At 36.2% G+C, this 144179-nt stretch overlaps 3 protein-coding genes, 1 long non-coding RNA gene and 1 pseudogene across 31 annotated transcripts; 2 read left to right on the top strand and 3 right to left on the bottom strand.

Annotated features, from left to right (window-relative positions):
- Positions 1–40762: 40762 nt before the first annotated feature.
- On the bottom strand, positions 40763–45540 carry LOC114313739 (proteasome subunit beta type-1). 12 transcript variants are annotated; one of them, XR_014344383.1, is made up of 8 exons: positions 45202–45536; positions 44909–44948; positions 44686–44828; positions 44100–44174; positions 43855–43933; positions 43486–43653; positions 42220–42290; positions 40763–40987 (listed from the first exon to the last, which is right to left on the bottom strand). XR_014344383.1 is itself a non-coding variant. In XM_082894569.1 (5 exons), the coding sequence occupies exons 2-5, from the start codon at positions 45268–45270 to the stop codon at positions 44213–44215; spliced, it is 378 nt and encodes a 125-aa protein (XP_082750695.1). In that variant the 5' UTR covers positions 45271–45283; positions 45379–45508; the 3' UTR covers positions 44114–44212. The 12 variants fall into 12 exon arrangements, 2 of the variants coding, with proteins under 2 accessions (XP_082750695.1, XP_082750694.1); XR_014344384.1 differs by having other exon boundaries at positions 40763–40984; XR_014344385.1 differs by lacking the exon at positions 40763–40987 and adding an exon at positions 41737–42021.
- Positions 45541–53286: 7746 nt separating this feature from the next.
- LOC114271006 (RNA pseudouridine synthase 6, chloroplastic) lies at positions 53287–61672 on the bottom strand. Of its 14 annotated transcripts, none has more exons than XM_082894581.1 (10): positions 61115–61541; positions 60736–60802; positions 59986–60089; positions 59462–59631; positions 58925–59103; positions 56864–57789; positions 56095–56280; positions 55462–55581; positions 54745–54825; positions 53287–54144 (listed from the first exon to the last, which is right to left on the bottom strand). In XM_082894581.1, exons 6-10 carry the CDS (start codon positions 56942–56944, stop codon positions 54073–54075), a joined length of 540 nt encoding a protein of 179 aa, XP_082750707.1. In that variant the 5' UTR covers positions 56945–57789; positions 58925–59103; positions 59462–59631; positions 59986–60089; positions 60736–60802; positions 61115–61541; the 3' UTR covers positions 53287–54072. The 14 variants fall into 14 exon arrangements, 9 of the variants coding, with proteins under 9 accessions (XP_082750707.1, XP_082750708.1, XP_082750706.1 ...); XR_014344393.1 differs by lacking the exons at positions 59986–60089; positions 60736–60802 and adding an exon at positions 54934–55125 and having other exon boundaries at positions 53366–54144; positions 55462–56280; positions 56864–56931; ... (1 more) ...; positions 57658–57789; positions 61115–61533; XM_082894582.1 differs by lacking the exon at positions 59986–60089.
- A 446-nt stretch (positions 61673–62118) lies between these two features.
- On the top strand, positions 62119–94117 carry LOC114313770 (ubiquitin-like domain-containing protein CIP73). 4 transcript variants are annotated; one of them, XM_082894573.1, is made up of 16 exons: positions 62119–62353; positions 64422–64583; positions 65076–65193; positions 65939–66016; positions 70340–70455; positions 70563–70634; positions 71487–71648; positions 71831–71900; positions 71994–72172; positions 81810–81974; positions 82141–82212; positions 82357–82489; positions 82637–83056; positions 84667–85022; positions 85154–85237; positions 93728–94117. In XM_082894573.1, exons 2-16 carry the CDS (start codon positions 64455–64457, stop codon positions 93734–93736), a joined length of 2163 nt encoding a protein of 720 aa, XP_082750699.1. In that variant the 5' UTR covers positions 62119–62353; positions 64422–64454; the 3' UTR covers positions 93737–94117. The 4 variants fall into 4 exon arrangements, with proteins under 4 accessions (XP_082750699.1, XP_082750700.1, XP_082750697.1 ...); XM_082894574.1 differs by having other exon boundaries at positions 62128–62353; positions 64431–64583; XM_082894571.1 differs by having other exon boundaries at positions 62138–62353; positions 71979–72172.
- Positions 94118–107109: 12992 nt separating this feature from the next.
- LOC114313769 (small ribosomal subunit protein uS17-like) lies at positions 107110–132491 on the top strand (annotated as a pseudogene).
- On the bottom strand, positions 118498–120588 carry LOC145802098 (uncharacterized). Its single transcript, XR_014344390.1, has 2 exons — positions 120317–120588; positions 118498–118934 (listed from the first exon to the last, which is right to left on the bottom strand). It is a non-coding gene; the product is annotated as an uncharacterized LOC145802098 (long non-coding RNA).
- Positions 132492–144179: the final 11688 nt, after the last annotated feature.

Genomic DNA, 144179 nt, shown 5'->3' with positions numbered 1-144179 from the left:
GAAATACCCTGCTCCACATAAAATCCAAATGCTTCACTAATAACAACAATAATCCCAGAGAAATGTATGATACAAGAAGCAATGTCAATAATCCGAGAGAAATGTATACTATGTGAGGCAATGTTTTCGAAGGGACAAACTACTAGCTAGCAAACAATGACGACTTCACCACATTGCACACTCGAGTTATATGACTGATAGAAATTGAGAAAATTGAAAATTGGCCACATACAAAATCTCAAACCTTAAGAGAGTACACATCAAAAGAAACACTCTAACTGAAGTTGCACAATCTAATGTCGTAGTCCATAGTCGACCTTACATCATATTACTACTATAAAAAATTGATCCACTAAACTCACATTGTTGTAAATGCCTTCTTCCTACCACCAGAAGAACCAGCTGGAATCACTTTCAACACATTAAACCTCACAGTCTTCAACAATGGCCTGCAAAGAGGGACATAATCGTACACAGTTACCAAGAAGTAAGTATATCCTCCAAAAATTCAATGAAAGAGTAAAACTTCAAGACAAACGTGTATTGACCAATAATAACATGGTCTCCCTCTTTCACAAGGAAGCAAGGTGATATGTGAGCTGGAATAATCACGCACATGGTTGTTAGACCCTCACGATTTATGATTCAATAAGCTTCAACCAAAATAATTTAATTCGTGCCATTGACTTTTAAATTGAGCGAATCGTACGATTTGTGTGTATATGCTGCATGAAATGATGTCATTTTCACAACAAAGAGATCAATTAGAGATCAATTAATTATAATGATTTATGCAAATTATGTATATAAATATACATAATTTAATTATATTAATATGTATTTCATTTTTAACATAATGTGGGTATTTTTATATGCATATACATATATATAATTATATATTATGCTATATAAAGTAAATAAGAGACATTCATATGGTTTTTTTTTTTTCAATCGATTTTGAGAAAACATATGATAGTGTACCTCGGGATATAATCTGATGAGTGTTAGAGATGAAAGTGGTGACAAAAGGTTACATCGATGTGATTAGGGATATGTATGAAGAAATGGTGACCACTATTAGATCACCTGCTAGAGAGACAAATGAATTTCTAATTATTATAGGGTTACACCAAGAATCAACCTTAAGTCCTTATCATTTTGCTTTAGTGATCATGAATTGATGGGAAATATTCAGGATGATGTGCCATGGTGTATGCTTTTTACAGATAATATCGTGTTAGTGGATGAGACTAGAGAATGAGTTAATACTAAGTTGGAGACTTGGAGAGAAGCACTTAAATCTAAAGGATTTAGGATAAGCAGAACTAAGACAGAGTACATAGAATGTAATTTTAGTAACAATAACAATGGAAGCAGATGGGAAGTAAAGATTGAGAATCAAGAACTACTTAAGAGTGAATATTCTCGTTATTTATGATCGATTATCACAATAGCTAGGGAAGTTGGAGCGGATGTGGTTTATAGAATTAAGGCGAGTTGACTTAAGTGGCGGAGTGCGTCTGGAGTACTGTGCGATAAACGAGTACTTATTAGACTAAAATGGAAGTTCTATAGAACGGCTATTAGACCAACGATGTTGTATAGGTCAGAATATTGGGCAACTAAGAAACAATATACAGATAAGATTAATGTTGTTGAGATGAGGATGCTAAGGTGAATGTGTGGCAAGACTAGAAAAGATAGAGTTAGGATGTATATTCGAGAATGAGTAGGAGTAGTACCGATAGAAGATAAGTTGAGAGAGAATAGATTAACATGGTTTGGTCATGTACAATGGAGACTAACAAAGGCAGTCTGTATATCTTTCACCGCAACCTTCATCTCGGAATTGATTAGATTGAAGTTGAATCCACAACTTCTATTGTCGAATCAACGACCACGCACAGTATCAAACTCGTTCGACACTCCACGCTTGAATCTCCAGATTCCACCAAAGACGAACAGTCTTGAATATGAACAATCAACCACCTTGATGTGTGCTTATCAAAACATGAGTTTAATACTCAGTCAAAACATCAAGGAAAACTAGCAAACAACCCCAAAAGAAAACCCTAAACACCTTAAAGAAGATCTTAAAAACGTAATCCTAGATTTGGACTTAAACAAGTACTTATAGAAAACAGGACAGCAAAGCTCGCTCGAGCAAAGACTCTATCGCTTGAGCGAGGAACCAAATATGCGTGTTTTCTTTAAGTGGCTTCGCTCGAGCCACGCTACCTGTGCTCGAGCGCACAATCTTCCTTCATAGGTTTTTGGCAGACAGAAGCAACTTTCGCTCGAGTGAGAACTCCTTCACTCGAGCGAGCAAGACAACAAACTTAGGAAAATTACAACTCGATAAAACATGTTTGTTCACGGGATTGACAAGACTAAAGGACCTAACATTCTTCAGTGGGAGCCCGTTGTTGCTGCCGCGAGAGTATCCTAACTCGTATGGGAATTCATGTAAATTTTGTTTTTACTCTTGATTGGGTTGAATGGCCTCATATATTTGCCACAGAAAATAAAAATAAAAAATAGAGGGCACACCATTGATAACTATCATAAGCTCCAATAGTCATTGATTTGCTCATTCCTTTCATACATACACACAGAATATCAAATGTGATTGTGAATGGCAAATAATAAATCCTAGAACCTAAACAAAATTTGGTTCTAATACATAGCCTTTTTTTATGACTTTGACTTCAAAATTTCTCTAAATAGAATAATAGAACCAAATACACCACAGGACTTCATGTTTTTGGATGACTCCCTCAACTTATTATTATTACTACTCCAACCCCAAACTCAATAGCTGTATAACATGCCCAAATCTCAAGTTCGTTTTGGATGGCTCGCTCAAAGCACATTCTCGCCGGTTGTTCGTTGCCGTATTCGACGGTCACTTCGTTTTTAACTAGGTTATGGGTAGGGCAAGAAAGAAGCGTATAAGGGAAAAAGACAGTAAGAAAAAAAATACAAAATGACGTCGTTTTGACAGCACTACAGGGACCACTGCAGGAAATCACTACAAATGATCCGGTCTCGCTAATCCCCCTCTCCAAAAATCAAACGTCCAAGTCTTTACTTTTATTTATTTTTTCTTTTTAAATTTTGTTTTTCAATTAATTAATACCATATACTCTTCTACATTAATTTCAAACAATTAAACCTATTAAATATTTAATCTTATTTTTCATTTAAATTTTGTCTCATCCTTAATTAAAATGAATTGATTGTTGTGAAAATCCAAAAATAAATAAATGTAAAAATACAGTCTATTTGTCTATTTAAATGTAGTTTGACAATTGTGTTTTTAGGTTTTTTCATATTTATTTATCCTTTTAGAATCTAACAAAGTTAAGGAAAAATTTGTGAAAAATTCCAACCCATAAACAAATTTTTTTCTACAACATATACTTATATGTCCAAATTATTTTACCTATATCTGTCCAAATTGTATCCCAACATTTTTATCTATCTCTGTTCACATGATTTTAACCCATCTATCTCAATATTTTTAATGTAATAACCCTCACACTATCCTAACCATACTCATATGCATTCACATGATTCTGTCTTGTTAAGCTTGCATCTCAAGTCTTGTCCTTGTTCGCTTAAGTGTTACGGCATGCTTTGTACCTTGCTCGGTGTGGGTTTAGCCGAGGTCACCCTGAGCCTAGGTCAGTTTTGAACCTCTTGCATCTAAGACCGTCTTGGAATTTACTTTGGTTGACTCCACCTTCGCTCTGACATGTTGGCCGAGATGTCACTATCTAGGCCAAGGTGTTCATCGCCTAGGCCGAGATGTGTATTATCCAGGCCGAGATGTTACCCTTGAACCCAAGTGACCTTACTCCTGGATTGGTACGACCTAGACCGAGGTGTGGCACATCTAGGCCAAGGTGTGGCACAGCTAGGCCAAGTGTTGTCCTTTCTAGCCGATGTTCTTAACCCTTGCTTGCCGAAGTCTTGTTGTTAGCCGATGTCATTACTTGTCGGAGTGCTCTTGCCGCCTAGCTTGTTGAGTACACTTCGTCATAGTCTTGTCTTTTCACTCAGTCACCTTTTTGGGTAGAACCAACCAGCCGCTGCCACGTGCCCCTACAGAGGGTTAAGTCAGCCGGCAGAGCTAGAAACATGTCACTTTTGTATCACATCTTTGTCTTTTAGAGAGAGAGACTCTAGGAAGAAGAAGGAGTTCTTGAGGGAGGAAGTAGACTACCAAGCTTGATCTTTGGAGTTTGAACCGGTAGATTCGAGTTTTAAGGTTAGAATCTTAAACTACTCATGTTGTTCTTATTAATCATCTAGCTGCATTGCACGATCGAACCTGTTCTGCACGTCATGCATTGATTTAAAGTTGGTTTTAGAAAGAGAAGATAGTGTTCATGTGTTCTTGAAGAAAAAGTCTTGTTTGATCCGAAAGTTTGCATTAAGATTCATGTTTTTGTGTTTGTTCTCACAAGATCCTTGAATATGGGTACCCAGGTCCATGTTTTTGAATTCATAGCATGAAATCTCAGATTTTGTAATAGCAAATTATGATCCTTGCATTCATCTTCCTCATGTTCATGTTCTTCATGTTCGTCATGCTCTTCGAGAGAGGGAAACCCAGATTTTCCCGACTTCATCTCCTTGAATGTGGCCATCAGGACAACACCTCGGCAAGGAGGTGTGGGACCTCGGCCTAGACCTGGTAGTTGCCCAGCATGTTTTCCCAAGATAAAAAACTTTGTTTTGTTTTGAGTTGACTTAGTTTTTGAGGAATGCCGAGATCATCTGCATGCATGTGAAGCTTGTTTGAAAGTGCATTCAACAGACTTTGCCATGTGTTTGAAGGACTTGGACTTGCCTTGACCCCGACGTTTGAAGAGCTAAGTGAGTGGTATTTTTAATAAAGCTATGTTATAATGCTTTGATAAAAGTCTTGTTTTGCTTTGTTTTGAAAAGTATTTGTAAGCATGAATGGTTATTCCTAGTTGGAAAAATATGTACTATCTTGTTTTGATGACATTCTTGGAAAGTCCTTACGTGCTGGAGGACTCTAAGCATTTGCAGCACAAAGTTTGGAAGTCCTTACGTGCTGGAGGACTCTAAACATTTGCAGCACAAAGTTTGGAAGTTCGTACGTGCTAGGGGACTCTAAGCATTTGTAGCACAAGTCCTTAGTGCCAGGGGACTATAATGCAACTGCACCGTTGAATTGAGATATCTCCCTTGTCTTGCCTTGTCTTGCCTTGTTTGCCACTGACGGTTTACCGCGTGGGTTTGTTTGCCCGAGATGTCATCACTTGTATTATAATGATGCTAATAAGCATCCCTTGAAGCTTGACAGATTTGCTAGATGGACTTGGTTCATCCTTTGACTTGCACTAATTATGTTATGTATCGTTTGATAAAGATCTTGAATACCAGTCATGCAAACCCCTTTATTATTTATACCATTCACTGAGTATCCAAGCTCACCCTCTATATATATATATATATATATGTAGGTGATGAGCAAGAAGGCGGTGACGCCTAGATGTGATTCGCGAGCTTGTTTTGGATTTTTGTTATGTCGGCTTGACTTGCATTCACGTCGGCAGTCTTGAAAATTATGCTTCTCGACTTGTAATACTTGTAATTTGCACATGTCGGCTTGAGAAGCCTTTTGGTCAAGATGTATTTTTTTTTTTTTTTGTACTTCCTTTTGTTTGTATTCAAGATTGTAAAGCTATGTAATGATGCATGCCATTCCATTTGACTTATGCACAGCTCTTATGGACTACTTAGTTTTAAATTTATTGCTTCTGCACTTGTAAGCCCCATATATATACTCTGTTGTGTGTGAAACCTTGCAAGTTGGCCTTGGGTAATTGTGAATTACTGGCCATCATGGCACCATTCTACTAGGGACGGAATGGGGTCGTGACAGATTGGTATCAGAGCACAAGTTTCTTATAGTACGTTATTCACACACTTGAGTCCTAAAGAGCATAGGATTTCCCTTAGGAAATGTTAGGATCGCATCATATTGCTTGCTATTTGACAAGGTGTGCATCATCTCGGCATGACCATTTGTTATTTGCATACATGATTCTTGGTCCAGTTGTTTTAAAGTTGCATTTTGCATACTCATAGCATCATGAGGAGAGGTAGGCCACCAGTTGGCCGAGATCAATCAGAGGATAGATTGGACAGACTAGAAAGACTGGTTGAAGGTTTAACCCGTGAGTTGAGACAAATGAGGCAACAGAATGCTAGTGCTACATCTACCCAGGCCGAACAGACGGATGGCCGACATGCCGCTCCACCTCCTCCAGTGCCTCAAGTGCCTCCACAACCAGCCTTGTATGGGGATGGGACGATGACTTTGATTAAAGAGTTCAAGAAGATGAACCCACCGAGATTCTCAGGGGGTATAGAGTTGATGAAGGCCAAGGCGTGGGTTTTGGAAATGGAGAAGCTGTTCGAGATCTTTCCCAGCACCGACGCTCAGAAGGTGACATTGGCAGCATTCACATTAGACGACGACGCTCGAAGGTGGTGGATGATGATCCGGGAAGCTAACCCTGGTTTAACTTGGGCCAGATTTTTGGAACTGTTTTATAACAAGCATTTTCCCCGTAGCGTTCGAGATCGCAAGACCACAGAGTTCCAGGCTCTAACGCAAGGCAACAGGACAGTGGCAGAATACGACTGTGCTTTCACCGAATTGGCGAGATACGCGCCTCATATGGTCAGTGATGAATATAGGAAAGCCAGGAAGTTTGAAAGTGGACTGCGTGGACCGATACAGGATCGAGTCAACATGCTCAATATGCCGACTGACGCCGAGGTGTTAGACAAGGCCATTCTGGCGGAAGCTAACTTAAGCCAATATCAAAATTCAGGAGAGAGTCAGAGGAAGAGACAGAACTACGAAAGTCATCGGATGTCGTTTAATGCCAAGAAAAAGGCGAACGTGGACAGTTCCGCAACTCAAATCGGGATGGTAATACCAAGCCGGCGTGTGCGAGTTATGGGAAGCCGCATCTCGGGGTTTGTCGTTGGGCGACAGGGGCCTGCTTTGAATGTGGCGAGATAGGCCACCACGTGAAAGACTGTCCGAAGGCAAGGGCTGATGATGATAAGAAAAATGGAAGCACCTCGGGCTCTGCACACGGAAGCAACGTCGGAAGGACACAGATGAGACAGGGCAGAGTTTTTGCTCTAGTGCCAGGAGACACCCAGAATGCTGAAACGGTAGTGTCAGGTACACTCTCAATTTGCTCTCAAGTTGCATACATCTTGATTGATTTGGGCTCTACGCATTCATTTGTATCTGTTAAATTTGCCGAGAAGTTGAACAGACCGCTAGAACCCCTTGATTATGTGCTATCTGTATCTACTCCATCTGGGGGAACTATAATTGTTGCATCCATATATAGGGCGTGTGTTGTGGTGATCGAGGGTGTAGAATTATTAGTTGATTTGATGCCATTAAGCATGACTCACTTCGATGTCATATTGGGAATGGATTGGTTAGTAGCGAATCATGCATCCATTAATTGTGTTACTAAGAGCATCACATTGAAGACCCCAAACCAAGCCGAGGTCTTTTTCCAGGGTAAGGGAGTAGTACCCCCACATTACTTAATCTCATCCATGAAAGCCTATAAGTTGATTCAAAAGGGGTGTCAGGGTTATTTGTGCAGTATACTAAGTGATTTGAATGGAAGTGTTGAGTTAGCCGACATACCAGTTGTTAAGGAATTCCCCGACGTCTTTCCAAATGAGTTGCCTGGCCACTTAGTTGATAGAGAAATAGAGTTTACCGTGGACATCATGTCGGGAACGCAACCTATCTCCAAAACACCCTATAGGATGGCCCCAGCTGAACTTAGGGAACTGAAACTGCAATTACAAGAATTGTTGGATAAGGGATTCATTAGGCCGAGCACTTCACCATGGGGAGCACCCGTTCTGTTTGTTAAGAAAAAGGATGGCACACTTCGCCTTTGCATTGATTACAGAGAACTTAATAAGGTAACCATTAAGAACAAGTACCCATTGCCTAGGATTGATGATTTGCTTGATCAACTGCAAGGAGCACGAGTCTTTTCCAAGATTGACCTTAGGTCGGGCTACCATCAGCTGAAAGTTAAAGCTGAGGACATTGAGAAGACTGCTTTTCGGACAAGGTATGGCCACTACGAATTTTTGGTAATGCCTTTCGGAGTGACCAATGCTCCTGCAGCATTCATGGACTTGATGAACAGAGTCTTTAAGCCGTATCTAGATGAGTTCGTAGTTGTTTTTATTGACGACATATTGATCTATTCCAAGAGTACAATTGAGCACGAGAATCATCTGAGACTTGCCCTGCAAATCTTGAGAGACAAGAAGTTGTACGCCAAGTTGAGCAAATGCGAGTTTTGGCTTTTCAGCATTTCATTTTTAGGGCATGTGATTAATGAAGAGGGTATATCAGTTAATCCCAGTAAGATTGAAGCCATTGTGAATTGGCCGACGTCGACCAACGTGTCCGAGGTTCGTAGTTTTCTGGGCTTGGCAGGTTATTACAGAAAGTTTGTGAAAGACTTCTCAAGGATTGCAGTACCATTGACACAACTAACTAAGAAGAGAACAGCATATGAATGGACCGCTGATAGAGAATCAGCCTTCCAAGAGTTGAAGACGAGGTTAGTTACGGCACCAGTTCTTGTACTCCCATCAGGTAATGAGGAATTTTAGATTTTCAGTGATGCTTCACATAAGGGTTTGGGTTGTATATTAATGCAAGGGGGCAAAGTCATAGCATATGCATCTCGTTAGTTGAAACTTCATGAAAAGAACTATCCAACCCATGGTCTAGAGCTAGCAGCCGTGGTGTTTGCTTTGAAGATTTGGCATCACTATTTGTATGGAGCCTCTTGCCAAGTTTTTACAGACCACAAGAGTTTGAAGTACTTGTTCACTCAAAAGGAACTAAATTTGAGGCAGAGAAGATGGCTTGAATTATTGAAGGATTACGACATGCAGATTCAGTATCACCCAGGTAAAGCAAACTCGGTAGCCGACGCATTGAGTAGAAAGTCAGTGGGAAGTTTGGCATGCCTAGCCATGATTTCAGTGGAGCCGACTACTATTGGGGAAGTAAAGGCAAGGCAAATGGAGGATGGATTCCTGAAGAAGGTAGCCGACGAGATTATCACCAGGCCGAGGTCAGGTTACACCCTTGAGAATGGAGTGCTTAAGTTTGAAGGATGATTGTGCGTGGCCGACGTCCCAGAGTTGAAAAGAAAGATTTTGCAAGACTCTCATGGATCCAGATTTGCAGTTCATCCAGGGAATACCAAGATGTATCAAGATGTAAAATAGACTTTTTGGTGGCCGAATATGAAAAGAGAGATAGTCGAGTTCGCGTCCCAGTGTTTTTATTGTCAACAAGTGAAAGCAGAACATCAGAGGCCAGCAGGACTTCTCCAACCTTTGCCGATTCTTGAGTGGAAATGGGAACATATCTCCATGGACTTTGTGATTGGGTTGCCGAAGACACAGAAAGGAATGGATTCGATCTGGGTTATAATCGACAAATTAACTAAGTCAGCACACTTCTTGCCAATTAAGACTTCGTTTAATGCTGATTAACTTGTTATGTTGTATATGAATGAGATTGTTAGACTTCATGGTGTGCCAATGTCCATTATGTCAGACCGAGATCCAAAGTTTGTTTCTAGATTTTGGCAGAGTTTATAAAAGGCTTTGGGGACCGAACTGAGGTTTAGTACTGCTTTTCATCCCCAGACCGATGGCCAAACAGAGAGAACAATTCAAACACTTGAAGATATGCTTAGACTATGTGTATTGGACTTCAAAGGAAGTTGGGAAGTGCATTTGCCATTAGTGGAATTCGCTTACAACAACAGTTATCAAGCTAGCATTGGCATGGCGCCGTATGAAGCCTTGTATGGGAAAAAGTGCAGATCACCGATATGTTGGACCGAGGTAGGAGATAAATCTTTGATCGGCCCCGATCTAGTTCAAAGGACAACCGAAAAGACCAAGCTTATCCAACAGAGAATCAGAACCGCTTAGAGTCGACAAAAGAGTTACGCCAACCAAAGAAGGAAGGAGTTAGAGTTTGAAGTTAGGGATCATGTATTCCGGAAGATCTCGCCGATGAAAGGAGTTTCAAGATTTGGGAAGAAGGGTAAATTGGCACCCCGTTACATTGGACCGTTTGAAATTCTTGAGAAAGTTAACCCGGTTGCCTACAAACTTGCTTTACCACCGAGATTAAGTCAAGTTCATAATGTGTTTCATATCTCGATGTTGAGGAAGTATATTCGAGATCCACTGCACGTGATTGATCATTTTGGGATTGTGGTTGATGAAGATTTAAGCTATGAAGAAAAGCCGATGCGTATTATTGATAGACAAGTGAGGCAGTTAAGAAACAAGGCAATACCGATGGTGAAAATCGAATGGAAGGAGCATTACGGCAGGAATGCTACATGGGAAATGGAAGAAGAAATGAAAGTCCGATATTCGGAGTTATTCTTGAATCGAGGTAACTCAAGTTTGGGGACCAAACTTCTTTAAGGGGGGTAGGATGTAATAACCCTCACACTGTCCTAACCATACTCATATGCATTCACATGATTCTGTCTTGTTAAGCTTACATCTCAAGTCTTGTCCTTGTTCGCTTAAGTGTTACAGCATGCTTTGTACCTTGCTCGGTGTGGGTTTAGCCGAGGTCACCCTGAGCCTAGGTCAGTTTTGAACCTCTTGCATCTAAGACCGTCTTGGAATTTACTTTGGTTGACTCCACCTTCGCTCTGACATGTTGGCCGAGATGTCACTATCTAGGCCGAGGTGTTCATCGCTTAAGCCGAGATGTGTATTATCTAGGCCGAGATGTTACCCTTCTGGATTGGTACGACCTAGACCGAGGTGTGGCACATCTAGGCCAAGGTGTGGCACAGCTAGGCCAAGTGTTGTCCTTTCTAGCCGATGTTCTTACCCCTTGCTTGTCGAAGTCTTGTTGTTAGCCGATGTCGTTACTTGTCGGAGTGCTCTTGCCGCCTAGCTTATTGAGTACACTTCGTCATAGTCTTGTCTTTTCACTCAGTCACCTTTTTGGGTAGAACCAACCAGCCACTGCCACGTGCCCCTACAGAGGGTTAAGTCAGCCGGCAGAGCTAGAAACATGTCATTTGTGTATCACATCTTTGTCTTTTAGAGAGAAAGACTCTAGGAAGAAGAAGGAGTTTTTGAGGGAGGAAGTAGACTACCAAGCTTGATCTTTGGAGTTTGAACCGGTAGATTCGAGTTTTAAGGTTAGAATCTTAAACTACTCTTGTTGTTCTTATTGATCATCTAGATGCATTGCACGATCGAACCTGTTCTGCACGTCATGCATTGATTTAAAGTTGGTTTTAGAAAGAGAAGATAGTGTTCATGTGTTCTTGAAGAAAAAGTCTTGTTTGATCCGAAAGTTTGCATTAAGATTCATGTTTTTGTGTTTGTTCTCACAAGATCCTTGAATATGGGTACCCAGGTCCATGTTTTTGAATTCATAGCATGAAATTTCAGATTTTGTAATAGCAAATTATGATCCTTGCATTCATCTTCCTCATGTTCATGTTCTTCATGTTCGTCATGCTCTTCGAGAGAGGGAAACCCAAATTTTCCCGACTTCATCTCCTTGAATGTGGCCATCAGGACCACACCTCGGCAAGGAGGTGTGGGACCTCAGCCTAGACCTGGTAGTTGCCCAGCATGTTCTCTCGAGATAAGAAATTGTGTTTTGTTTTGATTTGACTTAGTTTTTGAGGAATGCCGAGATCATCTGCATGCATGTGAAACTTGTTTGAAAGTGCATTCAAAAGACTTTGCCATGTGTTTGTAGGACTTGGACTTGACTTGACCCCGACGTTTGAAGAGCTAAGTGAGTGGTATTTTTAATAAAGCTATGTTATAATGCTTTGATAAAAGTCTTGTTTTGCTTTGTTTTGAAAAGTATTTGTAAGCATGAATGGTTATTCCTAGTTGGAAAAATATGTACTATCTTGTTTTGATGACATTCTTGGAAAGTCCTTACGTGTTGGAGGACTCTAAGCATTTGCAGCACAAAGTTTGAAAGTTCTTACGTGCTGGAGGACTCTAAGCATTTGCAGCACAAAGTTTGGAAGTCCGTACGTACTAGGGGACTCTAAGCATTTGTAGCACAAGTCCTTAGTGCCAGGGGACTATAATGCAACTGCACCATTGAATTGAGATATCTCCCTTGTCTTGCCTTGTCTTGCCTTGTTTTCCACTGACGGTTTACCGCGTGGGTTTGTTTGCCCGAGATGTCATCACTTGTATTATAATGATGCTAATAAGCATCCCTTGAAGCTTGACAGATTTGCTAGATGGACTTGGTTCATCCTTTGACTTGCACTAATTATGTTATGTATCGTTTGATAAAGATCTTGAATACCAGTCATGCAAACCCCTTTATTATTTATACCATTCACTGAGTATCCAAGCTCACCCTCTATATATATATATATGTAGGTGATGAGCAAGAAGGCGGTGACGCCTAGATGTGATTCGCGAGCTTGTTTTGGATTTTTGTTATGTCGGCTTGACTTGCATTCACGTCGGCAGTCTTGAAAATTATGCTTCTTGACTTGTAATACTTGTAATTTGCACATGTCGGCTTGAGAAGCCTTTTGGTCAAAATGTATTTTTTTTTTGTACTTCCTTTTGTTTGTATTCAAGATTGTAAAGCTATATAATGATGCATGCCATTCCATTTGACTTATGCACAGCTCTTATGGACTATTTAGTTTTAAATTTATTGCTTATGCACTTGTAAGCCCCATATATATACTCTTGTGTGTGAAACCTTGCAAGTTGGCCTTGGGTAATTGTGAATTACTGGCCATCATGGCACCATTCTACTAGGGGCGGAATGGGGTCGTGACATTTAACTTATTTGTATCTTGTGTCCAAATTATTTTAACATATCTATCTAAATTATTTTAACATATTTGTCCCCATTGTGCGTACCGAATCCTGCACTAGATGAAAGTGAATTGGAGCTCCACGACTGAATGGACTATCCAAGAACTGAGGATCTAAAAATACAGAACACCTTCAGAGCCGCCCAGCCGGGGTCGGCCGGAAAACCCCTCCAGCGTGGAAATGAGTGGTCAGAGAAGATGAGAGTCACTCTCTAGGTGTAGAGAGAGGAAAGGAAATAGTGTATGCAGTTGTGTTTAAGTGAGTAGAGTTGTCATGAGATAAGATTGGATTAGATACCTTTAATGCGAAGAGAGTGGGGTTTTATATAGAAGACTTTGCTTGTTGCCCAAGATAGTTTTATGCAGCAGCATTGGTGCTTCAAGGCTTTTCTTAACATTGCTCAAGGTGGAGAACCTCAAGGTAGTTGACAATGGATGTATGTGCTCATTGTAACCATACATATAACAGATCACATTTCCTATGCTATTCTAAGGGGAATGGACCAGCTGAGGTGACAGCCTATATATGCATGTGTTTATAGCTTCCACGTTTCTCTAAGAGGTTTCCTCAGCTCGGTACCATTGTGCCTGGGCTTGGCTTTTCGTAAGACTGTTTGTAGGGATGGGTCAGCCTATTTAGATGTCTTTGTATGGGATCTGCCCATTTTGATTCTGATGATGGATTTGGCCTATTAGTTCGATCAACGGATTAAGTCCAGCAGGTCGGCCCTGCCCAACATCGCGGCTGGACTGGCCTTTCCACTGCGAGTTGGGCCCAAGTGCTTGAGGACTTGGGAAGACTGTTCTTCATGAAGATGGGCTCAATTGACTAGCTCACACATTCGCCTGATCCACTTGGGTTTGGCCTTAGCGGATTGGATTGGCCTGATTCGACCCGTTTCATTTTCTGCCCTTTCACCCATATTCCAAATTATTTTAGCATATCTATCTAAATTATTTTAACGTATTTGTCCCCATATTTGAATCTATTTGTCTCCATATTTTTAACCTATTTGTCCAAATTATTTAAATCTATCTGTCCCATATCTTTAACATATTTGTCCCATATTTTTAACATAGTTGTCCAAATTATTTGAATATAACTATCGCCATATCTTTAACATATTTGTCCCATATTTGTAACACATTTGTCCAAATTATTTTAATCTATTTGTTCTAGTATTTTTACTTATTTGTTCAAATTATTTTAACTTATTTGTCCCTATAATTTGGACAAATAAGTGCCTGAAGTTGAAATTTTTTATGGTGTTAAAACTTTAACATGTCATAACTTTGCATTCGATAGTCCATTTTGGATTTATTATTATTATTATTTTATTCCATGTATTCTTCTAAGATTTGTCCAACTGAAATTGCCTTTCGTTAATTTTTTATTTTATTTTTAATTTTTTTTTGCTGTTTTGATTGATCAAAAAATCATTCTATTCATTTTTTTAAAAAATTCAAATTCAATATTGTCTTGTTTGAAAGATTTTGAAAAAATAAATCTATATATCAGTTTTGTTAAAAATATATTTGTAAAACTCTAAGTTATGAAATTTCAACAAAAAAAAAATAGCATAAAATAAACACAAAGGTATTGTCTAATAGAAAATGCATATCCTTTTAGCCTTAAGGCCATGTTTGATTCACAAGACTAATAGTGAAAGTGTTAATAATCCCATCAAATTAATGTGGTATTAACTATCCAATTTGATTAGTAGGATAAATTATCCCCTTGTCCATTGTTTGATTTGCATTAGATAAGAAAACATATGAATGTATAATTACAATTATATTTATCTTTTTTTCCAATCTTACCCTCCATCAATGTTCCTTCACAATCTTTACTTTATCAAAATTTCTTCATAAACGTGGTTTTGAAAAAAATTATAAATAAATAAATAAAAGCAAAATGAAAAATACAAAATACAAAATACAAAATACAAAGGCCATGTTTGGTTTGTTTTTTAATTTTTTTAAAAAATATAAACTAATTTGATAAAATAAATATCAAAAAATATTTTTAAATTGTTAAAAATTATTTTTAGCCTTCTAAAATATGAAATTATATAAAAATAATAAGTGTTTTAATTTTTAGTCAAGGGTAAAAGAGTCTTTTTATTTTATTACCCAACTCAAGATATGTAATCCCATCCCTACCTTATTACTAATAATCCTACAAATTTGTTAGATTAATTATCCATTGGATTAATAATTCTGAAACAAAATTTCAAAACAAACACAGGATTATTGGGCTCACGGATTAATAATCTCAATCTCATGCTCTAATCATGTCAATCAAACATGCCCTAAGAGTTTAGCACATGCAATGATTGCCAAATATATTTGTAATTTGAATTTATGGCATAAGCGTCCAAAAATTACTGTGTTTGATAATTACTAAAAAAATTATTGAGTGATTCTACTTACACCACCAATCTAACTCCTTACATCCTCAAATTTTATATTTTTATAATTTTTACAATTTCTTTATTACCCTCATCTTTATCTGTCATCTTTCAACTTCTCTTTACACCCAAAATCTAAAAAACCCTAACCCTAGTTCTCCCCCATCACCACACCTCCACTGGCCTACAACCGGCGTTGCCACTCTGCCGCCACTTTACCACCATTCGCCTCTACCTAGCCCCTCGCTATTGCTCGTCGACTTAAGAATTGAAGCCTATGGTTCAGAATTGAAGCCCCAAATCTATAAAAGCCTTAGATAGATATATCTCTTCCTCTCTCTCCTCTCTACTTTCATCATTGCCGACACCACCATTGTTGCCGCTGTCGTCAGTGCATCTTATATATATATATATATGTATGTATATGTATGTCTGTAAATCTAGAGATCTCAGATCCGTATGTTGTCATTTCCCACATTGTCGTTGCCTCTGCCATCATCACCTCCGTTGTATCATCTCACTCCTCCTCTGTCTCTCTTTTTCTCTCTTCTGTGTCTTTATTGTATTCGATTTTGTTCCCAACTCTAAATACGTACAATGGCTCTTCTTCTAGCTCTTCCAGATTCTTAGTTTCTAGTAGAAAGGTCTCCAGTGATGCTTCTTCAGGTAGAGAATAGCTGGGTAGAGGCGAAGGGTGATGGAGGAGAATTAGGGTTAGGGTTTTTGTAGGTTTTGGGTGTAAAGAGAAGGAGAAAGAGGAAGGTTAGAGATGATGGTAATAAAGGAATTGTAAAAATTATAAAAATATAAAATAAATAAATAAATAAATTTTGAGGGTGTAAGGAGTTAGATTGCTGGTGTAAGTAGAATCACTCAAAATTATTTTTTTGTTAGTGAAAATTGACTCTTTTAACCTTTTTTATATCAAAACAAATAGGCTTTCGTATTTATTTTAGTTACAATTTTATATCACAACAGAGTTAAGATTTTATCTTCTAATTTTTAATATGTTGTAATATGTTTTTATCTTGCTTTTTAAAACATTTTTTATAACTTCCACTTAACATATATTTAATTGAAATTTTAAATATTCACACAGTTAGTCTTTGATTTTAAATTACTACTACTCCCCGTACCAAAATAGAGTGCAGTCTATATTATATATTAATTTAATTGTATATAAGTTAAACTTTGTACGATGATAAGACTATTTCATTTTCATTAATTGCAGATATGTCTTTGCATACTTTTTAGAGTAATGCTAAAGACTCATATTTGAGATTTTCAAATACACCCACAATAATATGGTAATAATTGAATATGTGATGAGAGGGTAATTTATAAGTAAATTGGGCCGAGCTGAGTAATAGGCCGTTCGATGGGCCACGGTAGAAAAGGGCTTGGCAAGTGGACTGTAGTAGCAGCGCGGTCCAAGTGGAATAACAGTTACCACGGTCGGAGTGGAGTTAGTTCGGTCATAGTGTTTGAAGCCAAGGTATGATGGCTTCACACAGTGGACCTCGTTGTGGTTAGCACAGTCGTAGTAGGCCGTAGATTAGCCCGGTTTCGACAGGCTATCGAGGTACAACTAAATGAGAGCCAAGCTAGCTTGGCATTTTGCATTGGAGCATCAAGCTTGGTTAGCTCGATCTTAAGTTAACAGCCCGGTTAGAGTATGCATAACTAGGGTACAGGCACTGAAGGGAAGATCTGAGCTGGGTTAGCTCGGTCGTACTGCGATCCAACCGAGGTAAAACCATCTCACTTGGTTTAAGCAGTGAGGGGAGTGTTGAAGGATAAGCATTATCTTTCAGGAATGTGATTCTTGTGAGGACTCTGCATGGAGGAAAAAGAGTCCTACTAGGATTATGCCACGTGGAACCTATAAAAGCTCATAACATCACCTATGGAGAGGTAACACAACTTTGATTCTCGAATACAAAGAGCTTTTGTCTATTTGTCTATTTTGCTGACTTAGGTATCGGAGAGGTATCCGGCACACACCCGCTAGCTAGCTCACGATTGTGTTTTCAGGGAGTAAAGCGACGACGTTTGGAGGAGCGCAGACTTGATCAACAGGATTATACGAGAAGATTATTTTGTGCTCGTACAATTGGCGCCGTCTGTGGGAATCACAGAAAGAACAAAACCTCTTGATCAAAGCTTTCCTCGCTAGAATAGACGCAATGGCGCATAATGAAGATTTGCCGTAGTCCGCCATTGACGGACAAACCCCAGAGGGAGGTGGGAGGCGCGAAGGTTTGCCTTCCATCCCTCCCATGGCAGATTTAGAGCCCCAGCGACAGAACCCCCGGAGGGATACAAGGGGAAGGCGGGGTAACAGCCCCCGTCACTCTCAAAGCCCCGAAAGGCAGAGGCGGAGGATTAACCATCAGGTTCTGGAGGATCGCGTGAAGGAACAGGATGAGTTGATACGAAAGATGGCGGCAAACATGGAGTTGATAAAGCGCTAGATAAAAGGAAAATGGGTGGCAACAGGAGAGGGGAGCAAAGGCAGTATGCCCCTCGCCACTTGAAAAGTCGTGGTAGACACACCACGCCATCACAAGCAGAGAGTAGGAGCCTTAAAACAGGCGACACTCAAACAAGGACGTCCAAAACTCGTTGCTCCAAGTCTGAAAGAACGAGAGCTGAGAGGTCATATATTTAAGGAAGCACCTATCGGCCTTCGCACACGCACCAGACGTCATCCAGGCAGACGGAGTTGCCTAGATCATCTGATTTGCGAACTGTGCTTGACGAAAGGGCACGGTGGAAGGAGGATACCAGGACACGCGACCCGAGTAGAGTTTCAGCCCTTCAGCGGTTGGCTCCTCGTATGCATGGATGCGTCGAGGTAGGAATGCCTATACCGCACCTTGCCTACGAACCAACAGATAAAGCATTGGCAAGACTACATAGCTCGCCATTCGTTCCGACAATTGAGAACGCACCATTACCTTCAGGCTTCATCCAGCCTAAATTTACAACTTACGAGGGAAAGATAGACCCCTACATGCACCTAAGCCACTTTCGCCAGGTCATGGCAGTATACCGGCGGAACGAGTCTTTGATGTGCATCCTATTCCCATCCAGCCTTGGCGACCTAGGTTTAACCTGGTTCGAAAGGCTACCAGAAGGCAACATAGCCTCCTGGCGCAATTAGCGGAGGCATTTGTGACAAGGTTCAGAACGAACACCAAGACGCCAGTAGAGATCAATCAACTACTCTCCATTGACATGAGCGACAAGGAGACGTTGAGATCCTACAATAGTCGTTATTGGGAGACCTTCAACCAGATAGGAGATTGCCCTACAAATCTCGCCATTGTGCAGTACAAAAGAGGTCTTCCAGTCGGAAACAAGTTGAGGGACTCAATCACCATGATGCCACCCCTCACGATGGAGGCCTTGATGGACAGAGTACACTAACATATTCGGGTGGAAGAGGATGGTGCCCGCGCTAAAACCAAATCTGGCACACCAGTAGTACCAGATAAAAAGACTACGGCAAAAGTCAACGCGGTAGAACGTCCAAACAGGAACGGGCGAGGTAGGCGGGACAACGGAGAGGACCAAGATAAAAGGTGGTTGAGAGTCCGCACTGCCATTACCATGGTGTTCAAAAAACTGATCTATCAGATTCTCAGTGAGATACGCGATAAACCTTTCGTCAGATGGCCAGCTAAATTAGGAGAGGCACAAAAGGACTATGACGAAAGATCTCGGTGCACCTTCCATAAGGAAAAAGGGCACCACACTGAAAATTGCACGCCATTGAGACAGCACCTGGAGGAGTTAGTGGCAGCTGGGCACCTTAACCAGTACATTGAAGGAGGAACACAGCCAGCCCCCCAAAACCACGATCACCCAGACAGAACGCCGATCGACGCCCTACCTCAAGGCGTGATAAACGTAATACATGGGGTATTCGAACCTGAGCGAGTATGTGAGCTCAGGGGAATAATCAAGAAAGCTAAGCACTTAAGGGAGGTATTAAGTGCGCAGCCTACCATTAAAAAGGGGAGAACAAAGGCCACGAACGTCATGTCTTTTTCAGATAGAGACTTGGCAAGAATATATTGCCCTCACAATGATGCACTGGTCGTCGCTCTCCGCGTCAAGGATTACGACGTCAAACGAATTTTGATTGACCAAGGGAGCTCATGTGAGATAATGTATTACGAAACCTTCAAACAACTGAAACTGGAGGACAAAGACTTGGCACCTGTCATATCTCCCCTGATCGGATTCAACTCAATGCCAGAGTGGCCAGTTGGCAAGATTATCCTCTCCGTTAGAGCATGAAGCATGACGAAACAAGTGGAATTCTGCATATTGAAAGTCCTTTCCACTTACAACATAATCTTGGGAAGGACATGGCTGCATGCCATGCGATCGGTAGCATCAACCTACCGTCAAGTAATGCCCAGATCATGTCTAAACAATGCTTCGTCACAGTAAATGGCAGCCGTGCTGCCAAAGGGTATGTACAGATGGTGGAAAAACTTGAGAACAATGAACTGTTTGCGGATGTCAGCAAGGCCGCTGAATAGAAGGCAGTGGAAGACTTGGTACAGGTAAGGATAGATGAAAAAGACCCAGAAACGTTCTTTCTGCTCAGCTCGTCTTTGTCCAGCACTGAGAGAATAGAGGTGGTGGAAGTCCTAACCTCTAACATCGAAGTGTTCGCCTGGACGCCGTATGACATGCTTGGCATCGACCCAAACTCCATCTGTCACCAATTAAACGTTCACCCAAATGCCAGACCAATTATACAGCGCACTCACAAATTAGCACTCTACCATGCCGAGATAGTGGCGGAAGAAGTGGGAAACCTTCTTGAGGCGGGAGCTATCAGAGAAGTGCACTACCCCAAGTGGATATCCAACACATTAGTGGTGCCAAAGAAGAATGGGAAATGGCGTGTCTGCGTAGACTACAAAATAGTCAACAAGGCATGCCCAAAAGATAGCTTTCCCTTACTCAGGATAGACCAACTGGTAGACCTAACGGCAGGGCACAACCGACTTAACTTTCTTGATGCATACAGAGGTTATCATCAAATCGCTATGTATGAGGCAGACCAGGAGGTCACATCTTTTACAACGCCAAGAGGACTGTATTGCTACAAGGTCATGCCTTTTGGCCTAAAGAACGCAGGGGCAACATTCCAACGGATGGTCACCAAGATGTTTAAGCCATTGTTAGGTAAAACAATGAAGGCTTACATAGATGACATGGTGATCAAGAGCAAGGATGAAAAGGACCATCTCAGGGACCTAGGTGAAATGTTCCAGATCCTGAAGAAGAACAAGTTGCGCCTTAATGCTTCCAAGTGTGCGTACAAAGAACCTTAGTCAGGTTAAGTAAATGTGAAGTGCGCAACCCAGTGGGAACTTTTGGGTAGCATCCTAGTTCGGTTTTGACTAAGGAAGCTGGTTTAGCCGCAAATTTTAGCTCAGTCGGTGATTGTGGCTTTCTAGCGCAGTATTACGCAAACCTAAGGCAAATCGCTAGCTCGGCTAAAGTGTGGCAAAAGGAACTTAGACCTATTGTAACCACAGGCTTTAGTTCGGTTGATTAAGTTTGGCTAAGCTTACGCCTACATACAAACAGTATCCTAGTTCGGTTGGAGTGAAATTTTGGATCAAAGGGAAAATTGTTCAGATTGTTCATATATACGGTGGTCATGTTACAAGGCTTTTTCCAGGAAACACAAGGCTAAAGCAAAAATAGGAACATGTGTTTTTGCCAAAACATACAAATACGCATACTATGTTGTACAAAATAAATACGAAATCAACAAAAATGAAAGAGGATTAAGTTACTTACAAGTATGAAGATGAAGGAGCTGGAGATAGAAGCAGTGGCAACAACGAACACAAGCTTTGCAAAAAATAGTGGTTGCAGAAATGGAGGCTCAAGTAAGAGAGAGAGAAGGTGAATAGTGAAATGATGGATTCAAAGCTTTAGGGTTTGTTTTGTGAAAAGGGAAGGAAAAAAATGGGGGACAGTTCAAAATATGCGAAGTACGAAGACGGCTATGACAGTTGTATTCAGCCAGTGGGGGCTCGACACGTGTCTTTGGAAGAATAAGTGATTCAGATGACAGAGTGACTGAAGAGACGTTTTTCGATCGAACCAATCGGTAGCCCAGCAGCATTTTATCTCGATTGAAAGACTAAAGTTTTTAGCTCGGCTGATAACAGTTAATCCCAATCATGCTGTGCAGATGGAATTAATGGGCAATTGAGAGGGTAATTTATAAGTAAATTGGGCCGAGCTGAGTAATGGGCCGTTTAATGGGCCACGGTAGAAAAAGGCTTGGCAAGTGGACTATAGTAGTAGTGCGGTCCAAGTGGAATAACAGTTACCACAGTCGGATTGGAGTTAGTTCGGTCATAGTGTTTGAAGCCAAGGTATGATGGCTTCACACGGTGGACCTCGCTTTGGTTAGCACGGTCGTAGCAGGCCGTAGATTAGCCCGGTTTCGACAGGCTACCGAGGTACAACTAAACGAGAGCCAAGCTAGCTTGGCGTTTTGCATTGGAGCATCAAGCTTGGTTAGCTCGATCTTAAGTTAACAGCTCGGTTAGAGTATGCATAACCAGGGTACAGGCACTGAAGGGAAGATCTGAGCTAGGTTAGCTCGGTTGTACTGCGATCCAACCGAGGTAAAACCATCTCATTTGGTTTAAGCAGTGAGGGGGGTGTTAAAAGATAAGCATTATCTTTCAGGAGTGTGATTCCTAGGAGGACTCTGCATGGAGGAATAAGAGTCCTACTAGGATTATGCCACGCGGAACCTATAAAAGCTCATAGCATCACCTATGGAGAGGTAGCACAACTTTGATTCTCGAATACACAGAGCTTTTATCTATTTGTCTATTTTGCTGACTTAGGCATCGGAGAGGTATCCGACACACACCCGCCGGCTAGCTCACGTTTGTGTTTTCAAGGAGTAAAGCGACGACGTTTGGAGGAGCGCATACTTGATCAACAGGATTATACAAGAAGATTATTTCGTGCTCAAACAAAACCTCTTGGTCAACTTTGATTTACTCATAACATCACCTAAGGATTTCGTGCTTGTAGGATGATAAGACTATTTCATTTTCATTAATTGCAGATATGTCTTTGCATACTTTTTAGAGTAATGCTAAAGACTCATATTTGAGATTTTCAAATACACCCACAATAATATGGTAATAATTGAATATGTGATAAATCAAAAGTTGACCTTTATCATTCTAAATCATTGTGGGTGAAATTGTGAGGGTTTTATTAGAGGTCTCAAACATTTTCCTACTTTTTATTCTATTTTTTGAAATAATTTTATATAATTTAAATCTCAACTATCTTTGGAAAGTTTTAGAAAATGTAGAGAAGTATGGAAAAATTCACTATGTGCAAGAGTAAGGTAGAGAATTTCATAATATAGTGCAAAAAGTATATATCTTAAGAGTATTTTAGAAACTTTTTTTTTTTTTGATCAGCAAAGAAAAAATTCATTTAACAACATGAAATTAAAGGTACAGGAAGATGACATGCATTGAGAGAGATTCGGAAGTATAAAAACACCCCTACTACTGTTACTCGCAACCAAACAACCAACCCCTAAACCTCTCGATTTTTTTAAATAAAAGAGATAAGAAGAACTTAACTAGAAAATTAAAAAAACATGAATCCCCACATAATAACCCACCAAAACACCCAAAACAAACTAAAAACTAAACAACAACTTAACTAAAAACAAACTAAACAAACACCCAAGCAGCAACCCAATCAGCAACGTCCAATCAGCAACCCACGCCTCTGTTAAGGCCCACGCCTCTGCTGCTACAACTCCCATAGCCCTCACGCCTCTGCTGCATCAACTCCCCATGCCTCTGCTGCATCCACACCCCACGCCTCCCAACTCCCCAAGCCCACTCCGACCGAGAAGACTACACCAAAGCCACCACCGGGAAGACTACACCTCCTCTGCTGCATCAGGTCTTCTTCTTACTTACACCCAATACCCACGCCTATGCCTCTGTTGCAGCCCACGCCTATGCTGCTGCCAAACTCCATAGCCAACACTGGAAAAAGTCCATGCTGCTACTACTCCACTCCCTGAAACAAAGTCCTATCGGCTGAGGCTTACAGGATAACTTTGGAACCAATAGGTCTTCTAACTCACACCGCGAATCCACACACCCACCGAACACCACCCATCCGCTGGGACACCTCCATACATATGGTAGAAGTTCACCCCTCAAACTCTCACTCGAGGAGGAGCGCACGAGTGACAACCGGACAGAACTGGATCGCCTACAACACCCTTGTTTCTGCCCAAAAAGCGCACCCCTCAAGCTCCTACTCTCCAAAAAGCGCTCGAATCAAATTCCTAGACGCCCCTGATGAATCAGCTATTACGGCAAGGTTGAATCACATGAGGACATCTGATGACAAACCTGTGCGGCCCCTCAAGAAATACCTGGACTCACCAAAAACTCTCCCGCAGCAACAAAACACACCTAGGTGGGAAGAATGGGGGACTCAAGTTTATTGAAAGAAAAAAACTAACAATACAACCGCCGAAACGAGCTAGGCCAGCCGACCGCCATAGCCAAAGGAGGCGGCCGGCCGGCCCAAAAGGAGTTCGGGGAAGGAGGTTTTTTTAGAGAGAAAATAGAGAGGTTTTTAGAGAGAGAATAGAGACACTACACAATTCCGTACGTAAGAGTATTTTAGAAACTTAAGATGGCCTTTGAATCAAATTGGTTCTTATTGTTTGTTAACGAGATGACAGACTATATGAAGGGTAGATATCTCAAATGAGACATGCAGAAAATGAGAGTGGTACGGTAAAGAACAACTGAAGAGGCTGGTGTGGTGTAGTGATAAACTTATCAACCCAAATAGTGGTGTAGTGAAGTGATAAACCCATAGCTAAATGTATTATATTTATAAATGAGCTAATATTTGTTTAAAATTCATTTGCAGACTTTTTCTTAGCATTAGATGACAGTAATGTAGACAAAGTATAAGAAAAATTTTTGCCGCAACTTATGATAGTGTCTAGGTCTAAGCTACGAAATGCTTAGATTGTGATATTGATGTATAGTTTAATAGTATTCATAGTGAAATCAAATGAGTTATCTCCATCAAACCAATAGTAGAATCAAATGAGTTAGCTCATTAAGCCAAAAGTGCCACATATATTTTCTACTTGCAGAGGGACTTAATATTTAATGGGAAAAAAAATATTAATCTTTTCATGCGAGAAACTCATTTATAGTTTTGATAAAAAAAATAATGCAACTCCAATAAAAAACGTTAACTTTACTAGAAACACTCTGAACTGTAAATTGTAATGACCGAAAATTAATTGAACTGTAACCTGTAATGACTGAAATTTAACTTGGCTGGAAACAACTTCGAACTGTAAGGTGCAATGACTGAAGTTGATCGGGTGATACTGTCAGGCGAGCCGGATCCGATGTTGGTGAAGTTGAAGAGGAGGTTTACAAAGTTTGCAAGGCTCAAGGTGGGGAAAGCAAGGTCAAGCATATTTAAATGTTCGTTCCTCTTCGTAAACTTGTTGTAAATTTTGTGTATTATCTCTGTTTGACACCACTTAGAACTTTAGCGAAAGGTGCAAAATTAAAGTCTCATTAGGGAAATAACACTAGTACAAGTGTGGATGATTTACCTGGAAGATGATTTACCTAGATAGTAGTTTGAACTTATAGGAGTGTCTACTTTTAATTATATGATCATACTTACATATTATGATTGACAAACACACAAGACAAAATTGGTACGCCTTTACAAAACAATCCATGTAACTAAAAAAAATTTGGAGAATTTTCAGAACAAAGTCGAAAGAAATTAATTTTCAAGTTTAATAAGATGTTATATGCATTTAACTTGTAATTTTATTGCTGACTTCTTGTTGTTGCAAAGATTGAATGTGATCCTATAATGGATCAAAGCCATAACGAGAATGGTTTTTATAAATCATTTGCCATAACGACATTGATTTTTATAAATTTTGAAAATAGAATAGAATTGTCCCTTCTTTGAAAACAAATATTTACTTTTATTTCTCTGCACAATTAGTGATATATGATTGAAGAGAAAAGTATTGTTAATTAGCGAATCATCAATGAATTTACTTTTCAAGTTCCAACCATTAACTGTTTTGTAAGTTTCAATTTTCGAACCTACGAAAACACAGATTCTTTGTATTCATAGCTTAACAATTGCCCTTACACAAACCAACACAATACAAAGTCTTACTAAATAATTTTTTTAAAAATAAAAGAATTTTTCTTAGTTATGAACAGATTTAACTGAAATCAGCTTGTTTCTTAATGTTATACTTCATTTATTTAGATAGAAAATATTTTTTAATGAAAAATATTTTTTATAAAAAAAATTAAAAATATATTTTTTTATATTTGGTGGTGGTGGTGATGGAACGAAGGTGAAAGTAGAGATTGTGACATAGTGGTGAGGTGATGGCGGCAGTGATGATGGTAGTGGCTATGGTGATGGTAGTGTGATAGTGAAAGTGAGAATAGTGGTGATGGTGTTGTGAAATTAATAAAAATTTAATTGAAAAAACATTTTTCGTTTTTTAAAAGTAACAAATAACAAAATTTGTGGGGGACTAAAGGAAGAAGATGGAGGATGGATTGGGTGTGGTAAGGCATAGATATCTTAAAATGAGTGGTTCAAATTTGTTAAAAGGTATAATTAGATTTTGGATAAATTAAAATAAATGGTTAAAATTTGCTAAGAGAAAGATGGTTTAATAACTAAAATGTCCGTGGCTAAGAGATCAACAAACAATTCCTAGTTTATGCCCTGATGCAATTTAATATGGGTCTTATAACACTTTCTTCAGATAGGTTCTTTCACATTTTATTTCTTCAAACAGGCTCTTATAACATTGTAAACAGGTTCTTATAACATGTAGGGGAGAGAGTGAGAGGAAGAGTGAGAGAGAGAGAGAGATGGCTGTAATTAATTAAAAAGTTTGTTTTCACATTTTATTTCTTCAAACAGGCTCTTATAACATTGTAAACAGGTTCTTATAACATGTAGGGGAGAGAGTGAGAGGAAGAGTGAGAGAGAGAGAGAGATGGCTGTAATTTTGTTTTTAATCTTCCACGTTCTTCCACATTTTTTTTTCAATTACTAAAACTTATTTGATTGTCTCAAAATTATATATTTGATTATTATAAAACAAACTTTTTAATTAATTAATTAATGTGTATTTGATTTTGTTGTTGAACCAAATAAAATAAAATAAGATTGAATGTATATTTAGCTTTTGTTGTGAACCTTAAAAAAATTAAAATAAAATAAAATAAAAAAATAAGTTGTTAACATTAAGTATATTAAAAAAGAAAGAAAAAAGATTGAAGGTATATTTAGTTAAAACCTTTTTTTTTTTTTTTAAATAAAAAAAAAAAAGAAGAAAAGAAAAGTTGTTAACATTAAATATATTAAAAAAGAAAGAAAAAATATTGAAGGTATATTTAGCTTTTGTTGTGAATCTTAAAAAAAAAAAAAAAAAAAAAAAAAAAAAAAAAGTTGTTAACATTAAATATATTTAAAAAAGAAAGAAAAAAGATTAAAGGTATATTTAGTTTTTGTTGTGAACCTTAAAAAAAAAAAAAAAATTGTTAACATTAAATATAAAAAATAAAAATAAAATAAAAATGGAGATTAAAGTGGGTTGGGAAAAATCCAAACCCATTAAGAAATGGGGAGGGTAATGGGGAATGGGGAAAATTTATTATAGGGGAATGGGGTTGGGGAATTAATATCCACCCCATTAACCCTCATTGTCATCCCTAAAATGGATTACTAATGTAAACTTATGGCCTATTGAAATTTTAATATCATAAACAAATTTTTTTTATACAACATACTTATATGTCCAAATTATTTTACCTATATCTGTCCAAATTGTATCCCAACATTTTTATCTATCTCTGATCGCATTATTTTAACCCATCTATATCTCAATATTATTAACTTATTTGTACCTTGTGTCCAAATTCCTTTAACATAGCTATCTAAATTATTTTAACATATTTGTCCCCATATTCCAAATTATTTTAACATATCTATCTAATTATTTTAACGTATTTGTTCTCATATTTGAATCTATTTGTCCCCGTATTTTTAACAAATTTGTCCAAGTTATTTAAATCTATCTGTCCCCATATCTTTAACATATTTGTCCCATATTTTTAACATAGTTGTCCAAATTATTTGAATATATCTATCCCCATATCTTTAACATATTTGTCCCATATTTTTAACACATTTGTCCAAATTATTTTAATCAATTTGTTCTAGTATTTTTAGTTATTTGTTCAAATTATTTTAACTTATTTGTCCCTATAATTTGGACAAATAAGAACCTGAAGTTGAAATTTTTTATGGTGTTAAAACTTTAACATGTCATAACTTTGCAATCGGTAGTCCATTTTGGATTTTTTATTTTTATTTTTATTCCACGTATTCTTCTAAGATTTGTCCATCTGAAATTGCCTTTCATTAAATTTTTATTTTATTTTATTTTTTTTGCTGTTTTGATTGATCGAAAAATCATTCTATTCATTTTTTTTTTTTTTAATTTCAAATTCAATATTGTCTTGTTTGAAAGATTTTGAAAAAATAAATCTATATATCAATAATTTTGTTAAAAATAGATTTGTAAAACTCTGAGATTTCAAAAAAAATTAGCATAAAATAAACACAAAGGTATTTGTCTAATAGGAAATGCATATCCTTATAACCTTAATTTAGCACATGCAGTGATTGCCAAATAAATTTGAAATTTGAATTATGGGCTGAATGTGTTTGATAATTACTAGTAAAAAAATTATTTTCATGTTAGTGAAAATTGACTCTTTTAGCCTTTTTTTTGTCGAACAAACAGGCTTTCATTTTAGTTACAATTTTATATCACAATAGAGTTAAGATTTTATCTTCTAATTTTTAATATGTTGTAATATGGTTTTTATTTTACTTTTTAAAACATTTTTTATAACTTCCATTTTACATATATTTAATTGAAATTTTAAATATTCACACAGTTAGTCTTTGATTTTAAATTACTACTACTCCCTATACCAAAATAGAGTGCGCGCAGTCTATATTCTATATTAATTTAATTGTATATATTTATATAAGTTAAACTTCGTAGGACGGTAAGACTATTTCATTTTCATTGTGTCTTTGCGTACTTTTTACAGTAATACTAAAGATTCACATTTGAGATTTTTAAATACACTCATAATAATGTGATAAAAAAGTATAATCTCACATAATTGAGTATTCGACAAATTAAAATTTGACTTTTATCATTTTAAATCGGTGTGGGTGAAATTGTGGAGGTTTTATTAGAGGTTTCAAACATTTTTCTACTTTTTATTCTATTTTTTGAAATAATTTTATATAATTGAAATCTCAACCATCTTTGGAAAGTTTTAGAATAATGTAGAGAAGTATGAAAAAATTCACTATGTACCAGAGTAAGGTAGAGAATTTCATAATATAGTGCAAAAAGTATACTTATATCTTGGGTAAACTACCAATAAGTCTTAATAGTTGAACTTAATTCATATCAAATCCTATTGAAAATAAGTCTTGGTAAAATTATCGCTAAAAATAATTTTTTTGTGATAATTTTTTATATGTCGCTAAAAATTAACAATTAGTGACTTTTTTTGTCATAATTTTTATAAATTGTCGCTAAAACTTACAATTAGTGACTTTTTTTATGAAATTTTTTTCCCACAGGACCTGTTAGACAATAAGTCCACTTATTAGGACCTATACGTAAGTATCCCTTATATCTTTAGAGTATTTTAGAAACTTAATGATGGCCTTTGAATCAAATTGATTCTAATAGTTTGTTAACGAGATGAAAGACTATATAAAGGGTAGATATCTCATTCGAGACATGCAGAAAATGAGAGTGGTATGGTAAAGAACAACTGAAGAGGTTGGTGTGGAGTATTGATAAACTTATCAACCCAAATAGTGGTGTAGTGCAGTGATAAACCCATAGTTAAATGTGTTATATTTATAAATGAGCTAATATTTGTTTAAAATTCATTTGCTGACTTTTTCTTAGCATTAGATGACAGTAATGTAGACAAAGTATAAGAAAATTTTTTGCCACTTATGATAGTGTCTGGGTCTAAGCTACAAAATGCTTAGATTGTGATATTGATGTATAGTTTAATAGCATTCATAGTGAAATCAAATGAGTTATCTCCATCAAAACCAATAGTAGAATCAAATGAGTTAGCTCATTAAGCCAAAAGTGCCACATATATTTTCTACTTGCAGAGGGACTTAATATTTAATGGGAAAAAAAATACTCCCTCCGTCCCAAAATAATGGTCCCTTTTGGGGAATCTAACTTTTTTTGGTAGTACAATTATTGCATTTGAAAAAAGTTGATTTTCCAAAATTATCCTTTTGATAGTACATTTTTTGGGAATATCAATGCATAATTGTACTTTTTATGTTGTTTATTAATTTAAAAGAAGGGTAAAATAGGAAATTTATATTATTTTTGTACTTAATTTTTGAAGAGGGACTAATATTTTGGGACAATAAAAAATGGAATAAGGGACTAATATTTTGGGACGGAGGGAGTATTAATCTTTTCATGCGAGAAACTCATTTATAGTTTTGATAAAAAAAATAATGCAACTCCAATAAAAAACGTTGACTTTACTAGAAACACTCTGAACTGTAAATTGTAATGACCGAAATTTAATTGAACTGTAACCTGTAATGACTGAAATTTAACTTGGCTGGAAACACTTCGAAATGACTGAAGTTGATCGGGTGATACTGTCAGGTGAGCCGGATCCGATGTTGGTGAAGTTGAAGAGGAGGTTTACAAAGTTTGCAAGGCTCAAGGTGGGTGTTAATGTAAACCCACCTACTCCACCTATATATTGATTTTTATTGATGTATGATTGTTATATTGTATGCACATTATATAGGAGATGTAGGTGGAGAAGGTGAAGTAGGTGTAGGTTTAGTGGAGTAGGTGGAGTAGGTGGGTTTACATTAACAGTCCCCCTCAAACTCAAGGAGGATAAGAACTAACCAACTTGAGGTTGAAGAGAGTAACAAAACATGAAAGTAAACTGATAAATAAAATAAAACAGGATAGGAGACACGGTATGGTCGTGTCAGACCGTTGTAGGAGACACTTTATGGGGTCATGTCGGACCGTTGTAGCAGGACAGTTTACGAGGTCATGCCAGACCGATGTTGCAGGACAGTTTACGAGGTCATGCCGGACCGATGTAGCAGACACTGTGTAATCGTGTCAGACCGTTGTTGTAGAAGGGAACCGGAATAAATGTCGGGACAGTTTACGGGGTCATGTCGGACCGTTGTAGAAGCTGACCGGAATCAATGTCGGGACAGTTTATGGGGTCATGTCGGACCATTGTAGAAGCTTGTGGTGGTGCACCAAGGGGGCGACTTAGGGAGTGTACCATGGGGTGGCTTGGGTGGTTCCCATGGTGTGTAACCATGCTCACCATGATACATGATATATGTATAACCCCCCCTCAAACTCAAATAGGTGTGAAGATAGAAACCTATTTGAGGTTGAAACAAAGGGAGTGATAAAGCTGACCGTTGTAGAAGACACTGTATGAGTGTGTAGATAGGCTGCCCAAAAGATATACATGTAGATAGATATATCGCGCCCTCAAAAGGTGTGCCCAATCTTTCAAAAGGTGTGCCATCAAAAGGCGTGCCCAATCCATAAAAAGGTGTGCCGGACATGATGGCGAGGCGCGTGACTACCTTGGCTTGCGCGCCCGTTTTGTCGTCTGGCGTCAAGTGGCGCGCGATGCGCGTATCAGCCCTGGCTATTTAAACCAAGGTTGAGGCAGAGGTTGTGCAAACCAGTCTGAAACCTCTGAACATTGGCATTCTGAAACACTCTATAAACATTCTGTAACCAACCATTCTTTGAAACACTCAGCAACCCCTAACATGGCCTCTTCTTCCCGTCTAGCTACCCAGAACATGGCCTCCTCTTCCCGTGGTCTGCTCACGCTCTTTCCAGAACTGAACGAGTCTACAAGAGAAATAACTGGTGCGGTGGCCTTGGAACCTCAACCAAGCGCCTCTGTTTTTGCGCCGTTGAACTTTCCGATGCGGTCTGTGGAGCAAAGAATGGCAGTGCAATCGGATGTGGAAGCCAATCAGTATACATTGAAGTCATGTGTGGAAACCATGACTGCAGTCACAAACTTGTCGCACCGGCTGCAGAGTAGGACAAATGAGGTGCAGCAGTTAAACGCCCAACTGGCTCTGCTCCAGCACATGTATAAGGATGCGCGAGCAGAGATAAGTGTGTTAAAGGCGGAAAACAAGGAGCTGAAGCGGAAGGCCACCGTGATGTTCCGATTTGGAGGTCCGCCATATGCTGCAGTGGAGGAGTATGGGGGAGTGAACGTGCTCGGCGGCGTGGAAAACATGGAGGCAGCACCGTCAAGGGCCGCTCAGGACGGAGGCAAAAAGAAAAGACCGGCGGAAGAGGCGAAGAAGTGAGGTCGGTGGATGGCCGTCTGCAGAAAAGAAAACAAATCTGTTATTTGTGGGTGTTGGATTTGTTTTTTTTTTTTTTTGTTTTTTTTTTTGTTTTTTTGTTTTTTTTTTTTGTGTATGTAAAATTGTGATCGGGATTGAGCCCGGCATGAAGAAATGACAAGTTTGTGGAATGAAAAACGAGTTGGTGAATGTTTTTTTTTTTTTTTTTTTTGGTGTGAAGAATAATAAGAATAATAAAAATGGATTAATGGGGAAAGCATGTGCGCTGGTGGGTGGAATAAATGAAGGCAAATGATGAATATGATTAAAGTGGGTCTGGTGGAGAGAAAAAGGAACCAGAGAGAGAGGTAGTGGGGTGATTAAAAAGTGTATGTGGGAGACCACGGGAAGTGAGTGGTGTGGGTCTGTGTCGTGCTGTCTGTATTGGGGTGTGAATGTATGGTGTGTATCTGGGTGTGTTGTGTAGCTCCAAGGGTGTGTGTTTGTCAGTGTGTATGTGGGCTGTGTCTATGGAGAGAGCCGAGAGGGAGAAGGAGCTCAGTCTGTGTGTGAGAGCTGGTGTGTGTTTGTGAATGATCAATGTCTATGACGTGAGTCAGTGTGTTATAGAGAGAGAAGAGAAAGAGCCAGTGCATGTGTTGTCCATAGAGAGAGCCAAGAGAGAGCTCATGGCCGTGGGTGTGTGTATCTCCCTCTGTTTTGAGTCTGCCCCCCTGTGTGTATCGGTGTGTTATCTCAATTGTAGAGAGAGATCAGAGAACCAGATGCCTGTGTGAATCTCTGGGTGTGTAATGTCGGTGTGTATGGTGTGTCCTAGAGAGAGAAGAGCGAGAGCTAGTGCATGTGTGTGGGTTGTGTATGGATCAATATGTGATGCTTTTGCTAACTCCGAATCAAAACAGCGAGAGAGAGAGTTTATGCCTGTGTGTATGGGTCTGTGAGGTGCCGAAAGAGAGAGAGGAAGAGGGTGTGATGCATGGGTCTGTGAGGTGCCGAAAGAGAGAGAGGAAGAGGGTTTGACTGGGTGGCCCCCTCAAAGAGAGAGAGAAACCCGTGTGCGTTGTAGAAAGAGAGAGTGAGAGAATAGAATGTCCTCCCAAAAATGCATGGCCGAGAGACCCAACACACAGACACCCCGCAGAGAGAGAGTGACAGTGCCCGAGAGCAGATGCATGTGCGTATGTGTGTCATCTCTTCATCGCCGAACCAGTGCATGCCAGAGAGAGAGAGACCAGGTGCCGGGAGAGATCATGCATCGCTGGTGTGTGTGAGCTGGGCTGTGGTCTGTGTGAATCGTGTGCAGGTGTATGCCTGGTGTATCGGCTGTGTGTGCCGTGTGGTATGTTTATCAGTGTGTGCAGATGGAGTTCAATGGGATCTCTGGGTGTTGGATTAGTGTAAGGTTTGGCCTGAGAAGAACATGAAGCAGCCAAGGTGAGTGAGGCTATCGGTGATGATGGCCCGGTTGTGGAGTTGCAGTGGTGGTGGCTTGACAGTGGAGTAGTTGGTGGTGTTGCTGGTGGTGAAGTGTTGTTGAAGAATCTGCCATTGAAGAAGAAATTAGAAAAATTTGGGTTTGTCCGGCAGGCGGCCAAGGCGAGATTGCCGCCCGCCGGTGGAACGAAAATACTAGGTTCTTAACCTAGCTCTGATACCATGTAAGAATAAATGTATATATTGATTTTTATTGATGTATGATTGTTATATTGTATGCACATTATATAGGAGAAGTAGGTGGAGTAGGTGTAGGTGTAGTGTAGTAGGTATAGGTGTAGTGGAGTAGGTGGAGTAGGTGGGTTTACATTAACAGTGGGGAAAGCAAGGTCAAACATATTTAAATGTTCGTTCCTCTTCGTAAACTCTTTGTAAATTTTGTGTATTATCTCTATTTGACACCACTTCGAACTTTAGCGAAAGGTGCAAAATTAAAGTCTCATTAGGGAAATAACACAAGTGTGGATGATTTACCTGGAAGACGATTTACCTAGATAGTAGTTTGAACTTATAGGAGTGTCTACTTCTAATTATATGATCATACTTACATATTACCTATAAGATTGACAAACACACAAGATAAAATTGGTACGCCTTTACAAAACAATCCATGTAACTAAAAAAAATTTGGAGAATTTTCAGAACAAAGTCGAAAGAAATTTAAAGAAAGGTGCCATAGCATAAAAGTTAGTTTTCACATTAAATATAGTTTTTGACATACAAAAATGTTAGAGGTCCCAAAAATTCTATCAAAAATTTTATCAAATGTCTCACATGGGTGTGGGACCTACATGGGACCTACATGGTCTCTAACATTACTCTGAATGGTTTTTATAAATCATTTGCCATAACGACATTGATTTTTATAAATTTTGAAAATAGAATAGAATTGTCCCTTCTTTGAAAACAAATACTTACTTTTATTTCTCTGCACAATTAGTGATATATGATTGAAGAGAAAAGTATTGTTAATTAGCGAATCATCAATGAATTTACTTTTCAAGTTCCAACCATTAACTGTTTTGTAAGTTTCAATTTTCGAATTTACGAAAACACAGGTTCTTTGTATTCATTGCTTAACAATTGCCCTTACACATAACAACACAGAGAGAACAGATCAAAAGAAAGAAAAACAAATTGAATTTCTATTACAACCAAATCCATAATTTGTCTTTAATAAGCTATATAACGCAATTGCGTGAATGTTGTCTACTGATCTTTGAAGGATTCACATGTTTGTTGGAATATACAAATCATCGAATCTCTCAGTATACCTCTCACTCACATGAAATCAACAAATAAAATCCTAGAAACAAATCCTAAACATTTAAATCAATAAACAAAATACCAGAAGTGGAGGTCGATATTGTTGATGGGGAGGGTTGACGCAGCGCCTCTATTTATTGATTTGCCTAAGGTTTCATATGTGCTAATGGAGTGTAAATCTGGCCCACTGGCCCCCGGTTCACCCAAAACTTGTCCACAGCCCAGTGCGGCACAACCTGTGCAGGCCCACCCAAGTCCAGGCCCGAGACCTTGAGCCTAAGTAGTCTGTTCTGAAATCCGGCTCAGCCTGTGGCCCGACTTGATAGGCCCAAAAAAAGTATATTCATTTCATTTTGATATATATAATTTTTTTTTTTTATTTCATTTCATTTTTTTCTAGGAAAAACCATATACACATCTTATAATCAAATAAGAAAATAGGATAATTTAATTATTTTTGAATCATAACTACAAAACATAACATAATCAAATATCGCATTAATCATAACTTAAAGGATAAATTACACTGACACCCCCTGAGATTTATGTTTATTACAGTTCACCCCCTCACATTTGGAAAATTACACTAACCCCCCTATTAATTTAACTTTATATATGATGATCATTACGGTGAGGGGGGAACTCTTATGAAACTTTAAACTTCAGGGGACAATCTGTAATGAAACTTTAAACCTCAAGAGAGGCGATGTAATTTCCAAAAGATAAGGGATGAAACTATAATAAACATAAACCTCAGGGGGTGTCAATGTAATTTACCCTAACTTCAATAATATCATAACTTATAGAAAAAATTAGTTGTAGAAAATGACATAACTTAATACTTAGCCATAACATTAAAAAAAAAAAAAGAGTCATAACTAAATACCACACGAGGCATAACCAAATAACTCGCATATATCATAACTAAAATAATATCATAACAAAAGAAGAAAATCACATAATTTTATATTTTTTAGTCATATCTAATAAAACATAAGTCATAACTAAATATCATATGAAATATAATCAAACATCTCATTAATCATAACTAAAATATTATAGTATCAATTATTTTTCACAAAAAAAAAAAGGCTCGCCGGCCAGAGCCCAAGCCCGCGACCCTATTTTGAGTGGGCTTGGGCCTACGATTAGATTTTTGCCCCATGATCCAGCCTAATCCGAATTTCTACAGAAGCCCACAAAGCCCAATAATGGATGGGCCTGAGCCAGAGCCCGGGCCCACCTGGGTCAAATTTACATTCCAATGTTCTATTTCTTTTAAAAATCTAATAGCTTTTCTAATCCCTGTCCATATAGTTTTACTTTGGATAATTTGATCCCTATATTTAGGCATTATTTGATATCCCCTATAAAAAAAAAAAAATTATCATTTTATATTTTTTAAGTCACATTACCTCTCTACTTGTGATAATTGGGTGTGCTACTCATTTCGTTTTTCTCTCGTTTAACCTTGGGTTTGTCTTGTTGGGAGTCGGTTTGACCGGAAGACTTGTTAACTGGTTGGGTTTGTCATGTTCGAAAGTTTTTCTCAAAATTCTTGTCCTTATTTATTCCGGAATTGAGTCTCACTTGTTTCGGAGAGTGCATGGTCGAGCTCGGAGTGTCTGGAATCGAGCCGAGAAATTTCTAGGTTGGAGGACTAGGGGCCTTGGGCCACATGTGCAGGAGAGGGGCCGCACGTATGGGAGGTGAGGCTGCACGTGCAGAAATCAAGGGAGGGTTGAATAGCACACTGCAATATATGCAGGTGCTGGAGTGGAAGTACGGAGGAAAGGGTCGCACGTGCGGGAGGCACGCTCCGTATGTGCGGGGATGGGTGTAGAGTTTGAAAATTCTGTCTTTTCTCTCTTTTGGAGCTGAGTGTATATCACTTTTCTTACATCTCTCTCTCTCTCTCTCTAAAAACATAATTCTCTCACTTCTCTCTACATTTCTTACCAAAAACCTCACAAGATTTTTGATCCTTCCAAATCCGTTGGCATTTTGACCCAAGTTCCTTTATCAAAGTTGGATAGCTTCTCGAGGGCTTTGTTATGTGCGGTGGAGATTGCGTTTCAACACCATCAATCTTGAGGGTTTCTTCTCTCTTCTTCTCCAAAGCATGAGATAGGGATCTTTCTTTGAGTTATATATATATTTTTGCAAGATCTTGATAATTTTCGAAATCCCCTTTAATAGCTTGAAATTTTGATGGCTCAAGAAGATGAGTGATCTTATAAAATAGGTTATCTCTTTTCTTTTTAAATAATCACATGAGGGTTTTAGATTTCTATTGATAGAAGAAAGATGTCTTTGGTGTGATTCTTTCAAATGTTTTGGGGATGTGAGATTGTAATGAGAAAACCTAGAAAATTTGGGGGTTTTTTTTTTAAATGATGTTGGGAATTCATGAATGAAATGGCCATGTTTCCTTTGGGTGCCAAAATGAATGAATGTTTTTTTTTTTAGAAAATTCTTCTTTATGTTTATATAAATGTTGACTTCCATGAAATATGAGAATTGTGATTTTGGAAGTTGATTTTCAAAACATTGCATATTGTCTTGAAATAACCAAATTGTTGAGAATGCCCAAAATGTGAGAAATGTGCTACCCCTTGGATGAATTGGAATAAATGCATGTATATATATTCATCTTGCGGAATTGCATTGAGATGAGGATTGGGAATTTTAATCGCAATGGTAATATTATGTGGAAAGATGAAAAATGAAAGGAATGTTGCATTGCATTATTAATAAACACATTGTTTTATCGATTCATTTGATTATGTTGAGCTTTGAATTTAAATTTGAAAACTTTTGCATTGAGAAATGAATGTTGTAAAATACGTTTTCATGGGATGGTTTTGGGGTAAATACGTTGGTAAGTCCGGATAGGAGGTGTAGATAAAATTGTTTAAGTTGGCCTAAGTGTCCGAAGTGAATGACCGAAAACACGCGCGGAGGAGGTACCACTTCCCTTCCGATTAATAACCGATAAAGTGGGGTTTTGGTAGTGATAGTTATGCCTACTTGTAGACACCAACCTAGAGATTATCTGAGTCGTATTTACCGCCCCTTGAAATAAATTGTTAAACTTTGAAATTGTTGAAGATATCATGGCATCATTGAGCATTAAGTCCTTCTTTTTTTTTTAAAAACGAGGAAATATGATTTTCTTTCAGGAGAGCATAACATGGCACATGCATGTCATTCCTTGAGACTTGTATAAAATGTATATAATTTGTTAAGAATTCTCTACTGGGCTTTATGCTCACCCCTATGGGATTTTGGTGCAGAAAAAGATGTGGTAAACCCGCCAAACTAGGGCGTGGAAGTTTGTAATGAGAGCACAAAGCTCTATCTTTTGTTGTGATTGTATTTTTGCAAGCCAAGGGCTAACTGTGTGTGGGTTTGAGAAACCATCTTTTGTGTAACTGGGCTTAAGCTTTGGAATTTATAAGCCCTTGAGGGCATTTTAATTATTTATTTTTGGATTAAGTATCCTACATGTTATAGATTCATGTATTAGGGATCATTGAATGTATACTCGCATGTAGGATTATTTTGTATGAACCTCATGAACCATGTAATGCAAAGGTTGGTGACATACTCTTTTTTGATAATGAGCATTGGTTGATGTATTTTAATGGTGTTATTATTGTTGGTGCGTTACACTGCTTTACACATTTTTTTCTTAAAAATTCAAAAAGTATACTTATTTAGATCATTCCAAACACCACCTTAATTTTAATTCGATCATTTCATTTAAATTAAAGATTAAAAATTAATAACCTTGAGATACTTGTCAATTTTTTAAAATTTCAATTTGGTTCTTCCATCTAAATTGGAGATAAAATTAATAATTTTGTGAAATTAATCAATTTTCTAAGGTATACACATAGACAAAATTAACAAAAAATTTAGTTAGAATGAATAAATTAAACTAAACTTAAAGAGTAGGAATCAAATAATTAACCCTTTTTCTATTTATCTTGGTTAAAATTTTTATTTGATATAAAATGTTCCAATAGCTTTTTATTAAATTTAATTAAAATCTTAATTTGGTAAACAAATTTGAATACTCCAATCCTATTTCAAAATTTTATTAACCTTTTTGGATAAATTAACTCACCTCACTCGAGATTTGAATATATATATATATATATAGTTAATCTCATACTTCTGGTATAATTACACAGACCACGATTGATATTTTAATCCACATAACACTAAAATCATTTTTTATTAGTAATTTGTTAGTCGTATAAAATCATTTTTTATTAGTAATTTGTTAGTCGTATAAAAAAAAAAATGTTATCTTCTATTTTGGCATAATATTACACTAACCTCCGTTAATGTTGTTGTCATTATCATCACCATTATTACTCATACCACTACTTTCACAACTATTAAAACTATATATGAAATTTAGATTGATTGTTACTAGTGATAAAAAAAAAATTAAAAACATCATTTCATTCCATTAGTTTAATAAGTATAATTAAACATTATAATAAGAATTGTCATCTATTCTTACATCATTTCGTATTAGCACCCAAACACTGAAATAGGAATGAGTATTCCATTTCATTCAACCTCCTATTTTATTTTCTTTCTCATTACATTCCCATATCATTCTATTCTATCACACTAAACATACTCTTACAGCATCTATTACAAATGTTTAAACAAATACAAATATTAAAAAAAAAAAGAGGAAAAATTACACTCACTTTCGCAAAAGTTTGAAGAAAATGCTTGTACTTTTGACAAAATTACACTAGTCTTCCTTAAGGTTTTAAGGGTTATTTATATCAAGACTCCCTCAACTATTAGCGAATATCACTTTACTCCCCTTATTTATAAACTCATACATTTTGATCTTCTAAACTGTAAAAATATCACTTTCATCCCTTGCAAATCCCTTTCAAAAGGGGTATATATGTACAATTTTCATGGTCGAGAGGTCAATATATACGAGTTTATGAATGAGTAAAATAAAATGATATTTGTTAATAAGTAAGGGGTCTTTATATAAATAAGCCAGATTTTAATTTACATAATAGGTAAGCCCTTTTTCATTAGTAATTTATTCATCGTATTTATGAAAAAATGATATTTTCATCTCTTTTATCCTCTGAGATTTTCTTAAAATACGAAGCACTCCAGTGATTTTGGAAATTACATCCGACTTATTCAAATTTATAATTATATAACAAATGATATATTTTATTAATAAATTATTAAGTCAATTAACAGTTATTAATTATATAATAAATATAATTCAATTAACAATTATGATCATTTTATTGTTGTATGGAAGAATATTTTAAATTTTTATTTTTTCTATTAAATAAAAAATTATAGCAAGGAGTATTTGTAATTTATAGGACTACAAGAGGCATTTCGTATTTTACGCAAATCTCAAATGGTGTATTTATAGTTTATTTTTTTATTAAAATATATGTTTATATTTATTTATTTTAGTATTTACACACTATGGGCCTCATTACAAAATTTCAGTTTTTTGCTATGGGCCTCCTAATGCAGTCTAAAAAAACTTTTCCCGACGGCAAATGAGAGGTCACAACAGAAGGCATTGCTAAAACTTTTTTTTTGCGACAGGAAATGTTACCTTTTGCAACGGCATTTTACTGTCGCTTATAATATGTAAAAACTGACACCTTTTGCGACGGCACTGTTGTACCGTCACTAAAAGTTTTATTTGAGACGGCAAAAGATGCCATCGCGAAATGTTTTTTGTTGCAATGGCATGACCTCTGTAACCAATTTCTTTTACTATGCATTACCTATGTCGCCAAAAAAAATACATTTTAGTTCTTATGTTTTTTGCGACGGTGTGGTGCCGTCGCAAAAAAAAAAATGCAATAAAATTATTTAAAATATTAAAACTACCTGTATTAAATGAAAAACAATTGAAAAAGAAACCAATAATTGCATAATAATACAAAAATTTTAGTATAGAAATAAAAATTTCTCCATAATAAAAATATTCTTGTATTCACAACTATACATAAGCAAAATTACCCTACTACATAATGTCTCATAATACATGTATAATGTTTAAATACATAATGTTGTTCACAACTCAAAATGACATAAACCAAAAACAAAAAATTTCTTCATCATTCTCCGTGGGTAACAAAAACAAAAGTCAGTCGCAATCTTTACAGGCATGCATTTCACAAGAGCAAACTTCTCCTCGGGAAATATCAGAAAACAAAAAAAAAAAAAATTAATGACAATATAATTATGTGTTAATATGTTAATTACAAAAAAAAGATTGAAATTTAACTACTATACAAGTAAATAATTTTGCTTAGACCGAAATTCGACTCTAACTCCCAAACCGGGAACCCAATTCGAGTCTCGTCTTCTCCCACAAGTCTCTCATGCCTAGGCGGTTATGTATGCCAAGTTTCGTGCTAATTCGACGCCGTTTGGTGATTTTGTGGCGTCAACACCAAAATCAACAACTAGGAGCAAATTTTAGGTGGTATAACAACATATATATTTTTTGTGCTACTTCGTCCGATTTCATATATCTGGATAGGCGTGCCTTCCCATATCTTGAAACATAGTACACAAGCTACTTAACTAGGAGCAAATTTTAGGTGGTATAACAACACATATATTTTTTGATAAATGGTATGACATATATTAAAGAAGTAGAAAATCATATCCCAGACTATGGTTTTCCCATCATATCCAGCACTCATGGCAATCCAGGGATTAAAAGGATGAACACCCAAAACATAAGTCTGCCAAGGGTTAAGGTTGAAATAGTAAGACAACATAGAAAAATAAAAATCGAAGTTTTACTTCAAATGACAAAAAACTGGATGGAGCAGATAGCGTTGATCAAATAACCAAGCATGTCAAGAACAATAAAGTATCGAAAGCAATCACAAGTTCACAACATTCTACAAGAAATGAACTTAGTCAAGGGCAACCAAATTTGAGTATCAAGATTTTCAATAGACAATGAATCAAAAAACAATATCTACCCTAATCAACTTCTGAAAAAATTGAAAGATTGGTTAACACATACTATTCTCACATAATCTACCTGAACAGGATTTGTTTAACCCATAGAAGAAAAAGTTCTTCCCTTTTAGGCCACTTGGCCAAGGAGGAATTTGAGCCCTTGATGCCATGGTCATAACCATATGCTCTCAGCCAGTGGTCTACAAGCTTAGCCCAGTTAACTTTCCTTTCCCAGGCCATTTCAGCTAAAGATTAAACGAAAATACATCTCTAAGAAAAAAATTCCAAATTAATCTGAGTCTCAAAAATAACATCCAATCTAACTAGCAGGCTAAACTAAGGAGCCCGATGGTAGAAAATAACATTCAATTCTATCCTTAGGTAAAGAATTTAAAAAAAAAGATGCTTTCAACCATAATATCATTCAAAAAGTCACCACTTACAGATCCACTCTGACCGGTCAAGGAATGTACCAAGCTACCATCACTAGCATTCCAAACACATATTCTGCAATCTGCGTTTAAAAAGGCACTAACAAACAATTCGTAAGGGAGAAACAACAGAAGATTTTGCCCTTTGACAAAATCCATAATACAAGGTTAAAAACTGCAGAGAGTAAATAGAAATCCATAATACAAGGTTAAAAACTGCAGAGAGTAAATAGAAAACAACCTCCAGGTAACCATCATCTACACTAGCAGAGAGCCATGTGCTATCTATGCATATCAAATTAGATATTCGAATAATAGTGATCCATATTATGAGAAGCAGCAATGGTTTCACATACCATGAAAAAAATGTTTTGAAATAGACAGAAAGCATGAATAAATAAGCATTATTCAAGCACATAGACTATCAAACTGAAATCATTGCTAAGAAAATTAAAAAAAAAAAAAAAAAATTTGAAACTTGTTAAGAAAATAAGTCATAGGACAAAAAATCAGCAAGTCAAAAACTATGTCATGAAAAACTATCAGGACGGAGAAGCCCTAAAAAGTTTTATAGCTTCCAAATTCTGGGAGGGTTATTAAGGATCAAACCATTGACAAATTTATGGTTTAACTTTTTATAATAAAAATAAAATTAATGTGTACACACCTATGCCAAAGGTTAGGTCTGTACCCAATTTTCCCCCTCCCAAACACACACTAATGTGTACTAATTGGACATTTTTATTTTTTATTTTTTTTAAAAAATTACATGCTTCTCTCTTTTTCTTTGTTGTTTAATTTTTGTGCTGGTCATCATTAATGGCTATCCTGTAGTGTATCCTTTTTAGGCCACTATAGCAAAAACAAAGGGGGTACTAATCGTTTCAATTAATATTCAAGGAAGCAACATGTGGCTACATAGACAATCAATTTCAAATGAGCTGAATAGTTGTACAAAATTGCCTTGTTATCCTAATTTTATGCAATAGGGACAGGTTTAAGTTACATGGCATATTTGGTCCCATTCTTGAATCCTGACACACACGTACTTCAACATAAAGAAGGATACACAATTAGAGCTATTAAAGTTCTCTCAATAGGAGCAGAATATAAGACAGGCCAAATAGATAAATATTAAGCAAAGCAACCACTAATGGTAACAAAGAGCAGGGTTACAATTGTTTGTAGCAGGTTAAAAGTTATATTATGTACATATATCAAGTAAATACTTTATTACCCATCAAACGGGGAAAAATTTATTCATAGGAAGTGGATTACCCATGATGCAGCAAGCACAGAGCGATTATCCAAACTCCACACAATCATATTAACACCCCAAGGAGTTGGAAGAAACCTCTGACGTGGGCCTCCTCGAAGAGGTTGAGGTGGCATAGGGGGAGGAGGAACTTTGAGATGATAAGCTCATGTCCAACGTACAGTTTTTCCCTGAAATGATTGAATGATTATGACAGAAAAGGAAACCAAGGCTATAATGATATGTTTATAAATCCATTCCATGGATATTGAACTTCACAGCAGCCAGCTAGTACAACATCTAGGAAACAAATTTTTTAACAAAAACAGAATGCGTTTCCACAAACATAATACATAGTGCCTGAAACGGTAAACACTCCAAAAAGATCTCACATGAGATTTGTGTGACCTTGGAACCCAAATAATCGCGCTGCCATCACGTGAACATGAAACTATGTTATCGTGATTAAACCTGTGAATATTATTCGAGCAACAAGAGTTGGATACGGTTAATAAGTGAAAGAGGGTATACAGAACAATTGAGCCTGGCTTGCCCCTTTTTTTATTCTTCTTCTTTTGGTAAGTTAAAATCAGGAAACAATATAATACACAGATTAGGAAGGAAGATGTCTACGAACCAAGAATTTTTAAATTTTTGTTTCAGCGAAGGAATCAAGCGATGAAGATCTTGGAGCCACAGCATATAAAAGGCACTGAAGATGATAAGAAATTTTGTCAGGAGACATTTGATTTATTCACCAGTACTGACTAACCAGAACTGCACATAATTGACATCGTTCTTATGGCCAGCCAATAAATCAATTTCATGGTTTGGTTGCTCCGAGTCATTTGTATTGGACTTACAAGCACCCCAAACCTGCAAGCAGCTAGTTCTTAAGTGAGGTTTTATTACTTGGCTAACACCTTGGTGTATTAAGTGATTAAGATTAGAGTTGTGTGAACATTCTTTCCAAGATGAAATTCACCCTTTGTGTAAAAGCACAGTAAACATCCTTTTGAGTTAGCTATTTCAATTTGTTTAGTCACTTTGAACCCAGGCCTGGTCTTTTATAATTTGTTCATTAGAATGCAAGTGGTAAATATGTTGTGTTCCATCAAGAATTTATATGCTTAGTTAAATAAAATATATTCATATAATTTTCACTACAAAGAAAAAGTTGTGGAAAAAGATTTGTGAATGAACAATTAGAGCCAAAACCATACCTGGGCAGGTGACAAGAGAGGGCTTGGAGACTTCAGTTGGTTGTCCAAAAAAAGCATGATGAGTGTAGAACCAGAACCTTGGGAACTGTATCCAACCCTCTCATGGGAGCCAACAACATCATATGTGAAGACACAACCCTTACCTGTAGTATTTCAAAGAAATATGTAATGTTGATATGAAATAGAGGGATAAAAACTGCACCAAAAAATTCACACTTTTTACGAGGACAGCTCATCTGCTTGTTGTGTTGATGCTGATAGATCTGTGTCCCAAGAAAAAGAAAAATGATGCATTACTTCCAGCACAGCTTTCATTTCCTCAAACCTCAAGCAACAAACCATAGCTCAGAACCAGGGAAAACAAATTCAATCCATCCCTAGTAATATCTCCAATAAATGGGTCTCACCAAATTTAACATTTTATTTTCATTGAGTAATTTAGCATACTTCATATTATTTATTTTTATAAGAAAAGTGAAAATAGAATTACTAGAGTTAAAAATTTCCAATCCTCACCAAGTTCCTAGCTGCCAAAACCTTTTGTAGAGCTCTCACATCAGCCTGAAAACCGAAGGATGCCGTCATACATTTGTCTGCCCTGCAAGGTCAACAAAAACACAATTCAGATACATGGCCTTGGCATACAAGAAACTTGTGCACTGCTTGATGCTCGCCGTCGCTCGACGCTATCGCCTGCCGCTGCTCGATGCCGTCTCACGTTGTCGCTATCGTCTGCCGCTGCACGCCGTCACTCGACACCGCCGTCTGCCCTGCTAACAGTCGCGCACTCGTGTGAGTGAGAGAGAGAGAGAGAGAGAGAGATGGGCCAATTTCCATGATTGGGACATTTTGAATATTTGAGTCCCCGTTAGGGTGTGTTTTTAATATTGTTTTCTAGAAAATGGCTTTTGAAAAGTGGTGTTTTAGTATTAAAATAATAATAAAATTTGAACATAGGAAATGATTTTAGAAAAATCGGTTTTAATTAATTTTAAATTAATTAAAAACTGTTTTGATAAAACTGTTTTTATATTAATTTTTTATAATTTATATTTTCAACATAAATATTTTTTGACCAAAAATATTTTTAATAAAAAACAGTTTTAAAAAAAGTCATTTTTACATTAATTTTTTTTAATTTATATTTTCAACATAAATATTTTTTGATCAAAAATATTTTTAATAAAAAACTGTTTTAGAAAAGTCGTTTTTACATTAATTTTTTTTAATTTATATTTTCAACATAAATATTTTTTGATCAAAAAAGTTTTTAATAAAAAACGGTTTTAGAAAGATCGTTTTTACATTAATTTTTTAAAATTTATATTTTCAACATAAATATTTTTTGACAAAACGATCTATGATAACGTGTTTGAGAATTAAGATGATAAATTGGCTTAATATGGGAAAAGCCCCGAAATATAGTGCACATTAAAAAATAAATAAATAAATATTCAAAAAATTTGAACTAAACAAAATTTTAAAAAAATTTCTCAAAAATTATATCTTGAGATACAAACTAAACAAGCACTAGGTTTGAGTTTTCTGAATTAAGTTTTTTGAAAACTGAGTTTTTTATTTTTAGTGAATAGTTTTAAAATTTAAGCATTTTTTTTTTTACTTTTTTAGATGCATTTTACTTTTTTAGATGTGTCCAACCTTCCCACATGAGAAAAAATAATTAAAATAAAAATATTAAAACCATTTTTTATTAAAAATATTTTTGGTCAAAAAATATTTATGTTGAAAATATAAATTAAAAAAAATTAATGTAAAAATGATTTTTTTAAAACCGTTTTTTATTAAAAATATTTATGGTCAAAAAATATTTATGTTGAAAATATAAATTAAAAAAATTAATGTAAAAACGACTTTTGTAAAACAGTTTTTATTAAAAATATTTTTGGTCAAAAAATATTTATATTGAAAATATAAATTTAAAAAATTAATGTAAAAACGATTTTTCTAAAACCGTTTTTTATTAAAAATATTTTTTGTGAAAAATATTTATGTTGAAAATATAAATTAAAAAAAATTAATGTAAAAACGGCTTTGGTAAATACGTTTTCTAAAACGACTTTTCTAACACCGTTTTTTATTAAAAATATTTTTAGTCAAAAAATATTTATGTTGAAAATATAAATTAAAAAAATTAATGTAAAAACGGTTAATTAATTTAGAATTAATTAAAAACTTAATTAAAACCGGCTTTTCTAAAATCGTTTTCTATGTTCAAATTTTATTATTATTTTAATCCTAAAACACGGCTTTTCAAAAGCCGTTTTCTAGAAAACAGTATTTCTAAAACCGTTTTATCCTAGTATGGGAATAAAGTTAAAAACACACCCTAATGTGGGACTAAAATATTCAAAATGCCCCAATCAGGGAAATTGGCCAGAGAGATGGGGATTTTTGGTTCAAAAGATTAGGGATCTGAGATTTGGGGATTTTTGATTGAGGGGGAAACGAGTGTGAATCAGATTTTTTTTTTTTTTTTTTTTTACAACGTCAAGTATAACCGTCACAAATAAAAATTTAAGGTGCCATTTGATAACGTTTACGTTTTTTATTTATGTTTACAAAAATTTTATAAATTAGAATTTGTTTATTTTTAGAAAAACATAAACTATAAAAGCGTTTGGTTTGAATAAAATGTTTAAAAAAAATTTAAAAACATAAACTAAAAAAATATTTGTGCAAGCCTAAAATATTTATATTTAATTTTTTATTATTTATGACAATGGGATCATACACATTATAACTGGAAAAAAAATTTGTTTGGAAAAAAATTAATTGAAAAAAAATATTTGAACAAAAATTAATTGAAAAAAAAAATTAATTAAAAAAATTTGTTAGTCAAATTTTAAAATTTATGCTTAAAAACCAACGTAAAGTCATTTTTTGAGTTTACAATTTTTTCTTAAATTTATAAACTGAAACAAACATTTATAAACCAAAAAAAATTATCAAACAAGTTTTTATGACAGTTTCGTAAATTTTTGTAAATATAAACTGAAAACGAAATGATTACTAAACAAGCACTAAACAATGAATTCATGGCTCGTTTAGTAATTTTTTTATTTGCGACGAGGGTATTGCCTGTCGCCGATAACTTGTATTTGCGACGGGGAAAGGTTGCCGTAGCAAAAGAAAAAAACTCATTTTTTTGCCAAAAACCTCCGTGCCCATTTTGCTTCACAATAAAAGCTAGGAAGAGAGAGAAACAAGAGGTAATCAGAGAAAGAAAAAGAGATGAATGAGAGAGATATAAAAAAAAAAAAAAAATAGAGATGAACAAGATTGATAGAGAGAGATACAGAAGAGAGATGAGTGAGAGAAATACATAAGAGAGATGAGTGAAAAAGAGAGAGAGAAGATAAATGAGCGAGAGACACAGAGAAAGAGACTTATTTCATTTTTTGACTTTTTCCTCTTTCAACAACAATGGGCTCAAAGAAAGAGATGAGTGTGATTAAGAGAAATAAACAATTGACAAAGAAGAGAGATAAGTGAGAGAGAGAGAGAGAGAAATAAAATGAGTGAGAGATAGACAAAGAAAGGGAAAGAGAGAGAGAGAGACAGTAAAGAGAGATGAAAAAGATATATATGTATATATAGAGAGAGAAAATAAATATAAGCAAGAGAGATAAAGAGCAAAGAGGTATGAGAAAACCAGAGAGAAGAGTGATGAGTGAGAGAGAGAGACACAGAGAGAGAGAGAGAAAGAAAAAATAGAGAGAAACAAGATGAGAGGAAGAGAGAGAGTAAAAAAAGATGAACAAGAGATATAGAGAAAGACATAGAAAGAGAGAGAGAGATATAGAGAGAAAAAAAATATGAATAAGAGAGATAGAAAGCGGAGAGAGATGCGAGAGCTAGAGAGAAGAGTGATGAGTGAGAGAGAGAGATAAAAGATAAAGAGAGAGAGAGAGAAGAGAGATGAGCGAGAGAGAAAGAGAGAGAGATAGAGGCCTATTTCATTTTTTGACTTTTTTCTATTTCAACAAGTGATTAAAGAGAAATGAGAGATAAGTGATTGAAAAAAGAGAGAGAAAGAGAAAGAGAGAGAGAAAAAAAAAGATCGACAGATCTAGAAGAGAAGAGGGAGAGAGTGAGCAATGCGAGCACAATATAAGAGAGAGAGAGAGAGAGAGAGAGAGAGAGAGAGAGAGAGAGATAGAGACACACAGACAGATAGACAAAGAGTGATGAGTGAGAGATAGAAAGAGAAAAAGAAAGAAGAGAGATGAACGAAAGAGAGAGAGAGACATGAAGATTAAAAAATAAGTGAAACACTACAAAAATTTCAATTTTTTTGTAACAGCATTTTACTTCTAATGCTATCTCATCAAAAAAGTCTTTTTTTTTTTTTTTTTTTGCGACGGCACCTATTATTGTCGCAAAAAACTCTCTTTTTTGCTATTACAGTTCATGTCATCGCAAAAAATAGCTTTATTTGTGACAACATAGGTTACTGTCGCAAAAAATGCACATTATTTGCAATGGTAGTTGTTACCGTCGCAAATTTTTTATTTTTTTTGTGACAGGAAGGGGTTTTGTCGCAAAAACCCCATTTATTAGCGACGATAAGTGGTGTTGTTGCAAAAAATCACTTTTTGCGATGGTAAGTGATGCTGTCACAAATACTTCCGTGTTATAAGGCCCCTCTTCTTGTAGTTCCTGTTTGATTTGTTGGAGTGACAGTGATACAATTAATAATCCATGGGATTAACCATTGGATTAACTATTTAATTCAATTAGTAGGATAAATATGTGTGGGATTATTAAATACACACCTCTATATGGTATTGAATATTTCACGATTTTGTGGGATTTAGAAGTTCTACATGTTACTAAACCGGCCACCATTTATGCAATCTAAACACATGAATGTACATATTATTGGATTAATAATCAAATCCTATGATCTAATACTTGAATCAAAGAGGCTTTGAGTTTGTTTGAGATGTGGGTTGACTTTTTGACTATTTTTGTCTTGGGCTAAAAAATCTCGGTTGGAATAAACTTTTTAGTTTTTTTGACTTTTGTGAGAGAAAAAATGAAATAATTATGGGTTGGATGTGACATTTTGTCCTATTTGGCTAAAATAACTTATTTTGCTCTACATGGCTATTTTAGCCCAAACTTGCTTCCCAAACGGTCCCTTTATCTATTTTGGTCATTTTAATTTTAGGATAAACTGCAAATATATTTTATAAAATTTGCTTAAAATATGAATTATCCCTTATAGTTTGGGAAATTAGAAATACCTCAGGTGTGTTTGGTTTGTGTCTGTAGAGTAGTTTTTGAGATAAAAAGTACGAAAACTTGTTTGGTTTGTCTTTTTTTAGAAATGGTTTTAGAAAATTGTTTTGGGGAGAGAGTTTTTAAAAAAGTGATTGATTTTATATGTATGAGAGAGACAAAGTGATTTTGAAAAGTAGGTAACTAAACAAAATTTTGAGATTCTTTTTGAAAAAATTTGTTTGGTTTGATTACTCTTGAAAATTTGTTTATAGGGAATTTTTTCCAATTTTTTTTCTGAAAAACAAACCAAACAGTCGTAATTTTTTATTTCACTGAATTCACTGAAAAAATAAATTTTATAACTACTATTCTATAAAATAATAAAATTACCTAAATCATTAATTGAAATAATTTTTTGATATCATAAAAAATTATTAATTTATTTTATGATTTATTGTTAAAAGAGGTCATTTGTTATGAAAATCAAAATTCAAGGGGTGGGATGTAATTTCCAATTATAGAGAAAAATTCATAGTTTAAACAAAACTAAGAGCATCTCCAATCCAACATTAGATATTTTATCAAATTTGAATTTGATGAAAAACACCTCATTTTGGCGCTTCAACTCTTTGTCCAAATTCATATCAAATAGAAGGGAAACCCAAACTTTTATCAAATGGTGGTGTTTGGGAACTTAGGTTCCAATTTTTTTTCTCATTTTTTCCACTAAAAGACAAACTTTTTACAAAACCAAAAAAATCACATCCAAACAAAATATCACATCTAACCCCATAATCATTTCACTTTTTCTCTCACAAACATCACATCCAACCACATAAAAACCCAACTATCTTCCCAAACACCAAATTTTTTTTATCCAATAAAAACCTACAACTAAAAAAACCTACATAAAAACTTATCCTTTCATCTTTTATCAAATTTGAATTGTTACCTATGTTACATGGACTCGTCATTTTGGGGCGAAGTACCCGTGTCGACACGACACGACACAGGTGCGGGTGTGAGATCTGTGTCGGATTCGCCTCGTCTCTCTCGGACACGGCACTTTACAGACAGCAAAGAAATGGAAGAGGAGAAAGGAAGAGAACCTGGTCACTGTTGGCTTCGATCATCGATCACGATTAGGGCTCTCACTATTGATCACGATCGTCTTCGTCTAGGGCTTCGATCGTCTTCGTCTAGGGCTTCGATCACTGTCGATCTCGACCTCGAGCTCGATCGTCTTCGTCTCTCTTCGTCTCGTCTCTGCTTCTCTCTCTCTTCGTCTCTCAATCTGTTCGGTCTCTCTTTGCCTCTGTTTTAATGATCATATATATTGATCATATATAATATATATAATATAATTTATATAATTTATCATATATAATAATAATTTTTATAAATTATTATTCATATTACATTTACATTAATATATAATATATAGTATAAATTACATTAGTATAATAATATGTAATATTATTCATCTAAAAAAAAATTATATAATACAATAGATATTATATAAATTATATAGATATTATATAATAATTATTGTATAACATATAAGATATTTATAAGATAATATATACTTATATATATTAATAAAAATAAATAAACACATATATGTAAAATAATTATTTATTATTTATATAATATAACTCATCTTAATAACTATATTTAAAATATATATATACTAGCGTATGCCCGTGCCTAAAGGCACGGTGTAAATAATATTAAGATTAAAATGCAGTTATAAAAATATATTTAACAGACTATACTCTACAATTCCAAACAAATCAAACCTAACACTATAAAATGAAAATAAATCATGACTGGTGAAACTGAATGTGCATGCCCAAGCTTGATATTGAATTTTTATTACGTGTGATTGGGATGAATATGTTTTCCATGTTTTTCTAGGCAGCCTACAGGAACCTAAAAATTCAATGTCAAACTTGGACATGAAATGTCCTCCAGGTCTTTCTAGGCATTATATATTGTAATGAAAAACATTAACGGTAAGAATATGTGAATCGTAAGTGTATATTATTGTAAATATTGCTTTTACTGTAAAGATATTGTTAAGACCTTCCTAGTGCACCCAAGCAATGAGCTGAGAATTACCATCCAATTACGATACTTGTTCTAAAGTTTATCAAATTTCTAATTATTTATTTGTAATAAAAAGATTGATATTCAAGTGTATCTGCAGGGAAGGCCTTGAAGTCACTGATGATGTATCTATTGTGGAGCACCTAAAACATCCCGTATACATAACTGAAGGATCTTACACCAACGTCAAGGAAGTGAAATTTGCTCTATGATCTTGAGGGGAAAGGTGGACTATTTAATAATTGAACACAGAACTGTTAGCATATGGATTCATACATGCAATTTAGACTCAGATTCATTTTTTTCTCATTGTCTTGAACATGACCATGTTTTACTTTTCATTTATGAACTAATATTCGAAGTCTTTTATGATCTGTAGGTTAAGACCCCTGATGATTTATTACTTGCAGAAAGGATATTGATTATCAGCTCTTCAGAGACATCGTTGTAAAATTCACTCTTTTTGGCCCCTTTTTTTTCCCCCTCTTTGGGCAGATCTAGGCTGGAAAACACATTTTTAGTTCATAAATGAAAAGTAAAACATGTTATAAAAATTTTGGCCCCTATATACATCATATCATATCATTATTACCATCATCATCACCTACTTTATGAAAATAACTTTTTTATTTTTAAAATTTTTAAACCTGGGAAATATAAAAATACATATTATAAAAATTTTGAAAAAGAGAAATGATAGTAACTAACACACAACAACAAATATGTTACTGGAATATTTAAAGTTTCTTCCTCTTTCATTGTTGATGGAAATGAAGCAGCTTCCTTGAAATGCTCATCCTGATCCATCTCCAAGCTGTTCCTTGGTGCCTCTACCCCTGCATTTGCACAATACCCATAACTCAAATCTTATTTTTCTTGCTCACAGAGAGAGAGAGAGAGAGAGAGAGAGAGAGAGAGGGGAAAGCTTTCCAACCTTATCAATAAAAGATTGAAACAGTATAATGAATAAAATCAAATTAATTAAGTGAATCAAACAAAACAAAACAATTATCATGTTGAGGAAAGCTTTCCAACCTTATCAATAAAAGATGCAGGGTAACATCGATATGTTTGCTCAAGTGATGCTCCATGGTATCCATCAAAATACTGCAATGTGTCCCCACCAATGAAATGAATTATGACAGTGATAATGATATAAACAACAACTACAATAATATAGTAATTGTAATAGTTATTAACTGTTATTTTATTTTTATTACAACATCTAATGAAATGAATTAAGACGGTGAACATAATTAAACAATATCTATATATATTGAAATAACTAAATATGCACTGATTTGGGCAGCAAAATATAGTAATTAAAAGTGAAGCAATGAATATAATTCAAACATGTCCATAAACAAATAGTTATCAAATGGAAATTTATAGTAATGTCCATAAACAAATAGTTATCAAATGAAAATTTACAGTAAGGGAAATGTAATACGTATAGAAGTTGTATACAGATTGTGCAAAAATCATAAAAGCATTAAACACAAAAGGAGAGTTCCCTATTTTTATAGAGACAGAGCACTTCAACTAAGCCCTCAACTTCATAGTAAAACAGCAAAATCATGAAATTGAACAGCTGTACCAAATTCGAACAACAAAATCATGAAACTCGACGGTTTCCTCAATACACCAATTAAACTCCAAAACAGAACCCTAAAATAACAAAACATTTTGGTTTTATTAACAGACTTTATGACTCTAAAGTATAAACTTCATATCAACACAAAAAATAAAAATAAAAGCATCCTTGCTAAGCAAGTGAAGAAAAAAAAAATTTTATAAACACAAAATAAAACACACAAACCAAAGGAAGTGAAAAGAGATAGTAATATACTTGCAACAATATCATATAAGAAACGCTTCTCTTTTGAACTCTAAAACAGAAGAGGATAAACAACAGGAAAATAAGAAGAGGAACTGAAGTTGGAGTAAAAGCATACAAAAGAGTTCAAGAGAGATGCATCTCATTCCTACATGGTTTTGCTCCCAAAAAGTTGGAAGGCCCCATGTCTAAAGCTAGCAGTTCATACCATGTGAAGGAGCACCCATGTCTAAAGCCTCCAAAAGATAGCCAAATTTTGCTTCAGCCTGTAGACAAAACAGAGCCCATATTACATATGGGTCAATAGTTTCTAGATTTAACATTCGGCTATTCCTTTCCTTGGGAGCAATAAGTATTAACACATCAATCTAAGGAAATTCAAAAGTTCCAAGTGGTGTCCAATTGGAACTCACCTTTAAATGGTAAATATATGTGGCTGTATCTATCATTTCAAAAATATTTTAACTAAAAAGAAAATAAAAATCAGAAAGTAGTGTGCAAACCACAGTGATCTACCCAAAACTTGCCAGGAACTATTTTCCAAAGTGCCAACATCACATGTGTTTCAATTCAATGTAGTGTGCACACCACAGTGATCTAATATCTTGAAGAATTGGACAATGCATGAAAATATATATCAGATTGTTAGTAGTACAATGAAAATTTTGGCCCATAGAAGTATGAAAACCATGATAATATTAATATCAGGTAATTCAAAAGATCTACATATACTTTCTCCAATTTGGTACTTACATATTGCATTAGATGGGAATATATAAAAATAATTTACAACGTAAGAGATAAAACACAGCCCTAGTAATTAATAATTGAGCAACCCAACCAGTATTCATTAAGTGTCTCCTCACCTGCTCAGGGGAAATGCCAACAATTTCCAAAACATTTTCTTGAATCTCACACTTATAAATTCTCAAGCTTTCTCCACCAATCTGATAGCACCACAACAATTAAGTATTGCACCGTTGAATTTCACATGTTAAGTATTGGCAAAAGATCAATATTGCAACTAACAGAGAATAGAGTACATATTTATATACCTCAAAAAAACACTCATCAGTTCTACAGTGAGCAAGAAATTGGGTACCGATGATATGTATACAAATTGGGTACCGATGCTATTAAATAAAATATCCATTATATAATCATTGAAGTGGATTCCACACCAACTGATTGTGTGAATGCTATTTGTTAATTGCTCCTCGTGCAACAAACCAAGTGACAGAACATTCCTGAAAAATGTGAAGTCTTAAAAAAACAATTTTACCCTTATCATTATATGAACAAAGGTATTATATTAAAATAGTCATTATATATACATAGAGATAGAAAACTAATTACCTCACATGAATAGTTTTCAATGCATGCATTTTATGGGATTTTGGTTTTCATGTTTTAATTATGTTAATTTATTAGTTCTTGAAATATGAAATCTATGCTTCAATTAAAATATTTGTTGACCAAGTAGCACTTTTTACTCTGTTAACTTGAAAGCTGTTTTTAGAATTGGATTTATAACTGACAAAGTGATGAAATAAGAATACACGAAAAGAAGAGGAAAAGACTACCTCTAAGAAGCCAGCCTGATAAAGGATTGCCCGTACATTTTCTGACATAAAATCAACTCCTAGAACTGTGATATATTGGCAACCAGCTTTTACCATCTTGACAGCCGAATCTGCCATAACCTGCGAATCAAATATATGGATGTGAGGCCAGTGCTTCTGGGCAGCAGTTAAGACCCCTTGGACCTCAGGATCTATGTAAATAAAAATAGTAGAAATTATTTTTTGCATAGCATAGCAATTAGAATCGATTTCATAGCAATTAGAATCGATTTCATCCCAAAAATATGCATAGCAATTAGAATTGATTTCATCCCAAAACCCAAAAAAAGAGAAGAATCCAAGACAACAGAGGTCAGCGAGACCCGAAATTAGATGCAAAGAGATAGTAATCGAGGTCAAAAATAATGAAAAGGGGCAATTGTCACTGCGAAAACATCATGATTTCCAAATTAGTATCTAAACATCATGAAAAAGCTTTGGGGGCAGGCATGTCTAAGAATTGTATATGGGCCTATGTGACTTGAAATCAATCTTTCTATGATACTTCCCTATTCAATTCTAACAAATTGAACTCATCTTGGTAACCAATGGTGTTCTAACAATATGTTGAAAATACAATTTTATTTTCCCTACTAAAAAAAAAGGAACTGGAGGAACTGCATATGTAAAAGATGGTGCCTGGGCAGGCATTGCTGATGGATAAGATGACTGAGACGGCATCCATGATGTCGAAGGGCTACCAAGGCTGGAAGTGCTCAATAAGCCTGCTGGAGCTGCCACATTTGGTAGAGCACCATGCAAGGATGCCATGGAAGGAAACTACATAACAGGAAACACAAAATACATCAGATTAAATCCTTCTTTTGAAAATTTTTTTTTGCGATGTGACTGCTAAAATTCTTTAAAATAGAAATCAATCAATGCGCAAGATTCAAATTTAACTGACAATGACATACTATTATGTAACTAATTAAGCAAACCAAAAAGGGAAGGTTAAATTACAATCTAATCAGATATCTTATATGCAGGTGCTTTAATCAGAGCCCTATTTAATCAATCACACTCAAAAATCAATCTTCCTGTCAATAAATCATTTCCTGTCAACTTTTCTATTCTACTTTTCTGAAATGACCATAAATGTGAGCAGCATGCACACAAAACCATGTAAGCAAACATTGCAGATTTCCTTCTTTTAAAAAAATCTATATATACAGTATATATGTTTTGGTGACTCTATTTAATAGATTATCTCTCCTGTGTAAAAAAAAGTAATAAACTAACATAAAAGTAATAAAAAAAGTAATGTACCCACAAACACATTACACACCTCAGATCTGCACAGAGATCTTCCTTCCACCCACTTTAATTAAGTCAAAACAAACCAATAATTGCAATGTATTACCTCTCCTGTGTATACAGTTACGACATGGGTTGTAAAGTCCACTCCTGCTGTGTTTGCGAACAACTCACCTTCACAGATCATCAAGGTATCAAATGTGAGGTAAAAACCTAAAGTAAATCAACCCCATTTCTATTAAAGTGGATAATTAATCCTCAGTACCAACATTTTCTTTAATTATCACTCATATCAATTCTGTCTAAGAAAAAGGCATTTACAATGTCAGGCACAAAAATTTAAAGAAAAATATTTTCAACAAATTTTCACAGCATCACCTGTTCATAGAATCATTCCACATAAACCACAACCACAATTTATTATTATTATTTTTTCTTTTAATTGTCTGAGAATCAAAATCCCAAAAGACAGTGGGAACCAAAAAAATAAAAAATAAAATTAGTAATTTGTTAAGCTAAAATTGAAGATTTACAGTTTCATCAAATTGGGGATTCTCTACGTTTGCTTTGGGAAGACATGGTGGCTAACTCATCATACTCTCGACGGTGGAGGACCGAGGCACCGTAGAGGGTTGAGACACCTAGGCCAACAACCAGTTCACAGAAGCTGTTTGATTAGCAAGCCAAAAAATAAAAGAATAAATAATACAGAGTTTTGAACCTCAACCTGACTGCTCAACAATTTTTGTCACACACTCAACTCTAAAACCCTAACCCAAAATTATAATAAATACCTCTAAACTCTGAACTTCTCGAAAGCCCTCCTTAAAGGCCTCTTACATTACATCTAAATATATAGCAAAATTATAAGACACCTCACAACAATGTTAGAAGACATACCTCATATGTCAAGACACCGCCGGATGAACCGGGCTGGCGAATAGTAACATTAGAAACAGTGCCATTGGCAGAGAGGACGCAAATTCCTGGAGGACCCTTTTGAGAAAATGAAAGAATCTTTGCTGCAACATCCTGAAAAAAAAGTAATAAACTAACATCCAATTTTCATAATGTACCCACAAACACATTACACACCTCAGATCTGCACAGAGATTTTCCTTCCACCTACTTTAATTAAGTCAAAACAACAATGTAAAAACAATCTTCTTTTAACATGTTAAGTATTGGCAAAAGATCAATATTGCAACTAACAGATATCTAGAGTACATATTTATATACCTCAAAAAAACACTCATCAGTTCTACAGTGAGCAAGAAATTGGGTATCGATGATATGTATACAAATTGGGTACCGATGCTATTAAATAAAATATCCATGATATAATCATTCAACGGTGCAATAATCAAAAATCTTCTTTTAACATACAATGTAAAAACAACAATTTAACAATTTATTATGGGATTTTGATTATATTCGATTGTTGTTACATTGTATGTTAAATCTTCTTTTGGGAGTACTTCAGTGTGTCCGAATCAATGTTTACATTGTATGTTAAATCTTCTTTTGGGATTTATCCGAATTTGAACTTTAGTGTGTCTTTGTTGTTGTTACATTGTATGTTAAATCTTCTTTTGGGATTTTGATTATATTCGATTATTTTAAGAGAAATTAAAATAGCCTTTAGTATCAATTTTTGGTACATTGTATGTTATCATCATAATTTTGAAAAAAACGAATACAAAAAAAATTCACTAAATATACGTATGTGAAATTCACGCATGTAGGCTCATATTTTGTCTTATATCGGTGTCTCAAACATATTTTGTGAATTTAAACTTTTTAAAAATGATAACCAATGTAGTTAATTTATAAATAAAGACACACAAAAAAAAATGTCCGAATCAATGTTTAAATGTTTCAATCACAAAAATTAATGTTGAAATTAATTAATTAATTATAAAATTAGATTAGAGTTTAGTAAAGACTAAAGATTAGAGATTAGAGATTATAAAATTAGATTAGAGTTTAGTAAAGACTAAAGATTAATTAATGTTTCAATCAAAAGATTAGAGTAGAGATCATTATCAGTAAAGACTAAAGATTAGAGTAAAGATTATCCAAAAATTAAAGATTAGAGTAAAGATTATCCAAAGATTACCCAAAGATAGAAATATAAATACTAAAGAAAAAGCCCAGGTTTGCTCACCTGAATTCGTATGAAATCCACTCCTGCATAGCCATTGCTTTATCATACTCACTTGTGCATTGTTTCTTGTACTTTCCAAATGGATTAAGCCCAGGACTGATCATCTCTGCAATTGCAGCAAGCACGTACATTGAGTCACCCACTATCGGTGCACCACAGGCAGCCAATTGTGCTCGAATCTACATCGCATTTCAAAATGAGGCTTTGCAAAGCAAAAAAATTAAAATCTTGAAATTTGCTGTTTGTCTGGCAGTAAAGCCATCTTCTGCATGATGCATTTAGAACTGCAAGCTACTAACTTTTTTCTTTTTCTAGATTTGAAGTGAAGTTCTTCATTTTCTTAATTTGATTCATTAATAAAACTGATAAAAAAAGTCGAGCAAATTGTAACCACTTATAATTCTTCACTGCCACAAACCAGATGTGATAAAAATAATGGTCACAAACACACGCTGTAATTCTAAATATCATAGCTTGTGATTGCTATAGATGAGGGAAACAACATCAAACAAACCAAAAAAGACACAAATAAAGTACCTGATGCGTTCGACCTGTCAAAAGGTTTATTTTGCATTCATATGCAAACTCTTTTAAAGGCCACCCACAGTCCTCAACACAATACTTCTCTTCAGTTACAGAGTTCGGCCATGCAACCTTCTTGCAATCCAAGACCTCAAGTTGGCACAAATGCCATCCCTTAGAGAAATCTGCATGCCATAACAATTTTGTGATTGATCCGGTAAGAAAAGGAGGTAGATAAAGATGTTTTTCGCAAAATAAAGTCTTAGAAAGATGCTTTTCAGCAATTACTCATCAGCATTGTATCCTCTGCAAAGTCCCATCACTTCTCATTGATAGATGAGAAAAAGAAGTTCAAAATCATCCACTTCCTCTGTCTAATTCATGCAAGAGATAAGGAGGAAGCAAAAAATGAAAGTACTTTACAACAGAAATTAGAAGATAAGTCAAAATGAAGCTCCTACATGAAATCCACCATTGTTCCCTTTTGCGGGCATACGCTAGAACGGCATTTAAAATACCTATGATTCTTAATACCATACCTAGAACGGCATTTTAGGTGAATCAGTGGGCCAATCTCCATCATTGCAACATTAATTTGTAGCTCTGTTTTTGTTGCTTCAGTTCTGTTTTTGTGTTCTTCAAACTATGATTCAATGATTAAAAAACAGTGATTGATCATTAGAATATATACAAAAACAGAGCTACAAATGGAATAAATGGGTTTCATTAAATTTAATGTTCTTCACTGTTTTCCTTTCATTCACTTGATTTTCCTATTAAGAAACTTAAATTTATACAAAAACAGAGCTACAAATGAAATAAATGGGTTCCTTTTTGTATATAGAATAAATGGGTTTCACTTGGTATTTCTTCACTGTTTTTCAATCACTGTTTCAATCACTGTTTTATCAGGTGAAATCAGGTTTCCTTTCATTCACTGTTTTATAAGGAAAATCCACATGTTCTTCAAACCCACAAAATCAAGTGAAACCCATTTATACACTGGACTATACATACATGTATATATACACTGGACTATACAAAATGAAGTGAAACCCATTTATACACTGGACTATCAAGTGAAACCCTTTTCAGGTTTCGGGTCTATATCACTGCTCGATTCGTTGTCCAATGCAGCAGAGAACAATGTCTCCATTTCAATATTCACCAGAAAAATGAAACCCATTTCAGACCCAAAACTTTCAAAAAATTTAAATTTAAATCCATTTAAGAAATCAAAAATCAGAAAAATGCTCGATCAATCCATTTAAGTTGGAAGATCAACCCACATGTCAGGTAGGTTGATTATTCTGCCCTGTCACTGACTATATGCAAGCTCCCGACCCTGTTTGGTTGCTGAGAAAACGAAGGGAAAAAAATGAAATTCGGTTTCAAGATTAACAAAGATATACAGCATAGTGGTATTGCACTCTACTCATTCAAACAGAATTTTTTTGGCATTCTTGATCCAAACAACGAAGAATGAAACAGCTAATTTTTGGCATTCTTCTAATTTTCCTAATTTTCTTCTAACAAACAAAAGTAAAATAAATAACAAACAATCAAATGCGAGAAACAGATGAATCCAAGAAGAAATTAACCTTTGCATTCCAACACACATTCAAACAATCAAATGCGAGAATCAAATGCGAGAAGCAAGAAATTAACCTTTGCATTCCAAGAAGAAGAAGCTCGTTGATAGATGAATCCAAACCCTCCCGATCTTCCTTCTTAGCCAATAACTTGACCTCCTGAACCACATGCCTTATCGCATCATCAATCGCATTTCTCTCCTCACCGCTCACAACAGATCCAAGATCTTCCATAAATCTCTTCACCGTCCTCCGCCGTAGATCTCCGGCGTCCATGATCTCCGCCGTCAATCGCAATTCCCGTCGGCCTTGACTTCTCCGCCGTGACTCAGCCGGAACACCCATTATGGTAGAGAGAGAGGATGACACAATGAGGAGAGGTGGTTGGTCTTTGGTCGTCACACGGTAGAGAGAGAGAGAGAGAGTGAGAGAGAGAGAGAGTTCAAAAATTGAAATGAGAGAGAGAGAAGATGGTACCTGTGACAGAGAGGAGAGTTTTGGACCATTACATTTTGGACCGTTGATGCTCAAAGACATCCTAACCATTGAGATTTAGATGAAGTAATTTAAACCATTGGATCAAAATGTATCCCACATACATTTTGATACATTTTTGAAATCCCTCTTGCCTTATTATATAGATATATATATATTTAACGTATCCCCGTACCCGTATCCAAATTTGGATACATATCCACGTATCCTTAATTTATAATTTTGAAGTGTCCGACCCCTAGATACGCACCCGCACCCGATCCTCGTACCCGCGTCCATGTAACTTAGATTGTTACTATTAGGCCGGACATCCTCTTTCCTTCTTGCTGCCTACTTGGATGTCTATCTAAGAGCAACTTTGACAGTTTTTTTATTCATGTTTGAATGACTTTCAAGACATTCGCTCGAACGCATTCCTAGACAACTGGGATATAAAAAAATCTAATGAAAATTCTAATTTGAGCATTGAAATGAAAGGTATTAAATTAAATTTTTTATCTAATTTGATGAAATTTTTGAATCAATATTAGAGATGGTGCAAGGGGATGTATTTATAATTTATCATTTATTTTATTAAAAAAGGAAAGTGAGTAGAAATTGTGGTGGTGGGGCTGACTACGAAGGACATGCTCGCGTGGGGAGAGTTAAACCTTGACATGTCTGAGGTGCCAGGGCCAACGGGCTAGTCCGTTGGTTCAGATAGAGAGAGATAGCCCGTTGGTTGAGAGAGAGAGAGAGAGAGAGAGAGAGAGAGAGTAATAAATCACCCCTCTCTGCTCAATAGATTTTCGTTGGAGACCTTCGCGATCAAGTTCACAAGGTAGTTCCCAGTCCCATTCTCTTCGAATCGGTGTTCTGTTGCTCAGTTATCTTGTTTTCTTGATTGTTTCGCATTCAATTCTAGGGTTAGCCGTGCTTGTTTCTTGATCAACGCGCCCTTGAATTGGTGGAACTTTTTTCGTTTTTTCCATTGAATTCGAGTAAACATTTAATTCAATCGCATCGGACCAATTTTTAGATTTTAATTTTAATATTGGTATTTTGAATCAGTAAATTATTGAGTTCAAGACCTGTGTGTGAAAGTCTCTTCATTTAGTAGAGTTGGAAATTTCGAGTCTGTGGTTTTTGATTTGTGGATGCATTCTCATTTGGATTAATGGGTTCTGCTGAGTTCGATGATCAATGGAATTGAGTTTGTTGTAGGTATTCGTATGCTGAGTGGTTAGTCTTACTGATCAGTGACTTTTTATTTTCTTCCATTGTATTTTGTTAGTGGGTTGATACTGAGTCTTGTACTGAGAGCGAAAGGCAGAGCTAAGATGAATTATTTGAGAAATGTTAGGAACTTGCAATTTGGAACCCACAATGACATGTTGAGGGAGTTGGGTCTTACGTGGTTGAGTTGAGTCTGTGACAAATCAAAATTTAATATGTAATATGTCATGTCATTGTGGATAAATTAGGGGGATCTTTTTTACAGATCTCAATCTTTTTCTGATTTATTTATGACCTCACTACGTGATATTGTGTGGATCATTTGGTGAGAGCGGAACAATAGGACCTTTGAAGGGATGGAGGTACCTCTGTTTAAGCTCTGCAGGTTGTTTTTGTCTATTTTGTGTAGTTGTTTTGCCCGTTTGTTTTTAGAGTTAGGTTGGGTGGGATTGTTAATGTGGGGATTGTTAGTGAATAGATTAAAAAAAATTGTGTTCGTTTGATGACCACGAACTAGGAAGAATTCATGTTTGTTTTGTCATTCTATGATGGGTTTAACTATGTGAAATTTCATAAATACGCTTGGTGTTTGTGATATATTTTAATATTAAAAATTACATGTTATAAAATATATATATATATTTTTTGGCAATATATTATTTTTGTTGATATATATTAGTTTTGGTATAAATATATTATTATACTATTATATTTTAATATTAAAATAAAAGACAAAATAGTCATTTCATCTCTAAATCCCATGGGATTAGATTTGAATACTTTCTCCTCTAGGGCCCCGTTTGTTTTGGGGTTAAATAGATGGAAGGGGATTAGGATGGAGGTGAGATTATTTAGTGTTGTGTTTGTTTGTGGAGTTGGGGAGGGGATTAGGATGGAGGAGGTGATATAGATGGAGGTTGGAAGGGGGATTGAGATGGTGGAGGTGGAGATGGTATTAGAAAAATAGTGAAGGGATTAAATTTTTTTTTATTTTTTATATATTGAGAATTTTTTTTAAATATTAATGTTTAATTTTTTATATTTTTTTATTTGTTTTATTATTTTATATAAAAATAATTTAACAATTCCTACACTAACAACTATTATCAAAACAAACACAATTTTACTTAATCCCCTTACTATCAATCCCCTCACTATTAATCTCCTCCATTCTATCTCTGAAAACAAACGGAGCCCTATGGGTTTACTAGTCCCCTCACTAGAGGGTATTTCTAATCCCATGGGACTGTTTGCCCCATGGTCATTTCTCCAAACAAACATGATTCTCATAGACTCCACCTCACTACTAGTCTGATCCCCTCCTGTATCACCCAAAACAAACAGGGCTGTTTTGGGGGATCCTTTCCTTTTTATTTTTGTATACAGGTGGCATCCTTGGTACCTTTTTGATTGATGATATTCTTCCATCATACTTATCAAATATATATATATAATGTCAAGATTAATTCCATGGTTAGCTACTTAGCTTAGCCACTTAGCTTAGCCTTACATGCATTATGTTCTGCTTATAAACTTCAAGTTCTTTTATTATTACTATATGATCCATCATCATCATGATTAGTTATGGTTATTTTTATTGTAGCCAGTAGCAGGATACCCGGTGCCTCATTTTCCTGTTGAAATGTATCAAATGCTAATCATTATTGTTGCAGTTATTTCAGAAATTTAGTGGACTTTTGAAGGAAATGGGAAGTAAAGGCAGTGATGAAGTTATTATTTCTGGGAGTGAAGAAGCTAATTGTTCTGAAGCCACCGTTGAGATAAAGATAAAGACATTGGATTCTCAGACATATACTTTGCGAGTGGATAAATGTGTGAGTACCAGTTGCTATTCCAATGATTATTTTACTGAGCATATTTTTGGTAATTAAAGATTGTGGTCCTATTTCATTTACAAACTATAATTATATTGACTTTGTATTTGATTCAAATGTTTATAGAACTTTAAAGTTCTTCAAATCCAATTGTTGATATGTTTTTAAAATATTTTTCTATACAATCCTGCATCATTTTATCTAAAAAGTTAGATTGCACCTGCACCATTGAAGAGCTTAAGGTACACTGAAAGTATTCACCCTCCCCTTCTGGAAGAAGCCATTTATAATCAAGTCAGTTTTAGAAGTAAACAGGAAGTTAGAATTCTGGCTTGCAAAGCCGCTATCCTCTTCTGGACCTGGACATATATGTACGCCCATGTGTGAGGACAAAATTATGCTTAGGCATACATGTTGAATACGAGTAATGGTAGAAGTTGTCGGTTTAAAGTTTTTATTTATGGTTTCTCTCTATTTCTAAATTTTGTGCAGGTGCCTGTACCTGCTCTTAAGGAACAGATTGCTACTGTTACTGGTGTATTGTCTGAACAACAGCGGCTGATATGCCGTGGAAAAGTTTTGAAGGATGATCAGCTTCTATCAGCTTACCGTATTCTTTTATTGCACTTAGCGAGGCTTAACTCGAATCAAATCATTATTATTATTATTATTTTTTTTTTGGTAATGCTTGTGTGACTATCATATATGCTCTTCTTGGAATTATTGGCTACATCTATATGCCATTGTTTATTACTTTTATCTTCCAATTTACATGTACAGGCTCACCCCATGTGCTCATATTACCCATTGAATGTTTTCTGTACAATGAGGGTTTGTTGGTTATTTAGAATTTGATTTACTTGAGCATTGTCATCCCAGTTGAACATAGGACATCTGTACCTCCGATGGATATTATACATGCATGCCTGTAATTTCATTGACTCCAGTGTCAAAATGAGCTATGTAATTTGCTTTGCTTTGCCACTGAAAAGGAAAAAAAGAAGAGCATGCATGTGATATTCTTACTTTACAGTAATGAATATAATGTCACCTCAAAGGTTGGAAAAAAAATTGAATTGTTTGATGACTGATATCAAATAAAAAGAATAGGTGATCTAGGTCATTTAACGAGGATACTACATTGATATGGTAGGGTGCTAATAGTTGGATTGAGATTTTGTGTGTATATTGTTTCATAGAAAAATAGATGATAAATTGTGGGGCATTGGTGCTGTTGGATAAAGTGTTTGACTTGTTTGTTTTACATATGACCAAGATTTCACATTTTAATTCTACTATTTGAATATGCTTAGTTTCTTTGGATATTGGTGCTCCTTTACATAAGATGATTGTAGATGTGGAAGACGGTCACACTTTGCACCTGGTTGTGAGACAACCAATACCATCATTATTGGAGAGCTCTTTTGATCCAGGTCTACTGTGCTATCTCTGCTAATTAGCTTCATTATAGAGTTTTGACATTGTGCAATCTATAATATAATATGATTTCTTTGCCATAGATTTTATATGTCATGCTCTGTTCTGCTCATTTTGGCACCTTTTTACTAATTTTTTGGTTTATTTTAGGCATGGTATAATTTCATTGCCAAAAACTTCTGTATTGGGTTACTCACATGTTGAAACTATGATTTCCACATTGCATTACAATCCCTTATGGATTTATTATCTTGCTCTTCTTTTATCTTTTGGTTAAATTACCCCGACTTCCCTTGACAATTGCCTAAATTATAACTGACCCTATTAGTATGAAGAAATGACACTGGCCTCCCTTGAAAAAGTTAATTCAATTAATAGATGTGAAATAACGAAAAAAACCTTACCCCACCAACTCCACCTCTCTAGTATGTCTTTTTGTGCAGATCTTTGATGCAGACACTAGCGCATGATTCATACTTGTACAACTATTCAAAACATAATAAGTTGGCTGATGACAACGAAAAGGAAATGAAGTAATCTATGGTTCTTCTGCCCTCTAATTCTTGAACTAAATATGATTATAGCTTCTCAACCCACACCACGAGCACCAAGGACCACCAGAAACCCACCAAATCCAACACATCACATCCCTTTCTCACTCTTATCTCACGAGAACCACCATCCCTATATATACATATGCAAACGCCAAATTCCAAATTCCTAAATCAACACCTAATACAAACCCTTACTGTAAAAAACCCAGATTTGGGTTCCTACAATGAAGGGTTGGTGGCAGGGTCGCTGTGAGAGAGGAAGGGGGTGGCGGCGTGAGTGGAGGAAGGAGATGGTAGCTTGAGAAAATGAAAGCAGTGGCGGCTGGTGTCACCATTGTTGAGCACAATCGTCGTTGTCATAGCCATGCTGAACCACTATCTCAGACACCATTGTGGAACATTGTCGTCAAACATTATCTAACACAAAATCACAGAAATATCAAACTCGTTCCAAACTGGGGTGTGGTGGTGGGTTTTTGCCCATCTGCAGCTTCTCTATATGTGCATGTGGAAGAGGGTTCCAAATTGGGTCTCGGTGATGTTTGGTGATGGAAGGGGGAAGGTGTCAGTGGGTAGTAGGTAGGGGTAGGGGTAGGGGAGATGATGGTGGTTGTTGGGGGTGTGAAGCGGGTCATGAATGTGGTGGCTTTTGGGGATGGAAGGGGTGAAGGCATTGTCGAACACATAGCTCACACCCTTATCCTTGTCATATCTGTTGGACATAGTTGGACATGTACTTTGGGGGAAATAGAAGAGCATGTAATAACCAGTTCTACAGAGAATTTCAGTCTCAGGATCTATATGTGGTAGGCCAAACTATGTTGTTTTACTGGAAGAAATTGTGGGTATGATGAACCTGACTTGACCTAATCTAGGTCGACCATCATATATGAATGGTTGCCAGTTTGACCTGCACTGTCTTGGTGGTCAACCAAGCTGACCAAATGGACTGCAATGTCCACTTTTCTAGGTATTTTTGGTCCTAGCCTTGTCCAAGCATCCTCCGTGCAGATGATGCTCTCCCATAGTGTTCTTCCATGTCGATGAAGCTTTTCCATAGCACTTCAAGCTTCCAAGGGCTCAAAGCTCGTCCAGTGTGCTCTCTTCATGGTAGGATCTTGGGTAAGGTTGCACATTACAAGGTCAGCAAAATGGCAACCTATGTTAGTCCTAACACTAACATGAGTGTGGCCCTTAGACACCCCATTTCACTATGGTCAAGGGTTCTAAGCAGGGGAAGGGGATCAAAACGGTCAAAAGATAACTCTAATGCTTGGCCAAGAGAAATATCGAAATAGAAAAACAGGAATAGAGCTGAAATGTTTTGTAAGATCATAGCAAATAAATCATTCTACTTGTCTCTGACTCTGTACTGAATTTTGGTCTTCTTGTTTTTTTCTTCTTTACTTCAGAATTTAGTTTTTATAATTAGTTTTTGGATTAGTTAAATTGTTCTAGAAAAATTTTGAAAATAAATCACTGAAGAACTCAGAAAATTGCTATAGACTGAAATTTATCTCAAGGATTATTATCAGAAGCTGGAATACATTTAGGGCTGCAAACAAGCCAAGCCGAGTTTTACAATATTCAGGCTCGGCTTGGTCAATTTTAAAACTATTCAAGATTGGCTCGAGCTCAAGTCCAGCTAAACCAACTGAGCTAGAGCTTGGCTCATTAAATTTTTAATGAACTCAAAACGAGCTTGAGTTGGCTCGAGTACTCCGAATTTTTTGAAATTACACTTAATACGAGAGCGTCTGTGGCTCAGTTTTGTAGCTGCAGTGAGCTTCAGTCTGCCCCTACACCTTTTTAGGTGTCTCAGTGTCCATTCCATTTATTGGGGACCGATGTGGGACTAGTGAAGGCAAAGCAAGAGCTCCATGCGTAAATCATGAAGGAAAGACAAGCTACTACGGCCTTGTTTGGGAACAGGCTTTTTTAATAACCTCTTAGCTTTTTGGCTAAAATGTGATGTAAAAAAAACTAATATGTTTGGGATGACTTTTTGGCTTTTTACGAAAATATGTGCAAAAAGTAGAGAGAAAAAGGAATCTTTGACTTTTTGGTATGGGTTGTTGGCTTTTTGATTTTTTTAGTATTTTTTTGGCTTTTTGGCTAAAAAGGATAGTTGCCAAACGAGGCCTACGTATCAATTTGTTCACTTTCTTCTGCCGACCCTCTTTCTACTTCTCTCTCTAGAACTTATTATCACAAACCCATAAACCAATTTGAGTACTTTTTTACATCCTTCTTTGTTTCTTGTTTTTTTTACAGCTTTCCTTTTTTTCTTTTTTACAGCCTGCATTGGGTTATAGCTATTTTTTGTTATTCTTTTTTTTTAATAGTAAGAAATTAGTTAATGTTTATATTTTTTGGATTTATTTATGTGATTTAGAATGTGGGTTTTGTTGATTAGCATATGTTATTTGAGGGGTAAATTACAAACACATCCCTTGAGGTTTACTTAATTTACAAATCACCCCCTGTGGTTCTAGAAATTACATTATGCCCCCCTAAGATTTCCAATTTCATAACAAATAGGTCATTTTATTAATAAATCATTAAGTTAATTAACAGTTTTTAATAATGTTAAAATTTTATTTCAATTAATAATTCAGATAATTTTATTATTGTATAGGTGAATAGTTAGAAATTTCATTTTTTCAATTAATTCTATTAAGTAAAAAATTTTGGCAGGGAGATATTTGTAATTTTTCAAACCACAGGGGACAATTCGTATTTTAAGCAAATCTCAGGAGGCGTATTTGTAATTTACCCTTATTTGAGGCTTAGCAAATAGAGAGAAAAAATTGACACATTATATATGATCATTGTTTGGGGTAAGTTAAGCCTCATTTACCAACAAAAAAGTTCTGAAGTCATCTTGGGAACTAATGGACAACACATGCCAAGCAGAAGTTTCATAATTTTTGAATTGCATTGGCTTCTTTAGTTCCACATCTGTAGGGAAGTAGCGAATGATGTTTCACACCCTTTATAAGATTGTATGCTGGTATTGGTGACTAACCCACAATGGGTTTCCATCCCACATCGGTAAAGAAAAGATGGTTGAGGCATGCCTCCCTTTATAAAACTTTATGTTACCAATAGAATAAAATATTTGCAATACATGCATAATAGATATATTTTATATAATATAATATGTGCATGTGGAATAAAATATTGATATATAAGACAAAAAATATTCAGCTCACGAGCCGAGCTTTAGTCTTATTGGACTCGGCTCATTTGGTAAACAAGCTTGGGATTGGAGTTCGAGCATGTTCATCAACTAAACTACCCAAGCTTAAACAAGTCTTAAACGAGCCGAGCTCGAGTTGTTCATGAACAGTTTGGTTCATTTGCAGCCCTAAATACATTGTATGCGGAGTAATGATGTCAAACATACTGCCAGGTAGATATCTTATGTTGTATAGTGCAACTTATTGATTGCAAACTAGGAGTAGGTCATCAGTTGATTTATTTGATGATGATCGAGAATTCAAAAATAAACTAAACAGAGGAGATGTAACTCTCATAAGCAAAATTTGTCAAATGTTTACTGTTATATTCCTTTAGATTTTCATAGTAGGTGAGCTTTTGGGCATAGTTAAGCACTTTCTTTTTATTTGCGGTCGAATATGTTGGTTTTATATTACCAATGTTTCAGTGTTCTCTCTCTCTCTCTATATATATATATATATATTTTAGTTCAAGTCTAAAGGTTTTTTTTTTTTTTTACTGATAAGTATTATTGTTTTGTAGCAACTGATCCCGCATCAGGCACTAACCGTCAAGGCACTCAAGCAGGGCCCAGCGTGGTAGTTGGAACCTTCAATATATCTGAACAAGGTGATGGAGTTCTTCCAGATTTCAGTCGGGTAAGGATATCACCTATTATGCAACCTTATAGTTTGTTTCTAAATGGTGCTAACTGCCCTTGTAATGTTTCTGTTCTCTCTCTCTCATATACACAATTATATAATAGATTGTCTCAGCCGTTCTCAGTTCTTTTGGAATCACCAATGCTGGAAGTGGCAATGAAGGGGCTGATCTCAGGGTAAGTTGCTAATAATTTTACTTTTAAAAAATAAATAAATAAAAACTGCATATGGTGAAGTCCATTTTGTGCAATTTCTTGTCATAATAAATCTCCAACTAGGTTTATTTGTGATGTGACTATTTTTTTTTTGGTTGGGTGACTACATTCTGTGTGGTTAAGGATCGAATTATAAGAGGGGAAACCTACCAATAGGGCCTAATAGTCGGACTTAATTAATTCCCATTAAGTCCTATTGAAAGTTAGTCTTAGTAAAATCGTCGCTAAAAATAATTTTTTTGCGACATTTTTTTGTATGTCACTAAAAATTAACAATTGGTGACTTTTTTTATTTTTTATATTTTTTATTATCATGATTATTATTAATTGTTGTTAAGACTTACAATTAGTGACGTTTTTATGCGACAAATTTTTCAAATTGTCGTTGAAAGTTAAAAATTAGTGACTTTTTTTGTGACGATATTTTTAAATTGTTACTAAAACTTATAATTAGTGATTTTTTTGTGACAAATTTCAAACTGCCGCTGAAAATTAATAATTATTGACGTTTTTTAATAGTGTTTGATGAAAAATGCCATTAATTATCATAGGACCTATTAGACAATAAGTCCACTTATTAGGACCTACACATAAGTTCCCCTTACAATGGTATAGATAAAACTTAATTTGATGGGAGCTCCATCGCTGATTCAGTTTTTGGGCTGCAGGCCCTCAACTCTGACTAATGAAATGATACAATCATTGCTTAATATATCAGAGAGCTTTATATGGTTACTTGAGAAGAACTGATCTAAAAAACAGCTGAAATATCTTACCATATTTAATTCACTTATTTATTATTTTGTTTTACAGGAAGCTGCTCCAGAGAGGCTTTTAAGAACACTTGGTGTTAGTGGCTTAAGAAACTCTAGTGGACAGCAAACCGACCAAAATGCCTCAATGGGTCAATCTAATCCCCACAATGGTGGTTTCCAATTTTCAACATCTGTTCCCTTGGAACCTCTGCATCCACCTGTTAGTAACAATTTGCTCTTGGCTCTTTTCATTCATTTAATCTCTTTGCTATTAGTTGCCTCATAGGACTTCATCTTCATATTTGAAACAATCTTAGGCAAGTATCTTCAAGTTGAAGAAATTTTGTACCCTCTCTCTCTCTCAGACTAGAGAAGTATCAATGCTCATGTTGGTTTTTGCAGGTGATTCCTGATTCTTTGACAACGCTGTCCCAGTATTTGACTCGTTTGAGGCATGAATTTATTGCAAATGGTTAGGATTATTTTCTGGTTGATCTTTTGATTAGTTTGGTCTTTGCTTTTTAAATATCTTACACTGAAATCTTTGGAGTTTTGGAGTTGTCAGTTCGAGACCATAGCAATACTTCTCAAGCTGCTAGCACTCATGGGAGCGACAGACAACAATCTGATGCTGCTGCACATTCAGCTGGTGGACGGGCAGGGCTCCCCACACCAGCCTCCTTGGCAGAAGTGATGCTGTCTACTAGACAAATACTCACTGAACAAGTGGCAGATTGCCTAGCTGTATGCACTTAAGCTTAACATTTTTATTTATTTTTTATTAGATTCGTCTGCTTTTGTAATTTTAGATTCTGCTGTTGTTTCCGTTTGGCCACTTCAAATGTGAATAAACTGATAATTCATGGCAAAATTAACAAGGTTGAGAAATGTATGAACGTGAATTGTGAGCTTTTAAAGCTGGATTTAGATTGACAATAAACCAAAGCATTAGATACAAGGCAGGCACCATAATTCTTACTTGCTTGTAGTTTGATTCCAAAAATATATGCTTAGATCTTGCTAAACTAAAAGATAAGGTAGCCAATTAGTCAAAGTTCAAGACCATTTTATAGTTGACCCCCTAATAGTTGATACCTTGACTTAATAATTTCTTTGAATCCTTTTTGTTTACTAAGGCGATAATAAATAATTGTAGTAATAAATAATTATTGAAGTCTTTGAAAGTTCCATTTATAGTAGTAATACTAATTTCTAGAGTGGTGGGATTTGTGAAATATTTAATACAATTGTACAAGATTAGATTTGGTGCCCTTTAGTTTGTGGGTTAATTGCACTTAGCACGCCCTGCAATTCTAGCAAAATCCAACTTTGGCCTCACCACTTTCAGTTGTGATATGTTAACTGTCACTAACCTTTACACTTTTAAGTCAAGTTTGTGATGCTACCCTTTTATCCATTTGGCATTAATTAGGTTGGTGAAAATTGCCATGTGTGCCGCACATGACATTTGTCAGAGGATATAATTAAAGGTTGAGGAACCAAAGTGGGATTTTGGTGAAAGTGAAGGCGTGCTAGTGAGACAAGAAATGTCACGTGTGACTTTCATTCCAGTTTCCATTAGCCTCATTAATAACAAATGGATGAAAGGGGGACATTGGAAATTTATTTAAAGTATAAGGGGTTGACCGTCACAATTAAAAGTGGAGGGGGCTAAAGTGGAATTTTGGGGGAGATGCAGGGGTGCTGAGTGCAATTAATCAAATTTTTTTCTTTTGGCAAAGCTCGGCGACCTTGGTAATATGCATTGTCATTCCTTTTAGCTGAAAACTATATTTGTCGGCAAGTTTTATTTTCATATAAACAAAAGATAAATTTGTTACCTAAAAATTGTTAGTGTAAATTACATTGACCTCCCTTGAGGTTTTTGACAATGACCAGAACCTCCTCATGTTTATGAAATGAAATACACTAAAATTTCTTTTGTTTAACAAACATTTTAACCGCATTGTGAAAGACAAGGTCAATAATTACAGTACATTTACCCTTATATGAAAGTCAAATAATGAAGAATAAACCACACATGCATTGACATGTTGCAAAAATGAATTGGCTGAAAGATGGTGATAACAATTCTAAGTTGTTTCATAAGGTCGCAAATGGAAGAAGGCAAAAGAAATTTATTAAGAGGCTTAAGATTGGCCCAGATAGGGTTGTGGAATGTTGATTGAGGGGATTTAGTTATTAATAAGATTTATTTATTTTTATTTTAGATTGTATTCTTTAGGAGTAATTAGACTGAGAATAGGAGGTTTGAATTGGTGTCCAGTTGATGGTAGTAAAGCTAGTAGGTTGGAAAGGCCCTTTGATGAGATGAAAATTAGACGTACATTTTTTTATTGTGAGAGGGATAAGTCTATGGTGCACAATAAAAAAAGCTTAAATTACATTAGCACCCCTTGAGGTTTGCATTTAATACATAATTTTCCATAATGTTCTAGAAATTAGATTCCCCTCCCTAAGGCTAATAGTTGCATTACACATTACCCCCTCCATTAGTTTACCATTAGTTGACTTGACAGTTTGTGGTAATGTCAGAATTAATATTTTACAAAATATCAATTTTATCCTTGAGATTGCTAGACTCAGTTTTTTCATTTTCCTTTCATCTCTCACCTCTTTCTGCAAATGGGTCCAACTACAATAGTGATCAACTCTCTCATTCCTCCTCACTCCACCATCATTGCACCACCACGACACCACCAAACACTTCTCCCTCCTCACTGCACCACCAACCACTTTCTCCTCCCAATTTATAGGTGTGTATATAAAACCATATACATATACATTAAGAATCTAAGACAAATATATACGGGCCATGGGTTTGATTTGTGGATTTGATCAAGAATCACATACACGATGTATATGTGTGTGTATATATGTATGTGATGTGAGTATGTGTAAATGTTGTACAATTGGGATTTTCTGGTGAGGGTTCGGCAATGATAGTAATGCCAACAGGATTAGTTGAATTTTGGGTAATGTCGACAGAATTTGTTGGTCTTTGCATTCACTTCAATAATTTTTGAACTCATCAGTGTTGGGGTATAGTTGATTGCATCACAGAGGGTGTTGAGGGTAGCGGCAAGGAGGGCTTTGTAGGTTGGGGCTGTTGGCATATTATAATCACCGAAAGTCTTAGTATTTTATTAGCCGAAAGGCACTTGGGTCTGTAATCATTGTGATGCCCTCAGGGATCATCTTGTAATTGTCTTGTTTGTAAACCCTAATCTTCATGTATAAATAAGGGGTGATATCTCATCATACCCTAAGCTGATTATTCAAAGCTTCATGGTATCAGAGCTGAACCTATAGGGTTTCGGCTCACCCTCGTTGGCAGACCTATTCACCAACAACACTCTAGGGTTCGAAGCTTACCTGGGTGGATCTGCCTTAGCCGTCTTCCTCAGTCGATCTTCCTCAGTCGATCTCCTCAACCGTCTTCCTCAGTCAATCTCCTCATCTCCTCAGCTCTCTCTCTCTGTCGCCATCGTCGCCCATCATCGACCATCGCTAGCTCATCGTCCCCGTCGCCAGCTCATCGTCACCATCGTCGGCCGTCAACTCTCTCTCTCTGTTCGTCCTCAGCTCGTCTTCCTCAGCCGTCTTCCTCGTCGACCTCCTCTGTCGATCGTCACTCGACCGACAGCACCGCAGCTCGGCGACCTCCTCCAGCCATTTCGTCGCTCGTCTTCTCTGTTCGTCCTCAGCCTCTGATCACTGTGGTCTATAAATATATATATATATATATATAACTATATATATATATCCGGCTCTATTTATATATATATATCAGGATATATAGTTATATATATATATATAAAGACATGTATAAATAAATCAATTTAAAAAAAAAAAATAAAAAAAAAATAAATAAATAAAATAAAATAAAATGAAATAAAAAATATATATAGATATAAATAAAATAAAATAAAATGAAATAAAAAATATATATAGATATATATATTTAAAAAAAAAAAAAAAAAAAAATCATCATTTCTTAATTTTTTGTTATGTCTTTATAGTGGTCATTGTGCCTGTTATCTCACTACCACCTTCCGGGTTTGTGATTTCTACTAGTTTGTTGTGGGTTTGGTAGTATTGTATCCATGACAGATTCCACTAGTGTGTCCTCTTCGTCTCAAACACCAAAGAGTGAGAGTCTCATTCTACCTACTACCATGACTGAGAATCCCAACCCTAGTCTGAAAATCACCACCTCTCTATTTAATGGTCAGAACTACCTAGCATGGTCTCAAAGTTTGACTTTGTTTTTGAAAAGCAGAGGAAAGATGGGGTATGTTGATGGCAGGATACAGGCACCTAGTACCATTGACTCAGGTTATGACCAATGGGAGATTACTAACTCTTTGATTATGAGTTGGCTTATCCATTCGATGGTTCCAGAACTTGGTGAGGGCTACTTATCTATGGAGACTGCCCAGGACATTTGGGAGGCTGTGGCTGTTACCTATTCCCGCAAAGGAAATTTTTCACAGGCCTTTGAGTTGCGTCGCTCTATTGAAAGCACACTTCAGGGGGAGCAGACTGTTCTTCAGTACTTCACTTTCCTCACCAACGGCTGGAAACGCCTTGACCACCTGGAAGACTATAAGCCCGTTTGCCCTACTGATTCTGTCGGGTACAAGAAGTTCATTGCTCGGGAACGGGTCTTTAAATTTTTGGCCGGCCTAAATATGGAGTATGATCCAGTTAGGGGTCGAGTTCTGAGTATGGACACCCTTCCTTCACTACAGGAGGCATTTGCCTATGTACAAAATGAGGAAAGTCGTCGGTCAGCTATGATGTCCCCTGTCTCTACTGACCGTTCCGCATTACTGTCTACTCCTCGAGATGGCCTCAGCCTGCCTCCTCCGTCTGCTGCTAAGGAGTCTGTATTCTGTGATTATTGCAAGAAGCCGCGGCATACTCGTGAGACATGTTGGAAGCTTCATGGGACTCCATCTGGGGGTCGAGGTGATCGGTCAGGTTCTCGAGGAGGTCGGTCAGGCCACTCTCGAGGACGTGGTTCCTATTCCCGGGCTCATCAGTCTAGTGCCGTGGATACCCTTGATTCTAATTCCACTTCTGTTACCCAAGCTTCTGATACTGAGTTGGAGGATGCTTTGCGCCAATTGTTGGACCGCCGATCTTCTACTGCTCTCAGTACCGCTTCCTCGTCCTTTGCCCGCTCAGGTAACTTAGCATCTGTTCCTTGTGCTTTCCTGTGTCATACATCTTTGCCTTGGATTATTGATTCTGGTGCCTCAGATCATATGTCTGGCTCCCCTGATCTTTTTTCTGCCTATAAGCCCTCTTCAGGTCAGGACAAAGTTAGGATTGCCGATGGAACTGTTTCTTCCATTTCTGGAAAAGGTTTAGTCCAAGTCACTCCCACCATGCATCTATCTTCTGTTCTCCATGTTCCCAAGTTTTCTGTTAATCTGTTATCCTTAAGTCGTCTTACCCAGGATTTGAATTGTTGTGTGACGTTTTTTCCTGATCATTGTCTTTTTCAGGACCTTGTCACGGGGAGGACGATTGGCAGTGGTAGTGCAGAAAATGGTCTCTACTTCCTAGATCAACCGGACAAACTTGCTTATTCTTCCACCGCGTCTTCTACTACCCCCGTTGATGTATGGTTGTGGCATCGGCGTCTTGGGCATCCCTCATTTCATTTACTTAAGCATTTATTTCCTTTTAGTTTCGCAAATCATCATGTGTCTGACTTTCTTTGTGAGTCTTGTCAACTTGGAAAACAACATAGAGCTTCTTTTGCTCCCAGTTTGAATAAAAGCTTAGTTCCTTTTTCATTAATACATTCTGATGTTTGGGGTCCCTCTCGTGTTCTGTCTGTGAAAGGTCATCGCTGGTTTGTTACATTTATTGATGATTTTTCTCGTGCTACTTGGGTGTATCTCATGAAAGATAAGAGTGAAGTTTTCTCTGTGTTTCGCACTTTTCATAAGATGATTTGTACTCAGTTTGGGGCCACTATCAAAATATTTCGTTCTGATAATGGCGGGGAATACATAGATTCTGGGTTAGGAAACTATTTCTCTACTCATGGCATTATCCATCAGACCTCTTGCACCAATACCCCTCAACAAAATGGGGTGGCCGAACGCAAGAATCGGCATCTTCTTGACATGGCTCGGTGCATGTGTTTTTTTATGAACGTGCCTCAACCCTATTGGGGCGACGCTGTTCTCACCGCTGCCCATCTTATTAATCGTCTCCCTACCCAGGTCTTGGACAAACAGGCTCCGCTTCACGTCCTCATCGGTTCTCAGTCCTTGTTTTCTATTCCTCCCAAAATATTTGGTTGTGTCTGTTTTGTCCATAATCACTCTCCCTCTCGTGGTAAGTTGGACCCTCGCTCCCTCAAGTGTGTTTTCCTTGGTTATTCTCCTACTCAAAAGGGGTATAAATGTTACCACCCTTCCTCCCGTAGGTGGTTTGTGTCCATAGATGTCACTTTCTTTGAATCCCAGTCCTATTTCTTGTCCTCTCCGGTGTCACCGTCCTCATTTCCGGGGGAGCCTTGGTGTGAAGTGAGTCCTGTGTCTCCTATGGTAGAAGTGAGTCCTGTGCCTCCTATGGTAGAACCAGTTATTCTTGCACCCCCCTCTTCTACTGGAACTATAGAACCCACTGTCACCAAGAATAAGGATGGGCATGTTTATGTCCGGGACATCGACAGAAAACAAGTTAACTGGATACAAGGGACTGTTTCTGCTACTCCACTGCCATCTCCTGCTTCTGATGAGAGTCTAGGTAACTTTGAATCTCGTGAGTCCATTGATCTTGATGTTCCTATTGCCAAAAGGAAGGGTGTGAGATCTTGTACTCAACATCCTATCTCACAGTTTGTATCATACTCTCATTTGTCATCCTCATATAGAGCGTTTGTGTCCAATATTTCCTCTGTTAGCATTCCTAACCATTTTCAGGATGCTCTTGCTATCTCTGAGTGGAAACTCGCCCTGATTGAGGAAATGAAAGCACTTAGAAAGAATGGCACTTGGGAATTGACTGAGTTACCTACGGGCAAACGACCTGTGGGCTGTAAATGGGTATATACTGTGAAACACAAAGCAGATGGGTCTATTGAGCGTTACAAGGCAAGACTTGTGGCAAAAGGGTTTACTCAGACATATGGCATTGATTATCAGGAGACCTTCGCACCCGTGGCTAAAATGAATTCAGTCAGAGTACTTCTCTCTCTCGCAGCTAATCTAGATTGGCCGCTTTATCAGTTTGATGTCAAGAATGCTTTTCTCCATGGTGACCTCGAAGAAGAAGTATATATGGACATTCCTCCGGGTTTTGAGGATCATCAAACAGAAGGGAAAGTATGCAAACTTCGGAAGTCATTATATGGTCTCAAACAATCTCCAAGGGCTTGGTTTGAAAGATTCACTCAGGCTATGTTTAAATATGGTTTCAAACAAAGTCAGGCAGATCACACATTGTTTGTGAAACATTCCTCATGCGGTAAGACTACAGCGCTTATTGTTTATGTAGATGAGATAGTTCTTACAGGCAATGATAGTGAGGAAATACCTCTGTTGAAGAAATACTTAGCCAAAGAATTTGAAATCAAAGACTTGGGAAGCTTGAAGTATTTTCTGGGAATTGAAGTTGCTCGCTCTAAGGATGGGATATTTATCTCACAGAGAAAATATGTGCTTGACCTGTTGAAGGAAACTGGGATGCTTGGCTGCAAGGCATGTGCCACCCCACTGGAACCCAATCAAAAATTGGGAGATGATGAAGGAGGAGAAGTTGTGGATAGGGGGAGCTATCAACGATTAGTGGGTAAGCTCATTTACCTATCTCACTCCCGTCCTGATATTGCTGTTGCTGTCAGTGTAGTTAGTCAGTTTATGCATGCTCCTCATCAGATTCACTTTGAGGCTGTCATGAGAATCTTGAGGTATCTGAAGTCTGCTCCTGGTAAGGGTCTGTATTTTTCAAAGTATGACCATCTTCGTGTAGAAGCCTATACAGATGCTGACTGGGCCGGGTCAGTAACTGATAGGAGATCAACGTCAGGGTATTGCACATTTGTCGGCGGCAACCTAGTTACTTGGAGGAGTAAGAAACAAAATGTGGTTGCCAGGTCAAGTGCAGAAGCTGAGTTTAGAGCTATGGCACAAGGTGTGTGTGAACTTTTATGGATCAAATTATTGTTGAGTGATCTAGGTATTGCTCAGACGGACTCCATGCGGTTATATTGTGATAATAAGGCCGCCATCAACATTGCTCACAATCCAGTTCAACATGACAGGACAAAACATGTTGAGATTGATCGCCACTTCATTAAGGAAAAACTCACGAGTGGTACCATTTGTACTCCTTTTGTTCAGTCTGGTGAACAACTTGCTGACATTCTCACCAAGGGAATTGGGAATAAACCGTTTCATGACATATTAGGCAAGCTGGGCATGAGAGATATCTTCGCACCAGCTTGAGGGGGAGTGTTGGCATATTATAATCACCGAAAGTCTTAGTATTTTATTAGCCGAAAGGCACTTGGGTCTGTAATCATTGTGATGCCCTCAGGGATCATCTTGTAATTGTCTTGTTTGTAAACCCTAATCTTCATGTATAAATAAGGGGTGATATCTCATCATACCCTAAGCTGATTATTCAAAGCTTCAGGGGCTGCATCACATGGTGTGATGACCGTGGCTGAAGAATGGTGGAAGGAGGGAGTGAGGATGATGAAGCATGAGAGGGTAAGACCAATTATTCTATCTTTGGTTAATTTGACTAATTTATTGTTGCTGATGAAAATGAATTGGGAATGATATATATACATATATATGTATATATGTGTGGGTTTGGGCAGTCAAAGATTCACCATGTATTAGCACAAGATGTGTCCCTCCATGCCCAAATTAAACAGTATGTTTTTAGAGAGAGTGAGAATTGCAAACCCACCAACAATTTGATTCGAGGGTTTGGGTTTGATTTGGCCTCAACAATGGTGGCAGCCAAAAATGGGTGATGGTGGAGTAGGAATGGGTTGTGATATGGGCAATACTATATTTATTTCTCCAGGTGCCTTTGTTGAGGGTCATCAAAATTTGGATGTGTTGTTGGTACCAAATGAGGTAGTGGAGAATTATACGTCACAAAGCAAGGAAGGTGTTATTTTTAAGGTCGATTTGAGAAAGTTTATGATAATGTGGATTTGAGATTCTTGGATTTTGTTAAGGAAAGGAAAGGGTTTGGAGTTAGATGGAGGAAATGGATTCAAGGTTGTTTCTCATCTTCCAATTTAATAGTAATCGTCAACGGTAAGGCAGGGGAGGGTTTTAAAGTAACAAGGGGCCTTGGACAAGGTGACCCTTTGCCTCCTTTTTTGTTTATCTTAGCTGTTGAAGTAATGGGAAGAATGGTTGATAAGGCTTAGGAGATACACTTGGGAGATAATTGTATAATAATTTTGAGAACAATTAACTAAAGTATTCACTTGGTCATTTGGCATTTTGATTAAAAAGGCACATTTTTTTTTTTTTTTGAATGTTTTTGTTTATAGAGATTTTTTTTTTTTTTCAACTAGTGTAGAAGAATCTAAAAAGTGAAAAAATCTATAAAAAAATAAAAATAAAAATCACTAAAGACAAAAAAAGCCAAAAAGCCAACTATTTTTTATTTTTTATTGTCTTTAATGTACTTTTTTCTTTTTTCTTTTACTTTTTTGGTTCTTCTAGTGTGGTAGAATTTTGTAATTTTTTTTACAAAGTTCACTAAAAACGAAAAAAGCCAACAAACAAGTGCACTAAAAAAATCCAATTCCGAACATCCAGTTGATTAACTCTATTAAGAATGAATATTAATGAAATGGATAATGTTTCATTGTCATCTTCAGTTTGTAGATGATACCATTCTTTTCCAAGATAATAAAAAAATATGCAACATAACTTCAATTTCTAAAGTTTAAAGGAGTTTCGTGTACATCTCCATGTAATTTATAGAAAGAAACGTTGAAGGGAGCTTTGCCACTCATGTTTCTCACTTCGACGAGTGTTGCATGTAATGTAGTCTTAGAAGATATTACCTCATCTTAGTAATAAGCCTTCTTTTCAGTTTCCTTATAAATGTTGCATGTAATGTGGTCTCAGATGTCTCAGGCCCCACTAAGTGTAGAATTGAATGATATATTTGTTTCAACTTAGTTTTTTTATTTGAATTCTGTTTTTCCTAGAAAGTGGGAGAATACATGTTACTCCTCTTTCCAGTTTTCCATTCTTAAGGAAGAAGCTTCAAGTTGTTACCTGAAAAACATGCACAATGATTTTGCATCTGTTGTATTGACAAAACCTTGGAATTTTTCTCTTTCATATTGCAGCAACTTGCAAGACAACTAGAGGATCAGGCAACTGTGAATGACCCTTTGACAAGGATGAGCATTCAATCCAACACTTTAAGATCTGCAGGTCTTTTTCGAGATTTAGGTGCTTTGATGCTTGAGCTTGGCCGCACAACCATGACACTGCGAATGGGTCAGGCACCGGTATGTTTATGTTTGTTCTCTGTTTTTACATGACCTTAAATTTGCATTTAATATTGATAATGCGTGGCCATGTGCCTGTACCAGTGTGTGGTTTAGGAGAGGACATGTTAGCAAAAATTTTAGATAATGATAGTGATACTGCTCGTGGTACTACAACTTTCTTCAGGCTGATGCTGTTGTTAATGCTGGTCCTGCTGTGTATATATCCACATCTGGTCCCAATCCTATTATGGTTCAGGTATGTTTGACATTTGTTGAAATTGCTTTTGTTTGTCCATCTAACATTACAACACCCCCCCCCCCCCCCCCCAAAAAAAAATAAAAAATAAAAAATAAAAAAAATCCTCCTTCCTTTAATCACTTCAATCTGAATTTTGAACAGCCTCTTCCTTTTCAACCTGGGACAAGTTTTGGGGCAATTCCTGCTGGAAGTGTTCAACTTGGCTCCGGATTGACTGGAGGATCTCCTGGTTCTGGTTTCCTTCCAAGAAATATTGACATCAGGATACGCACAGGTGCGACACCTATTGGTAGTCTCAGATCTGGGGACACTTTTACCACCTTTATCATAATGCTTTTCCTTATGTTTAATTATTAAGTAAATTTCTTCCAGATCATGTTGGTTGTCTCTAACTCCGTACTGATATCAAATTTTCTGTTAGGTTCATTGATGCCGTCAGCCACTGTTGATCAAAGGGAACCAGCTGGTGCGCAGCAGTCTTCGGTGCAAAACAACCCACCAACTTCTGGTGGTGGAATTTCCAATCAGCAATCGACTCCAGGAGCCTCTGGAAGTCCATCTTCTACCAGGGAATCTGAAATCCGGGTGGTTCCTATCAGGACTGTGGTTGCTGCAGTACCTACTTCTGTCAGGCGCTCCCCTTCTGATTCATCTCATGGTTCAATGGGGTTATTCTATCCAGTTCTTGCAAGAGTTCAACATGTAGCTTCTGGAAATTTGAATAATGTAAGGGCTCCCCAAGCATCTGATGAACGTCACCCTGCTGGTTTTGAATCTGGGCAACATCATAATCCTGATTCTGCAGTACAACAACAGAACATTGGACTTCCTGGTGCAGAAGGTAACTCTGCACTTACTGTGACTTCTATGATTTCTTTGATCTAGACGGTATCGTTGTTAGTTCAGAAAGTTTATTAAGGTAGAAAAACTTGGTAGGATTGTAAGACAGCCGATTGATGGTTCTCTTTCCATCACTGATTCACTGTTGAAGGGTTTTACTCTATATATGCTATGATTACTTCTTTGGTCCTAATCCGAAGTAGCAATATTCCCTCCGTACTAATTAATTCGCTCCAGTTTCCTCTTTGGAATGTCCCAAAACAGTTGTTCAGTGTGAAAATTTGAGAAAAATTTGTAACTTCCCGGAATGATAGTTTAAAAATATCAATATCTGCATTTTAAAAGGGTAATATGTGAAAACTTGAAACTTCTATTTGAGTATGAATACATTAATGGTCCATTTGGTATACAACTGATGGAAAGGAGGGAAGTAAAAGAGGTGGGACAGAGAGGATGTCTCTTGTTGTTAAGTAGGATAAGGGAAAGGAGAAAGGGATACACCTCTCGAGGCCTGCCATATCCTTTTCATTCAAAAGTGTGTGAAAGGAGAAGCGAAAGGGCTCTTTTTTTCACTTTTATGATTTTATCCTTCGAACACCACCTTCCAATTTAATTTTAAGGGTACAATAGTAAAATCCAGCAATACATTTTCATTTCTTTTTCGTTTTCTTTCACGTTCAACCAAACAAGAGTAGGGAGAGGTAGATTCCTTTGCCTTGCATACCTGTTACATCCTTCCTATCTTCTCTTCCACTTTTCCATATTCATGCTGAACATTCATGTGTCATTTGGTGTGTCTGGATGCAAGACGTGCGTCCTTGATGTAGGACATGCATGTCCTTGACGTGTCCCCCAACGTGTCTTGTGAAAAAATGATAATAAAAGATGTTATGCCATGTGACATGTTCGACACATATCCCAACGTGTCCAAGCATCAGTGTCTGACATGTGTTGGACATGGTTGGATATGGTGACTAAAATGGAGTGTTTGTGTGTCATAGGTAGTGGCTTATTGAAACCACAAGCATCGCATAATTTAAGACATCAATATATATATTTTTTGTTTTCTAAATTAGACTTTTGTGTGGTAAACAAAAGCATTTTACAAATTTGTGGTTCCTGTTTAATATTGATTCACCTTCACAATTCAAGCTTTTGTATTTCTTGTGGCCATGGGTTCTGACTTATGTGCATGGAAACCACTCCCTTCTCACCACATGGTTGTGTGCTTGCATGTGTGCATGCATTTAAATAGAGTAAATCATCATCTATATACATCTGCAATTCTCGCATAGTTCATCTACTCTGCATTTGATCTGTCTTTAGTTTCAAATTAAAGTGTCTTTGATCAATGAATCTCCATTTGAATGATTCACGGTCCATATTGTAATGTGTACTGATTTCTACATAGTATATGAAAATAATATTGTATATATGAAGATAATATAGTAGATTGATCAATATTAAGCTTTTATTATTATATAGTATAACCTTATACACTCTTCAGTTATACTCTTTAAAACTAATTGAGCATGTTAGAAAGAAAGATTCATAAAAAATTAAAAATAAATAAATAAATTGTTAAACACATGAAACTTGTTTGTATTTCAGGAAACATTCCATCAGGTGATGGGACAGAAATTGGTCAAGGGTTTTCTACGCAGATTCATGGCGGGCTTGATCAGTTGCTGAGGTCTATATTCCCTGGAGAGCATATCCATGTTGGTGACGTTAACTTCCATGGAATGGGTACAAGCTCTGCTGCAGTTCACACAGGAACAACTCAGAGTGCTGCCACTACTCAGGTTGCTGCACCAAGAGAGGGTAATGAAGGACTGTTCTTGTCTAATTTACTTCGTCAGATCATGCCCATCATATCTGAAAGCACAACAAGTGGGTCAAGTATTCCATCATCTGAGGGAGCGGGCGATATTGAGGATAGAACTACACAAGCATCCTCAACACAAGTGAGTTTCCGTTATTATCAGAGTTTCCCCAGTGTTAAAGATGAAATTTACGGTATTTGTTTTCCAACTTGGAGAGTCATTTGTAAAATGGCTGTCTAGCCTTGCTAACTGAACATTTTACATATGTACAGGCTCAGGACAACTCAAACAGAGGGGCCTCGTCAAGTAGTCGACATGGCAATCCACCATCCTCTCCAAGCCCCAAACGTCAAAGGGTAATTGCTTCTTTCTTTTAGTATGTCACACTGCACACACATATTCAATTAGAGTTCCTGTGGTTTTCCCTCGATTCTCGCAGAAACACTGACATTTGTTTGGTGCTTGCTTGTTTTTGTTCCCCATACCAATATGACATGCTTACAACCTTAGGCACAAGTGGTAATTTTTCACATAGTTCAAAGTCTTCCATGTTTGTTATCTGGAAAAGTTTGTCTTATCATCCTTGCTCTCACAAAAATTTCTCTGCTAATTAGCCACCCATTCTAGAATTATTTAATAGCTATCTGCAACCCCCCTCTAATTATATGATTGAGCATATGCATTTATGTATGTGGATTACCCAAAAAATTTCTTAGAAAATGAAATGCCGGTCTTGCCTGAGTGAAGTTATTTTGGGGGCAGCCAGCAAAGTTTATTAACAAAAAATGGACTAAGGCCTGTGATGTTGAATCTAATCCCTGCAGCAAAGGTTAATAATAAAAAATGGACCTCTATGCAAGTGTTAGAGTGGGGCATGGTTGGTTACTTCAGCCCCTGTAAGCATGAATCTAATTTAAAATTTCCTAATGCTCTGTTTGTTTGTTGGAAACTCTGGAGGGAAATGGAAAAAGCTATTCCAAGAGAATATAGTCGGGGAATAAAGATATTTTTCTGATAAGTTAATGGAGTGAAATAAAGATTTTTGGTATTTTCCTACTTTTGGGGATGCTTTAGTAAAAGTAGTAGTATTGTTAATATTTCAATTGGGGATATTTCAATTTCCTAAAATACTTATAATTAAACTAAAATTAGTTGTGTAAATTGAACAACTGAGCCTTGTCCCAACTATTTGTGGTTGACTACATGAATCTTATTCCATTTCAATCAATTAAGGGCTGAAATATTCTCGGGATTTATAATCATATGTAACGCCCCACTTTTTATTTCTCGGAACCATTACCAGATTCATTAATTTAATTCAATTTCAGAGATAACATGCGGAAAACTGTTTACATCAACGAGTAAGAATAAATAAAGATTATCTCATCCGAATGCAAATTAAATACAAAATGAGCATAACTAAATAAATTGCCTGTAGGCTTACATCTTTAAAGTAAAAGAAAGAGTTTAATCCTTTTACATCAATGGCATTCCGCCCACAAATAAGAGGCCCCGTGGCCAACAGGTAAAGAAGATCCATGATCTTGAAACATTTCTCGATGTTCACCTGAAAAAGGATTAGCAACGTGGGATGAACATAAAGTCCAGTAGGGATCTCAACATGATCCTAAACAATAGCAACTTACAGATAGCTATGATCATGAATCCTTAGCCTCATACTGTAGAAATAATGTGATGGTTTATACAGAAATATATATATATATATATATAAGAACTTTTCTCAAAATCATTCATTTCATTCAATAACATAAACAATTCACTTTTCTTTCTTCTTGTTACGTTTTTCCAAAATTCATATGACTATAACAAATTTCTGAAGAAAATAATTTTACCAAGCCCATTACGTTTTTTCTCACTTTCCAGACTTATACCTGATTTGCCTTTTCAAAACATGTTCACACAAGTATTCAAAGTCTTTCACGTTTTTCACCATCTCAACACAATACTTACGTTCGTTTCTAACACATTCATAACTATACAAGTATGCCTTTAATACAAAAGGAAAACAACAAGCAATCAATAACTATCTGCTTCAACAATTGAGGCAACACGGCCTTCTAGAACAATAACCATCATAACCCATGATATACCCAGATAGACTGAGACAATAATGATAAATAAATTCTGCTCTACCTGCCTTAAGTACGGTAAGCCAATGATACACTTTTCCATAACAAAATGCCAAATCAAGGATACACCTTCCATAACAAAATCCCAATTACCAGCCACATTGGCTGGAAGGTAATGGTACCTCTGCCAAGTTCTCCAAGAGCTAGCTGGAAGGTACTGGTACCTCTCATTCTAAACGCGACCAATTCTCTAAGCGCTAGCTGGAAGGTAATGATACCTCTTATTCGAAGCGCAAGTACATTCCCACCCATCTCAATATACTAGAATGCATAACAATATAAGTGTAATACATACACAATGTATATAAACACATAATCACATATGGAGTACAACCCCTTTACATTCCCAAATAACCATACATATCTAATGTATATAATTATAGTCATATTCAATGACAAGCACAAGTGATTAATTTCAATTCACCTAGTCCACATGCAATTTCTACAATAGTCATAGCTATCCTCCACCGATAGCCCAAAACATATATTTCTAAACATATATACAATTTCCAAAATAGATAAACTATCAATATTTTCATAGGTGAGAGATTTCAAATATCCAACCCCACCATTTACTTTCATATCTATCTATTTCTACATCTAATACGAAAGGAAAACGAAAATTCAATTCTTGCAAGACTTTCAGTCCAATAACAATGATAATATGTGAAGGTTCCAAGATCTGACCTCAAGTTCATTATTCGTTTACAAAGGGTGATGATTTCATTTTCTTTCAAAAAGACCACTTTTGTTTATTTTCCAATCCACACAACTCCAACCATTTTCTAAGAATTCATTCTCGTCATTTTACAAAACCAAAACCAAAACCAAAACCAAAACCAAAACCATCATCTTTATTTTATAAACCAATTCCATTGGTATCAAAACCATAACACAACTCAACTTCACATGATTAGTCTAAAACAATACCAATACCGTGGTTACATCTCTTTTTATTTCCTTTTGGTATAAACATAATTATACAACCCATATTAGCAAAATACAAGGATTATTCAACTTCCTCCCTTTTAAATCCATTAACTCAATAACATTACATTAGGGCTTTCCTCCCTCTCTTCACAAATATAATAAATCATTTTTCCCAAACAACCCAACAACAAACAACTTAACAACTCCAATCACAAATATCAAACCCTAGATCCCCTTTCATGCCTTTCAAGAAAATCCATAATGAATATGGTTTTTATGCAATAAAATTTACCACATGTCTATCTATAGACAAAGTATTGGAAAGGAACAAAGAAATCCCTACCTCTTGAAGTGAAGAGAAAACAACCCAAAAATCACCGGTGACGAAACCACGAACTACTTGGATCAATAGAAAGCCCTTGACAAGATTTACAACCTTTCTCAAAGGACTAAGGTGAAAAGATGGCTCTAGGTGTGTAGATCTGAAGATCTAAGTGTGAAAAGATAAGTTTTAGAGAGAGGAGAGAAATCACGGGTCGAGAGGAAAAGAGGAGAAAAAGTAATGAGAGGAAAGTGGTTTGGGTCTATTTATACTAGTAGCAAATTGCTCTAAGGTCAAATAAAATCATAAGCCCCAAAACCCCCAAGGGTAGGGTCCATTCGAATCCCAAAATCTGAAAAAAAACACGCAGGGGTCGACCCTTCGGGTAAGGGGGTCGACCCCTTAGGTAGAAAAAACAATCTGGCACAAGCAAGGGGGGTCGACCCTTAGACAAGAGGGGGTTGACCCTATATTCTAGCAACTAACACACAAATTTTGCAACATAAGAGGGTTGACCCTCTCCAGACTGGTGTCTACCCTATTTTCATGCAACACTTCCAAAAACTTCACTAACAGGTAAGGATCGACCCTTAGGAAGGCTGGTGTCGACCCCAGAATAGAATTTTCTAAGTTTCCAAGGAACTTTTAACAAGAACAAGTGCGAACAATGAAACCCAACAAGTTTAAATTGATTTTCACTCACCCAAAACCAAAATACAACAACACTAAAGATCTCCAAAATAAAATAAAGGATTCAAATACACTTCTCAAAAGTTTTAAAAGGGTACAAGTGCTACATCGTAAGGGTTCTATCAAAGTTTTACATTGTTTGTCAGCTACCTAACCCAAACCTTCTCTATCTGGCCTTGGGACCAGCTACATAAAAATAAAACATTATACACGCGCATGTAGAGTTAGTTGGGTAAGTTAATTGTTGGAAAATCTCTTTTTCTTTGAGATTTACTTCGATGCCTAGTACTCTTTATACTGTGCAATGGATCTGCTCCTATTGGTTAATAATTAGTTGTACAAATGGAAGTGGCTGGCATTGCACTAAAATTTTCAAAAGTTTTGTTTCTCCTTGTCAGTCTCAAATAAGGGAGGCATGCTTGAAAGGGGCTGTGAATACGTTGATCAGTCATTTTTCTTAGTTTTGAGCTTGTTGATGTCTCGAAGAGAAGCTGGGGTGAGAATTTTTTGAAATGTTGTTTGGTGTTGGTCGGTTGGTGGAATTTTGAATCTGCTAAATTGTGGTGGGAGGATGGTTGGAAGTGGCTAGAGTTTCAAAGTTTTTTTGGAAGCTTTGCTGCTCGGTCAGGTTGTAGAGTTCTAGATCTTTCCTAGAGTTTGTGTTGTTGTAGCAGTGGCCAGATAACCCCTCAATAGTCATATAGACAGACTGGGGACTGTGACACTAAAAATCATCATGCGCTGAGGTGGCAAGTTATTTGCAATGTGCAGAGGTTCAAGAGATGCAGGATGGCCAATCTTGGGTGAACAATTGGTTGTCGTCGTTTGGGTGTTGCTTTATGCCAACAGCTGGTCCCATGTAGGTCTGTGTTCGCGTCTTAGGCCTTACCTACACTTCTGGAATGATGCAGCTTTTAATGCCATAGGTGAGAGGTGTTGAGGTGGTCTTGCAATTAAATGATGATACGACGTCAAAGAGTTTTCTTATATTTGCAACCCTGTCAAACAACTTAGAATTACTATGCCCTTATTTTAACCTCTTCATTTTTTGCTTTTTGACTCCAAAAAATTTTAGTAGTGGTATGTCTGGAGTCGTCTAGTGGATAGAGCTAAAAACGGTGGGAATCGCGGATGGTTTTGTGGTGGGTAAGGATTGTGTTTCTTTATATTATTTATAGTTTACAAATGATACCATGTTTTTCTCTTTTGGTGACGAGTCTAAAATGGTAAATTTGATTTATTTGTTAGGAGTGTTTGTGTTGGTTTCTGGGTGGAAGATAAATATAAATAAGAGTTCCATTTAGAGTTTAATTTCGCAACGTAAAGATTACAAAGTTTGGATAGGCTTTTTGGTTGTGCCTGGATCCAATGAAGTATCTAGTGCTTCCTTTGGGAGGTAATTCAAAGTCAAATTTTTATGGCTTTTGTTTTGGATAAAAGATATGATTGATGAAAAAAGCTTTGATTTTGAAAGGACATAGATCCGCTTAGGTTCAATCAGTTTTGGCAAGCATTCTCATTTATTATTTATCTTTGTTTAAAGTTTCAGTGAGTGTGGAGAATAGTTTGAAAGAAAAAAAAAGTGCTAAGGGAGTTTTTATGGGATTAAACACTTGATTAGTTGGGATGGTTTTCCATGGCAACGCGATTCCCTATGGCATGTTGCCATTAAGAGTATGGGCTTCAAGTTAATGGTTGAGAACTCTTGGGTGGGTTGTTTGGGGAATTACTGATCTCTGTGGAACTGCATTTCTCAAAATTTTGCATGTTTTTCCCAATACGCTCGACTTAATGTGGGAAATGGAGAGTATGTTCATTTGCTAATTGGGTCCTTGTTTGTATTGTTTATCTCAATTCTATGATGCCTTGATTGCTTCTGTGGTTTTATCTCGTTCTTTGATTTAGTGGAATTTTCGTTTCTTAAGGAGTCTTAAAGATCGTGAGGCTAACGAATTTGCTTCTCTAGTTGAAAGTACGACAAGTGAAATGGCATGAGCACAACATGGAAATGCCAATGCGGCAATTTAAAAATAAAAAATACAGCACATGATGCGTGCAGGACACACAAAATATAGGGTTTTGTATATTTATTATATATCATATATATGAATATTACGTTCAAAGTTAATTAACATAACCAATTTTTAAAGTTTAAAGAATGATGGATTAATAGTTAGAAATCTACTTTATTTTTCTTTTTTCATTAGATTCTGAAGTTTTTTTTTTTTCTTTTTTTTTGAACTTGTAATGAGTTCCACGTGTGTTTAAGGATTGGACACGTCTGTCCAAGTTCAAAAAATTTAGAAAAAATAAAACGACACGTTTAGACATGTGTTCAACAAATGACAATCAGTGTCCAATTGATTGTCGGGAAGTGTCAGACACCTTAATAGTGTCTGTGCTTCTTAGCTTATTTAGGCCTTGTTTGGCAAGTGTCCCTTTTAGCTAAAAAGCCAAAAAATTACTAAAAAAATAAAAAAGCCAACAATTCATACAAAAAAGTCAAAGATTCCCTTTTCTCTCTACTTTTTGCACATTTTTTTGTAAAAAGCCAAAAAGTCATCCCAAACATATTAGTTTTTTTTACATCACATTTTAGCCAAAAAGCCAAAAAGTTATTAAAAAAGTCTGTTTCCAAACGAGGCCTCAATATCTATTCGTGAGGGGGGTTTTTTGGTTACTCAAGTTAGTGATAAAGGGTGTGGTCTCTTCATTTGGGTTCTCTCTTCCCTTTTTGTCTCTTTTTTTGTGGTAAATCTTGTGATAATTCAGATGTTCTCATCTTTGTCTCTCATAAATTGATTTGGAAAGCAAATATGCCACTTAAGGTTAAAGTATTTGCTTGGACTATGGCTCATAAGAAACTTAATACTAATGACATGATTCGGGAGGAGGCCGAATTGCTGTTTACACTTGCATCCTCAATAGTGTGTATGTAAGACGGAGAGGAAAATAGTTATTATTTTTACGTCGTTCAGTGGCTTTGGCCCAATGGTGGAGGAGGGTATATTTATGCAGCAGAGGTGGAATGGGTGATACATTCTTCTTGTATTGATTTGCTTTGTATTGAATTAATGGGTTTTGGTTCTAATCCTAAAGCTCGGGTTCTTTGGTGCTGTGTAATTTGTGGTTATATGGTTAATTTTGGTTGCAAAGCAACTCAAAGAGTGTTTGAAGACAAATTGGAAGACATAGGGGGCTTATTGGGTAAAATTTGCTACTTTTTGAAGTTTTGTGTAATATGTAATTTTGTAGTTTTTTTTTTAATTATTTTTTTTATTTTTTTATTTCTCTTACTTGGTAGATTTCTCGGATGCCTTGTCTTTTTCATCTCTTTTTCACCCTAATCTTTTTAATAAAAAAAATTCTTTGTTACTAATAAAAAAAAAGAGGTGCCACATGATGTTCAGACAAGCCAGAAGCATATGGCTGTGGAACTAAAGGATACCTTGGTGGAGGGGTATCTAGAAGTAGGATAGATTGTATCAAATTCAATTTTAATATGGGGTATAGCTTGGGCAATTCAAGATTTGTGATGGGAGGAGGGACACATGGTAAGGGTCCATCGGATTGGGTCTCTAATGCGGTGGTGGTAGAAGTTTGGGTGTAGAGGGTACTTAGGGAAGCCTGTGATTGAGAAAGGAAAGAGGCACATTGATGATATTGAAGGCACCAAAATAGTATATGGGCATCGAACAAGGTTGGAAACATGTGGTTGGGACACCCCAAGACGAAGTGTTTTGTGCTAAGGGTAAGAAGCACACACTTGTACAAAGGTATGTATTCATGTCGGGCATTGGCATTCGTCAGACACTGCATGACCTATTCAATTGTGTCCTATTAGTTATAAACTAAGAAGCACAAATACAAACAACATTTTCTTAAAATTAAGATATACCTGCACGATGAGAATATGACAAAAAAATATATTTATACATATATTTAAATTGTTAATTGACATTCACAAACAACTAAAAATAATGAAAAATTAAAACTCATTAATTGTCCACAGTAGAACTTAAATGCTTTTTCATGTAGAATGAGTTTTAATTTTTCATTATTTTTGAAGTTATACTATGGACACTTCATTGAAGTTGATGTATACATGTTTGACACTGTTGGACATAGACACGCCTCGAACACACCAAGATGTGTCAGACGCCATGTAGAGTGTCAAATTTATTTATTTCTTTTTTCTTTGGATACACCGAAGGATGTAAAACACACAAGAAGTTGGAAACCAATTGTTAAATTCTAAATAATATGGATTTATACCTATTTAACCTGTCATGTCTATGCTTTTTGACTTTTAGGATTTAAACGAGATTTCTAAAGCTTAGAACTTTTGATTTATTTGTTAATAGAGTTTATCTAAAATAGATATTAGGACTTTTTGTTCAAACTTCTTAGTCAATATGTAGAATTTGTAAAAATGATTTGCTGCTGTTTTGATATAATTAATTATAGATGTATTTGTAATATAAAAAAATGAAGAAATTGTTGTTTTTTTCATCTTTATACGCAAAATATGTATTTGTTTATAGTTGTGTTGTTACCATGTTGTGTCTTAATTTTTGGAAAATGGTCTTGTCACCAGAAAATGCAGAAAACATCAGCTTATGATTTTGAATACCAGTGTTAACCATTGCACCACCAGCAGCAGCCAAAAAATAAAACAAAAATGCACTTTTTAAGTGCCAGCTGCTATGAATTTTCATTCTTCTGAAATTATATTTTCTACTTGATTAATGCAGAGGGAGTGATTTATCTCCAGAATCGCACAGTAATGATTTGAGACACATGACCGATGCAATGAGACTTTCAATCAAGTGTTGTTGGCATCTTTATTTGAAGTTCAGAAAACTAGCATTCCAGTGGAAGCTATGGTTGTGGATATGTGAAGCAGATACTAGATAATAACTCTACAAAGAGATGAAGAACCCTAGACCAAGAGTGTCTTTTTCCTTTTTTTTTTTCTTTTTTTTCTTTTTGGCTTTAGTATTGTGCTCTTTTGCTTTAGTTTATGCAAATTTTTGTTCATTATATTTAATTAATTTATTACCATTGATGTATGGTCTCAGTACCCTCGTAATACTGTGTATGTCCAGCTAAATTATTTTTAAGAGCTCAACAAAATCTTTGTAGATCTTGGCCTATATTTGAAAATTCAAAATCTAAAAGTATTAAGTGGTTGACATTGGCTTGGCAAGCATAGAGAAATTGAGGCTAGTCATGAATGGTTTTTGTAATGGGGAAAGTGGCCTAGATGTGAGAAAGGGAGTAGGGTGGAAGGTGGTGGCGACCCCACACAGATGAAGGTGGGTGATGGGGAATCTGAGTGGTAGCAAATGAAGAATGGTTGTGGGTGGTGGAGTGGTGATGGGAGTGGTGATGGTAGTGGCGGAGGAGGTAAATTTAAGTGCACCCCACATCCCTCCCTACCTATCGGCCACCTCCCTTACCACTACCCCTAGCCTTCTCCTTTCCAACCAGTCCCAACTAGGGTTGAAAACGAGGCAAGCTAAGCCAAGTAGTAGATTGTTTAAGTTGGGTTTGTTTACGTAATGAGTTTATCTCAAACGTGTTTTTAACAAGCCGAAGTAGTTTGATTTTTTATAGTACATATAATCTTATCAAACCGAGTAATAGTTTATTCAAATTTGGCTTGAAGATTTAACAAGTTTAAAATTATGTTCAAGTTTGGTTTGTTTAATAGTTTTACTCTTGACATTGCTAGTGGCATTTTAACATGTCGCTAATTATTCTGTCTCCTTTTCGTTGTGTTGACACTCACATTCGCCCCTACCCTCCCCAAAACAGCAACGCCTCCTTTTTCCAAAATCATAAATCTATGCAAAAGATAAATTTGAATAGGTGGTAGAAGAAAATAAAAAGCTAAATAACAAAAAATGAGAAGAAGGGTGTGGAGTGGGTGGTGTTTAGAAGAAGAAAAAAGGGTGGGGGTGATAGTCCGATGTTGTGGTGGAGGAGATGGTAGGGGGTGGATGTGAGTTAAGCTTTGGAAGGTTAGAAAGGAAATAATTTTTTTGAAATTATTAGAGTCAACAAGGCAAGGTCTTCCAGCGTTTGAAATATACTGAGATTATAAATGACATCACCTTCTGAATAGAAAATGATGTCTCTTTTATAAAAACAGCCTTGTTTGGTTTGTTTTCCAGAAAAATTTTTGGAAAAAATTCTCTACAAATAAATTTTCAAGAGTAATCAAACTAAACAAATTTTTTCAAAAAAATTTCAAAATTTTGTTTAGTTATTTACTTTTCAAAATCACTCTCTCTCTTATATACTTCAATTCAATCACTTTTTTTAAAACTCTCTCTCCAAAACAATTTTCCAAAGCCATTTCTGAAAAATGACAAATCAAATAAATTTTCGTACTTTTTATCTTAAAAACTACTCTACAAACACAAACCAAACACACAAGTTATTCAAGTTTATTTTTTCAAAAAAGTTCGGATCCAACAGCTTGACAGACTCATTTACTTAAAATGACCCTTCGTGCATTGGTCATACAATACTTAAAAATAAATTTTTTAAAAATAGATATACTTTAAGTTTTGTAAGTGCAAATAACAAGTAAGAATTCATCTATATTGTTAGAGTATATTAGTTGTTAATTAGTGTATGCTTAGCTGTAGTTAGTGTATGCTCCATTTACTTTATTAATGCTGTCCCCTCATACTTTCGGCTACTTTTGTTCATCCTCTATAAAAGAGAGCTAACTAAACATTCAATGTATAAGATGGAATAATATTAGGGATTATGAAAAAAATATCATGAAATGCTTTATCAAGATTTTTCATCCCTTAATTAGTGTGTGGTGTTATCTTACATGTGTAATCTAACAGTAAAAAATCTTTCATGATCAATTTCATGATATTTTTTTTATGATACGTTGCATTACTCCTTTCATTATTATAAAGCTCAGATGGTAAGCCCCTTTCCAGATTCCCTGTTCCCACTACCTCAACTTTATTTCCTTTTATATCTTTCTTTTTCCATCAACATACTTCATTCTTTTTTTTCTTTCCACCACCCAGGTCACCTTTCTTATCTTACTTTTCCACTCTACCATCACCTTTCTTTCCATCATTTCTTTATTTTATTTCCTGTATAACCTGGACTTGTTCTCACTAAAAAAAATAAAATAAAAAAATAAAATTATACACCACCTCATTTTTCTGCTCCGTCTTGTACCATTCATGCCATCCGAATTTGCACAACAAACTCGTTTTATTCATGTCGAGGATCAACCCCGTTCAAAGTTCTACATTAGAGAGTTGAAGCTATAGGTGCCCCAACACAACACACAAAAAAAAAAAACAAACAAACAACAACAACAACAAAAACCAACAACCACAACAACCACAAGGGATTTGTTTTCTTTTTCGATGACGGCCACATGCCGACCTCACTTATTCGACTCTGCCGCCGATCTCTTCCTCTTGCTTTCGTCTTGGGCGACCCTTGACGGCCCTGCCTCAGTGCTTCCAAGACCGCCGAGCGAGTTGCCGCCTCGCTGTTCATCAAACGCAGAGTACGGCGAAATTTCAAATCGGACCATGACTGTGGCCTTCCATTTCAGCTCTTTATTTTCCGCCTTCAGTGTGCTAATCTCTGCTCGCGCATCCTTGTACATGCGCTGGAGCAGAGAGAGTTGGGCATTTAACTGGTGTACCTCACTAGTTCTATTCTGCAACTGGTGCGATAACTTGGAGATCACAGTCACTATTTCCATACAAGACTTCATCGTATAGTGGTTGGCTTCAATGTCAGTTTGAGCTGCCATTATTTGCTCAACTGACAGTGTCGGAAGGTTCAATGGAGCAGGGGCAGGGGCACTCTGTCCCGGAGCGCTTATAGGATCATTAAGGTCTAGAAAGAAGGTGAGAGAACCACGGGAAGAGGCCATGTTAGAGGATGCAGAGGATGCAAGTGAAAGGGGTTGCCGAGTGGTTCGTAACTTTTTTCTCTGCCTCTCTCACAGGCCTCGGTTTAAAAAAAGAACGAAGAGACAAAGACGACAAAGAGGGAGTGAGAGCCGAGGCAGAACGATGCTCTATTGGTCACGTGAATCGCGTGCTAGACACAACGCTCGAAGTCGTGTGTCCGGCGCAACTTTCGAAGGCGATATATATATATATATATCTCTGTATATCTTTGTATGTATATCGACACGACCACATAGTGTCTTCTCCAGTCCGACAACGGTTGCTTCTCGAGGAGACATTGCAAGAACCACCACGGCTCTTGCTCCATTTTTCCAGACCTTAATGATCCTATAAGCGCTTCGGGACAGAGTGCCCCTGCCCCTGCTCCGTTGAACTTTCCGATACTGTCAGTTGAGCAAATAATGGTAGCTTAAACTAACATTAAAGCCAACCACTATATGCTGAAGTCTTGTATGGAGACAATGACTGCGGTCTCCAAATTGTTGCACCAGCTGCAGCATAGAACTAGTGAGGTACACCAATTAAATGCCCAACTCTCTCTGCTCCAACGCATGTACAAGGATGCGCGAGCAGAGATTAGCACACTGAAAGCAAAAAATAAAGAGCTGAAACGGACCACACAGTGTCTTCTACAACGGTCTACCACAATCATACAGTGTTTCTACAACGGTCTGACACGACCATGCAGTGTCTTCTACACCGGTCTGACACGACCATACAATGTCGTCTACATCGGTTTGCCATGACCATATAGTGTCTCCTATTTTATTTTATTTTTAGTTTATTTTCACGTTTAGTTACTCTTTCCAAACTCAAGTTGGTTTGTGCCTATCCTCATCGAGTTTGAGGGGGGATGTTAGAGTATATTAGTTGTTAGTTAGTGTATGCTTAGCTGATAATTTACTTTATTAATGCTATCCCCTCATACTTTCGGCTACTTTTGTTCATCCTCTCCTTCATAAAGGAGAGCTAATTGAACATTCAATATATAAGATGTATACACAATGTATTCTCTCTCCCTTTCTCTATACATTATTCTAACATATATTTTAAAGAAATGTAATTTACTTTCTTTTATCAAGTTATAATGTTATAATGATTATATTTCCATATCACATTTAATTCATTATACATATTAGAAACATACACTAATATTGGAACTCATTAAATTAATTTAATGATGGCAATTCATATGATCCATTAAATATGATATAAAAATGTGAATATTATAATATTATTGTTAATCTAACCCTCTCCGACTCAATAATTACATCAATTGTCTTGTCTCAATAATTAAATATATCCTGACTATATGTTTGTTTAAACGGACTAGATAAGAAAGATTATAATTCACCGGACTATTAATTATGGGATACAAAATTTCTAAACTATTTGGTTGGAAATGATATGTATCCCATATTTATTTATTTATTATTATTCAAGTATCCCACGTTTTTTTTTTCTTTATGGAATTAGATGTCTGGAAATGACTATCTTATTGAATCCAATGTTTGATTAGGATATTATGAAGAATGATAAATACTAAAAGATTATTTTACCATTTTCAATTATTTAGTAAGTTATAGCAATATTAAACCCGTCTTTAACATTTTAATTCTTTTTGGCTAGAATAAATAAAATTTTATTTTATTTTATTTTTTAAAAATTAAATAGTTTTTTAATGAAATAAATAAAATATCAATAAAATATATGTTATTTTTCAAAATCAAATTTTAATAAATTTATTTTAAAAAATAATAAAATTAAATAAAACATCAATAAAAATTTACCATTAAAATATAATACATAATTAAATCAAATACTTGGAGAACAAATATGTCATTTTATCTTTTAATCTCATGGGATAGTTATCCCACCAATTCTATCTTATGCCCCTCTAGGATGCAATAGTCTAACATATGTTGGATTGATAGTCCAACCGAACTCCGAACCATTCTATTTGAACTCAAAAATTATCTCAGTACGTCCAACTTAAATTTTAAAATTTTAATTCCTATTATACCTAATATGAATTTACTAATAAAGACATAATATATTAAATATTAAAATAAAATATTATTTTTTTCTTATGGTACACCCTAATCAATTATATGTCTTCTTATTCAAATATCTTCATATTCTTCTCCAAATTTCAATTATTTTTTTTCTTCTTCTTTTTCACTCCATAATTTCAATCCACTCCATCAAAACGCACCATTATTATCAATATTATTATTTTTTATTGTATTATTAGTTGCACTTAAAAAACCTGTAGCTTTCAACGAACATTTGATTATATATATATGTATATGTATATCTCAGTATATATACACAGTCTTCATTTATCAAACTCAAGCTTCAAATTTCACTTATTTCGACTTATATACATCAACCCTAAATTTGTGTTTCAGCTTCTTATTTTACTAAATCATGAATTTTGTTTGTTCTAATCATGTTGATTAACAGTCCAATCACGCCATTAGTATAAAATTGAAATCTTTTGGTGTATTATTATGCAAAGTAGGTTAAATATAATGAACTTATATGTATATATATATATATATATCAAAATCAAGCTTTAATTTTGACTGATTGTGGCTAATATCCATTACGTTGGTTATCTGAAAAAAATAATGTGTATTAGATTAATAACAAAACAAGTCACTAATCCTAAGCTCAAAAGAAAAGTTTTTCAAAACTAATTTGAATTATTTAATTTATTATATTTGGGAGTACTTCAAAAGGGTAATTTGGGGAGACAAAAAAGGTGTATTGAGAATAAATTGTAACCCTAAATAATTTAATAGGGTGTATTAAAAAATTGGGCTCACTTAAATATTTTTTGGGTATAAATAGAATTCCCCCATACTCCTAATCCAGTTTATCAATTTACAACTAAACAATGGACTCCATGATCCAATGGACATGAGTCCAATCCTCCCCTCCAATCCCTCCAAACAAACACACCATGAAAGGATAGAATTCTCTCCATAAAGCCCATTGAATCCTAAACACTCAACCACTAACAATGCACAGTTGACATAGTGCCTGTTTGGTGCAGCTTAAGAGCTGCTTATTTCAGCTTTCAGCTTAATTTAAGCTATTTTAATGTGTTTGGTTTAGCTTAACAATACAGCTTATAGCTTTTTGTAAATCAGAAATCAACTTATTCTTTGAGTGGGGCAGGAGTTGCTTAATTTATAAGTCAGAAATAAGCTTATGTTCATAGTTATAAACTATAAGCTGTTAAGGCATAAGTTATAAGGACTTTCCCACAGCTCTACCAAACAGAGCCATATAGTAAAAGGTCATTTTAGTCATTGTGAGATCGTTAATGCGTAAATTACACTTGACTCCATTCAACTATTGTCTTTTATCATTTTATCCACCTCAACTATAAATTGTAACAACTAACTTCTGTCATCTACTCTTTTTATTTTGTATCCCCTTAAACTATCACCCAATATTATTTTGAATTTGGATCTTTTTATTTTTATTTTTTTCATTTTATCACTAAATTATTTTTAGTTTGTTAAAAAATAAAAATAAAAATAAAAGTTGAAAACCAAACCAAACAAAGCAAAAATTTTATGAAGAAATCTATATAAAAAAAAAGAGTTAACTAAAGGCAAAAAAAAATTGCAAAAAATATACTAGTTTTTTGTTTTTTTTTTATTTTTTTCGTCTTTAGTGATTTTTTCAAAAAATTATTCACAAATATTTAAATTTTAGGTGCCTCTAAAAATTTAAATTTTTTTTGACTAAAATATAAAAAAATTTACTAAAAATAAATAAAATAAAAACTTAAAAATTGTATTTTAAATTAAAAATCAAACATCTTTTTAGTTGAGGGGATAAAGTGTAATTGAGGGATAGTTTAAGAGGGTAAAATGTAATTTGCTTCTATAATTAAAAGGGTATTTTCATCAGGTGGCGCTGATAGTCCCCACAATTTTTCTAAGAACCCTGCCTATTGATATGTTTTGAGTGCTGCTATTAGCACCTTATCAATTATTTTGGACCCCCACTTATAAATTATAAAACCCTTAAAATTTATTTTCTCTCCCCAAATAATATCAAAATTATCCTAGTTAAAACATTTCGCCCATTCAAATGCACACCCCCACACTCCAAAAAGCCTCTCCCCCAAAATCCTAACAAAACCCACGACGGTGTAATCTCTCAAAACTAGCGGAAAAAATTTGTGGGGATTTAGAAGTTTTTTTCTCTGCTTTATTACGAGGTTTGTCAATCTGTTTGATTTTTTTTTTCTATTACTTTTTTTCATACACACAACACAATCCACTTTCATACTTCTCTGGTAGGTTTTCTAACATTCATCAATAGCTTCACTATACTTGTATGCTCTCTGTGTAAGCAAAACTGGACAGGATTTCACCCACCAATCGACTCCCTAGTCAACCGGCCAATCGACCACCCAAGGGTGGTCCGACCTACTTTGTTTGCCTGCTTCTGCTGCTACTTCGATTATTTGTTCCCGAACAAATAAGAAGTGTTCGATTACCTATTCCCGAACAAATAAACAACGTTCGGCCTTGTGATCTTGAATTTCGATCATATGTTCGGAAGTTTAGTCCTGAAAGAATGACAAACCATTTTTATTATTTTTGCCATTTTTTTTTCAAAAAACTTACCCTCACAAAACCAATCTCCTATGAGCTAAGAATACCATCAAAGCTATAAACCTCTTCTGAGCTTTTATTGTTATACTCCTCTCATCCCATGGAGAGTTGTGGTTGCTAGAAAAACTTTCACTCATTGTCATTGCTGAAGAAGTGTATGTAATCAAATGGTTGCCACCGTTGTCGCTGAAATATTGCTGCGAAAGGGTTTGAAGGTGGATAGGTTTTGAAGGTGAGATTTGGGGAAGATGGATTGGTGGTAATGGAGATGGATGCTCTCATAAACCCTAACTCATGATATAGTGAGTGTGTGGCTTAATTGTAAGATGGGGTGTCCCAAAATTATTGATATCTTTTGTAGTAATTTCATTTGAGGTTATTATTGTAATAAATAATTAATAATAAAAAGCTAAAAAACTAGGCGGTCCAAAATAATTGATGGGGTGCTAATAGTAGCACCCCATCAATTATAATGACAATTTCATTAATAACAATTTTAATCTCAATTAAAATCATTATAATAGACACAAATTGAAATGAAACGTTCACTCCCATGAAAACAATACTCATAATTGAACACCCAATCTTATCAAACAAAATTGAACACCCAACCCCCATGGTCTATCATTCTTATTCATTCTCATTGTGTTCTTGAGTACCTACATCCTCCATAATCCATCTTTTTCCTGACAAAATTTGTAGACTTAACCAAACATACCCATATTTTAGACATTTTTATGAAATCTCGTTGTGATTTTTGTTCAATTTTCTTAGGTTAGGTTAATGATGATTTATGCTTTTGACCTTCATGAATAGATGTTTCGAAACAATATCTCTCCAAATATTGTGAGTTACAGCATCTTGATTGATGGTCTATGCAAAAGAGGACTCATAGAGGAAGCTTCTCTTGCCTTTTGTTGTGCTTTAAACCAGCATTTATTGCCTAATGTCATAGCATATGGTATTCTTATTCGTGGTTACTGCAAGGTTGAAAGAAAACCAAACAAAAATATGCATATATATAGATAAAAAAATACAGAGTACTGAGTACATACAAACACACACCCAAAGGGTTATTGATTTTTGGAGATGGAGATGAAATCATAGACTTTTTTTTTTCTTTTTCTTTTTGTATATACAGAGGTGGCCACCCTTAGAAACTTCCCATCTCTCTGTGAAGAAGCCTCATTTTCATTATCTGGGTTTCAATCTCTCAAGATTTTCTTTTCCTTTTCTTCACTCTCATTTGTTTATGGGCTTTGTGTTGATAAGATACTGGGGGAAAAATCGGTATGGGGTTGTAATGACAGTTTAGGTGGGTGTATAATATTTTGGATGAGAGATAGTTTTGATATTATATGCGGATCCTTAAAAATTTTATCAATGTTTAAATTTTATAAGTAAGGATTCAAAGAAATAAAGGGTCCTTAAAAAAAAAATGAGGACTATTAGCGCCACCCATTTTCATCACTAAGGACTATATTGAAAAAAAAATAAAGGGTAATTCTATTTGCACACTACAATCTCTCTCAATATACACCATCACTATGGGAAATTCTATTTCCACACACCATTTACTCTCTATCACACTTAATGAATTTTTTTATTACATTTTTGTCCTAAAATGAAACTACCAAAATGCCCCTTTTGTAATGCCCCACCTTTTTATTACTCGGATTCCATTACCAAACCATTATTATAGATTCAATTTCAGAGATAACATACAAAAACTCTATATATTTACAAAAACACATGAATAAAGATTTTCTCATCCGAATATAATATGAATGCAACAAGAGTTGTATTTAAATAAATTGCCCGTAGGCTTACATCTTTTAAACTAAGAGGAAGGGTTTAACCCTTTTACATCAATGGCATTCCGCCCACAAATAAAAGGCCCTGTGGCCAACAAGTAAAGAAGATCGATGACCTTGAAACACTTCTCGACGTTCACTTGAAAAAGGATTAGCAACGTGGGATGAACATAAAGTCTAGTAGGGATCTCAACATGATCCTAAACAATAACAACTTACAGATAGCTACGGTCATGAATGCTTAGTCTCATACTATAATAATAATGTGACAGTTTATACAAAAATATACATATGTAAGAACTTTTCTCAAAATCATTAATTTCATTCAATAATGTAAGCAATTCACTTTTCTTTCTTCTTGTTACATTTTTCGAAAATTCATATGACAATAACAAATTCTAGAAAACAATTTCACCAAGCCCATTACGTTTCCTCTCACTTCCCGGACTTGCACCTGATTTGCCTTTTCAAAACATGTTTACAGGTATCCAACATCCTTCACATTTTTCACAATCTCAATATAGTATTTAAGTCCATTTCCAACACATTCATATCTATACATGCATACCTTTAGTACAAAAGGAAATAGCAAGTAACCAACAAGTATCTAATCAACAAATGACGCAACTCGGTCTTCCAAAACTATAACCATCATAACCCATAACATACCCAGATATATTGAGACAATAATGATAAATAAGTTCTGCTCTACCTGCCTTAAGCACAGTAAGCCAAGGATACACCTTTCCACAATGAAATGCCAATTTACCAGACACCGGCTGGAAGGTAATGGTACCTCTGCCAAGCTGTCCAGGTGCTAGCTGGAAGGTACTGGTACCTCTCATTCTAAGCGCGGCCAATTCTCCAGGCGCTAGCTAGAAGGTAATGGTACCTCTCATTCTCAGCGCAGTATACGTTACCAATCATTACAACATGACGAAGTACAACCAACAAGTGTAATGCATATACATAAACTATTCAACAAATTATAACCAACACAAGTGTAATGCATACACAACAATTTAACACAACAATGTCATCCTCCGTCAATGACCAAGGACAAAACCTCTAAATGTATGTATTCAACACACGTATTATAATAATTCAACTCTCATGAGATTTTAAATCCAACAACAACAATAGTAAGATAACTAAGGACAAAACCTCCAAATGTATGTATTCAACACACATATTATAATAATTCAACTCTCATGAGATTTTAAATCCAACCTCAAGTTAATTTTTGAAATTCACATAGTGTTATTATTTCATTCTTCCATTTCAAAATTCAATTCTCTTATTTTCCAAGTTAACATACTCCACCCTTGATCCCAATCCATTCTTTTCATTTCACAAAACTAATTCCATGGATATCAAAGCCATAACCCAACTCAATTTAATATGTTCAATCCAAAATAATTCCAATGCCATAGTTAATTCTCCCTTTTAGCTATTAACACATTTACACAACCCATAATAAAAATTTACAAACATTATTCAACTTTACCCATTTTTAATTCACCAAGTCAAAACATTAAATTAGGTCTTTTTCTTCTTTCAACATAAACATGCTAGATTACTCCCCAATTAACCCAAACAACAATCAATTTAAGAATCTCATTCCCAAACAACAAACCCTAGGTTCCCTTTCATGACTTTCAAAGAAATCCATAATGGATATGATTTTTATGCAATACAAATCTACTACATATCTATTTATAAATGAGGTATTGAAAAGGAACAAGGAAATCCCTACCTCAAGATTCGAAACTCAAGATTTGAAGCTAAAGATGAAGACCCAACTTGAAATTCCAATCAAATCGCGAAATAATCGGTAGAAGTCTTGATCTATGCTTGCTCTTCAACATTCTTGAAAGATTTGGGGTGAATCTTGGGTAAATAGAAGAGAAATCAAGAGTTTGGAAGGTTAGGGTTTCGTTTTGGAGGATGGGAGGAGAAGAGAGGAAGAAAAAATAGAGTTTTAGGGCCAAAAGGTCACTTTATAATGTTTGTTAGCGACGTGGTCGCTCGAGCGAATGAAGCTTGGCTCGAGCGTACAAAAGAAGCTCTTAGAATTTCTGAAAATCGCACAATTCGCTCAAGCGAAGAAAATCTCGCTTGAGCGAGCATGCTTCCAACACAGAAACACAAAATTCAAACAGGTATAACTCTCTCGTCTGGACTCCATTTAGGGTTGTTCTTGTGTCCAAATTGAAGCCCCGGAAGTAAGATTTCTAATGGTTCTAGCCTCACATCAAGATCCAAAGTATGGAGAGAGAAAATGATGAAAGAGTGAAAACTACTCAATAACAATTATTCAAATTTGGAGTTTCTGATTCAATCTCACCCAACCACTATGGTAACACCTTAACCAAGGCTCAAATAACAACTAAGAAGGTACTCAATCAAGGTAATCAAAGGGTCAAATATAGTTCCATTATAATAGGAAGAATAGAGTGCTACACCTTTCTCTTTCAATCAAAACCTAATCCTCAATTAAAACCCTAGCCACTACCTACTAGCAGTAGCCATCGCCGACCACCACCCGCCACCACCCACCACCTCTAAACCCTAACCCTAAACATGGTAATATCTTTATTCCGTCGCCGCCTCACCGTCACACCACTCTCACGCAACCTTTTCCACCATCGCAAGCATCGTGGAACCTAGATCTGGGAAGAGGACTCATTTTCTTACCATTCGGACAACCAGTATCGAAAGAATTGCCTCCATTTGGAAATCAACCATTGAACCAATGAATTTGGTTCGACCATCAACATCCGAACAAAACATATTGGTTCGACCATCAACATCCAAACACATTGGTTTGACAGTGTACTTCCGAACTTTACATATTAGTTCGATACTATATTTTCGAATGAAATAGAAAAATGTATGTTTATTAATTTTTTACAAGAAACAGAAAAAAACCAGTGATGAATTTCAAAATGGAGGTCTTCTATGGAGGTCCTTCAATGGAAGTTTATTGGAATTTCAAAATTTGAAACACAATTTCAATGGAGGTTCAAATTTGGTGTATACGTTGGGTGAGTTTGTAGGTAGGGATGGCGACTAGAAGTGAAAGGGAGGTGGTAATGGTGGTACTGCGTTGCCGCCGGTGAGGTGGTTGCTAGTTAGGGTTAGAGTTTGAAAGATGAAAAAGATAAGGGTTTGCACACATTTTTTATTAAATGGGAATATTTGGAATATAGGTTGTGTGGACTGAGATAAATACCTAAAAATCAAATTACTAAGTGAGTGGAGTAAGAAAGGATGTACATAGAAACAATGTGGTGTGTGGAAATAGAATTCCCTCATCACTATAGTTTTTATTACATTTGTGTCCCTTAATCAAATTACCATTTTAGGCAATCTTCTAAACCCTAATCTCTCAATGCACTCTCTCTGTACCCCACCATCACCATCAGAGATTGCCTCTCTCTTCCATTGTCTAATTCTTACCTCCGACCGTCGTCGCCAGCCACTACCACCACAACCCTTCCCAATCACCATCGCAGCCACTAATGACTTTTCACCACTGCGAACAACCCTACTCTCGTTATCTCGAACAGCTCTGCCCTCACCTCAGCCATCGTGAATCATCTCCCCATTTTCTCCATCGCAATGCAGTCCCATACTTTTCTTTACTATAAAGAGAAAGAAAGATGAGGTTTTCAGATCTCGATGACAAAAAAGAATAAGAGGAATGAGGGATAGGGGTCACAGGGATGGGAGAGGGGTGGTAGAGGGACAACATGGCTGGGTAAGTGTTGATTGCAGCAAGAGAAGAGGGAGGCTGCGACGGGAGGAAATAGATGTTGCGGAGTAGGCATTGATCGGAAGGAATATAGTAGCAACTGACGACCGGTAGTGAATTAGCTAGAGTTAGGGTTTGCTAGAGAAGGGGATAATCTGGTATTATTTGAAAAATAATGGTGTATATAGAGACAAAATTAAAACTTTTAATTTAAGTGTGGTGTGAACTAAGTAAGTAGTGAAGAGATGGTATGTACAGAGACAATTAATAGTGTGCAAATAGAATTTTTCAAAAATGAATATATAAGAGGAATAATAAGTATTACAATTTTCAATTCAAGGGAGTAAATGATGTTAGATAATAATTAATGGAGGATAAAATGTAATTTGCCTATCTTTATTTTCTGGCTATGCTACTATTAAAGCTTCTTTTTATGTCAATGTATATTTAGAGCATTGTGAATCTGTTTAACAGTTCTTGTAGCTTGAATAAATCAAGGAAGGGAAAGAGGCTCGGAAAGGGAGGGAATCGATACTGGAAGAACGTTGGATTGGGGTTCAAGACTCCTAGAGATGCCATTGAAGGTATATGGTACATAATGGCGTTTAATTTTTTTTTTCAATTTTATTTAACTGTGTACCTGAATTATGGTTTTTTAGCAGTTATTTTTTTAATGGGTTTGTATGCTTTTAAGGTGTGTTTTGTTGTTGGATTGTGTATGAGAAATGACAAGTGGGAAATAAGTTGTTCTAGGCTTTACCTGAAATGCTTTATTTTGAATGTTGCATTGGGCTTGTTTTGTTGGAGTAAAATTTGAAGAAAACCACGTGAGCAATTCTTACAGCCAATAGTTAGAGAGAAGAATTTCTTACTATAATTTCTCTATCTTTTATGTTCCAGTCATACCAAAACAGACTATTGTTGGACAATTTTCAATGTCTTCAAAGAAAGAATTAAAGAAAAGAGAGACTGTTTGATTACAAAAATCAAAACAGTAAATAAAATAAAATAAAACAACAACAGATTCTTATTTTGTTACAAAAACAAAATCAGAATCTGAAAAAGGAAAAAGGAAAAATTAATAAAACAGAAAAGTAAATTAATTACTTAACTTATTAATTTCTCGAACAAAATTTTGATCAGGTCTAGTGTTTAACACTGTGTCCTTAAGATAGATTTGTCCTCTCCTCGGTGCTTTCAGATTATGGACGTTTATCTCTCAAGATAAAATGATCAAAAATGAATAGTAGCAGCACTACAAACTATTGGCATAATGAACACACTTTGTGTTTATACTGTTTCTCACAGAAAAAATAATACAGCAAAATGCACAGATTAATAGCAGCATAGAAGAGCGAAAATTAGTGAAAATCCAAATGAGGGACTTGTCTATTTATAGGTGCAAATGTGGCTTTTCAGATTTAAATTAAACAGGTATAGTACCTAATCGGTACTGTTTGAACATGTAAGAATCTGTTTGGTTTAAATTCTGAACAGATAAAACCAGTTTGAATAGATAAAAACTTGTTCGATTTGAAATAAATAGATAGGAACCTATTCAAAAAAAGGTGCATTGGACTAATGAAATAATTTTGAATTTCAAAATTCAAAAGTTTTTGGCCCAAAAAGATAAGCATTGGGCCAGACAAGCCCAACCCAACCTTACACCACGCACATACACCCCAATCTAGCCCAGTCCAGCCTGCTTGATCGACCGGACAACCTCACCCTTCCACAAAACTTGGGTACCCCTTGGGGCTCTCCCCAAGTTCCAAACCCAAGCCTTATAAACCCACACAAATTTTGCCCACCAAACCAATGTGGGACAAACCTTAACTCAAATCTTTATGGAAATTCCACCTAACATACCATTTTCATGGAACCCATTTTGGCGTCAATTTCCCATTCACCCGATGATGGTTTTGAGCAACCAAATATACTACGTGAATCATAACGCGGCATAGACAGCGTTACCACTTTGACCCTCCAACTTTGGCGCATGGGTCCTACCTAAAAATTAGACCATGGTTTGGAAGAAAAAAATATGTTTTTCCCAAACCAATTTTCAAACCATTTCTTACAGCTATAACATAGCATCTCAACCAACTACACTAACTGACTAAGGCCTGATTGCCATGGACTAAAAAATCTGGTGGCTTGGCAACAACCTAAATAAGTTGTTTATTGACTTATTTGTTACAAGTTGTCAAATCATCTCTCTACTTTTCTATACGTATTTTTTTAAAAAGTCAAAAAGCCACTAAATAAGTCATACTCAAACCACCCAAAGCAAAAACATGTTTGTCTTGAGCTAAAATAATAATAATAATAATAAAATAAAATTTCTCAAGAAAATATAATAGATGAATAGTCATTCGATAAAAAATTATTTATTTGAATATCCTATTTTCTATCAGAATAAGCATATAAATCGAATCACTAGAATTATTAACAAAGGAGTATGAGTACTAATAACAGAAAATCAATTTTTCTGCAATTATTAAACGTATCAGCTTTTTTTTATTCTAAAAAAGTAATTGCCAAACTCCACCTAACAGCCTTTTGTCTAGCCTAGCGTTTGCTAGTTGTCCATTTATTGGTTACCTTTGTTCACATTAGCCTTTATTATATCCTAGGTGCCTTATGTTTGTAACAATCAAAGTAAGAAAATTGGCATTTTTGCCTATACATTAATGTCGAGAAGACTTACTGGAAAAAAAAAAACCCCATAAATTCAAGATACTAGTTTTTTTATTGTTTAGGTAAAATCCTGACCCAGGTCTGAGGAAACCAATTAGATTTTGTTGTGTTTTTGTATCTTAGCTAACCAAATCTACTTCAAATTAGTAATTTTTAAATTCATTATTAGGAAAATTTTGAAGAATCTATCTGGAATTATCCAGTCATCCATTGTTTGCTAATTTAGCCGCAAGGTTGTGCTTTGTGTAAATTTTTAACTGTTTTGACATTTGACTTTTTTTGTTAGTTTTTTTTTTTATAATTGACAATCCTGTTTAACAAAACTCTTTTCAGTTGTAATTTTATTCGCTCTTTTGTTTCAATAAGGATGTGAGTGTTTAGATGCGAACCCAATCCAAATTGTGTCTATGCAGAGAAGTTTGTGATCTTGATCATTTCATGTTTGCCACTTCGCTGATTATGTACAAGGATTTTCGGTAAGCTCGCAGAGGTCCAAGATATAGCGCCCCATCGCAGGTCTCGGGTAGCACCCAAGCGAGGTCAAGGGGTAGCGGCCTCGAAGCAAAAGGCAAAAATGCAGTCGATGTTGTTTGACCGTTTGAGCGGTCATTTATGCACTTGAGTAGAGAAAATGATCATCTAGTACTTTTGTAGAGCACCTAAACTTCTGAGAAGAAAGTTTTATCGCTCGAGTGGTGAATGTTACGCTCAAGCAATCAGGCTATATGTTTTGCACTGCCTTTACTCACATCGCTCAAGCTGTGAAGTGTGTGCTCGAGCGGTCTTCGCGATCCAGTTTACTATAAAATGCATTGTTTGCTCATTTTATGATTTGAACCGTCCAAATTTTTAGAGAGGAAGAAAAAATAAAATGTTTTATATTGGAAGGTACTTTAAGAGTGTTTCCTTGATGATTTAAGAGTGATCAATGGATCCATGAACTTTATATCAATATCATCAATGGATTTAATTCTTTTCTTTTATTCATAAAAGAGAGAGTTGTTCTTCAGTGGATTCCGGGAGAACTTGGGTCAGAAACTTTGGTAGATTTTGGAGTGGCTCATCGTCGTGGATTCAACATTGGGCAAGACAATTCCAAGGTGAAGACAGTAGTGGAAGAGGCACGTTGGATCGATTCAATTCGAGCGTGAATTCGCTAGGTAATTGACGGTACACATTTGTAATTTCTTTTTGTCTTCTTAGTAGATTGTTTTGTGGTTGTGGCACACGATTTTTTTTTTATATCACAATTGGAGACACTCCAATTGTGGTTTTTCTACGTTAAATCGTTATGTCAATTTGTCTTTAATTGTTTGATTAGGATTGTTATTCATTGTTTAAAATTGAAATATAATCACAAATTAATATCTCGAAGATTTTAATTTTTTTCATTTTTTAAAAGGGTCTAAATTCAATAATAAGTATTAAGGATTAAGCCCATCTTTGTTCTTTTTGTGAATCCAATACAAGGAGTTCTGCCATTGTGACTATCCACGATTTGAATGATGTCAACAATCGTTCTTTTTATGATTACATTGCTATAGCTTGAAATTTTGCTCTACCTTTTTTAGCGGTGTTGTTAGCATTCATATTTCCTATTTCATTAGGACTGAAACTTCCATTATCTGTGGTGAAATGTTTTTGGTATTAAAGATGGAGTTTGACATCAAAAATTTATATTTATGCCATAAATTTTATTGATCTATATGTTATCATAAATCTTTATATGGGTTGTATGTATCCGGTATGGGTACGGGCACAGCTACATGCGTACTAGGTACACAAAATACATATCCGATACTTTATTTTTAAAAAAATTGAATGTTTGTACAGCATGGGTACGTGTTGGATACTTTTGTGGGTATGCCAGGGCGTAAATTTTTTTTTTCATATATATAAATCTAGGGGTACTAAAATAAATATATAGTGCATTTTTTAGAACTCCAAAAACAATTAATATTTTTGTAAATATCACAAATTTGTTTAGAAATGTACTTAAATTAAATAGGATATGACTGAGTAAGCTTGTGTGTACGCGTGAGAGAGAGAGAGAGAGAGAGAGAGAGAGAGAGAGAGAGAGAGAGAGAGAGAGAGAGAGAGAGACTATATACGTATGCTTATGTCTATATTATATAGAAAGGCTTAGTTCAGAATATGGTAAGAATGCTCATGTCTATATTATATAGAAATGTTTAGTTCATAATATAGTAAGAAGATGAGGGTATTTGGGTCTATTTACTAGTGTCGTGAACAGATGTTAGGGTGTGTTTTAGTTTACAAATCACATGGGATTATGTGCTTATTTCTTAATGTCAGGGGATTATTTTGCAAATTTAGAAGTTGAATTTTGGTGGGTTGGGTAGTTATATGCCGTTAGTCATGGCAAAGAAGAGGAGGATGAGTTAAAAATGAGAGAGGTATACATACATATAATATAGAGAGGTTTAATTTAGAAGAGAATAAGATTATGAGATTATTTAGGTCCATTTACATATGTTGTTAATAGATTTTAGCAGTGTGTTTTAGTCCACAAATCACTTGGTTTGTGCACATGGCCCAAATCACGGATAGGAGTGGGCACAGGTCCGTTGTGGCCACGGAACCTTCAATCCGTCATCCGTCCGCCAATCCGGTAGATGTGGATTGAGCGGATTGGCAGATTGATGGATGGATGCGAATCGGTTTGGTGGTTTAAAATTTTATAAATTTTCAACATAATTCAACCTGTGCACTTCCTCAAAAAAAAAAAAAAAATTACAATCAATGACTTAAAAAAGTATTACAATCACTGCATGCCTCATCCAAAGAAAGAAGGTTTGAAACTTTAGAATATTACAATCACTGCATATCTCATCCACATATTACAATCACAACAAGTCTCATCCACATAAAGTATTACAATATGTGGTTCTTAAAATATAAAAACAATTCAAACCACCAAAATCACGAACAGAGCAGTAGTAGAAATTGTATGCCTCTATATTGTTACATCTATATCTATTTTTGAAAACAAAAACCAACAAGCATATATCATCTTTTTATTTATTATTTTTAGATTTAGATTTAAAAATCAAAAAATATATATAAATAATACATTTATTTTTTTCAATTCAAAAAATATATTCAAGTTGAAAACTCTTTTTCAACATGATATTTAAACTTTTTTTCAATTAAAAACACAAATAGAATATCTTAACAAATAAAAAACGCAAAGTCTTACAAATTACTAGAGGTGCTTGTGATTTGGCAGTTCGATTGCGGCCAAAGGAACCTCAAATCCGCCATGTGTCCAAAATTAGTCGGATTGGAGAAAATCAATCCACAATTGTCCGCTCGTCATCACGTATCTGTCCAAAAAGCGACGGATCAGTTTGGGCAGATCGGTATATCCACTGCTCACCCCTAATCACGGGGAGTAAAATGAAATTTACTCTAATGAAATAAGGGAATTAGAATTGTTAGCTACTCTTTGCTCTGGTATGTCTTCCTTCTAGATTCAAATCAATTAGTAATTAAATACGAACACATTCCAACCAATTTAGACATTCCAACCAATTTAGAACTAGTGACTAATCCCAATGTATCAAATTAGAAATAGTAACTAATCCCAATGTCTTCCATGTTTGTAGGAACTTATATTGACAAGAAATGTCCGTTCACTGGCTAGGGTGGTAAATCTTCGGGCTTCGCAGGCTCCTGCCAAAATTCGGGCCCGGCCCACGGGCCAAAAAAATTAGGGCCAGGCCTAGGGGTATTTGGGCCTTGGGCTTGGGCGGGCCTGACAATTTATTTTTATTTTTTAAATTTTTTCTACCAAAAGTTTATTATTTTCCACTACAAAAGATATTGGGCCTTGAGTGGGCTTTAAGCGGGCTAATGGGTCGGGCCAAGCAAGTTGGGTCCACGAGCCAGGCTGGGCTTCAAAATGATGGCATAGGCCCAAGCCCAGGAGCTTGGGCTGGGCTCGAGCCCGGCGGAAACGGGCCTAAATGGGTCGGGCCGCCCAAGGACTGCGGGCCATTTTTACACTCCTATCACTGGCGATGTTTCTATCAGGGGCCGCATACTTGCTGGAACCTGCCATAGTGCCAAGATGATGAGAACAATCATTGTTTGACGGAACTACCTTCATTTTGTCAAGGAATACCGAAGGCAAGACCGATCACTTTCATTTTAATTGATACTATTTTTTCTACTGTTTTTATGGAAATTTTGAAATTTGTGATCAAATTTTTGTTTTTATAATAAATAAGTCAATATTATTAACAAAAAACATTAGGGCGATACTAACAAATACACTGACAAAGAATCAACCGAAAAATAAAAACTAGGCAAGAAGAATATCTATAAAATCCACAAAACCAAACAAATCTAGGGACATTCTCCCTGACGCCTAACTATACAAAAACACTAAAAATTGATCCTTCAAACAAGTCACTGATTCTTCTTCTCCCTGAACGACTCTCCCGACTTCTAACTCATTTCACTAAAGCACAGTGGTCCACAGTCAACTCGCCGATTACATTCCAACCAAATCATCCATACCAGACACAAACGTGCCAAAGTGCACACCTTTCTATGCCTATTTCCAACCCTACCCCTCTACAATTATAAAGGACACCCTTAACACTTTGTTGTTATACCCAAATCACATTAAACAAATAAAAATTCAACACCCAAACTGAATAATGAAAAAGAAGATGAGACACCAACTCGACATCCTACGGCACATACATTACCAATTGACCATAATTTGCCGACACCGAATAAGAGTATCAGTAGTAAGAATCCTATCCAACACCGTCGTCCATGCAAAAAATGCCACCTTGTGTGATTATTGTTGTCAAATTGTGAATAATAATTCGTGAATCGTAATGGTAATGTTCACTTTGTATAGGAAACAAAACCAAACCAAGCCTTAAGTTTCATCAAATGGGATCTCGACTCTATCCAAGGTCATTTCGTTAACACTTCCCTTAACACTTCTATCTACCGCCACTATATCGCATCTCTTCACTACTGCCTCTGTTAGTCTTCGTTGTATATGACTAAACCATGTCAATCTATTCTCTTTCAATTTATCTTCTATCGGTACTACTCCTACCCATTCTTGAATATACATTCCTAACTCTATATTTTCTAGTATTGCCACACATTCACTTTAGCATCCTCATCTCAGTAACACTTATCTTATCTACATGTTTCTTAGTTGCCCAACATTACGACTCATAAAACATTACTGGTCTAATAGTCGTTCTATAGAACTTCCTTTTTAGTCTAATAAGTACTTGCTTATCGCACAGTACCCCAGACGTACTCCGCCACTTAAGCCATCCCGTCTTAATTCTGTAGACCACATTCGCTCCAACCTCCTCAGCCATTATGATAATCGATCATAAATAATGTAAATATTCACTCTTAGGTAGTTTTTGGTTCTCAATATTTACTTCCCATATGCTTCCAGTGCTACTGTTACTAAAATTACACTCCATGTACTCTCTTTTAGTTCTGTTTATCCAAAATTGTGATGGCCAGTTACGTCATGCGTCCTTTCACTCATTGTTCTCATTGGGTATGTTGTGTTTAGGGGATTTTTTCTCAAAATTTTCGTTCTTGTTTACTCCGGTGTTGAGTTTCACTTGTTTCGGAGAGTGCGGGGTCGATCCTGAGTACCAGGGGTTGAGCCGAGAAAATTCTGGACTAGAGGACCTGGGTTGCATGTGCGGGGCCTTGGGCCACACGTGCGGGAGAGGGACCGCACGTGCGGGAGGTGAGGCCGCATGTGCGGGAATCAAGGGAATTTTGGGCTTGCACACTGCATTATATGCAGGTGCGGAAAGAGGTACAGATTGGAAGAGCCACACGTGCGGGGATGAGGGCCGCACGTGCGAGAAGCACGCTCTGCACGTGCGGGGGTAAGTGCCACACGTATGGGACGAGCCTAGGTCCAAAAACTCTATTTTTCTTCTCTCTTTTGGACTGTGTATATCACTTTTAAAACATTTCCTTCTCACTCCAAAATTATTTTTGCTCCTCCTTCTCTCTAAAAAACCTCCATCAAACATCTTAAAACTTTGATTTCTTGAAATCCAATGGGTTTTTGATCCTTGTTCCTTCATTAAGGTTGGATAATTTCTTGAGGGCTTCGTGGTGTGCGGTGAAGATCGTGTTTCAACACCATCAATTTTAAGGGTTTCATCTCATTTTCTTCTCCAAAACTTGAGGTAGGGGATTAGTTTGAGTTATATATATATTTTTGCAAGATTTTGGTTTAATTTTTGGAATTTCTCTTGTAAATCTTGAAATTTGATGGTTGACTCAACAATGTGAGTAGTTTGGGAGTTGATTTGCTTTCATGTCTCTTTTGAAACAATTTCTCGAGGGCTTTGAACTACATTGATTGAGGAAGAGTTGCTTTTGAAGAAATTCTTGCAAATGTTTTGGTGTGTGTTATTATGGTGAGAAAAACCTAGAATTTAGGGATTTTCAAAATATGTTGAGAATATATGGTTAGCATTGTGAAAATACTATTTTGTGTGTCAGAAAGAGTAAAGGATGATACAGTTTCTTATATGTATGGTGATGAGCTTCATGAAAAAAGGAAAAATGAAAATGTGTTGATATTGGAAGTTGTTGTTCAAATGTTGTTTTAGTCGTAGAATGACTAATGTGTTGAGAATAAGGGGAATGTAGAAACATTGCTATGAACTTGGTTAAATAGATGATTCTCTTGTGAAATCACCTTGGAAATTAGGAAATTGGTGATATGGATCTTCATGGTTAAATCATGGGATGGAATTGTTAATGGAAGGGATATTGCATTGCATTGATGATTGTTGCATTTTCATTTCAATTAATTCGATTATGGTAAATTTTGACTATTGGATTTGAAAACCTTTGCATTGAGAAAAGCATGTTGTGAAATAAGTTTTCACGAAATTGTTTTTGGGTAAATACGTTGGTAAGTTCGGATATGAGGTGTAGATGAAATTGATTAAGTTGGCCTGAGTGTCCGAGGTGAAAGACCGAAAACGCGCACGGAGAAGGTACCATTTCCCTTCCGGTTAGCAACCGGTAAAGTGGGGTTTTGGGTAGTGCTAGTTATGCCTACTTGCACACACCAACCTGGGAATTACCTGAGTCGTATTTACCGCCCCTTGAACTAAACTAAATTTTTTTGAATTGTTGAGGTTTCAAGTTATAACTGGGCATGATGTTTTCTTTTTATTTTAAAAGGACGTAAAATGGTGATTTTCTTCAAAGGCATGGCATGGCATGGCATTTGCATTTCATTTAATGAAGCTTGTGTAAAATATATATACTTTGTTAAGGATTCTCTACCGGGTTTTATGCTCAACCCCATGGGATTTTGGTGTAGGAAAGGACGTGGTGGTCCTGCAAGTTAGGGAGTGGACATATGTGTTGGGAGCATAGGACTCCTATTTTGTTGTGATGTATTTTTGCTAACCAAGGGCTCTAACTATTTGGGTCTGAGAGGCCATTTTTGTGTAACCGGGCTTAAGCCTTGGAAATCGTAAGCCCTTGAGGGCGTTTATTTATTTTTGGATTTAATGTTCTACATGTTATAGATTCATGTATTTGGTATCGTTGAATGTATAATTGCATATGGAATTGTTTTGTACAAACCTTAATGATTCAATGATGTAAGGGTTGGTGAATTACAACTTTTCTTATAATGAATGTTAGTCAATGTACTTATGTAACGAAAGTAGTTGCCAGGATCCTCAGTTGTAAGAGGTATTTTTGTTGTGTGTAATTCCTTGGCTAATGTGTTGATAGATACGGGTGCGTCTCATTCATTCATATCTACTGCATTTGCGTCTGCATTGGGGCTAGGGGTGGCACGGTTAGTGTCTCCGTTCATAGTAGAGTCACCAGTTGGGGGTACAGTTGATTAGACCAGGGATGTCGTGGTTGTGAGATAGAGGTTGTTGGGCGTTGACTTCTGTTTGCCTTTGTGTTACTAGACATGTCGGGTTTTGATGTCATTTTAGGCATGGATTGGTTATCTTCATATCGAGCTGTGATTGTGTCACGACCCAAACCCGCCCCTATAGGTTTAGCATCGTAACCGGCCAGTAATCCTGGAATTACCGGAGGCCTCTGAGACAGATTAACATAATATTAAGGGCTAGTGGAAGCAAATAAGAATATACAACGTTCATTGAGCTGTGCAGATTTATATGAGACAGAAAAATTTTAAACTTTTTATATACGTATATACACATTATCTAAGTCAACATATATATACAGATCAAACAAAAAGGACTTAGCCCCTTTTTCAAATTACACAAGACTTGTTTAATCAAACAAGAAAACATAACTTAAACTTTAAATCATTTAATGATAATCACTTGACATATCTGGAACCTCCACGGGAGGCACATAGGTTGGCTGACAAAAATAGATTCTAGGCAGATGCCCCTAAGCCTGGTCACGCGCCTGATCACCTATATACATAAATAATACAGTGAGCTAGAGCCCAGTGAATAATAACAGAGTAAAGGGTTTCAATGAATGAGTTCGTACAGATTCAAAAAATCATAATTCAGATTTGTATCAAATTCATCATTTGTCCAGATCATATACAGACATAAATCATAAGTCATGATTAAGTTTACGTGATACATCCATTAGCATTAACAGAAGATAACAGAATAGAACGTATACACGTGAGGTTACGAATAACCAGTTTCATAAAGGAACCTCCGGATCCGGGCAACAGAACTGAACAGAAGCTGAGCCCCCGTGACAGGGCCTCCGGTACGGGTAACAGAGTGCAGACAGAAATAAGTTCCATAAGGGAACCTCCGATACTGGGTAATAGCTAACAGATATCACATGATGCTAAGGATGTCATGAATACATATCAGAAATTGAACAATCATTCATTGTACAGAACATATCATTTCGGAAAACAGATCTTGTTTTATCACTCAGAAAATAAATACAGTTGAACATAACTTTACTACACTATTACTCACAGGTAGCCGCAGAAGCAAATCAAATGGACTGGACATATCAGATAAATCAGGCAGACAATGGCGCGTGACCTACACAAGCACATAACATATACACATTGAAATACAATATTACTCCCTTGATCAAACTTGACTTTTCTAGTCTTTTTCTGTCTAAATAGTCCGAAGTTCTACTATGCTCATTCTTTCTCATTCAAATAAACCGGGTTCTTATTTTACATATTCTTTCATTACTAAGCCCTTCTTTTCCAAATAGATTGATCTTTCACTTGGCTTCTTAAACAATTACCACTAGATCAATGATTCATTCCTTAACTAACTAATCTATGTTGATTGGTAGCTTATTAATCTTTATTGAATCACAAATCATGTCTAGAGTGCTTTGGAAAAAGATGAGGATAAAAATATGAACTAAATGTAACTTTCCAAAATATGTTGAAAATGGGTCTCTACTCGAGCGCCACTCTGGTCGCTCGAGCGGATTGTAAAATTTGAAAACTTCTGGGAGCTCGATTTCCACGCTCGAGCGGACAACGTAAATTCTGAAAATTCCAGAATTACAATTTAAATTCAATTTTGGTAATCAAAGCCTCAAAACATGTATTTTTGGTACACAAAAATGGAGAATCACTGTACGATTTAGTAAACACTTCCAATTAGAAAACATTCATTCAAAATCATGTTCCAATTGCCCAAATTTAGTTTTAATTCATCTTACTAATATCAACCCACAATTCTAAGATATAAATTAGGCTTTCCAATTCTTGAAATTGCATGATGCATGTGTGATTGAAACTCAATTTCATATAAGACATATAAATTCAAACCCAAAATGGTTATTTTCAAATTAACTTCTATGATTTTGAATCTAATTCAATTCCTACACCATTTTACTAATTCCTTTTAATGTACAAGAAATTAAAGATATAGGACCCTTAGGAAAATATTTGCATGTATGACATTAAGATTAAAACTAATTAATTTTCTATATTCAAAATTAAATCAATGTTTAATTTTCCATAAACTTGATTTTTCTTATAAATTTTTTTTCCTTCTTCTCTTTAAAACATGTAATTGTTTACCTTAAATTCCTCAAAATCCATAATGCATGTATAAAACACTTATCAAATCCAACCAATTTTACATCATCTAGCTCAATTTATAATTTGACTTCTTAATTTATATCACAATTTAATCTAAAGCTCAAAAACTTTAAAATATGAATTAAATTCTAAAATCTTGAAAACTTACCATGCATGTAATGATAAACTTCAAATATGTGAAGGATGAAGAAAATCAAACTCAAATATTTAATCACAGCATCAATTATTTAATTATCAAACTTAACCCAAACCTTCTACATTCTTTTCTCATGTCATGAAATTAAACCCAATTACCCCTCAATTTCAGCTTGTAAATAAATCATCTACAAAATTTAAGTCACAATTTCTTACCTTAAGTCTTCAAATTGATGAATTTCTTGGCAAATTCTTGAACTTTTCTTTAGTTCTCTACTTTTCCCTGGCTTCTCTTCCCTTAGTTTCTCCTCTTCTTGAGCTGAAATTTCTCCCTTCTCTCTCTTGGTTCTCTCTCACGGGTTGCCCACACAAAGATGAAGCTACACTCTCTTGATTTCAATTTCACTCCAGCACAAGAGTGCTTCTAATAAGTAATAAATAAAAAAAAGAGTTGCCTAGTCTCTCCTCATATACACACACACCATTCCTTACACTGCACACGTGCAGTCACCCTTGAATACCAACACATCATTCACATGCGCACACACACACACAGAGATTGCTTAGTACACACACCCACATACACCCTCAAATTTAACACCATTCAATTTATGATTAAAATTAACTTAATTAGGCAACACTTAATCTAAATAAATATTGATTAACACATAATTAAATTAATTGTAAGAAATCATAAATCTCTCATAATTTAATTAATCTATTTGACTTCCATTAGAGCCTAATTAAATATATTTAAATTTATCAGTCCAAATCAGATTTTTAATCCATATCCCAAAAGGCTCCAATTATTAAATTAAACTTATTTCCAACCTCAATTTTGGTTTCTTAAATCATTTAGGTCTTCAATTTCTGATCAGACTCCAAGTTTCCATCAATTAAATTACATATTCAAATAGGACACCCCATAAATAAATTTAATTCGCAATAATCACAATTCTCAATCTTCATAATTTAAGTAGCTTAATTAACTCCAATTTGGATCTAATTAATTGAACCTTAATTTTACTAAACTGGAACGAATATTTAATTAAACTCCCAAATGGGTTCGTAATTAAGATTAAATTGATTCAACTTCCTAACTTCACTTCCTTAAGCCATTTGGACCCTTAATTTCCAATTCCCAAAATAAGCACTTAACAGAACCTTAAATGAATCAATCTCCATACTTTTCGTAAATCCCAGATTAAATTATAATAATCGGCACTTAAATTTCAAACCCTCTTAATTACCCAAGTACTAGTCATTATACGTGATGGGGTCGTTACAGATTGATTGTTATTGTCAGAGAGTTACAGTGTGCACCTCGAGCGATGATTGTTTTTATTTTCTAGGAGATCGGGTTGATGGAGTCTTGTCGCCAGTTTTTGACCCTCGTAGTAGGAACGAGCTTAGTGGCATTCTTGCAACTCTCTTGGATAGTGAGAGTGACAGGGCCCGTGTTGAGTTGCCAAGGGTAGTTTGTGAATACCCGGATGCCTTTCCCGAGGATCTTACTAGTTTTCCACCCCATCGGGAGATTGAGTTTACCATTGATTTAGTGCCTGGCACGACACTGATTTCCATGGCGCCATATAGATTTGCATCCACTGAATTCCACGAGTTGAAGGTTTAACTCCAAGAGCTTTTAGACAATGGCTTCATTCGCCCTAGCACATTGCCTTGGGGAGCGCTGGCTCTCTTTGCGAAGAAGAAGGATGGGTCGTTGCGGTTATGTATTGATTACTGCAAGTTGAACTGGGTTACCGTTAAGAATAAGTATCCTCTACCCAGAATAGATGATTTGTTCGACAAACTTAGAGGGTCTCGTTGCTTCTCGAAGATAGATTTGAGGTCGGGGTATCATCAGTTGAAAGTCCGGGAGGAGGACATCTAGAAAACGGCCTTTCATACGTATTATGGCCACTATGAATTCCTTGTAATGCCGTTTGGGTTGACTAATGCACCGGTTTCCTTTATGGATTTGATGAACCAAATTTTTTGAGAATACTTGGATCATTTTGTGGTCGTCTTTGTGGACAACATCTTAATTTACTCAACCTCCGAAGAGGAACACGAGGCTCACTTGCAGGTAGTTAGAGAGCGCCAGTTGTATGCTAAATTTGAGAAATGCGAGTTCTGGCTCATCGAGGTGAAGTTTTTGGGTCATGTGGTGTCGAAGGAAGGGGTAATGGTAGATTCCTCAAAGATAGATGCTGTGCAGGATTGGGGACAACCCAAAAATATTTTTGAGATTCGGAGTTTCTTGGGATTAGTGGGGTATTATTGACGTTTTGTAAGGGACTTGTAACAACCCTCACTTCAACTTCGTCATACTTGCATACATTTATGTATGATCTTGTTTTGTTATGTGCATTTGCAAATCCTGTCTTGTTTTGCTTGAGTGTTGCTTGCATGCTTTGTTCTTGCCTGGTGTGTTGCCGAGGTCATCTTAAGCCTAGACACCTTGGAACCTTTCCACACTTAGAACTATCTTGGAACCACTTCGGTTGACCTCCATCTTCACCCTGGCATATTGGCCGAGATGCCATCATCTAGGCCGAGGTGTGCGTCACCTAGACCGAGATGTGCATCATCTAGGCCGAGATGTTATTAACTAGGCGTTCTAAATCCCTGATCCGTGCACTTAGTGATTTTGTTCCTGGAATGGTATGACCTAGATCGAGGTGTGGCACATCTAGGCCAAGGTGTGGCACAGCTTAGTCAAGTGTTGTCCTTCCTAGCCGAGGTCATTGCCACCCTACTTGTCGAAGCTTTGCCCTTAGCCGAGATCATCACTTGCCAGAGTGCTCTTGCCGTCTAGCTTGTTGAACACACTTTGTCATGGTCTTGTCTTGTCAGTCAGTCGCCTTTTTGAGTAGAGCCAATCAGTCGATGCCATGTGTCCCAGCAAAGGGTTAAGTCAGTGACTGTCGAGAAAAACATATCATTTTGTATCAAATCTTGTCTTTTAGGGAGAGAGGCTTTAGGAAGGAGAAGGAGAAGTTTTGAGTGAGAGGGTAGACTTCCAAGCTTGATCGTTGGAGTTTGAACCGTTAGATCCAAGTTTTGAGGTTAGAATCTTAATCTACTCTTGTTGTTCTTATTGATCATTTAGCTGCATTGCACGATCGAATCTGTTTTGCATGCCATGCATTGATTTAAAGTCGGCTTTAGTAAGAGAAAATGGTGCTCTTGTGTTCTTGAAGAAAAGTCTTGTTTTGATCTGAAAATTTGCACTAGAACCATGTTTTTGTGTTTGTTCTCACAAGATCTTTGAATATGGGTGCCCAGGTCCATGTTTTCAAACTCAAAGCACGAAATCTTAGACCTTGTAATAACAAGTTATGATTTTAGCATGCATGTTCTTCATCTTTTCCATCTTCATGTTCTTCATGTTCCTCCAAGGGAAACCCAGATTTTCCCGACTTCGCTTTTGTATGAGACCGTCGAGACCACACCTCGGCGAGATGGTGTGGGACCTCGGCCAAAACATGGTTGGTGCCCAGCACGTTCTCCCGAGATGAGAAACAGTGTTTCGTTTTGATTTAACTTAGTTTTGATGAATGCCGAGATCATCCGTTTGCATGTGAATCTTGTTTGAAAGTACGTTCAATAGACTTTGTCATGTGTTTGTAGGACTCGGACTTTTGCCTTGACCCCGACGTTTGAAGAACTAAGTGAGTGGTATTTTTAATAAAGCCATGTTATCAATGTTTTGATAAACTTTGCTTTGCTTTGTTTTGAAAAGTATTTGTTAAGCATGAATGATTGTCCCTATTTTGTATATCAAGCATTATCTCATTTTGATGACATTCTTGGAAAAGTCCTTAGTGCTAGGGGACTATAATGCAACTGCACATCTTGTTTTGGAAGTCCTTAGTGCTAGGGAACTATAATGCAACTGCACATCTTGTTTTGGAAGTCCTTAGTGCTAGGGGACTATAATGCAACTGCACATCTTGTTTTGAGAATCCTTAGTGCCAGGGGACTATAATGCAACTGCATCATTGTTTGAGATATCTCCCTTGCTTTGTCTTGTTTTGCCACTGACGGTTTACCGCGTAGGTTTGTTTGTCTGGAATGTCATCATTTGTAATATGCTGATGCTAGTAAGTATCCCTTGAAGCTTTAAAGATTTGCTAGATGGACGAGGTCCATCCCTTGTTATATAAAGTTTTGATATGTATCATTTTGAAAGGACTTCAGCCATTATTCATGCAAACCCTTTATTATTTATATCATTTACTGAGTATCCAAGCTCACCCTCTCTATATATATGTAGGTGATGAGCAAGAAGGCGGTGACGCCTAGATATGATTCGCGAGCTTGTTTTGGATTTTTGTTATGTCGGCTTTGCTTGTATTCATCTCGGCAGTCTTGAAAATTATGCTTCTCGACTTGTAATACTTGTATTTTGCATACGTCGGCTTGAGAAGCCTTTTGGTCAAGATGTAATTTGTACTTTACTTCATTTGTAACTAAGTTGTAACCCATGTGAAGATATTTGCCATTTCATTTGACTTACGCACAACTCTCATGGACTATTCTGATTTGTATGTATTGCTTCCGTACTTGTGAGCCCCATATATTTATACTCTATTGTGTGTGGATTTTGAAGATTGGCCTTCGGTAATCTCGGATTACTGGCCATCACAGCACCATCCTACTAGGGGCGGTTTGGGGTCGTGACAGGACTTCTCTAGACTAGCCGCTTCTTTGACTAGATTGACTAGAAAGGGTGTCAAATTTGTGTGGAATGAGGCTTGTGAAAGGTCATTCCAAGAACTTAAGACTAGATTGACTACCGCACTGGTGTTGATAATTTTGAAAAGAGGCTTGGGTTACACCGTTTATTATGATGCATCCCGGAATGGGCTTGGTTGTGTCTTGATGCAAGGGGGAAAGGTTGTAGCTTATGGTTTACGGCAGTTGAAAACTCATGCGAAGAATTACCCCACCCATGATTTGGAATTAGCAGCAGTGATTTTTGCCTTGAAAATTTGGAGGCATAATTTATATGGCGAGAAGTTTGAGGTTTTCTCCAATCACAAGAGTCTGAAGTACTTGTTTTTCCAAAAAGACTTAAATTTACGCCTATAGAGATGGATGGAATTTATGGAGGATTATGATTTCGACTTACACTATCATCCGGGAAAGGCCAATGTGGTGGCTGATGCCTTGAGTCAGAAATCCATGAGTAGTTTGGCAAGTGTGGCCATTCGAGAATGGGTTATGCTAGGTGACAATGGCAAGTTTGATTTGCACTTGGGTGAGTCCGGTGAGAGTGCAACCTTGTTTACTTTGAGTGCTCAACCTACCTTGATTAGTAACCTTGATTAGTAAAGTTATAGAGGCACAACAAAGGGACCGTGAAGTGGAGTCAATTCGAGATAGAATTTCCAACGAAAAGAAAGAGAAGGGTCTAAACATTCACTTGGATTTAAGTGTACGTTATCTAGACCGCTTGTTTGTACCAGAATCTTGTAGAGAGGAAGTACTTCAGAAGTTCCATCACTTACACCTTGCGGTACATCCGGGAGGCACCAAAATGTGTCATGATCTTAGTCGTCAGTTTGGTGGAGGGGCATGAAGTGAGATGTCATTTTATTTGTATCGATGTGCCTTACTTGTCAATAAGTGAAGGCTGAACACTAGAGACCAGCGGGTTTGTTACAACCCTTACTGATAGCCGAATGAAAGTGGGAGTACGTTACTATGGATTTTGTAATTGGACTTCCTAGAACGCAGCAAGGCAATGATGTCGTTTAGGTGATCGTTGATAGGTTGACTAAGTCTGCACACTTCATTCCGATACGCACCGGCGACTCAGTTGAGCACTTGACAGAGTTGTACATTAGAGGGATAGTTTGACTTCATAGGGTTTCTGTAACCATTGTATCAGATAGAGATCCTCGTTTTATTGCCCGGTAGTGGCAAAGCCTTCAAGAGGCGTTGGGAACTAAGTTGGCCTTTAGCACTGCTTACCACCCTCAAACCGACGGACAGTCGAAACGTACCATCCAGATTTTGGAGGACATGCTTAGAGCTTGCATCCTTGATTTTAAGGGGTCTTGGGAGAGACACTTACCATTGATTGAGTTTGCCTTTAACAATAGTTATCAAGCTAGCATCGAGATGGCACCGTTTGAGACCTTGTATGGCTGACCTTGTAGATCACCGGTTTGTTAGGCCAAGGTGGGTGACGCACCATTGTTGGGCCCAAAAATTGTTAGGGAAACAACTGAGAAGGTTGCTCTCATTCGGAAGAGGTTAGTTATGGCCCAAAGCCGACAAAAGAGTTATGCCGATAAGAGGAGACGACCTTTATCTTTCGAGGTTGGTGACCATGTATTTCTTAAAATCTCACAAAGATGGGGTTTAATGAGATTCAGTAAGAGTGGTAAATTGTCTCTGAGGTTCATTGGGCTTTTCGAGATATTGGAGAGGATTGGGGAAGTGGCATATCGGTTGGCTTTACCGCCACAACTTTTAGGGGTTCAAAATGTATTTCATGTGTCTATGCTCAGGAAGTATGAGCCCAACCTTTCTCATGTGCTTGATTGGGTTGATTTGGAGGTAAACGAGGATGCCTCTTACGAAGAGTGACCGGTCCAAATACTAGATACCCTAGAACAAGTGCTACGGGGCAAAACTATACCGTTGGTAAAGGTGTTGTGGAGGCACCATGGAGTTGAGGAAGCAACTTGGGAACGAGAGGTGGAAGTTCGCTCCAAGTATCCGGATTTATTTGAGCATGTTTAAGTTGTTTTTCATTAGTATTATTCCTTAGCGTTGAAAGGAAATGTATTGAAATTGTTAAGTACGTGTGTTATGTACGTTATTGTTTCTAGCATGAAGTAGTTGTGAGTTGTTACTAAATTTATTAGAAAGCTCCATGCATATGTTTATCTTGGATGGTCAATGTTAGTGTGGTAATCATGATGAGAGTAGTAAATGTGGGTTGAGAATTCATTTTGCGGTTTGAAATTGAAATAGCATGGTTGTGACTGCTAGAAACTTTTCTTTTGAGTAGTTGATTTAATTCTGGGGATGAAAATTCCTATGGTGGGGAGGTTGTGATGGCCAGTTATGTCGTGCGTCCCATCACTCATCGTTCTCATTGGGTTTGTTGTGTTCAGGGGATTTTTTCTCAAAATTTTCGTTCTTGTTCACTCTGGTGTTGAGTTTCACTTGTTTCGGAGGGTGCGGGGTCGGTCTGGAGTGCCAAGGGTTGAGCCGAGGAAATTTTGGGTTGGAGGACTAGGGCCGAATGTGAGGGGCCTTGGGCTGTACGTGCGGGAGAGGGTGAGGCCGCACGTGCGGGAATCAAGGGAATTCTGGGCTTGCACACTGCATTATATGCAGGTGCGGAAAGAGGTACAGATTGGAAGAGTTGCACGTGCGGGGATGAGGGCCGCAAGTGCGGGAAGCATGCTCCGTACGTGCGGGGGCAAGTGCCGCACGTGCGGGACGAGCCTAGGTCCGAAAACTCTATTTTTCTTCTCTCTTTTGGACTGTGTATATCACTTTTAAAACATTTCCTTCTCAATCTAGAATTATTTTTGCTCCTCCTTCTCTCTAAAAAACCTCCATCAAACATCTTAAAACTTTGATTTCTTGAAATCCATTGGTGTTTTGATCCTTGTTCCTTCATTAAAGTTGGATAATTTCTCGAGGGCTTCGTGGTGTGTGGTGAAGATCGTGTTTCAACACTGTCAATTTCAAGGGTTTCATCTCATTTTCTTCTCCAAAACTTGAGGTAGGGGATTAGTTTGAGTTATATATATATTTTTGCAAGATTTTGGTTTAATTTTTGGAATTTCTCTTGTAAATCTTGAAATTTGATGGTTGACTCAACAATGTGAGTAGTTTGGGAGTTGATTTGCTTTCATGTTTCTTTTGAAACAATTTCTTGAGGGCTTTGAACTACATTGATTGAGGAAGAGTTGTTTTTGAAATTCTTGCAAATGTTTTGGTGTGTGTGTTATCGTGGTGAGAAAAACCTAGAATTTAGGGATTTTCAAAATATGTTGAGAATATATGGTTAGCATTGTGAAAATACTGTTTTGTGTGTCAAAAAGAGTAAAGGATGATGAAGTTTCTCATATGTATGGTGATGAGCTTCATGAAAAAAGGAAAAATGAAAATGTGTTGATATTGGAAGTTGTTGTTCAAATGTTGTTTTAGTCGTAGAATGACTAATGTGTTGAGAATAAGGGAAATGTAGAAACATTGTTATGAACTTGGTTAAATAGATGATTCTCTTGTGAAATCACCTTGGAAATGAGGAAATTGGTGATATGGATCTTCATGGTTAAATCATGGGATGGAATTGTTAATGGAAGGAATATTGCATTGCATTGATGATTGTTGCATTTTCATTTCAATTAATTCGATTATGGTAAATTTTGACTATTGGATTTGAAAACCTTTGCATTGAGAAAAGCATGTTTGAAATAAGTTTTCATGGAATTGTTTTGGGGTAAATACGTTGGTAAGTTCGGATATGAGGTGTAGATGAAATTGATTAAGTTGGCCTGAGTGTCCGCAGTGAAAGACCGAAAACACGCGCGGAGGAGGTACCACTTCCCTTCTGGTTAGCAACCGGTAAAGTGGGGTTTTGGGTAGTGCTAGTTATGTCTACTTGCAGACACCAACCTAGGGATTACCTGAGTCGTATTTACCGCCCCTTGAACTAAACAGATAATTTTTGAATTGTTGAGGTTTCAAGTTATAACTGGGCATGATGTTTTCTTTTTATTTTAGAAGGGCATAAAATGGTGATTTTCTTCAAAGGCATGACATGGCATGACATTTGCATTTCATTTAATGAAGCTTACGTAAAATATATATACTTTGTTAAGGATTCTCTACCAGGCTTTATGCTCACTCCTATGGGATTTTGGTGCAGGAAAGGACGTGGTGGTCCCGCCAAGTTAGGGCGTGGACATATGTGTTGGGAGCATAGAACTCCTATTTTGTTGTGATGTATTTTTTTCTAGCCAAGGGCTCTAACTGTTTGGGTCCGAGAGGCCATTTTTGTGTAACTGGGCTTAAGCCTTGGAAATTGTAAGCCCTTGAGGGCGTTTATTTATTTTTGGATTTAATGTTCTACATGCTATAGATTCATGTATTTGGTATTGTTGAATGTATAATTGTATGTGGAATTGTTTTGTACAAGCCTTAATGATTCAATGATGTAAGGGTTGGTGAATTACAGCTTTTCTTATAATGAATGTTAGTTAATCTACTTATGTAACGTTGAAAAATTTTCGGGGCGTTACGTAAATCCTTTAAATTCAAGTGCTTCTCTCTATGTCTCTAACTTAGTGTTAACTCCTTCTATAGTCTCATCCACTAACACGATATTATCTGTAAAAAGTATATACCATGGCACATCATCCTGAATATTTCTCGTCAACTTATCCATAAGTAAAGCAAAAAGATAAGGACTTAAGGTTGATCTTTGGTGTAACCCTATAATAATTGGAAATTCACTTGTCTCTCCGGCAGGTGATCTAATAGTGGTTACCATACCTTCATACATATCCCTACTCATAGTAATGTAACCTTTTGTCACCACTTTCTTCTCTAATACCCACTAGATTATATATCCCGAAGTACTCTATCATATATTTTCTCAAAATCGATAAAAACCATGTGAATGTCTCTAATTTACTTTATATAGCACAATATATAATTATATATATATATGTATATGCTTATAAAAATACCCACATTAGGTTAAAAATGAAATAAATGTTAATATAATTAAATTATGTATATTTATGTACATAATTTGTGTCACGACCCGCTCCCCGTACCCAAGGGTTAAGCATCGTGGTGGCCAGTAACTGAGGTTACCTCCGGCCAATTCATAAACAAATTAATAAACGCGAGCGGAAGTAATATTTAAATGAGGGTACCAAAATAATCATTGGAGCTTCTATTTTAATTATAAAATTATACTGACCAAAAAGGCCGATGTTTACATATATAAAAATAACATAAAAGTGCTGTGTGTGTTTATTCCGTAGCCCCGCATCTAAGACTTTCCAAAAGTTATTTTTGAAGTGCGTTGTTTCCTGAAAATTGATAAACAACTATAAGCACATGGCAGGGTGAGAAATATTATACCAAGAGTATAAAGGACACGGAATAACTATGGATAGTTAGTTAGGCCAAAACATTTACGTAACTCAGTTTGGTAAATAAATCATTGGTAAACAAACCATTTAAGTGGCAGAAACTGAAATATAGATATTATGTAAGTAAATGACCATAACCACGGTACTGAACATAACAAAACAGAGGTCACAGAAGTGACGGTCAGAACAGAGGTACGGATTCAAGAGGTGGCTCGTACGGATTCTAGAGGTGGCTCCCACAATAGTGTAGCACTTAGCTCTGCACAGCACTTTGCTCCGCATAGAACAGAGGTACGGATTCAAGAGGTGACTCGTACGGATTCTAGAGGTGGCTTCCACAATAGTGTAGCACTTAACCTCCACACAGCACTTTGCTTCGCACAGAACAGAGGTCAATGAATCAATGACAAACAGAGGACCACAAAGTGGTCAAACAGAGGCCAATAGTTATTTAAGTTCCCCAAGGCGTGGGACTCCCGTGGTGGTACTTACAAAACATAATTGTATTTAAGGTCATAGTCAAATATTCTTTAAAATATAAACAAATATATCTATGGGTTTCATTTTCAGAAATAGGATTCAGAAAAGAAACCACGTAACTGAAATAATAATATAGTTTATAATAATTTATAAAACATAACTTGTATAAAATAGATTTTCGTAAGTCAAAACATACGTAAAATACTTTATGGTGACTCAAGGTATAATATAACTCACCTTAACTTTAATACCTCACTATTTCTTTCTACTACCAAAAACCCTCTCAGCTTCCATTAATTTTTCTTTCCTTTCTTTTCTTTCTTTCTCTCTTTTCTTTTCTTCTTTCCTTTCCTCTCTTTTTCTTTCCCAGGTGAAACGCCTCCCTTTTATAGGGAGATAAGGCGCATACGTGGCGTGCGAATCTCCCTCAGATTCGATATTATATAGATTCGTTCATATATTTAATAGATATTTAAGATGATTACCATTTGACCCAATATTTTAATATAATTATATAAATAAATTAATTCTTAATTAAATTACACTTTATCGTATATTAACAGAAAATAAATTATTTATTTTACTATCACACCCATTCTGTGTGTTTGGTTTGAGTTTTTTGGATTAAGTTTTTTGAAAACTGAGTTTTTTGATTTTCGTGTTTTTTTTTGTTTTTAGTGAATATTTTTAAAATTTTAAACATTTTTTTTTACTTTTTTAGATGCACCTTACTTAGATGTATCTAAAAAGTAAAAAATATGTAAAAAAATATTTTAAAAAATTAATAAATACATAAAAATACAAAATTTGTACGGAATTCTTGTATTTTTTTTTTATATTTTTGGTATTTAGTGAATTTTTGAAAGGTTTTTTTCACAATTTTTTTACTTTATAGGTATATTTATGTTAGGTATGTCTAAAAAGTAAAAAAAATTACTTAAAATATTAAAAAAATTCAGTAAAAACAGAAAAACACGAAAAATAAGAAAGTACAATTTTCTGAAAAGAGTTTTTGGAAAACTCTAACCAAGCATGCTGATTATTATTATTATTATTATTATTATTATTATTATTATTATTATTATTATTATTATTATTTCCACCCCTAAACTTGTACTAATTATATTGTTTTACAAAATTACGCATAATAATATATAATAAATTATATATTTTCCGAATATTACTATTATTTATATTTCGACCCCTAAATTTGTACTAATTATATTGTTTTACAAAATTACATAATAATATATAATAAATTATATATTTTCCGAACTGAGATTAAATAATATTAGTATAAATTCTATAGAATAATTAAAAATCTAGGTTGTTACAATTTGCATAAATCATCATAATTAATTGATCTCTCTGTTGCGAAAATGATGTCATTTCATGTAGCATAAACACACAAATTGTACGAATCGCTCAATTTAAAAGTCAATGGCACGAATTAAATTGTTTTGATTGAAACTTAGAATCATAAATCGTGAGGTTCTAACAAGCATGTGTGTGATTATTCCAGCTCACATATCCTCTTGCTTCCTTGTGAAAGAGGGAGACCATGTTATTGTTGGTCAATGCAGGTTTCTCTTGAAGCTCTACTCTTTCATTGATTTTTTGGAGGATATACTTACTTCTTGGTAACCGTGTACGATTATGTCCCTCTTTGCAGGCCATTGTTGAAGACTGTGAGGTTTAATGTGTTGAAAGTGATTCCAGCTGGTTCTTCTGGTGGTGGGAAGAAGGCATTTACAACAATGTGAGTTTAGTGGATCAATTTTTTTGTAGTAGTGAGGCCGACTATGGACTACGACAGTGGATTGTGCAACTTCAGTTAGAGTGTTTCTTTTGATGTGTACTGTAACAACCCTCACCTTGTCTTAGTCATGCTTGCATGCATTTGCATGATCATTGTCTTGAATAAGCTTGCCTATTTGCAGACTTTGATTTGTTTTATCTAGGTGTTGTTTGCATGCTTTGTTCCTTGCTTGCGTGTGTTAGGCCGAGGTCATCTTAAGCCTAGGTCACACCTTTGAACCTCTTACACCTAGGACCATCTTGGAACCACTTTGGTTGACCTCCACCTTCGCCCTGGCATATTGGCCGGAATGTCATCATCTAGGCCGAGGTGTGCATCACCTAGGCCGAGGTGTGTATCATCTAGGCCGAGATGTTATAATCTAGGCATCCTAGATCCTTGATCCTTGCATCTAGTGATCTTGTTCTTGGACTGGTATGACCTAGACCAAGGTGTGGCACATCTAGGCCGAGGTGTGGCACAGCTGGGCCAAGTGTTATCCTTCATAGCCGAGATCATTGAGACCTTACTTGCCGAAGCCTTTGTCCTAACCTGAGATCATTACCTGCCGGAGTGTCCATGCTACCTTACTTGTTGTATACACGTTGTCATGCACTTGTCTTGTCAGTCAGCCACCTTTTTGAGGTGAACCAACTGGTCGTTGCCACGTGTCCCAGCAGAGGGTTAAGTCTACTGGCAGTAGAGAAACCTACATCATTTTGTTATATCTTGTTCTAGGAAGAGAGAGAAGCTCTAGGATGAGAGGAAGAAGAGTTCTTAGAGTGGGAATAGATTTCCAAGCTTGATCTTCACACCTTGAACTGTTAGATCCGTGCTTTGAGGTTAGAATCTTGATGTGCTCTTGTTATTCTTTATGTTCATCTAACTACATTGCATGATCTAGCATGATTCATGAGCCATGCATTGATTTGAAGTTTGTTTTAGAAAGAGAAAATGATGTTCTTGTGTTCTTAAAGAAAAACTTTGTTTTGATCCGAAAGTTTGTATCAAGATTCGTGTTTTCGTGTTTGTTTGCATGAAACCTCCAAGTATGGGTACCCAGGTCCATGTTTTGGAACTCATCTGATGAAATCTCAGATTTTGTAATAACAAGTTAAGATTTTAGCATTCATGTTCTTTATGTTCTTCATGTTCATGTTCTTCATGTTCCTCAAAGGGAAACCCAGATTTTCCTGACTTCATTTCCTTGAATGTGGTCATCGGGACCACACCTCGGCCAAGAGGTGTGGGACCTCGGCCAAGACCTGGTTAGTATCCAGCATGTTTTCCGAGATGAGAAACAGTGATTTAACTCCTAACATATGTTTTGCTTTGCTTTGACTTAGTTTTGAAAGAGGTGCCGAGATCATTTACACTCATGCAAAGCTTGTTTTAGGAATGCATTCCATATCCATCTTTGAGCATCTCTTCTTGTCTTCTTGCAATGCATTCAATGGGATTTATTATGTGCTTGTAGGCCTTGCATCTTTGCTTGTAATCCCCACACCCGAAGAGCTATGTGAGTGGTATTTTTAATAAAGCTATGTTATAAAGTTTTGATAAAGCTTTGCTTCGTTTTGGAAAAGTATTTGATCAAGCATGAATGATTATTCCTAGTTTTGTATCAAGTATTATCTTGTTTTGATGACATTCTTGGAAAGACCTTAGTGCTAGGGGTCTATAATGCAACTAGTACCCTTGTTTTGAAAGTCCTTAGTGCTAGGGGACTATGATGCAACTAGCACCCTTGTTTGAGATATCTCCATTGTCTTGCCACTGACGGTTTACCGTGTGGGTTTGTCCAGAATGTCCTCCCTTGTATTATATTGATGCTAGTAAGCATCCCTTGAAGTTTTGAAAGACTTGATAGATGAACTTGGTTCATCCCTTGATTTTGTACAAGTTATGATATGTATTGTTTGATAAAGATCTCAGATATCATTCATTTTAAACCTTTATTTCTAATATCATTCACTGAGTATCCAAGCTCACCCTCTCTATATATATATGTAGGTGACGAGCAAGAAGGTGGTGACGCCTAGATGATTATTTGCAAGTTATTTTGGATTCATATTTTGTAGCATCTTGAAGATTATGCTTCTTGGCTTGGTTGTTGTAATTCGTTTTGTATATGTCGGCTTGAGAAGCCTTTTGATCAAGATGTAACATGTATTTTTTTTATTTGTACTCAAGTTGTAAAACCACATTATGTATGACATTTCATTTAATCTATGCACAGCTCTTGTGGACTATTTAGATTTAAATTTATTGCTTCCGCACATGTGAGTCCTGTATGTATACTCTGATTGTGTGTGACTTTGTAAGTTGGCCTTTGGTAATCTCGGATTACTGGCCATCATGGCACCATTCTACTAGGGGCGGAATGGGGTCGTGATAGATTGGTATCAGAGCACCGGTTCCTTGTAGTACGTTATTCACACACTTTGAGTCCTAAAGAGCATAGGATGTCTCTTAGAATGATGTTAGGACTGCATCATATTGCTTGCTATTTGACAAGGTGTGCATCATCCCGACATAATCGTTTGTTACTTGCATACATGTCTATTTACTCATTTTGTTTTAAAGTCATATTTTGCATACTCTTAGCATCATGAGAAGGGGTAGACCTCCAGTTGGCCGAGGTCATTCCGAGGACAGATTAGACAGATTTGAAAGATTGGTCGAAGGTTTGGTTTGTGAGTTGAGACAACCAGGCCACAAGACACTAGCACCACCTCTACTCAGGCCGAGCAGACCAACGGCCGAAATGCAGTTCCGCCTCTACCTCCTCCAGTACCGCAAGTGCCTCCACAGCCAGCTTTATATGGGAACGGCACGATAACTTTGATCAAAGAGTTCAAGAAAATGAACCCGCCGAGATTCCAAGGGGGTATCGAGCCGATGAAAGCTGAAGCATGGGTTTTGGAAATGGAGAAGTTTTTCGAGATTTTTCCCAGTACTGACGCCCATAAGGTGTTATTAGCAGCATTCACGTTGGACGACGATGCTCGAAGATGGTGGATGATGATCTGAGAAGGCAATCCAGGTTTAACTTGGGCCAGATTTTTAGAGCTGTTTTATAACAAGCATTTTTCCCTTAGTGTCTGAGATCGCAAGACCACGGAGTTCCAGACTTTGACACAAGGCAACAAGACAGTGGCAGAATACGACCGTGCTTTTACCGAATTGGCGAGATATGCGCCTCACATGGTCGATGACGAATATAGAAAAGCTAGGAAGTTTGAAAGTGGGTTACGTGGACCAATACAGGATCGAGTTAACATGCTCAACATGCCGACTTACACTGGAGTATTAGACAAGGCCATCCTAGCGGAAGCTAACTTGAATCGATACCAGAGTTTAGCAGAGAGCCAGAGGAAGAGACAAAACTATGAGAATCGCCGAGTATCGTTTAATGCCAAGAAGAAGGTGAATATGGGCAGTTCCAGCAACTCAAATCAGGAAGGTGATACTAAGCCGACGTGTGCAAGTTGTGGGAAACCACATTTTGGGGTCTGTCATTGGGTGTCAGGAGCTTGCTTTGAATGTGGCGAGATAGGTCATCGTGTGAAAGACTGCCCGAAGACAAAGGCCGACGATGGTAAGAAGAATGGGAACACTTCGGGCTCTGCACAGAAAAACAAAGTCGGAAGGGCACAAGCGAGGCAGGGCAGAGTTTTTGCATTAGTGCCAGGAGACATCCAGAGTGCTGAGACAGTAGTGTCAGGTACCCTTCCAATTTGCTCTCAAGATGCATACATATTGATTGATTCGGGTTCTATACATTCATTTGTATCTGCTAAATTTGTCGAGAAGTTGAATAGGGAACTAGAACCCCTTGGTTATGTGTTATCTGTGTCTACGACATCTGGGAGAACTATGACTGTTGCATCCATTTATAGGGCATGTGTTGTTGTAATTGAGGATGTAGAGTTATTAGTTGATTTGATGCCGTTGAACATGACTCACTTTGATGTCATATTAGGAATGGATTGGTTAGCAGGAAATCATGCATCCATTAACTGTGTTTCCAAAAGTGTCACATTTAAACCCCCAAACAAAGCCGAGGTTACGTTTCAGGGTAAAGGAGTAGTATCTCCACCTTACTTGATCTCATCCATGAAGGCCTATAAGTTGATTCAAAAAGGGTGTCAAGGTTATTTATGTAGTATACTAAGCAATCTGAGTGGAAACGTTGAATTGGCCGTCATCCCAGTTGTTAAGGAATTCCCCGACGTCTTTCCAAATGACTTGCCTGGCTGCTTAGTCGATAGAGAAATAGAGTTTACTGTTGACGTCATGTCGGGAACCCAACCTATCTTCAAAACACCGTATAGAATGGCCCCAACCGAGCTTAAGGAGTTGAAGCTGCAATTACAAGAGTTGTTAGATAAGGGCTTTATTAGGTCGAGCACTTCACCTTGGGGAGCACCAGTTCTATTTGTGAAGAAAAAGGATGGTACACTTCGTCTCTGTGTTGATTACTGGGAACTGAACAAGGTGACCATTAAGAATAAGCACCCATTGCCGAGGACCGATGATTTGCTTGATCAACTACAAGGAGCACGAGTCTTTTCTAAAATTGATCTCAGGTTGGGCTACCATCAACTGAAGGTTAAAGCCGAGGATGTTGAGAAGACTGCTTTTCGGACAAGATATGGCCACTACGAATTTTTGGTAATGCCTTTTGACGTGACTAATGCTCCCACAATATTCATGGATTTAATGAACAGAGTCTTTAAGCCATACCTAGATGAGTTCGTGATTGTTTTCATCAACGATATATTGATCTATTCCAAGGGTAGTGATGAACATGAGAGACATCTGAGACTTGCCTTACAAATTCTGAGAGATAGAAAATTATATGCCAAGCTTAGCAAGTGTGAGTTTGGGCTTTCCAGCATTTTATTTTTGGGACATGTGATTAATGAAGAAGGTATTTCGGTTGATCCTAGCAAAATTGAAGCCATTATGAATTGGCCGACACCGACTAATGTGTCCGAGGTTCGTAGTTTTCTGGGTTTGGCAGGTTATTACAAAATTTGTGAAGGATTTCTCGAAGATCGCAGTACCATTGACATAGTTGACTCGGAAGGGAGTGACATATGAATGGACCGAGGTTAGAAAACCAGCCTTCCAAGAACTCAAGACGAGGTTAGTTATAGCACCAGTTCTTGTACTACCATCAGGTAATGAGGAATTTCAGATTTTTAGTGATGCTTCGCATAAGGGTTTAGGTTGTGTATTAATGCAAGGGGGTAAAGTCATAGCATATGCATCTTGTCAATTGAAACCTCATGAAAAGAATTATCCTAGCCATGATTTAGAACTAGTAGCCGTAGTGTTTGCCTTGAAAATTTGGCGCCATTACTTGAATGGAGCTTCTTGCCAAGTTTTCACCGACCACAAGAGTCTGAAGTACTTGTTCACTCAGAAAGAATTGAATATGAGGCAGAGAAGATGGCTTGAGTTATTGAAGGACTACGACATGCAGATCCAATATCATCCAGGTAAAGCAAACTCGGTAGCCGACGCGTTGAGCAGGAAGATAGATGAGAATTTGGCATGTCTAGCAATGATTTCAGTGGAACCGACTATTATCGAGGAGGTGAAGACCAGGCAGATGGAGGATGAATTCTTCAAGAAAGTGATTGATGAGTTTGTCACCAAGCCGAGGTCAGGGTACACCATTGAGAATCAGGTACTTAAGTTTGAAAGAAAGTTGTGTGTGGCCGACGTCCTGGAGTTAAAAAGGAGAATTTTGCAGGAATCCCATGGTTCTAGATTTGCAGTACATCCAGGAAACACCAAGATGTATCAAGATGTGAAGCAGACTTTTTGGTGGCCAAATATGAAGAGAGAAATAGCCGAGTTTGTATCTCAGTGTCTATATTGTCAACAAGTGAAAGCAGAGCGTCAGAGGCCAGCAGGACTTCTTCAACCTTTGTCAATTCCTAAGTGGAAATGGGAACACATCTCCATGGATTTTGTGATTGGCTTGCCGAGGACACAAAAGGGTATGGAATCGATTTGGGTTATAGTTGACAGATTAACCAAGTCAGTACACTTCTTGCCTGCTAAAACTACATTTAATGCCGACCGACTTGCCTTGTTATATATGAATGAGATTGTTAGACTTCATGGAACGCTGATGTCCATCGTGTCAGACCAAGATCCGAAGTTTGTTTCTAGATTTTGGCAGAGTCTACAAGGAGCTTTGGGAGCCGAATTGAGGTTTAGCACAGCTTTTCATCCCCAGACCGATGGGCAAACAGAAAGAACGATTCAGACACTTGAAGATATGCTCAGATTATGTGTATTGGACCTCAAGGGAAGTTGGGAAGAGCATTTGCCATTGGTAGAATTTTCCTACAACAACAGTTATCAAGCTAGCATTGGCATGGCGCCGTATGAAGCTCTGTATGGAAGGAAGTGCAGATCGCCGATATGTTCGATTGAAGTAGGAGACAAAGCTTCGATTGGTCCCGAACTGGTTCAAGTGACGACCGAGAAGATTAAGCTCATTCAACAAAGAATTAAAACTGCTCAGAGTCGACAGAAGAGTTATGCTGACCAGAGAAGAAGAGAGTTAGAATTTGAAGATGGGGATCATGTATTACTGAAGATTTCGCCGATGAGAGGGGTTTCAAGATTTGGGAAGAAAGGTAAATTAGCACCTCGTTATATTGGACCGTTTGAAATTCTTGAAAGAGTTAACCCAATTGCTTACAGACTTGCTTTGCCGCCAGAATTAAGTCAAGTCCACAATGTGTTTCACATTTCAATGTTGAGGAAGTATATTCGGGATCCATTGCATGTGATTGATCATTTCAAGATTGTGATTAATGAAGATTTGGGTTATGAGGAGAAGCCGATACGGATTCTTGATAGGCAAGTGAAACAGTTGAGGAACAAGGCGATACCGATGGTGAAGGTAGAATGGAAAGAGCATTATGGCAAGGATGCTACATGGAAAATGGAAGGAGAAATGAAAATCCGTTATTCGGAGTTGTTTTCGGGGCAAGGTAACTTAAGTTTGGGGACCAAACTTCTTTAAGGGGGTAGGATATAACAACCCTCACCTTGTCTTAGTCATGCTTGCATGCATTTGCATGATCCTTGTCTTGAATAAGCTTGCCTATTTGTAGACTTTGATTTGTTTTATCTAAGTGTTTTTTGCATGCTTTGTTCCTTGCTTGCGTGCGTTAGGCTGAGGTCATCTTAAGCCTAGGTCGTACCTTTGAACCTCTTACACCTAGGACCATCTTGGAACCACTTTGGTTGACCTCCACCTTCGCCCTAGCATATTGGCCGAGATGTCATCATCTAGGCCGAGGTGTGCATCACCTAGGCCGAGGTGTGTATCATCTAGGCCGAGATGTTATAATCTAGGCATCCTAGATCCTTGATCCTTGCACCTAGTGATCTTGTTCCTGGACTGGTATGACCTAGACCGAGGTGTGGCACATCTAGGCCGAGGTATGGCACAGCTGGGCCAAGTGTTATCTTTCCTAGCCGAGATCATTGAGACCTTACTTGCTGAAGCCTTTGTCCTAACCCGAGATCATTACCTGCCGGAGTGCCCATGCTACCTTACTTGTTGTATACACGTTGTCATGCACTTGTCTTGTCAGTCAGCCACTTTTTTGAGGTGAACCAACCGGTCGTTGCCACGTGTCCCAGCAGAGGGTTAAGTCTGCTGGTAGTAGAGAAACCTACATCATTTTGTTATATCTTGTTCTGGGAAGAGAGGAAGAAGTGTTCTTAGAGTGAGAATAGATTTCCAAGCTTGATCTTCACACCTTGAACTGTTAGATCCGTGCTTTGAGGTTAGAATCTTGATGTGCTCTTGTTATTCTTTATGTTCATCTAACTACATTGCATGATCTAGCATGATTCATGAGCCATGCATTGATTTGAAGTTTGTTTTAGAAAGAGAAAATGATGTTCTTGTGTTCTTAAATGTTTTGATCCGAAAGTTTGTATCAAGATCCGTGTTTTCGTGTTTGTTTTCATGAAACCTCCAAATATGGGTACCTAGGTCCATGTTTTCGAACTCATCTCATGAAATCTCAGATTTTGTAATAACAAGTTAAGATTTTAGCATTCATGTTCTTTATGTTCTTCATGTTCATGTTCTTCATGTTCCTCGAAGGGAAACCCAGATTTTCCCTACTTTATTTCCTTGAATGTGGTTATCGGGACCACACCTCGGCCAAGGGGTGTGGGACCTTGGCCAAGACCTGGTTGGTACCCAGCATGTTTTTCGAGATGAGAAACAGTGATTTAACTCCTAATATATGTTTTGCTTTGCCTTGACTTAGTTTTGAAAGAGGTGCCGAGATCATTTACACTCATGCAAAGCTTGTTTTAGGAATGCATTCCATAGCCATCTTTGAGCATCTCTTCTTGTCTTCTTGAAATGCATTCAATGGGATTTATTATGTGCTTGTAGGCCTTGGATCCTTGCTTGTAATCCCCACACCCGAAGAGCTATATGAGTGGTATTTTTAATAAAGCTATGTTATAAAGTTTTGATAAAGCTTTGCTTCGTTTTGGAAAAGTATTTGATCAAGCATGAATGATTATCCCTAGTCTTGTATCAAGTATTATCTTGTTTTGATGACTTTCTTGGAAAGTCCTTAGTGCTAGGGGACTATAATGCAACTAGCACCCTTGTTTGAGATATCTCCCTTGTCTTGCCACCGACGGTTTACCGCGTGGGTTTGTCCGGAATGTCATCTCTTATATTATATTGATGCTAGCAAGCATCCCTTGAAGTTTTGAAAGACTTGATAGATGAACTTGGTTCATCCCTTGATTTTGTACAAGTTATGATATGTATTGTTTGATAAAGATCTCGGATATCATTCATTTTAAACCTTTATTTCTAATATCATTCAATGAGTATCCAAGCTCACCCTCTATATATATATATATATATGTAGGTGACGAGCAAGAAGGCGGTGACGCCAAGATGATTATTTGCAAGTTATTTTGGATTCATATTTGTAGAATCTTGAAGATTATGCTTCTTGGCTTGGTTGTTGTAGTTCGTTTTGTATATGTCGGCTTGAGAAGCCTTTTGATCAAGATGTAATATGTATTTGTTTTATTTGTACTCAAGTTGTAAAATCACGTTATGTATGACATTTCATTTAATCTATGCACAGCTCTTGTGGACTATTTAGATTTAAATTTATTGCTTTTGCACATGTGAGCCCCGTATGTATACTCTGATTGTGTGTGACTTTGTAAGTTGGCCTTTGGTAATCTCGGATTACTGGCCATCATGGCATCATTCTACTAGGGGCGGAATGGGGTCGTGATATGTACTCTCTTAAGGTTTGAGTTTTTGTATGTGGCCAATTTACAATTTTCTCAATTTCAATCAGTCATATAACTCAAGTGTGTAATGTGGTGAATTCGTCATTGTTTGCTAGCTAGTAGTTTGTCCCTTCGGAAACATTGCCTCACATAGTACACATTTCTCTCGAATTATTGACATTGCTCCTTGTACTATACATTTCTCTGGGATTATTGTTGTTATTAGTGAAGCATTTGGATTTTATGTGGAGCAGGGTATTTCTTATTTGTGTTGTCTGTGATTAGATTTGTTGTCTAGAATATATATGACAGGCCAGCTAAACTGTAAAACTGTTGGTAGTCTAGTAGTAAATTGTAGCTCAACCTCACAAATGGGGTTTTTTTTTTTTTTTTCTTCTTCCCCTTTTTTCTGAGAATAACTAACCATATATGCACTTCTTTTGGACCTTGAGCTGGCCTTGACCTAAGTTGCAAATAAAGTAGCACCCCGGTTGGCATTAAACCACCTGGATAAGTTTATGGCATCACTTGGATAATGGTATAGGATATATTGTACATTTTTCATTAATTTTTCCATTTCACATGAAGGGACATGATTTCAAGGTATTGGCATAAATACCAATAGATTTTACCAACTATTATGTTGTCTTGTTCTTTGTATCCATTGTCTTTCTCTTCCATACTTGCTAATAAAATGATCTGAATTCATGATTGGTGTCTGCCACAAAAGTCAAAATTATCACCATCCACTGAGTAACTTAATTTTGCATTGGAGACCACAACTTGGTTGGGTTAGTGGGATGATATTACTGTTACATTCTATTTTTTCCTGCAAGAGATGGAAAAGTAAAAGTCTTGAGCTAATAATTTAAATTGCAAAATCTAGGGTAAATTAAAATATACTCTCAAAATTTTCTTAAAATATTAATTATTTTATGTAGTTTTGGAAATTACATCTTATCATTTTAAATTTATAATCGCATAATAAGTTAATCTTTCATTAATTAGTGATTAAGTTTATTAATAGTTTTTAATGATGTGTTAGAAATATATTTTAATTAACAGTTTTGGTAATTTTATTATTGTATAGGAGTATAGTTAAGATGATTTTTTTTTTCTATTAACAGATAAATTCTGACAAAAAGTATTTGTAATTTTTAAAATCATAGGGGATAAATTGTATTTTAAATAAATTTTGGAGGGTGCATTTATAATTGATCTAAAATCTATGGGAAATGGAAAACCATTTTTTGGAATAGCATATATTGCTTGTCCTTTGTGCTTTCTCCCAGGCACATAAGTGACTTGGTCTGAAATGAATTTTTTTTGGGTTGAAATTCAAGCAGGGGCAATGTTTTCTAAAAGTTACTCTTAAATAATTTAGAAAAATTCATGAGAGTTTCTTAGAAAAACTGATGAAAAAGAACCAACTTATTGAAATTGATTGAAATTTTAGTTTTCGGTCATTTTTTCGTAATATACGACTTGTTTTAGTTTTGAAAATTTGTATACTAATGCAAATTGAATTGATCGAAAATTATATTTAAATACTTTTATATTGTAGTTTATTGAGCATTATATGATAAGTGACTAATATAATATATGTTTGTGATGAAAACTAGTGAGAAACATTTATAAAGCAACTTTCATACATTTTCTTCATTAATTTTTAATGTAAAATTCTATTAACTTTTATAAAATCCTTTAAAACATCAAGCAAATCCCTCTTCTACATCAAACCCACAAAATCAATAAAATTGAACAGTAGTATATGATCTGTATCAATTTTTCAATCATCAAAACCAAAAAGATCGATTTGTTATTAAACTTATTCTCAACACTAATGGTACTAAACCGAACTGATTACACCCTAGCAATTTCTAAAGGAGTTCAAAGAAAGTTTCCAAGTAATTAAAGCCCAAAGTGGTTCAAAATTGTAAGCATCTTTCTTGTGATATTTATCATTTTGAGCTCTGCTTGGCAAGTATTTAAAATGTTTAAAAAGTTGTAAAAAATAAAAAATAAAAAATTAGAAAGTCATTTAAAAAAGTCAAAGATTTCTTCAATTTCTCTCTAAGTTTTGATTGTTTTCTGTAAAATTAATGTCAAAAAATCATTTTTGCACTCTAATTTGTTTTTATTAACTTGTCGTAAGAGATAATTTTTTTTTATTGCTTTTTGATGGGTTGTACAAAATAAGCTAGCTTATAAGATATGGTCAAATTAGACAAGTATAAGCCCCATCATTTGTTTTTATTAACTTGTCGTAAGAGATAGGTTTTTTTTATTCCTTTTTGATGGGTTATACAAAACAAGCTAGCTTATA

The sequence above is a fragment of the Camellia sinensis genome, chromosome 11, assembly GCF_055761805.1.
Source record: "Camellia sinensis isolate YWXY chromosome 11, ASM5576180v1, whole genome shotgun sequence".
Classification (NCBI taxonomy): Eukaryota; Viridiplantae; Streptophyta; class Magnoliopsida; order Ericales; family Theaceae; genus Camellia; species Camellia sinensis.
The sequence above is the reverse complement of the archived record's forward strand: the minus strand, read 5'-3'. Positions and strand labels throughout refer to the sequence as shown.

Bases quoted from the DNA above. Each gene is read 5' to 3' on its own strand.
- LOC114313739 (XM_082894568.1), bottom strand. From the start codon at position 45,270: ATGACGGCATCCTTCGGTTTTCAGGCTGATGTGAGAGCTCTACAAAAG. The intron at 44,949-45,201 runs GTGAGGATTGGA...CTTGGGACACAG, and splicing joins TTTTGGCAGCTAGGAACTTG to ATCTATCAGCATCAACACAA. The intron at 44,339-44,685 runs GTATGGTTTTGG...AGCTGCTTGCAG, and splicing joins CTCTCTTGTCACCTGCCCAG to GTTTGGGGTGCTTGTAAGTC.
- LOC114271006 (XM_082894578.1), bottom strand. From the start codon at position 61,208: ATGTGGTTCAGGAGGTCAAGTTATTGGCTAAGAAGGAAGATCGGGAGG. The intron at 59,632-61,114 runs GTTAATTTCTTG...TATGGCATGCAG, and splicing joins CTTCTTCTTGGAATGCAAAG to ATTTCTCTAAGGGATGGCAT. The intron at 59,104-59,461 runs GTACTTTATTTG...AATGCGATGTAG, and splicing joins TGACAGGTCGAACGCATCAG to ATTCGAGCACAATTGGCTGC.
- LOC114313770 (XM_082894571.1), top strand. From the start codon at position 64,455: ATGGGAAGTAAAGGCAGTGATGAAGTTATTATTTCTGGGAGTGAAGAA. The intron at 72,173-81,809 runs GTATGCACTTAA...TTCATATTGCAG, and splicing joins AAGTGGCAGATTGCCTAGCT to CAACTTGCAAGACAACTAGA. The intron at 82,490-82,636 runs GTGCGACACCTA...ATTTTCTGTTAG, and splicing joins TGACATCAGGATACGCACAG to GTTCATTGATGCCGTCAGCC.